This window comes from Microtus pennsylvanicus, chromosome 10, assembly GCF_037038515.1.
Source record: "Microtus pennsylvanicus isolate mMicPen1 chromosome 10, mMicPen1.hap1, whole genome shotgun sequence".
In the NCBI taxonomy this organism is placed as follows: Eukaryota; Metazoa; Chordata; class Mammalia; order Rodentia; family Cricetidae; genus Microtus; species Microtus pennsylvanicus.
This window is the reverse complement of record NC_134588.1, coordinates 104,820,253-104,953,543: the sequence shown is the minus strand read 5'-3', so window position 1 is coordinate 104,953,543 and position 133,291 is coordinate 104,820,253. Positions and strand designations below refer to the sequence as shown.

Here is a 133,291-nt window from a genome sequence, read left to right as displayed (position 1 = left end):
AACTGGATAAGTTTTCCTTGGTCGTAATACAGGAGGAGTACTAAGTTACTCAGATATGACACAGCACAGGGTACCATTTCAGTGTAATAAATGCAGCTAGTTTCTGAAAAGCTTGTTCCACATACAAACTTCCTGCCCTTCAGAAGGAAAGTCATGCTTTGTTGTCTTCTGTTGACATTTGGGCCATACTAAGTGTTTGTAGTTTTTTTCTGAAACTCATATTTGGATTATGAAAATGGGCGAATGGCTACTTAAAAGAAATAAGTTGCCGTGGTATGTGATTTGTGCTAGCTGAACCCAGCTTTCAAAATGCAGGTAAGGAAGGAAATATTCACAGATTTATTCTTTCAGAGGGAAATTTATTCCATAATAAAATCAAGTTACCATTGAAACAAAGTGTCACTTGTGAGAGAGGCCATGACATAATTTGTCAGGTAGACATGTCTTCTAGGTTTCAGTGTCAGTGTCTTCAGAATATTTTAGTACACCAGGGTATGAGGAGTCTAAGGTGCACGTGTCTGTATGGAATTCTTGAGTCAGACTCTGATGTAAGGGTTGTTCTTGGAAATCTCCATCCTCCTGCTTCAGCTTCCCAAAGAACCACCACACCCAGCTGCTAGGTGAGCTCTGGGCTGTGTGTTGTAAACAGCTGCTGCTTAGCCTCTGTGCTGCATGCACATTTCCAGCTACATTCAAATTCCTCTGTCATCTAAGATCTTTAAGTCTTTTCTGGTTCTACGTTAAATTCTATAAAGAAGAGACTCACTGTCCTCTGTCATTGTTATTTTTGTTTGATGATGTATATACGTGTATGGGTGTTTTGTCTCCATCTACATCTATGTGCCATGGGCATTCAATACCTGTGGAGGCCAGAAGAGGGCATTCGATACCCAGGAACTGAAGTTACAGATAGTTATGAGCCACCATGTGGTTGCTGGGAATTGAACCTGAGTCCTGGAAGAGCAGCCAGTGCTCTTAACTGCTGAGCCATCTCTCCAGCTCCATTACTGTTGCTTTTATAAATTTATTTTTATTTATGTGTATATGTTTCTATTTAGGTATGTACACATGAATGTATTATTGTTCTTGAAGCCCAGAGGTAGTCAGATCTCCTAGAGCTGGGCCTTAGGCTGGGAACTTGTGGGAGGGCAGCCGGTGCTCTGACCCATCTGGAGTCATCTCTCTAGCCTCAGAGGTCTGTTTGTTTTGTAACTAGATTAATAAAATAATTAAGTAAGTAAGTCTTTAGGATAGGTTGTTTAAAATAACAGTGATTGAACCTACAACCTCATGCATCCTAATCAAATACCTAACACACACACACATGTACATACATATGTACATACATACATGGGAGGTTTGTATGTGCATACATGAGGAGTATGTGTTTATGTGTCCATGTGTAGGCCAGGAGTGAATATGAATGCTTGACTCAGTTGCTTGTCACCTTATTTTAGGCAGGGCCTCGCATTAGACCTGGAAATTGCAGATTTGGCTAGACTCACTGGCTGGAATTGTGGTTGAACATTGACATGCCTTCCTTTTAGACAGTTGTGGGCATTGAATTCAGGTGCTCATAACTGCATGGTAAACACTATCAATGAACTATCTTCCCAGTGCAAGAAGTTCATTTTCTTTATCTAGGAAGAGCTATGGAGCCCAGTAGCCAACAGTGTGGTGACGTCTTACTCTCTTTCTGGAAAGTTGCGATGATTTTTCTGTTTAAAGCATGGTTTCTCCTTCGTTATTGTTTGAAAGTCAGAAGCCATTTTCAGAGTGAGAATCATTTGGAGTCGTTGTGATCGGTTAGCATTTTAGCATAGAATTGGAATACTGACTCATTTTCAGAATACATAGTGTTCCTTACTCAAGAACTATTTAACAGATTTTCAAAACTCCTTGAATAGGGCTAGAAAGATGGCTCAGAGGTTAAGAGCACTGACTGCTCTTCCAGAGGTCCTGAGTTCATTTCCCAGCAACCACATGGTGGTTCACAGCCATCTATAGTGAGATCAGGTGCCCTCTTCTGGTGTGCAGGCATACATGGAGGCAGAATGTTGTATACATAATAAATAAATCTTTATTATTATATTATTTTTAAAAAACCTCCTTGAATAGAATAGCTCTGAGCTGTCTTTGGTCCTCAGGCGAGCCAAGAATGAGCCATTAAGAGTTATTGAAAAGCAAGCAGACAAGTAGGGCTAGAGATGGCTCAGTGGTTAACAACTCTGGATGCTCTTCCAGAGGATTCGGCTCAGCACCCGCATGGCAGCTCACACCATCACACAGTCACACATGCAGGCAAAACACCAATTTACATAAAAATCAGTTATTAAAAATCTTCAAAAAATAGATTCGTGAAGAAGGGGATGTTTAAATTTTAGGGATGCTGTAGGGCTTTTTGATAAATGTGTTCTGTACAAGTGACTATCCAGTGGCCATCAACTAATCGTGCTGTCTGTGGGGGTCTTTAGGCTACATTAATATAAAGCAATTTATGGATGTCCAGCAAAGGCAAGAGTAGTCACTGCGTCGCTCAAGACTGAAGTGTGGATGGAAACAGCAAACATGCAGAAAATATGTTCTGCCGCAGAGACTGAGAAATTGTAAGGTCTGAGAAAATGCCTCAAGTAGAATCTGAAGGAATGTGAACATTTCTATAAAAAAGATAGGAGAGTAGGAAAGCGTGTAAGTAAGCTAGCCATTGCAGGCTTTGGGCAGTCTTTTTCCCTTGTTTGCATTATGTAAAAGAGTCATGAGTGAGATAGGAAGGACCGTTCATGACTGGAGTACCATGAAATGTGCTTGGTGTATCAGTGTGCCGTGCCCCATGAATTCCACTTCTAAACAAGGGCTTACAGGTGCTCCCTCACAGAGAGAGACAGAGACATAATTCTTTTTATTTTTGAATAAACTTTAAGAAATAGCATTGCTGCGTTGCCTAGGCTGGCCTTAGCCTCCGGTGCTCAGGGAGTCCTCTTGCCTCAGCTTCCTTGGTAACCAGGACTCAGGGTACATCCACCTGCACCAGACAACATTGGTGTTTCTTAGGAAACATATTGACAGGTAACCAGTGGGGTGTGTGTGTGTGTGTGTATGTTAATGAACTTTTACTTATTTTGGCTGGGTATTTTGCCTGCATGTATGTTTATGCATCATATGTGTGCCTGACGTCCTTAGAAGCTGAAAGAAAGTCTTGAATCCCATCACTTATGTACCAGCATGTGGGTACTGGTGACTAAACCCAGGTCCTCTGCAAGAGCAACAAGTGCCCTTAACTGCTGGACCATCGCTCCAGCCACCGGGTTTTAACTTAGAAGTTTTAGCTACTGACATTTATTGCCTTGTATAGCTAATAGAATTTGAAAGTGAGTTCACACATCTTGATAGCATTGATTGGACAGCTGTTTTAGGTGCTATGCTGTAAGTTTATGTATTTTGTTTCCAGCATAATAAGGAGTTATTTGAAACTGTAATGAAGTTGAATCTCCGTTTTCACATTAAGTTAAATTCCACAGTAAATGCTCAAGGGCTCGCATGGGGGACCTGAGTTTGATTTCTCAGAATGCATGTAAAAAGCCAGTATCATGGCAAAACTTTGTGATTGCTGTTGCAGATGGAGACAGGTGGGAACCTAGCTGAGACAGTCGTCCCAGGACCAAGCTGGAGACCCTGTCTGGAAACAGGGTGAGTGGCTCCTGAGGACAGTGCTTGAAGTCAGCCGGTCCTCACACATCCCCCCAACCACAAGAAGTGCCATGGTGGCATCTAGATTGTCTAGTACTGAAGGCCTTCGAATCAGAAGCCTGCGCAAAACTGTGCCTATCATCTCCTGGTGCTGTGCGTTAGCTCTGTTTTCCTTGGCATCACTCTTCCACCTGACAGAGGATGCACCTTGTCCGTTCCCCACGTCATCCACAGAGATGATCCTCCTTGTCACTTCTGGGGTGTCAGGATGCAGAGGAATCTGAGCCCTACTTATAAGACAAGGACTATTTGAGCATGCAGAAAAAAATAATTTTGGAAACATGAGTGAACTACTCCATGCCTGCACCCCTCATTTCTCCCATGAGTGAATTACTCCATGCCTGCACCCCCCATTCCTTCATGACGATCTACTCCATGCCTACAGTCCCCCCACTCCTTCATGATGAACTACTCCATGCCTGCACCCGCCCTCCATTCCTTCCTGAAGCAAGCAGGAGTCCACAATGTGGCCAGCAGGGCAGGTGCCTCTCACTGATGGAAGAGGCAGGGCTGGACTGGGCGGCCTTTCTGAAGCCCTGTTAAACATACCCTGCTGGGGTCCTGAGCACAGATAAGGAAGGGGAGGTGCCATCAGTGAGCACTAGTGTGCTTAGAATGGTGGCGTGTTGGGACACAAGATAGTGCCAGTGGAGTCACAGTTCCACAGATGGAAAATATCCGCTAGCTGTTCTTAAATAATCCTTGGTCCTGTTGGGGTTTACCGTTGGTGGCTTTTTATGTAGGTAGGGTGAACCTCTGGTGTGGTGTTTCCCGAGGTTCCCTCTCTCCCTTTCTATCTGAGCAGAGTGAGCAGAGCACCTTCTGGTGACAGACACAGTGTATGTCTGCCCTCTGCACTGTTGTAGCCACGGACACAGATAGGTGGCTGGTGACCATTTTAACTGTGGGTAGAAATACAGAAGAAATACATTTTTAATTTTGCCTTAATATTTTTAGCATGTAGCTACTCAGCATGTCTTGACTCTGAAGATAATGAAGTTACACAATATATATATAATCTGGTTCAAACTGCGGTGAATTTCGACGTTATATTCAGTGCTCGTTTGAGTAAAAAATTATCCAAATGCCACTGGGCATTTAAATACTTGGTCCCAGCTGGTGGTGCTGATTGGGGAGACTTAGGAGGTGTGGCCTTGCTGAGGGAAGGATGGGACTCGGGCTTCATTCTGCTTAGTGCTTGCAACTCAAGTAAACTTTGAGCTTCCTGTTCCCCTCGCTCAGCCATCATGGAATCCTATCCCTCTGGAGCAACAGGCCCAGACAGATTCATTTTGTACGTTTCCTTGGCATTGTTACATTACAGCAGCAGAAAAGCCAGGAACATGCAAGCAAGTCTGTGTTCATCATCTCCCATACTTTCTTGAATGGAACTTAGCCCGTATATACAAGTACTACTTTAATAGTAATCGAGCTGTCCAGTAAAGCTTTAGAAGAAGATGTTGTACTTTAAGTCTTATCTCCATGTATGCATGAGTAGGTTTTGGTGCACCCCGAGGAACTTCCCAGCCCTGACATTGGGTGTCATTTAAGTGTTGAGCTTCGCTGTTGCAGAGTTCTATCTGGGTCTGCGTCCCTCCTTAGCAGATTCCTTAGGAAATTTCCTTTAGCTATCTGAGAGTTCCTTCCTGCCCCAGTGCACATTGGACCTGCTGCCAGAGCAAACGTTAAGACTTGAGGGGAAATAGAAAACAACACAGTGGGTGTTATTAGCCCAGCCGGTTTAAATGATGAGGTGTTAACCACATTTTGTATAAATAACAGTTTCCCTAACCCTGGAATCATTATACTGCATTTTTAGTGCAATCAGTTCATAAACATCAAAGTGGGAACACCAAATTTGTATGGGGTCAAGACTAACTGGGCTTGTCATAGAGAGACAGCTGAGAGCTGTGTCCCTGTGTGTGTGTGGGTGGCCTTGCAGCTGTTGGTCGGGCTACTAGACAGTTGCCTCTTTTGCCTTTGTGGAACCAGACCGGTCTTAGGCAGAAAGCATACCCCGCCATGAAAAGGACATAAACAGTGAGCGAAAACAGCAGGTCGGCAGCCAGACGCAGCAGTTCTCCCAAATACCGGGTAGCGGAAGCATAACCTCTGCACAATAATATTTGTCTTTGACAATAGCGCTGGGTTCTCTGAGTGTGTAACCAAGGCGTAGGTCCAAGAGGGTCAGTGTGTTGTTATCCTTCACAAGGGCAGCCATGCGAGGAGCAGCTGGGCAGCACAGGGTACCTTGACCCTTGAGTGCCCAACTTCACAGCAGTGACCTATCTGCAGAGGACATTTTCAGAGATGCCAGCATGGTCACTCGCTGCTCAGCGGTCCACTGATTCGCCTTGGAAGCCCCTTTCAGGTCAAGATCTCACAGGAAATGCTGTGTTCTGGGATTGTTTTTCATAGATCAAAAACCACATGCAAATTTGGTGGTTTGAGGATGTTAATGTTACCTGAAGATTCTCTTATTTCTCCCATTAGAATGATCACTGAAGACATGAAAACATACTAGCAATATCACAGCAACTGTCATGGATGGAATAGGAGAAATTTAAATGTCAGATATATTAGAGATAGATAAATATAGTGAGAGCTTTTGTAAAACTGATTTTTCAGAGTCTAAGAGATAAGCCTTACGTTGAGAAATACTAATAATAGATGAAATACCAAAAAACTTTGTCTCCTCCTTAGTGAGAAAAAGGAAGGAGAGTTCGTTTCAGCAAGTTGGCCAGTTACCCCAGGAGATCATGGAAGCCTGACTCCTTCCTTTCTCTTCCTGCTTCTCTGTGCCTCGTGATGAGTAAAAGCTGATTTTTAAGTGGGCGCCTGTGTTCTTGGTTTATTGTCCTCTTCAACGTAATTGTGCCCTCTGCAATTTCATTTACCCATAGACAACCATGTTTCAAAAATGCTAACAGGAAAATTTCAGGAATAACGTATGTGCTTTAAGCTGTGTGCTGTTCTGAGCAGCTTGAGAGAATGGTCGCTGCCCTGCCTGAAAATGAGCTAGCTTTTAGTCCACCGTGTCTACTTGGTGTATACTAACAGTCCAGGAGCAGCCACGTTGGTCATTGAATTGCAGTGCTCGTATTTAAATAACCCCAACAATGGCAGACATAGCGAGTGCTGGCGGTTGGTGCCGAAGGCCAGCTGTGGAAAGGCTTCCTTTAAATGAAAAGGTGAAATTGTTGACTTAGGAAAATAGTAGAGGTTGCAAGAAGATGGGCAGTACGGTGGGCTACTTTTAGAGTGCACATTTATTTTATTGCAGTGTATTTTAGTAATTATTTTTAATTAGATGCTGAGCCTAATTATACCCAGTAACCATAGGTAAGTATACAGAGGAAGAAAGATAGTATAAACAGGGCTTGCTACTTTCCAGTTCCAAGACAGCCCTCCAGGCGTCTTTAAATGTCGCCTGTGGGGAAAGGATGCCTACTGGGCTAGCCGCTACCAATGTCTTAGAGTAAATTAGGTTCTAGAGAACAGAGCGTGTTGTAAGTCAGTGGTCTTGTGGGACACGAACATGCGGGACAGTGTGAGAGAGACACACTCAGATACCAAGAGATGCTGTTCCCCCTGCCAGTGGCAGCCTTGAGTTCTGTCGCCCCCAGTGTGTGTTTTGGTCATTGAGGTCAGTTTATTGCACAGTGTGTTGCTGGAGAAGCCATTATGTGCCTTGCGTGAGCATGTCTGATAATTAAAAGTTTATATTTTGATTGTCTGGGTGCAGTCTGGCACCTTAGTACTGAGATGCCTTGGACTGTTGGCTTTTGCCTAACACAGTGTCTGGCAGTTTTTGTAATGTGTTATAAAGAAGATTTTAGCTTAGGATGTTAGCATCTAGCCCATCACAGCTGACTCGAGCGTGATGTCCCGCTTTGACCAAGGATTTTGTTGTTGTTGTTTATTTTGAAGCAGGGTTTCTTGTAGCCCAGGCTAGTCTCAACAGGAGGATGACTTTGAAATTTTGACCCTCCTGCCTGTCTCTTGAATGCTACAATGACCCATGTGCACCAGTACAACCTTCTTGCCCTCCTCCAGGCGTCAAACCTAGGGCTTCCAAATGCTAAACAAGCGTTAGTCCAACTGAGCCGCATCCCCAGCCCCTGACCCAGGGGTGTTTTCTAAAATGCCACACTTTAAAAACTGAGATTTGTATTTTATGTGCAGTAATACAAAAATATCCTCGAAAGGATTAAGAAGTGCTGTTTTTAAAAGGGATTTATACTAGACAAGTAATATGATTTCATATCAAGCGATATAGTTAGCTGTGAGGAAAATATTAAGTAGATTGAGAACTTAATATTGGAACTTGTAAAATACCACTACTGTCCCCCAGGTGGCAGAGTTTCTGCTGTCATGGAATCCTCTGATGGAATTTTCTTTCCCCCACAATTTGAGGAGTTGCTTTCTACATGAGAGTTACTGGCATTGATTAAATTGTTACAGCTGGCCAGACTGACCCTAGAACAGTGTGTTCACTAATGAGCCTACTGAACATGAAAGCCTAGGACAGATTTCTCCAAGGAGCAAATAAAGCTGGTCATCTGTAAGGTCCTTTCCGAGTCACTGAGGCTTGGGTCACCATGACATACTGTTTGATTTCTTCCTTTAGTTGATGGATAGCTTGTCAGTTTTTAGGAATGGTAAAGATGCCTTTGTTTTTAAAAGACATACAGACCATAAATTGTAGAAATATTGATCACAAAACATTTTTTTGTGTTCAGCTCTTTCAGGTACATGATGTTAACTTTCTAGAAGTCCCCGGTTTGTGGGAACAACGACTTTTAGTAAACAGGAAAGGTCGACCTGAAAAGTTAGTATTATGTGAATTGAGCATGTGGAGGGCAGAGAGTAGCTTACAGGAACTGCTGCTTTCCTTGCACTGTGTGGTCCCGGGGACTGAGCTCAGGTCATAGGTCTGGTGGCAGATGTGTTCCCTCCTGAGCCAGCCCACCAGCCCCCCCTACTGTACTCTCTGTCTTCTGTACCGGCCCTCACTGGGAAGGCACAGCCCTTGTTTCTCACTTCTAGGATTATCTATTGTTCTTTTCCAAAGTGTTTTTATGGTTACACTGAGTTCATAAGATGCCTGCTAACCCCCATCTTCCTTATGTTATTAGTGGTGGAGGATGTGAGTGTGTTAAGGTCAGGGGACAATGTGGACAACATCGTAGAATCTGCCCTTTCCACCTTTGCATGAGTTTTGGGGACTAAACTCAGGTCACCAGCATCTAGAGCCAGCTCCTTTGTCCGCTGAAGCATTTTGCTGGCCTCCTCATCTGTATTAATTATTCATTTTTTTCTCACGTAGGAGATCAGTTGCCTACAGCCCCACACTTCTTGGAGACTTTGCCTTAGCGATGTTGTAGTTTGATATGAATTGCTAAAATTGTAGAGCAAATATTTTTGAAATGGAACATTGAAATGATGTTGAGAATCCACTGTTTATGCAAAGACAAGGCCTGGAGACATGGAGTGTAACCGGAAAAGGTGAAAGCCAGAGCCATTCCTACAGATGGATGTTTGAGAGTGTCTTCCTGCTCACGGACATCTGGAACAGCCTTGTGACACCCTGCCTCCTTGCGCCGATGCATTTACAGATTGCATCCTCTTCCCAGAATGCTTGAGTTTGTATGATAAATATGGGATTAATTTCATTAATTAGAACTTCATTGTCTGCAAGTTCTTGAACTTTCTTTTCTGAGTTGAAGTAATCACTGAGTTGTGGTCAGGACTCTGAGAGCCATCTATCTAGCTATGCTTCCACAAATACTTATTAACATATACTTTTACTTCTTAAAACACTCATTTACCAGTTTTTCCACCAGTCATAAAAGCCACAAAGAGGTTTTCTTTTTATGCAATTACTGCTGTCCTATGCTTTCTGCTTTATTTTCATGTTTTTAAATTGCAGAGTGAGGCAGTAGAATGGCAGAGTTGCTTGAAATATTGTCTGGTGATTTTGCTAGTAGAATTGTACATATTTGGAATTTCACAGTCTGAAGCTCCCTGAGGTGAAGGATGACAAATTCATCTGCAACTTACGCATCTTGAAAATGCTTCCATGTGGGCTCTGTGGAGATGGCTCAGTCAGTAAAGTTCTTGCCTTGCAAGCAAGAGGACCTAAGTTTGATCCCCTTAAGCCCACATTAAAAAAAAAAATAGTCCTTCATGGTAAATATGTTTATAATCTGAGCTCTGCGGATGTGAAGGCAGGAGGATCCCTGGGGCTCACTGGCCAGTCAGCCTAACCTACTGTACAGTGAGTTCAAGGCCGGTCACGTACCCAGTCTCCAGAAAGGGTAGGTGGAGCCTAAGGGATGACACCAGAGGCTGTCCTCTGACTTCCACACACAAGCCCCCAGTATGCACATGTACATGTGTGTGCACACTCGCGCACACACAAACACAATCAAGAACACTCCCATTTGTGTTTTACCAGATGAACTTATGATGACCCTAACCCTATTCTTTGCCATGTGCCTTCTTTCATTTTAATTTCTGTCTGGCCCCAATAGTTGGCTCATCTTCCACAGTGCCTTGGCTCTGTCTAGTGTCTCTATGGACCACACAGGTGGTATATAATAGAAGCAGAGTGGGAATTCTGCTGCTGACTCTGTGATGTGGAAGGGTGCCCGCAGCTCCCACCACAACCCTGCATCTCGGGATTAGTATTGTGTGCTTACACCACTTGCTAAATGCTGTCTTAGTGGATGGATTCACCAGAGTCAAGAAACTAGAGGCATAGTTAAATGTTAGAGAAGGCTGGAGAGGGAGACAGCCCCAGCTACCCGGTACCTGCACTCTTGATGAGCTATCTCCAGGCTGGTCGATGACAGTGGCCTGGGTCATGAGCATTGGCAGCACAGACTGATGAGTTCTTTAAGGCTGCCTGGGCTCTTCCCTTCTTTGTTTTTACCTCTTAAACCTAGCCATTTCTCTTTCCACTACAGGTCTCTTTAAGGCCTTTTCGTGTTTCCTGTCATTGGCTCATCAGTTCTTACTGAGATCAACTTACAGGTGCTAGATAAAATAGCAATAGATTATTGGTATCCTCCCCCTCACACACACTTTCTCTTCTCTCTCTCTCTCTCTCTCTCTCTCTCTCTCTCTCTCTCTCTCTCTCTCTCTCTCTCTCTGTGCAGGCCAGGGGCTGGTGTCAGATGTCTTCTATGATGCCCCCCCCCACTCTCCATTTTATTTTTTAACCTAGGGTTGTTCACTGCACCTGAAGCTCACTGGTACAGTCTCAGCTGGCCAGCAAGCCCCAGGAAGCCTCCTGTCTTGTCTCCCCATGATGATGCTACACACGCACCCTGCAGTATGCAGCTTTTATGTCGGTGCTGGGAATCCAGCTAAAGTCCTGAAGTTTGTGAGGACTTTACTGACTGAGCCTCTTGACTCCTTTTATTATTTTTTGTTTCTACAGAAAACTCGTTAGGCCACAGTTAAACTTGTTTATTAAGAGGTACATAGATCCTGAGGGGGAGGAGACTAATACAGATCAAGCATTGTTTTTAAATTGTGGAATCAAAGATTAACTCATAGAGCGGTAAAATGGCTGCGGGGGTAAAGGCATGGTGACCTGAGTTCCATTCCCAGAATCCAAGTGGTAGAAAGAAAATAAAACAGTAGGAGAGTTATGTTTTGACCTTCACAGGTGTGCCATGCATGTACACACAGAAATAACTGTAAAGATAAAAGTTACAGGTAACAATGGAAAAGGATTATTCTTACACTTATTGTCAAAATTTGATAATTTTTAAAAATTGTTTTGCAACTTCATATACCCCCCCCCCACTGCCTGTTTTTGTTTTCTAATGCTAGAAGGCATTGGGAAAGCTTTCAGAATAATTTTTTCCTCTTGTTTTGGTGAGAAGAGCCCCCAGGTCGGACTGTTGCTACGAAACGAGAGACAGACTCCAGGACAGGCACGAGCAGCTTTGTTTTGTAGGCACTCCACATGACTGAGGTGAATAACAGACCCATTAGTGAGTAGTCAGGGCTGCGGCTTGAAACAGCTGCTTCCTCACCCCTCAACCTCTGCCTAGAAGCCAAACCTTTAATGTCGAATGCCTAACTGAACTCTGATATAAGTTTGTATTCCATCAAAAGTGTGATTTTAGCTGTTTAGTCTACAATTACAGTGGGGCAAATGCCATAAAACAAGGTGTGTGTGTGTGTGTGTCCATGTAGCAGATTCATACGACTCCTTCCCTGACCCATTCTTTGCTTCTTCCTGATGAAGAATGGAGACCATAGATGTGCCTGACAGTGACCCATGGCTCTCCTGGACACAGGCTAAGACAAGGCAGCTAAAGTCTAATGAGCAGACACCAGGCTCCGTCTTCGTTGTTAACACTCTCTAAGTCTCGTATAACGACTCCCCCTTATAGTCTTGTGCATGTGTCCCATTCCCACAGGCCTGAAATGAGCAGAGCCTCTGAGTAATTCAGGTTCACAAGCCACGGTGACAGGAACGTGTGGTCCTTTTGAGCACCGAGGGAGTCACAATGCTATACACAGTGTGCTCTTACAGACAGCCCATGGAGCCCTGAGTACACACCAGCCTAGATAGATGTGGCTTTGTTTTCTGTGTGTGGGGATACAGAGGCCTTAGAGCTGCTAAGACGGTATTCATTTGTGGTGACCAGCACAGCTCTTGAGAACTGTTCTGCCGTGAGGCAGAAAGGGTTCCTTTTCTGCTGCTGACTTGGGTCACTATGCTTGACCTGCCCAGAAGATGTCTGTCACCTCCTGGGCTTTGGGGAAATGTAAGGAGCCTCTTAGAAAGGGGTCCCGTCTCAGGCCTATGGGAGCTAGAGCTGTAATTGCTCAGCCAACTGCCATGGACAAGAGTGTGGGTATTGATGGTAGAGGGTTCATGTCTCTGTGAATAGGTACATACATGTTAACATAGGCACTTGCTGCTGCTCTGCCGGTGCCCTTATCCGCATCCACTCATCCGAAGATGCACCTACACCTGCTCCCCTGGTCAGGGTCAGCATGCGGTGAGATGCTCTCTGGCTTCAGGGGAGGCCCTCCCTAGGTGCTCAGCAGATTATCTTGGCATCACCCCCCAACAAACCACTGCATTCCAAAGTGCCATTGGCCCTAGGTAGCTCTAGCTCCCACACCCCAAACCACTGCATTCCAAAATGACATTGGCCCTCGGTACCTCTGTAGCCCTAGCTCGCACTCCTGTCTTCACAGGATGGCTCCCACTGATGAAACCATCAGCCACACAGAAGCCCTTGATCGGGTCAGCTTCAGTTTACAGGGCCATAGATGGCTGTCTAACCCCGACAAACTGTTTGCATCTGAAGCTGACCTTGAAGAAAGAAGCCTGCCAATGATGGTGGTTTTTATATAGTTTTCAGGATCATTTAGGTGCATATTGGAACAATCCATTCATTCCAGGGTTTTACAGGGTCAGTGGAGTAGAGGAATTTTGTGCTCAAGGTGGGTGGGCAGGTGATAAGAGAGGAACTTTTCCCCAGGATTCTTAGAACATAGTCGGTGACGGTGGGAATCTTGGTTCTGTAAGAGGGCAGTAAGCTATTCTGCATCACTCACTGACTGGACCTCGGAATCCCTGTTTGTCAGACGTTCAGGGACTGGTGTTTCTTTGAATTGCATAGTGAGAGAGAACTCGGGCAACCTGGCAATGGGCCTTCCCTGCAATGTCCAGCCCACCACTTCCTGTTCTCTGCCATAACAGATGTCACTTCCTATGGCCTCTGTCTCCTTGTCTGAGGAATATAAATAATACTCTTCATTGTTGTATTAATGTATGCCAACTATCATTACTATTTCTCCAGTTCCCTCTATTAATAATGTAGCCCCTCCCACACACATCTCCTGCATACATCCCTAAAGGTTTGGGTTGTTTTGAACTTGGAAAGGACTGAACCAGGAAATGATACAGAGATCTTGACTTTGGGGGAATGATCAACAGTTTCCAGTTTAAATTATCTGTCTAGTCAGTGTGGCCACAGAGTCATTGCTAAAATTGAAATGTTGACTTTGAGTAAAGGTGAAAAGAAGGAACAGTGGCAAGAATGATTCCGGTCTCAGTCTGGTTTGGACAGGTTGGTGTAGAAAACGCCAGGCTAGGAGCACTATGTAACAGTAGACATCAAACATTGAAAATCCAGGTCTCCCAGGTGTGTGCTGTGGGCAGAATGAAGACGGTAGATAATGCCCGTCTAGGAAGAAAGGAGAAAGCCATACAAGAAGCGAGTTCACACGAAGATGATGACCCCCTTATTCAGAGCAGTGAAACAGAGCATGCTTTGGGTGGCATAGGTGCATCTGCCTTCTGCTAGTTCACAAACAAACAAGGCCAGGATGTAATCAGACTTATAAAAATCAGGGAGGCTGCGAATGAATGAGCCCCACCGTGGAGAAATGAGGTGCTTAGCTGCCTGCCCCTCCACAGACAGTCCTCAGTGATCGCGGTGACTGCTGCAGATCTCCCTTGCCAGTTGCCCTCCTCCACGGGTCGTCCCCTTTTCCACACCCCCTCAACGGTCGAGTGCTCGTGGTCTTAGTAACAGAGGACTTCTGACTGTAATCCTAGCGCGTCACTTTGTTGAAGGCAAACACGTGGTTTGGGGAGCACTTATAAATCTCTGCTCAGGGCAGGATCGTGATGTTATCTGCTGGCAGCAGAAGGTTTGCTGGAGCGGAGCTGCTGAAGCTGCCAGCCGGAGAGCCAGAGCGAGAGAGTGAGAGAACAAGCAGGGAGCTCTGAGCCTTAGGGCAGGCGGCAGGGATGAGGAGCAGAAGCATTAGGGTTTAAGGAACCGCCGTTCTGGAGCAACCCGGCTGCAGAGAGGAATAGGTATCAGCAGAGGTCTATTTTAGGGTCGCAAGTACGGTCTTACCCTAACCGAGAAAGTGCAAGCTTGCGGGGAGCCAGGAGAGGCTGGGGAAAGGGTGCGAGTCCCCGAGGCGTCCCGCAGCCAAGGCGCCCAGGAGGCGGTGTTGTTCCACAGTGGGTGAAGGAGGTGACCGATCTCTGTCGCCCCGTGGCCGCCTGGAGCAAGAGGAGGAGGATCTGCAGGACGGAGCTGGAGGCTAACCCCCTTTGCAGGCATCAGCGGCGGCTGCAACGTGGAGCGACCCAGCCGGGTGTAGGCCACAGCGCGGCCGCAGGAGCAGGATCGTCGCTGCCTGCTCCGGCCTCGGCGGATCTCCGGGGCAGACAGTACCCCCACCGAGTCCCCGAGAGAGCGGCGCCGGGGCGCATCTGCCTCCCCGCGGCTCGCCAGGCTCGCCCTCGGCGCGCGCACACGCACGCGCGCGCACATCCACACGCACACTCATCCACACACGTGTGGAAGGCAGGGCCGAGCCGCTCGGTCTTTGAACATCTCAGTTAGAGCCCGGAGCAGCCCCGGCCGCCGCTCTGCGCTCCCTGCGGCCCTGAGCGCCTCCTGCCAGCCCCCGGACCTTCTGGACTCTTCCCTTTTGGCCTAAGGATCCGAGTTCAGATCCGCCACTCCGCACCCGAGCCTGACACACTGAACTCCATTTCTTCCTTTTAAGTTTATTTCTACTTCAGAGCCACTCACCCCCTCCCTTCCAGGGGAAAAAACAAACCTTTCTTACTCCTTAAAGCCCCCTCCCCTTGAGCATCGCATATTAATATCTCCACGTTGGGAACGCGCTGCATTTTCTTTTTTAAAAGGAATTCCAGTCAGAGACCTTTTTCTATTGGGCATTGACTTTCGATTGCTTTGCAAAAGTTTCGCATTAAAAAACAAAACAAAACAAAACACAAAACGTTACCTGATCCGCTCTGAGAATTATTGGTTTCTTTTTATATTTTTTCTTACTTTAAACAACAACAGCAGCAACGTTTCCACCTTTTAAAAACATGCACTACTGTGTGCTGAGAACCTTTTTGCTCCTGCATCTGGTCCCGGTAGCGCTCAGCCTGTCTACCTGCAGCACCCTCGACATGGACCAGTTTATGCGCAAGAGGATCGAGGCCATCCGCGGGCAGATTCTGAGCAAGCTGAAGCTCACCAGCCCCCCGGAAGACTATCCTGAGCCGGACGAGGTCCCCCCGGAGGTGATTTCCATATACAACAGTACCAGGGACTTACTGCAGGAAAAGGCAAGCCGGAGGGCAGCCGCCTGCGAGCGCGAGCGGAGCGACGAAGAGTACTACGCCAAGGAGGTTTATAAAATCGACATGCCTTCCCACTTCCCCTCCGAAAGTAAGTACAGTTTCCATGGTTTTCGCCTTTTCCATCCCCGAGTCTAAGGTTGGCCCAGAGCTCCACAGACCCCACAGCAGCCCCAGGCGTTCGCCCTTTCCTTTCCAGGTCCCCAGGTCCCAGTTGTCCCCTTTCCTTTCTGTCCTTCGCTCCTTCCACCTCCTTTCCTGTTGTAGGATAGAGATCCGCAGGTTTGCAACTTCACCTTAACGTTTTGTTTTATTTTTTTCTCTCTATAATCCCTTTCCCCCAAATGCCCCAGTCCTTTTTTTTTTTTTTTTTAAGGCGTTTGGATTTCTCCCTAGTCTCTGGTCCACAAACTAGGGAGTCAGCTCCCTTCTGTCAAAAGGAAAGCGCTTTCCCTATGACTTTAGGCTAGGGGGATCCTGATAGACTTGTTTTCTTTGCTGGGTTGGCGTGGGGTGGGGGGTGGGGGTGTCCTCCAACCGGTGCACAAAGAGTTAAAAAAAAGTGCCTCCAAACTAGCTTTCCCAAAGGTACCCGCTTTCCATACTGACATATTTGGGGGTTCCCCAAGTCTTTGCTATTGTTTCTCACTGCCCTAAGAATGTCAGCATCACCAACACCAAACGCGCGCGGAGTGTTGGGGGGGGCACCGAAAACCCCTTAAATCTTCTGTTGCTGTCTGTAGATGTTTTCACACCCCTCCCCTGGCAAAACCGTGTAGCCAAGTCCCCTTCTGACCTCACGCGGAAAGCAGAAAGGATAAAAAATACGGTTCTAACTGGTCTGAAGTAGCTTTCACTTCCCGGTCTGTTTTTCTAGCTAGCCCTCACTAGGCTGAGAGCAGGTCGTTTTCTTAGGGGCTTCTCCGGCATCTTTTTCAACCTGAACTCGTCTGCTCCAGCACTTTCTTAAGCAGGGGGGACTCTTTTGCATTCTGAAATCGAATCTAGGAAAGACAGCTGATTTTAAAAAAAAATTATTTTTTATCCTGTTTCCCTGCGATCAGTATCCTCAAAACAGCTGGCATACAGTAGCAATGATTTATTGTGGAACTCTGGGGGGAAGGGAAGAAGTACTGTTAATGTGTTTTTTATTTCAGAGTTCTTTAAAACAGGGAGGGGGGAGATTGCGATCTCAGCAGCGACAGTATTGAGTGGTTACCTGAGAGGGTTAAACACCAGGAAGAAACCCTAAAAGAAAAAATAAAAACTTCACCATAGGCTGTGTTCCAAGTCCCGTCATAAACTTTTCATTGGCCGGCCCTTTCTCTCCTCCCCTTTTCATGCCCTATATCCTCGCTGGCTGCCTCTCTGAAGCCTCGGTGTCTTGCCTAAATAGATAATGCAGCCATCTTGGTAATCTTATCCCAGAAGTTAGAATTGCAGGGTGGTGCTTTTCTCTTCTAATATTTATTTTTAGTTTGACGAGCCATGGCTCTTGGACTTGCCTTGTCTTGTACTTGGTGTCCTCTGAGTGTCTACCCATGTGTCTACCACCCTCTCTCTCTGGTCACTTTTCTTATCCTGGAGCGTTTCTTGTTCTTTCATGGCGTAACCGACCTAGGGAACCCTGCCCGGCAGGATGATTTTATTATCATAATTATGGTCCTAACCCACTACAGTGGTGACGCTTACACTCCGCCCTGGCCCTGGTTTTCCCCCTTGGGAAGTAAGGCTTTTATTTGGGGTGGAGCCACAGCCAGGCTAGGGAAGAGAGTTCATTGTAATTAGTCCAGAACCACTGAGGCTGCTCGAAAGGTTGAGTCAGCTAGCTTTCTCCTGCATGTGTGTGCTGATTCTACCAATATTTGGGCTGATAGTCAGGGATGTTATATGGGGGCTGAATAGCTCCTCCTTCAGTGTTTACATGCAAACACTCAGATTAGCTGCCAGGATGTTTGCCAAGACCGGATTGCATAGGTGTGGAAGGACTTGCCAAGCAAGCACTTAAGTCTGATGGATGAAGGTGAGCCAAGACAGGACAACCCAGGACGACGGTCATGGGCATATTAGAAACATCCCTGGTTTATCAGGAAAATTCGAGAGCATCATCTAAGATTAATGTGTGGATTCTCATCTTTATCCCATCCCTGAACCTCCAAATAAATAAAAACCTAAAAACTGCATACGCGCGCGCGCACACACACACACACACAATATATATATATATATATATATATATATATATATATATATATACACACACATGTGCTATCATATTTTCACAGAAAAAAATAGAGATTTAAGAAACCTGTGTTCAGTGTAGACACTTAGAAGTGGAATGTCATATTAATAGTAGATTCAACACAACTGTGCAGGCACTGTGGATAATTTTATAGAAAGTAGGTTAAACGACTTTCCAGGGCTGAAAAGTCCTGGGATATAGTGAGAGCTTCCAAAAAGGAAGGAAGGAAGGAAGGAAAGAAAGAAAGAAAGAAAGAAAGAAAGAAAGAAAGAAAGAAAGAAAGAAGATCATTCCGTTGTATTTTTAAAGAAAAGAAAACTGAAAGTGTAGCCACGAGCAGAGCGGCTCCCATGCCAGCTTTGCCTCTCTCCCTCCTCAGCACTTTCTGCCCGGCTTGGGACTGGGCTCTCGCCGTGGTGCCCGAAAGGAGGGCGTGTGCCTGCTGTGCCGTGCAGTGAATCTGAAGAGGGCCACAAGTGCACAGAGGAAGGCATGGGAAAGATCACTGCTTCTTCTTTCTTTTCCTTTCCCCCACCATCTTATTAGTGTTCAGGGAGTGACTTCAACTCAAGTATTACAAATATGCCCTAATTGTACTTGGTGACTATATATCACCACAGATGGTTGATAGCCCTTCGCGGGACATTTTATAAAGTTCAAACTCAATATTTTTAGCAACGTGGAGATTTAAAAGTGAAAATATAAGAGATATTGTATATGCCCTCAGGCATACTTTGTCTTAAATATTATCCTTGGCCAAGTGTGCTGTATAAATAAAGTAGATATTAATAGAACTGGCCAGATGCCAAGCTCCTAGTATGAATTTTAGCCAAGAATGTATTTATGGGGTATAAATAATACTATGTCAACATTTAAAGAAGGGATCTGATTAGTTTTGCATTTCTTCATATTGATCTTTTCACATTCTGTTAGTTTAAGACTCAAAGTGGAGCTGTGTTGGAGTTTACTGATAGCTTGCCCAGCAGTAGTTAGTGGATGTCAAACACTTTGACTATTCCTTTTGAAGTTCAAGGTACAGCTATTCAGAAGATCCTGTGCAGGGCTTTAGAAATTCTGAAAAAGTGACTCTATTATGTCTAAGAAGAATCTAAATTGATATTAAACCCCATGGAGACATGGTGGGGAAAGAAGAAGTCATTTTCTTTCTTTCTTTCTTTCTTTCTTTCTTTCTTTCTTTCTTTCTTTTTTTTTTGTCTAATTTTATTTGTTGGTTGGTTGGTTTTGAGGCTTTCCTATGGCAAGGAAGCAATTCCTGAGCTATAACCCAAGCCCTGTTTTGTTAATATGGGTCTCATGATATAGCTCACGCTGGCTTTAAACTTGTCATATAGTCTGGGATATCCTCAAACTCATGACTCTCTGGCCTCATGGTCCCCAGAGCTGAAACTACAGGACTTCACCACGTGCTTGGCTTCTCCTCTCTACTGTCCTCTCAAGAAAGCAGGCCCATGTTATGGGTCTAACTGTGGCAGCTTTGGTCCTGCCCTTTCCTCTCCCTACTCCACAAGCTTCTGCTGTGGCAACGTCTGAAAATAGCTTTCTTCCTCCGGAGGTGGGGTGCTGCTGCTGGTCTTCCATCGTATCATAATGAAGAGGGCAGCCTTATCATATACCAGAGAATTATCCAGCTTCCCATGGTGGGAAGCCACTACTCCCTGGTGGTTAGCTTGGGTACTGTTTTAAAAGCAATAGCAATAGCAAAAATAGAATGTCTTTACGATCAAAAGATATTAAAATAAAATCATCAAATAGAGAATTATCAGAATAGAGTATGGATTAGGCTATTTTGTATGGCATATACTGTATGACTATAATATTGAAACTCATATATGAGAGACAATCAAGTTTCCCATTCACTGACCTTCAGCAACAGGGTTGGGTCTCTCGTTCACTAGGAATGACAGTCAATATCGGACATATGCCAGTCAGCACATAAGAAAAAAGAATAGAGGAATTATCTTGGATTTTTCAGTCTGTGTTAATGAAGAGTGGAATCTGTAGCCTGGACAAGCCAAGGAAGTAGGTAGCCATGCTGGCTTATATCTCTTAGTGGATGGAAGTATATAGCCTGGAAATATCACAGTTAGATATCCTTTGTAACTCTTTCACAGGAAGGCTAAACATTTAATACTAAACAATTCTGTTTTTCTGGTAGCCCAGTAATTTTCCAGGCAAAATTGTGGGATGTAGAATGACTACCAATGACGTGATTGTTTTGAGAAACATGTCTTGGTATTCAAATTATGAGTCTGTCTTTTAGTGTACAGATTGCTGGTCTATTGGGCCAACTGCCCAACGAAGGGGAATATTAGCAGTAGCTTTGCTTTGAAATGTGTTCTTATCGTCTCTCCTGAAAGACTCTCTGTGTATGTTTGTATATGAATTATGTGTCAGAGAGAGGAAGGGGGGTTTGGAGAATAAAGACTGGCTTGGACCTCTTGGCTTCCATAATGTCATTAATGCACAGCAGACCAGACTTTAATTCCCGCTTTTTATTGCATTGTGGCCAACACTCCTTCTGAAGCCTGGCTGTGGTTACACTTGAGTTCCTCTGCATTCCCCTCCTTCAAGAGCGGACTAGGTGAGAGAAGCCTCAAATTAAAACACGGTTAATAGCTGAAACAGGTAGGTAGTTTTTGCTGCCCCATGAGGCTGTTGCCTCTCCTGAGTAGACCTCCACGTTTTAAAAGGCTAGGGAGTTCCCCAAGATTAAAGAGCAGGTGTGGTCCACTTAACCACACCTCTAGGTCTCCACAGCGCCCCCCGTGGTCAAGGTGAGGAGGTGCAGGTGTTGAAAGTTTGCATCTTGGAAAGATGCTGATGTAACCTCCTCAGACACCTTCCGTGTGAAGATATGAAAGAATGACAGATGGTTTTTCCTAGAGGAAACAGAGATGTGAAAAAGGGGGTAGTGACTCACTGCTGAACCCACATCAAATCTGGGTTAGAATCAAGGAGGTCAGTGACTCCGGGGCCTTTGCCCAGAGATTACAACACATTCCAGGCTGCAGTTTTAGAAGGTTCGGGAAGGCAGGGCGGAGGCGCCTGGGAGAAGGGTGAAATGATAGGTTTCTGGCCCAGGTCGTTCTCCCTTGTTCCTGCCATGTCCTTCACAAGCCCCCAAGTGAGGTGGGCGGCAAGCAGGTTCCTACCCGGAGCAGCCCTTTCCGCCGTCTCCTCGCTTTTCCAGTCTGTCCTTCAGCCTCAGCAAGGAACCCACTTGGCAGTTTCCCGGCAGCCTGACGAAATGTGGCTTTGACTGAGATAAACAGATGTTTCTGTTGTCATTTTTAAAAGCATCTGGTGTGCCTGTGTTCTGCTCTTTAATGTATTTTAAACAGAGATAGTAGTTAACCCAGAAATTCATTGTTCTCTGGGTATTTTATTTTACATTTAATAACATGTTAGGGATTCTGGGACGGGCTTGTTTAGACCAAAAGGTTTACTTCCGCCCTTTGTTTAGAAGAAACTCTAGAGCTGCCTCGGGTGGGTGGTTGTTTCTTTTCTAACCTCTGATAGCCAGAAGTGGGTGTTTGACCCTACTGTCTCACCGCCATGCCTCCTGTGTTGGCTTGATGACCCAGACTCTACATCAAGCCCTCCTTGACTCCTGGCTCCCAATCCAAATTGCCCCTTGCCCTTCAAGGTGATGGGTATTCGTCTCCCTACCTAGTACCCTGCTGTGTTTTTGAGATTTGGCAGACCTCATTTCCCCACTGAGCCACCTGCTTCATTCAGCAGATTACAGAGGTTCTGCATTTAGTAGGCCTTTGCAAGCCGGTCATTATTCATTGACTTTAAAAGATACCACGGCATTACCCCCCACTAGACGGGGAAGATGACTCCTGTTCATTCTAGTGCTTGACTGGTTAGCATGGATCTCGGAGGTATTCAGATGTGACGCCCTGGGGACCACTTCTGCTGTCTTGGGATGTCTTGGCATACATACCCACATCATTCACCCAGTGAATCCAGTTCCCTTGTTCACTGTGGCTGTTTTTCAGGTGGCCTTTAGGCCTCAGCTCTTTTAAGCACTTAGCATTCTAGACCTGAGGTCAGCTCTGCTTTCTTCCTATTCAGCCTGTCCCCTGACCAAACCTATGCCTGAACACTAGATTCTGTCAACCTTTTCCTTTTGCCCTTTATCCAGACATTTTCATGTCTCCGGGACCTGTTTATGTTGTTTCTACTGGGTGAACTGTCTTGAACTATTTTTGAAGAGATTCTTGTAGACTTAAGAAAATGGCTCCTCCATAAGAGACCATCTCTGGTTTTTCTGAATACATGTAATTGGCTCCTCTGCACCCCAAGATCTTGGCCCTGCTGTTAATTTCTTATTTCTGCCTCCTTTCACTATTTTGCTTAGTTGGGTTTGAGATGCCCTGAATCCTCTGTGTTCTTACAGAACCTAGCACGTTGTCCTTGCTCGGTAAATGTTCAATGAGTGAACATTACCTCTTGAGTAAGACCAAGCCTCCAAAATGACCTGCGCCAGGAAACCTAGAGGTAAACCTGTTCCCCTTAAACATCAGGGATTAAAGGACTCAGTGTCTCTGTACTGAGGCAGCACAAGTTCCTTTCCTGGTTCTGCATTTTTAGGGAATTATACTGACGTGGACAAGAAGAAACTGAACCTTTACCGGGCACTTCTGTGTGCCAGGCCTGGCTTTAAATATTTACAAGGGCCTCATTTCATCTTCATAAGTCACTGAAGTTGACCCTAGCATTTCCATTTTGACAACTGAGGATCCAGATATTAGTATATCAGTAATATGTTCTATACATAAAGGGTTTGCTCACTGATGATAATAACGGCCCTAACACCATTACTTCTCTTGTTTGTTTGGTAAATATAGGGTCTTAACCTACAGGCCAGACCTTGGAATATGCAATCCGGGCTACCTTGAACTCTTTATCTTACTGCTCATCCATATCAGTAGGACTAAAGCCGTGGCTTTGACGGCTAGATCCAGCCCATTCCTTAGCTTTCCAGCCTCATGGCTGAGGTACCTGCTGTAGCCATTTTTATTGCCACAACTCTATGGCATTTCAAAGTCCTTGCCAGCAAACAAGCTAGGAATTATAGTCATGTGCCACCATGAGTAGCTTAGTATGGCTTTTCTTGACCTGACATCACTGGTCAGTCCATTTGAGGATGACTCTGTCCTGTGGAGAATTAGAAAAGCAAATATATCTCTGAAGATTACACAAAATTGGAAGGTTTTTTTTTTCCTTCAACATGTTCAACTTTTATCTGTGCACTTGGTTGATAGTAAAGTTATGATTTATCAAGTCCTTGATTTGGACCTGTACTGCAACCCCTCCCAAACACTTTATGATGCTTGCAGGGAATTAATTGATTTGGGAAGGCAAAATGAGTCTGAGTTTTAGAGCTCGACAGACCCAGTAAGTAGAACCAAGAGAATACTTGGAAGGACATTGCAGCGAGAAGAAAGGGAAGTGGGGCTGTAAAAATGGGGTCATATCTTGACTTACACTGTGTCCTTCCTGGTATAGGCTTTCAGAGCTGTGACACTGACACCTAAGTCTGGCTTTGCTGTTACTCGGCACACTTCTTCTGAAGCCTGGGCCTCAGTTTCTCAGTGTGGAAGCATGAAGAAAATAACAGCTGTTCCTAGGGTTGTAAAGCGTGGGTGTAGCAAGTGTGATGGGGACAGCTTCCACAAATGCTTCACCTTAGGGCCAGGTCTCTCCTCCTCACAGCAGCCTGTCCCAACTCCCCCCAGAGAGCAGGAAGCCAGCCATTTGGAGAGAGTGAGGAGCCGGGTCAGACAGTGTTGGTCAAGCAGGGTAGATGCACTTTCACCAGAGACCACCTCTGGCCTAGCCCTGAATGGTCAGGTACAACTACAGCCAGTGAAGGAGCTTAGAGAGTGAAAGTCTCAAAGAGGAAGCTGGCTGAGAGGGCCGGAAGGGACTTCTCAGGAGTCCTCCCAGATGATCTGAGGAGGAAAAGGAACCCACGCCAGTATTGCACCTACTCTGAGCCCTCTGGTCTTGGCTAATGGTGTACTGTATGGTGTTCCTCAGTGGATCTGTACCCTGGATTTCTTAGGACAACCTAGGAACACTGCTCACTGGTGCCAGAACACTGCTATTTAGGAGGAAACTGACTGAGTTTAGGTCTTTTAGAAAGAGGAGAGAGTTTCATAGAGCCGAGCAAACCCTGTTACCATCCCTTCGTCCTCTCAAGCAGCACTTGGATTCGTTAGGCCTGATAAGTTAGAAATGTTTGGCTTAGATTTTTCTTTAGCCACAATGACTTGAGAAACCAAAGGCAGATGGAAAATACTCCGTGGATGTTGTGAAGCCCAAGCCGTCTGAAAATAGTTTGAATGCGTTTCCAACCCTCGGCAGGCAGCTGTTCTCCTTCACTCTAGCGGGCTCCCTGCATCTCCGTTCCCAGGGAGAGTGTCTCCTCTGTTGCCTCAGGCCTTCCTGGCTCGTCCCACCCTGGTAATTAGGAGTCAGGTTCTTCCTGCAGAGGAGACTCCACATATCTGAAGGCACAGTCATGGAGCAGCTATGTGAGAACTGCTATCTGGTGATGTTACTTTCAGGAAATCCTGCAGGATCTTTCCAATCTCATGAAAGAAAAAAGAAAAAAATGCCACGACTTGGATTCTGGCTCTGTTCACGTGGCTTTCCCTATCTTGCCCACAGCACACTGACAAACACCACGTATGTCTCAACAAGCTAGTTCACAGATCACCATCCATTCATAACCTCGGGCTGCCGTAGGAACCCTCATTCCTTCATTCTCATGAACAAGAATGCTCCGTTTGGCTCCAAGATACGAGCTGACATGACCACAGGACTGGCGAGCTCTGCAGTCCTTCCGCCCGAAAGCAGCAACAGCAGAGCCATCAGGTGGTTTTCCTTGGTGGATTTTTAACAGCACAGGGATGTAGTTCTTATTGCCAAAGTGTCAGTGGGAATATTCTGGGAAATGCAATCTAATCTTTAAGCTTTGGGCTGGTTTCATTGTTGGTAATGTCAGTGCTTCTTAGATCAAGTTTATCACCGATTACTCTGTCTGCACCAGATGTGGTAGGACTTCGCCATTTCTCCATTTGGGGAAATTCTTTTTTTAGGGGGCCATTCATACATAGTTCATCCTCCAGTTCAATCTCATTTTCACTTCTGCTTTGACATCTTCATGGTCGTACTGAAACTGTTCCTACTTGATTTATAACGGAGTTCTGTAATTGAGCAACTAACTAGCTAAGAAAATCCTGAAAAGTGTCGACGGTGTACTCTGACCCTAGGCCAGGAGAAAAGAGCAGTCCCAGATAAAGGCTCTTTCTCTGTAGAGGAGGAGGGCTTATTGAAGAAACCATCCCCTGGGATGCCTCTCTGTTAGTCTAGCTTTCCACATCCGAGTTCATCCCTTGGCATTTGAAGCTCTGGAAGTTGAGACTAGGGACAGAGGATGCTACCAAACTCCTGCCTGGTCCCAAAGTGGTGGGGCAGCACAAAAGCTGAGTTATAGCCTGCGTTCCCGGCACTGAGACAGCAGGTACCACATTTAGAGATGACTGTGAACCCCCTGGGTTAGTTGTTCCTTTCTCTCACCATCTTGTTTATATCTGAGACATCTTGAAGCATGAAAACAAAACAAACAACCACAACGGCAGACCTTGCTGATTTGAGCAGAGTCAGCTCTTCTACCTCTTCATCGAATGTTAAATGTGTTAGCTGAAGTCACTAGGCGGGCCTAAGGGAACTGTGCCCTGAACGTCACTTTCTTCCATGGAAACCTGTGCTTTCTGTTTCTGTGGGCTACAGTCTGTCTCGGAGGGGGGCATAGTCCAGAAGAATCCATCCCACTGTCAGAAAATATCACAGTAATGAAACAGTGTATGGAGCCAGCTCTGTTTTCACAAGTGTTCACGGCACGGAAAGAGGGCCTTGAGTGAAGCCCCTAGTGTGTAGATCATTCTCAGAGCAGTTGAAAGTCGTAGTAGTTCAGTATTATGAGGAAATGGTAGCACCTGGTTGTATAATTATTCTTATTAAAAGAGAGGTACTGTGGGTGTCTATATGGAGAGTATGGGAGGATTTTTTTTCAAGAGCTAATTTGACATGAAGTTTATTGAGACTTTGAAAAAGATATATTTATTTTATGTGTATGAGCATGCCTGCATGCTCATGTGTGTACCATGTGCATGCAGTGCCCTTGGAGGCCAGAGGAGCATATAGGATTCCCTGCAACTGAAGTTACAAACCGTTTTGTGCCATTACATAGGTCGGATCCTCTGCAAGAGTAGCCAGTGCTCTTAACTACCAAGCCATCCCTTTGGCCCTGATTGAGAGTTTTAGATACCATTAATTACACTCAACAAATTGCACACAGTATTCCTGGATGGTTTGTAAACTAGGTGCCCTTGGCCTCTTTGCCCAGATAAGGGTTTCTGGGACCCCTTTGACAGCTGTGGGTGATAATCAAGAGGGGCGTGACAAAGGCTTTGTAATTTGCATTCATAATCAGCATCAGAGAGGACTCTTGGGCATAGTCAAATTTAAAAACTACCAATACGACTCTTTGCCACTTAGAACCAAGAAAGGCCTTTTGCTAAACCCCAGGGTCCTTCAAGATTAAGCAACTAGCTAGAATAAAGAAAAAGTATCCTTTTGTAAGTTATGGATTCGTTGTCTTGCTTTCTGTCCTACCAGTCTTAGACTAAAACAGCACCCAGGACTCCCATCATTTACAGCATAGTTTTTAGTTACTTTGTAAAGTATCTGCGGGAAACACTGTCTCCATCTTACAGTCTGTGTAACTCGCAATCTCTTTCCCAGTTTATGAGCATCCAGATCCTCTGAACAGTTTCCTCTCTGAATGTGTCTGGATTTCCCTGTCTTTCTTATCTCACAAAGTGTCACAGATAACCAGAGCTTCAGTCACCTGAAAACAAAAACCTGTGCATCCGCCTCACCACTTACACAATCGTGTGTAAGTTGTCTGTTGGCTGCTTAAACAGTGAGGACTTCTTTCTGTGGCCCGAGAAGTCCCTTTTGTCCCCGTCATCGCCCCACATAGTTTGTGATCTTACTCTCTGTGGTGTCAGCTCCCACCAGAGATCCCTTTCCTGTGGCCCTGCTTAAAAACCAAACAACAGGCAAAGGCAACAGAACAGGACAGAAAGAAAAGGAAAAAGGAAGGATATTGATATTTCAGCTCCTAGTGGAGCAGAGGCAAACCAAAGGTGCATACTTAAGGATTCAAGGGCAGCACTTCCTTCCCTCCCTCCGTTCTCACCTGTGTCCCTGAGGTCTGGATGACTGTGGGCAGGGTCAGCCATCTGAATTCAATGAGCAGAATGACTGGTATCTATCTCTGCTGTATCAGAGCTTGTACTGGCCTGAAGAAGGTGCTGTTTCCCAGGGAAAGGCCTTAGGTTTCCCCCCAAGAAATGCATAGGGCCATCACACAGAGGAACACGTGCTGCTGAGCCAGCAGCTCCCTCGGCATCTCTGCCCGCCTCTGATTATATTCCTTGAGATTTTTATTTAGGATAACTTTCAGCACGGCTCTCTGAAGGTCAGATATGAAAGAGAAAACTTGCTAATCTTGTGACAAACAGTTTATCCTCAGGGTGAGGGATCCCCTCTCCCTATCAGACTGTGGAGAAACTCTAAAAGTAAACAGCGCAGTTGCTTCCTGGGGGGAACATATGGGCGCAGATGTCGGCTTGAGGCAGCATATGGTAGCAGCATGTGCGGTGACAGGGCCATCACTAACCTTCACCTTCCCTGCCACACTGGCCACGCAGGGCCCCATTTCAGAACCAAAGAGTGTTCTGGCTTGAAAATCCGATGCACACGTGCGTGAGCATGTGTCACTGGGGTCTTGCTAGTGGGGTGGACTTTGGAGATGGTCAATTATATAGAGCATAGGAACAGCTGTCCCTGTCTAAAATGGCATGTGTGGAGGAGTCCAGGAAGCCTTTGTCTTATTAAAAGAAGGTTCCAGTCCATTCTGAAGGGCCTTGGTTACCTGTAGAAGATACACCCATACAAGCTCGCAGGCGGAAGGCACGCAGATTCTAAACCAATATGAAGCGCTGGAGAACCTGTGTTCTTGCCTGACCTGGATGTAGGCACAGCTTCTGTCACCAGCAAACCAGATAACTGGAAGGCATATGTCACTCAAATGCCTTGTATTTGCTAGGCTTTTAAATCTGCCATCTTTTTTGGGAGGTGGGGGCTAACACGTTTGTCTTGTACATACAAAAATATGGGTAAGTTCATGGAAAAATCAATGGATTTTAATCCCCATCTTCTCATGCAAAAAACCTGTTGGAGAGAAGAAAGCTGTTTCTTCGAACACACAGCAATGTTTTCTCCTCCCTTTGATATACAAACGTACATGTGTGTTTTTTTTGTTTTTGTTTTTCAGTGTATTTTCTTTCTCTGAGAATAAGGCAGCAACCTTTAAATCCGGTTGCTGTCCGTTAAATATAGAAGCCTGGGGGTGTCTGAATAGTCCAGCTCCAAGGAAGACATGTTTAATTTCTTTCACAATGTGCTAACTTTGAAATTGCAGGCCCATAGCTCTAAATCAACAGGCCTTTGGATTTCTGACCCAAATGTGAAAGGGTTTTGATATGTGGGTGAAAAATGAGGACAGGTGGTTTTTAAGAACAGCGAAACCTAGGCTGGCCAAACAAAAACTCAAGCTTTGTTCTTAACAATCGACTCTTTTGTCCAACGGGGTCAAGACCTCTCTTATTCATCTTTAGTATAATTCAAGGTATTACTTTTCCCCAGTTCAGTATAAATTGTAAGTTGTTGTTTTTTTTATTAAAGCATGTCAAAGGGACAGTTGCCTCGAGCAATGCGGGCTGCTGGGTACAGCAAAGCAAGGAGATCAGGGACTAGAAATCAGGGTGGGAGCCAAGAGTTTTGAGGGTTTATTGTCCTGCCCTGGTTATCAGATGTCTGCTATCTTGAGGGGTGGGGTGGGGGGGATGGTAAGACTAGCCAGCAAGTCCCTTTCCTACTTGGAATCTTAGTGTAGTTCTGGGCTGGGCATGTCTTCAGTAAAATAGCTAATACCTGCTTTTTAAAACCCCTAGCTGTCTGCCCAGTTGTTACAACACCCTCTGGCTCAGGGGGCAGCTTTTGCTCCAGACAGTCCCAGGTGCTCTGTGGGTACCTTGGTGAGTATACTCATCCACTTTCTTCCTCCTTTGGCGTGGCGATACCGAGTCTTTTGTGTCTGTCTCCAGCGGGGAACTGGTCAGAGGCGAGCCAGGATTTTGATAGACAGCTTGTAGGTGAGCAGTCCCAAAAGTGCCTGGGATTTTCTAGTCGGTTTCCAGAGAGCTGATGACTAGCCCGGAAGTGACACGCTGCCCCACATGCAAGAATGACTACCAGGTGTGAGCTCTGTGTTAGGGATCACAGAGGGATTTAAAGTACCGAGCCATTGATCCCCACAGAGGCCATTTATCTGGGGGGCCCTAGAGTAAGGCGTGAATATTAATGGGAGCCCCCTTTTGCAGAGTTTGTTTGTGTCTGCGTTCCTATTTTTCGATACACTGGAGCTGTTGAATTAATGCCTCTTGTAATGAAAGGTGATCCTTGCCCCTTGAAAGTGACAGAGGGAGGTTCCTGGGCGAGAGAGCCCTGTTGACCCATCATCTCTAACCATCGTTGTGGACATGTCTGTGCTGCATGAGAAAATGAATTGTCATAGGCTAGACCGTCATCTAGCTGAACCCGGAGACCAAGTGTGAGCCCCTTAGTTCCACGTGTTAGAATGAGGGTCATAGAACAGCCAGTGTCCACTACCTTCTGATTTGGAACATCAGCTGGTTCCATTCGCAGTGATTGAATGCTTACTGTGTCCTGGGCAGTGAGTCCCAGAAATAAGATTTGAGCAAGCCAACACTCAAGGAATTCAGTGACTGAGTTGTCTCTGAGCCATACACAGGAAGAAGGAAACAGACCAAGTTGGTGAGGACTCTTGACACGTACATGGAGGTCCTCCATAGGCACAGACAGGATGGTTTTACTGCCCTGGCTGAAGCCTGATTCTTTGAATATCCCATGTTGCAACCTGCGATGCCCGGCCTCAGTTCTTGGGAACTACTGTGACTTAGAGTGGCCGAAACAGATTTTTTTCTAGCACAAGGCAAAGCAATAGCCCAGTTCTGTGAAGAGTATATGCTGATCATTTTATTTTGGTATAGAAGGTCTCACTCACAGTGGCTGGAGGGAACAATGGCAGTCAAAACAGTAAAATGTTCCATCTCTGCTGGGCCAGCTCTTGTGTCAGACAGGTTGCATTTGGTTTCTAAGTTCTGGATTTTTATTTTCTTCCTCTTTAAACCAAAGAGTTAAATGTGTTATTTCTTGCCATTCGCTGACCAGTGTTTTGGAAGGGAAAATGGAAACAAATGAGTAAAGGCAGAGCTTTGTCAAATCCCCTCCACATCCGTTACCCATGCCGCACCGCCACCCTTCAGATCTGAGTTAGTGACAGAGGCCAGGGGGACAGCCTCTCTCTCTCTGTCTCTCTCTGTCTCTCTCTCTCCATTTCTTTCTTCAGGAAATTGTGGTTTGGAGAAGTGAGTTCCTTGTCCTTGTCCCAGAACTGGCTGGTAGCAGAGCTGACATTGGAATTCAGGTGTGACCTGGCTTTGCTCCACCCTACCCACAGGCTCCAAACTCACTTCTTCCTGCTTCTCCTCTCCTTCGGGAACCCAGGCCCAATCATTTTGTAACTCTCTTACCTACTACCTTAGGTGAATTTCCTCTTCCCCTTCTGCCCAGTAAGCAGGCTGAGCCCTTATCTGGTTCCTGGTAGTTTTTTTCTTTGATCCCTCTGTTTTGTTGAGGTTTTTCTCAGTCAGTGGTTGCCGAGAGCTTTCCTCTTCCTTTAGTGAATAAGACACATGAAACTCTAGCACTTCCTGGGGAACCTGGGATTGATCTGAATATCTCTGAGGGTGAAGAAGGAGATGAGGGCTCAGACTTTGGCAGGTTCTTATATACTGGGGGCTTTTCCACCCATTGTGGCAGACCCCTCTGAGGTCTTCCAGGAAAGACCCTTAACAGGATGCCAGGAAATGGTTCAGTCAATAAAGTACTCAGGGGGCCCTGAGTTTAATCCCCAGAACCTATGGGACAGTGCCAGCCATGATGGCACACAGTTGTAACTCTGGGAGTTGGAGACAGGAGGATCCTTGGGCCTCACTGGCCAACCCATCTAGTCTAACTGATGAGCTCCAGACCAATGAGAGACCTGTCTCAAAAGACTGGTCATGAGACTGAGAGAGAGAGAGAGAGGTGAGGTTAACCTGCCTAAGCCGACAGCTGGCCTCCCACAGATCTGCCCAGCACTCAGACTGCATGTGGCCGAGGACGGCTGTGCGGTGCAACACAAACTCACTTAAAATTTTATGAATTTTTTTTTTGCAATTTTTAAAAACCCAATTGTGTGTTTCCCAAGTGTGAACTTTGAAGACGACAACATCTTTTTGCAATATCAAAAGGCTGGATGCGCCTGATCGGAGAGGTGGCTGGGTATGGAGGGCCCACATCAATCATCCTGGCACTGGGGAGACAGAAGCAGGAGAATCATGAGTTTGAGGCTACCCTGGGCTAGAGTCTGTCTAAAAGAAGGAGGTGGGGGTGGGGGAGGAAGGAAAGGGGGGAGCTGGAGTTTCAGACCTGGATAAGCAGGAGAGACAGCAGATAGTCTCTCTACAGATGCCTAGATCAACAGGCGCAAAGATGAACTCATGTAAGGACTTAGTACAAGGCTTTCCAGTGGCTCCATTAAGGTTTAGACATGGTGCCTGGAGCAGTGGCTCAGGATTAAGAGCCCTTTCTGCTCTTTCAGTGGTCCCAGTTTTGGTTCCCAGGAACCACCTTGCAGCTTGCAACTCTCAGTGACTCCAGTTCCAGGAGATCTGGTGCCTCTTCTGGCCTCCACGGTACTGGGCACGGTATAGGGCAGAAGCATTCAGGTGGGCAAGACACTCAAACACATAAAATCAAATAAATAAACCTTAAAAAGCAGAAATTTCAAGGTGGCATTCCAAGCACGGCCTGTGTTTGTATAGCCAGGACATCCTACAGAGCAGCTTTTTTGGGCCTGTCCCAGACCGGTGGAGTCAGAAGCGCGGGGTGGGGGCTGCTGGGAGGGTGCATGCTCTAAACAGTCCACAGGTGCTCCTGAGGTCCCTGAGTCACTGGCATTTGCAGCTGTGAGAGCCAGTGGATGCCAGTGATGCTGCTGCAGGTCTGTTTACTCACAGACACCCATGGGGAAGACTTCAGACCCAGCAGAGCCTCTGTTTGATCAGCTGGTGCCGCCAGGGAGGGCCACTGAGTGCACGGGCCAGTCAGAGTTTTCACTGTGTGCCTCTCCTTTTCCAAAGTACCTACAAACTTTGAGGTAGACCTCTTAATGATAGCACCATGCAAAGCCCTGCTCCCTGTCCGCCACAGGGAAGGGCCTTCCTTGAGAGTTCAGGGAAGTGAATTGGGCACATGGGTGAGAAGCATCTTGGCATCAGACAAGTGGGTAATCCCTTCATTAAGGTGCCTTCAACTAGGCAACTGTGGGCTCTGAAAGAGGCTCGTTTTTATGTTACATGTATGAGGTTTTTTTGTCTGTGTGCACGCATGTGCACAGTGTGCATACGGTGCCCTCAGAAGATGATCTTGAGTCTTCGAACTGGAGTTATGGCAGAAGTCAATGTATAAGTCCCTAGGGTAGAGTTTGGTTAAAGGACTGACATCCTCATTAAGGCTTGAGTCCCACCCTGACACATTCCATGGGCTTAGGATCTAGCCAACCCCGGAATGTAAACTCCACTGTCCAAACTCAGCCAAGCTGCTTCCGGCACTGTGGTTTTCACTTTCCAAATGGCATTTTTCTTAAAGCAGGTAGGAATCTGACCAAACTTGAGGAAAGGACAGTAATGATGTGACATGTGCAATACTCTGTCTCCCAGAAGTCCGGTGTATTTTTGAACTGCCCATTACTCTGACTCTTATCCTATAGTAGGAAATTTTCAGTACAGTTTTTACTTCTATTTCTGGTCATCGTACTATTTTGAGAACTGCCCAGCTCTCCTCGCCTGACTTACATCACTGCTGAGGTGTGAGAAGAGCTGAGAGGGTTAATTTTACTCCCCAATAAGGCTTTAATGCAAAGATCTCCACATCCACGACAGGTATAAATAGGATTTTAAAATAAATGTCTAATGCTTGCAGTACACTTGAAAAACAAAAGTAAAGAGAGGACTTCCTTATGAGATATTAACTTATTCAACAGTCCTTACTGAGTGTCTGCTTTTGGCACCAAGTGAATACCAGAGAAGCAAACCCTTGCCTTTAGAGATCTTAATTCTGGTGATAGAAAACAATTGATACTAAAGATTCAAGGAGAAGGCACGATATGATAAATGTTCCAGAGAGGATGAGAAAGAGCAGGTTTGGGAGAAGGAGGGATGAGTAACATTCTCATATAGTCGGGGCAGGGAAGTTGCATTTAAGAAGATAATATTTAAACAGAGGCAGGAAGGAGATCAGAGTGATTGTGTGGGAGAGCACCACTGTCTGTCTGTCTGTCTGTCTGTCTGTCTGTCTGACTGTCCCTCGCATACCCAAGGTTTATCAGAAGTATCCTAGGAGATGAGATTAGAAAGATAAGCAGGGAAAGTCACACAGGATCCTGTGGCCACTGAAGAGCTGTGGCTATTCCTCTGAAGACAGGGTGGTTTGACTAAAGGCTTACTATGGCTGTTCAGTTGAGAACGGAGCACAGAGTAGCCCAGGCAGAAGGAGCAAGAAGTCCAGCAAGATCTTTATAAGGCATGGGGGTGAGACCTTGCAAGAACACTTCCATGTAAATCTATGCCATAATGACATTGTGTGCACGGAGGGGTGTGGAGGTGCCACAGGTGTGCACATGGTCAGTGTGGACATCAGTTCTCTCCTTTCTACTGTGGGGGATCAGGTATTGAACTCAGGTTGTCAGGCTTGGCTGTGAGTGCCTATAGCTATTGAGCTATTTCGCTGTCCCTGATTGCTTTGAATTAGTAATTCTGAGTAATTAGTATCTCACCTTCTTCCCTTCTGACGGGAAACCATTTTGGCAGCCCTCTGTGTGTTCATGTATCTCCTGGGTGTCCCAACCTGTAGTAACAAACACGAAATGGCAGCTCTCAGAGTATGTGATTGCTGGAATGTTCAGTAATAGTAGTGCCCTTTGACTCAGTGGCCAGGGACACAGAGCACTAAACTCATAGGTGACCATGCCTTAGCCGCCGAGAATGGCAATCCACCTTTCCCTTTGCAAAGCAGAAAGCTGATCTCTCAAATCTCTGGGTCTGTGCAACCGAGCCCAGTCTAAGAAAATGAAATGGAAATGCCTTAGATTAAATATTAAAGTCAGCATTTAAGCCAGGGAGTATGCAAAGCCATGTCTCTTATCACTCAAAAAAAAAATATTCTGTTGGGCTAGATTTTGCTTTCTAATTTATAGGGTCTGAACAGCAAGACTTTACACTTTATCTGAAAAGAAATATCAATTGAGTCTACAGATGGCACGTGTAGGAATATAGCATAGACTCTATTCTGGTTTCTTTGCTATTGCTGTAATGAGTGCCGTGGCCAAAAAAGCCAGGGGAGGAGAGGTTTTATTTGGCTTCCATATTGTAGTCCTTTATCAATGGCCGCCAGGGCAAAAACCCAAGGCAAGAACTCAAGGCAGACACTATGGAGGAATGCCGCTTCCCAGGCTCCCTCCCAGGCTCATGTTTAGCTAGTCTTATATAGTGCTGGATCACCCACAGATAGTCTCATCCACGGTGAACTGGCCTCTCCTACGCCAGTCAACCGTCAAGACAGTATCTGACAGACATTCCCGTCTGGTCTAGGCTGTTCTTCAGCTGAACTCCTCTCAAGCGACCCTAGGCTGTACTGAGTTAAATGACAGCTAACTAGCACACACCTCACTTTCAGGGAATCTACAACTTAGCGAGGAAGTCAGGCAGACCAAAGCAAACAACCAAAACAAAAGTCAACACTATGTGGTTGTTTTCTAGCGCCATCCCAGAGGCCAAAAGAATTGCTTAGCATGGCTTGGAGAGGAGATGGCATTTGCAACCTGAAAGATGACCTCTGAGACTATAGTTGGCCGCCTGGCAGCAGCAGGGAGTGTTGTGTGCTTTCCGGAAGCAGACGTATCCTTCCAGGTGGGCATGCGCGACTGCCATCTTGAGTTGTGAAGCAGCCAGGAAGGTCTTTGAAAATTTGAGGTGTCCACAAGGGACCTCTTTTTTAAGACTGAGGCTGGAGAATAGAATTGTAGAGTTATATGAAGTGCTTACTTTTTTAAGGTTGGTTCATTGAGAAGATACATTTAGCCCATTGATTGTAGACACATGGATGTAATGGTGTGCCGTGGTAGTTGGGACTCTGGGAAATGTAGTATTGTGTTCTGTAAGCTCAAGGTCAGCCTCAAAAGCCCTGCTGTCAATCACAATGGCCGGCAACAAAGATGGCTCTCTTACTCATATTGTTATAGTACGCCTTCTGAGCTGACTATATTGTGCTCTGGGAGATCTTCAATCAGTAACCCTAACTTAGGCGTGGTGACAGTCCCCACCAGTATCCCACATGTCACATGGCCATGCCTGATTTTAGAAGGGACAGAAGAGGGCACCAGGAGAAGATGAGGATGCAGTAGGACTGACTGGCCTACAGAAGAGGACAGCCAGCATTTTTAGCAAACGATGCTGTCTGTCATGGGGTTGGTAGAGGAGCTGGGAAAGAGAGACCGTTTCCACCAGTGTGGAAGACTTTTATATTGTGGATGTGGCCTAGCCTACAGTTCTGAAGAGCTTGTCAACGGAGACTGACTGAGTGCTGAATGGGTTAGTGTTAGGAGGGTAGACATACACGTCTTTTCCCTTTTTTTTTTAATGACTTGTTCCTCCGATCAGGACAAGTTTTTCTGGTAGCAGAGGCATGGCTGGAAGTACCAGGGTTCTGAGGCATGTCTTGATGTGGTGTGTGAAGTGTGTGTTTGTCAGCAAATGCTGAAACAGGCTTACCTCCCTTGCCGTGGGGTCTTAGATTGCCCTCCTGTCCCTAACATGCCTGGAGGTGTCTGTAGAGGTTGTTTGTCTTCAGCAAGGAATCTGGCTAATTGTCTTGGAAGCTAGGAGTCCTTAGGTGCCTAGCAATTTACAAGAGAGAGCCAAATCTCCTGCTCCTCGTATGTCTCATGGGAACTCCGTGCTGACTTCAGCCTTCATATCATGGCATCCCTCTTGATTCTAGCTAGAATCTAGAACTTTGGTCTCCTGATAGTGACACTTTGGGTACAGATCTCAGAGCCAGACTCTTCCCCCTGTACCCAGTGAACAGACTGGAAAGTAACTCTGGCTGGCAGGAGCCTCTGCTGTGTGGCCCCTGTTTCAGTGACAGCTCTGCATTGTGAGGACCCCTGAACCTGCAGGGTAGGATACGGCTTACCGGTTCATAGATAATCATCGGCACAGCCTATTCTTAGTAGCAACAGATGCTGAGCTCTTCCAGCCTGCTCCCAGGGTCAGTGGTGGGAAGGGGAGGGAACAAACGAAGGCATTGTTGTGCACATGGCTGGACATCTGTATTTCTGAATCGCCCTGTTGTGTGCATGATGCAACTGCTGGGCTTGTTTTGCTGAGTGTGAACTTTGTCCACCAACCGGAGTCTAAATTGGTTTTGGATCCTTCTGAACTCTAAGTGGTCAGAGCACATTTTTCTAATGTTCAGTTGGATTGTGCCTCTGCTGTGAAGCGGAGCTGACTCTCTGTGTGCTCACACAGACAGCAGGGGCCTTTTTCTAGTCCATGGTGCTTGTTTTCCCAAGACTGCTACTTTCTGCATCCATTGTCCCTATTCGGGGAAACCATTGTGACTTCAAGGATCATTAACCCTAGTAGTGTTGTTCAGGAGAGGGAAGTTTGTTTTTCAGAAACGGAACAAGGTGAATCACCAGCATGGCTGACCTGCAGGTATGCGGTGACTGAGCTCTACATGTAAAAATCACTCACCCTGGCACGGTAGTGCAAGTTCGGGAGTTCTCACCTGCACAGTGCATCCAAATCAGCTGTCAAACCTACACTAATCTGTGCTGACCTGGATAAGTTCTGAGCCCATTGTCTGTAGAGGGACCTGGCATCTTTAGCTTTTAAAAGGCTGCCCAGGTGGTCTGGGAACTTCCGTTTAGGATGAGTGCCTACTGCTTCTGATAAAACTACGTGATTCTGCCTGACTGTCCATGTTTTATCGGCGTCATAGGGTGGGAGTGTTGATGGACGGGACGAATGGACTCTGTCTTTACTAATAATGTAAGGGCAGGAGAGAGAGCCCTGGCTGCAGGGGGCTTGCAAGAGGACTTGAGTTTGATCTCCAGAACCTACATAAAAAAGCCAGGCCTGTGGTATGTGCTTGGAATCCTAGCTCTGGAGACAGGGGTGGGAGGGAAGCAGACCCCTAGACTCACTGTAACCAACGTAGCCTACTAGGTAAGTTCCAGGCCAATGAGAGATTATAGACAGGAAGGAGAGGCTTACAGACATCGTATGTTGTTGCCCCACTGTCACACAGATGAGAGACGGCAGAGCCAGAGCATGAGCGTGGGCTCCCTGACTCCAGAGTCATCCTATTAGCTGCTCCCTGAAGGGATAAACTTCAAATTTAAGTGGGATTTTATCTGTAGGAGAGAGATGACAGAAAGGGACCCCAGGGGCCAGGGGCCATCTGTGCCTCGTGTACAAGGAAATCATTCTTTTCCAACAAAGAGAAAGATGGGTTTTTTTTCTTTTCTTTCTTTCTCTCTCTCTCTCTCTCTCTCTCTCTCTCTCTCTCTCTCTCTCTCTCTCTCATTCTGGTTCAAACATTGTCATCAGAGTGAAGCGGGGGTTCATACGTGGTCTTTGAAGAGCAAAACTATTTTTTTCTACACATTAGATGCAGGCTGAGTGTGCTCTTGTTATTTTCCTGCCTGCTCTGGTTAATAATTATGGCATACAATATAAAATCATCCTTCCATTTGTCTCGGCAGTTGTGTGTTTGTTTTTTTCTGCTCATTTTGTTTTCAACCTGGTGAATTTCAACGATCACCATTTATTTGCTTAAAGCGCACTGATTTTCTAATGCCTGCTAAAAGATTGGGGTCCTACCAGTACCTATCAGCCAGCAGGACTCAAAAATTTCCATAGTAGCCCCTGCCCCGCCTGTCAATCCCCACACACACAGGGAAGAATGGGGCAGATTCGGGCATCCAATGAATGTCTGTGAAATGAGACAGGGACTAGATTTTGTTTTTGTTTTTTTTTTGGTTTTTCGAGACAGGGTTTCTCTATGATTTTGGAGCCTGTCCTGGAACTAGCTCTTGTAGACCAGGCTGGTCTCGAACTCACAGAGATCCTCCTGCCTCTGCCTCCCGAGTGCTGGGATTAAAGGCGTGTGCCACCACCGCCCGGCAGGGGCTGGATTTTGTAAATCTGTACCGTAATAGAAAAGGTACTGTGTGTCATGCTGAGGACTTCTGGAGAAAGGACAGTGAGGTCTGGTTTTAGTCACATGATGCTTTCATCTCTCCACACATGGCAGGCTGGCCAGCTTCCAATTGCCTACCTGGAAGAATGCTGTGTCCACCAAGTGTAGCAGTATTAATAGGCTTAAAGAAATCTCATCACCACAAGCCTGTGTCTCTCTCTCTCTCCACCTTGATAAAGGAATACTGACTTCCTTTCTGCTCCCTGTAGTATTTTTCCTTCTATTATTAGTTTTGATATTTGCAGTTTTATACATGGATAGAATGCATTCTAATTCTCTGCCCCAGAACCTCCCTCCCATCCGTATCGAGGCTCCTCCCTCATCCCTACCAGGCCCTCTCCCACATCCATGCTTTTGATTGTGTCTTATTGATGTGTGTGTACTCAGTTAGTGTACCCATTTGATTGTGTCTTATTGATGTGTGTGTACTCAGTTAGTGTACCCAGGGCCATCATCCTTGTGACCATTGAATAGGAGCAATCCGAGAGAGCCCAGTGGAGTTGGCCGTGGGTACACAACTGAAGGCCATGACTTCCCCATTCTGAGTTCATCTGCAGCAGATAGCTCAGCCCTGGGAACTATGCCCCCTCTCCTTCCCCTTTCCCCCCTCTATGCCTGATTCTTGATGGTGAGCCTGTTTTAAGGTAGATCCACCCACCCGGCCAGTGCATGGCTCTAATGGCAGTGTCTTGCCCAGGAGACATTTCTTAGCTTCTCCCTATCTTTAGGGTCTTACATTCATTCCCCCCCCCCCGCCCCACAACACATCTCTGAGCCTAAGAGGGGACAGTAAAAATGTCTCGTTTAGGGCCGACTTCTCAGCCATCACTTGGTCATTTATTCTTAGCACCTCGTATCACCCCAGTCTCTGTATGCATCCTGCCCAGTGGACAGAAATGATTCTGTTTAAGGCTGAGAGTAAAATTGTCTATAGGTATAAACATAAATGCAGTTTGACATTGCCTGAGAGTAATAATTTCAGAAGAAAGGCAGGATACACGCTTATCATGTAAGAAATCAGTAGACTTTCTATATACTGATGATAAACACACTGAGAAGAAACTGGGGGGCACTCCTGTACGTAATAGCTTTAAAAAATTACCCTTGAGGGAACCTAACTAAGGAGGTAAAGGATCTCTGCAATGCAAACTTTAAACCTCCCAGGAAAGAACTTAAGGAAGATAGTTGAAGATGGGAAGGCTTCCTCCCTGCTCATGAACTGGTTAATATTGTCAAATGTCCGTCCCACCAAACGTGCCTCATGGATTGAGTGCAATCTCAATCAAAACCCCCATGCCACTCTTCAGTACGTTAGAGAAAGTTCAGCATCCCCAGGGCATGGGAGGAGCAGAGAGAAGCATCTTTGCAGCCCACATGAAAAGTGGGAAGCTGGACTTTGGTGGCTTCTCATCCCCAGCTGCAGGAATACCTGGGTGAGACCCTGCTCCCTCAGTGAGTTCAAGTTGCTGTCACAAGGGCTATAAAGGGACGCTTGGGCCTGTGTTCTTGTATCTGTAGCCAGACTTCACGAGTATTTTTAGGGCCCCTTTGTCTCAATCTGATTTCTGCTTGAGACTTTTACCACATGTAGCCTGTATTGAAATGACTTAAACTACTCTCTGGGAAGTGGGGGAGGGGTTGGCTCAGAACTGCAATCTTTAAACGTTTTTTTCCCCCTCTTTCTTTCTGATTTTTTTTTTAATTGCTAAATAGCCAACAGGCTGAACAGAGGGAACTGAAGTCTAACCCTGGAGGGACCCTGTTTAGCTGTCTGTCTAGACAGATGAGTGTCTGTAATGGGAGTCTGATTCTTTTTTTTTTTTTTTTTTTTTTTGTGGAACAGAAGGTGGACCTTCCCTTTCAACTTTGAGGATGCTGATGTTTTGTTTGTTGACTCCCAACCTGTCAATGAGCCAAGAAAGGGATTCACCCACCCATGGACCAACTCTGATCTCACATGTGACAATCAAGTTAGGGACCAGTAGCAAGAAATACAGGTTTTGCATAGAGGAGACCAGGCTACAACCCAGCAGGCCTACTGTGCTCTCAGAACCCCACTTTGTGTTTCGCTAAGATGAGGATTTGGTTTGTTTATTGTTTTTTAAAACCTCACTCTTCAATGACTTTTAAAGAAGAAAATGATCTAACAGGCAAAAATGGTTCATGCCTCATGAGGGCTGAAGAACTTGCCCTTCTCTTATTCATTTCCTGGTCACTGTTGAAGCTCTTAACTTTCTTGCTTTTCTGTTGTGAGAATTCAATTAAAAAAAGTAGGTGGTACAGCCCATGTCTTTAGCATCAAGTTGACATACATTGAAAGGAATGGCCGATGCCATCTCAAAGTATAGAAAAGCTGAAGAGAGTCCAAGTTCCTGTGAGATGGAAAGAAGGTCCCAGATACCATTTGTAATAAATATGAGGTATCTAAAGATTGTCACATTCATAGGTTCCAAGAGACGTGGCGGCTGCTGGGACCTGGCATGGTTGGTGGGTGGAGAGCTTCTAAGAGTGGAGTTTTTAGACTTTCAGTGAAGCCAGAAGAATGAGCTCTTGAATGCCTCCATACAACAGTGTGGTAGCTAGTCAACAATAGGACCATGTCGGGTTAAAAGTATGCCAGTCAAGAGAGGATAGCAAATGAGACTCTTCCTGTTTCCCAACTTCTTAGAAAAAATGGTCAAAGCCGATTTTCTCAAAGTAGATGGCCCATGTTTTTAAATTGTGTGTGTGCAGTATGATTTCCATGCATATGCTCTGAGGATCTGTATAGAGGCCAGAGGAGGACACTGGGTGTTTTGTTCTGTCACCCACTACCTTTTCCCCTTGAGATAGCATCTTTCACTGAACCTGGAGCCTATTCTCCTGTCTCCGCTTCCCTGTAGCACTAGGGTTACAGGTCTGCTCAGTCACACCAGCTTTTGCCTTCCGCAGCAGGGACTGAACTCAGGTCCAGAAGCTTATAAGCCATGGCACTCACTTCCGGAGCCACCTCCTCCCTGCCCCCGAGTGCATGGCACATTAACCTTCTCGCTCCTTCAACCTCATTTTAAGTTCTGTCTGGATTGTCCCCGAAAGTGTCAACCTGGGGGATTTGATCTCATTTATTCAGTTCATTTTCACCTGTAGGCGCTGTGTCATCGGAAGACCACTTGCTCGGAAGAGGAACACAGGCCTCAGGCAGAAAAGTACAAAGTCCCACCTCCTGGGCTTAAAGCACAGGTGTTCCCACTGCTGTCAGCAAGACAGTGGGCAAGGCCCCTCTCAGATGCTGTGCTTCAGGTTGCTTGTGCGGTTACTGCTGCTGCTGCTGCTGCTATTATTCTTTTTAGGGTGTGGGATTTGTTACTGAATATGATTTGGTGCGGTGTATGAGAACACAGTGAAGCCCGAAGGGGTGCAAGGCCCACCACTTATCCAAGGGTCACGGTCTGACTGGGGATGTGTTTGACCCCCCAGAGCCGTCAGGATGAGTCTCTTCTTAGCTACTTTGTGCCTTCCGTTCATCCACATCACAGTTGCCGGAAGCCTCACTTCCTTGAGTTGTTGATCTTCTGGCAGCCATGGAACTTGAACTTGGCTTTGTGCAGGGCCTCAATTGCATGTTCCTTATTCTGCAGCTTAGTGCAGTGGATGGACAGGGTGACCTGGCCAGGGTGAATTCTGTGAACCCTGGGGCTTCCCTAAGCCACCTCCATACCTTACATGCCTGCCCCTGAGATCAGAGACATCACTATCCACCAGAAAAATGTCTTCAAGGCCTCTTAGAGCCATCCATGAGGGCAAGAGGCTGTGCACATTCCCAAGGAGGCTGCTGTTAGTGTCCACTGCGCCCCAGACCCTGGTGACAAAGGAACTTGACTGGCTTAACCGACCGCAGTATTCTTTCTGATCTCACAATCTCATTACCCCTGCCCTCTGTAGCGCATATCCTTTTTGTGGAAATAGACTTGTAAAAGAGCTATTGTGTACAATGCAGATATGTTTTTTTTTAAAAAAAATAAGTGGATTTGTAGGCACAGCACACTGTGAACATACAAAAAAGATGGTTGGCAGATAAATCCAGCTGGTAAGAGAACACACCACTAACGTTCAGAGAGAGCCCAGGATCTGCCTGCTCAGAGATCTGAGATCCGCCACAGCCTGAAATGGGAGAGAAGCCTGCTAGTTCATCAGCAGGCAGAGGAGAGAAGCAGATATCTATGACGTCAGCAAACCTTTTCCCACCCCACACTGTGGCTCGCGACATCCCAGCCGCTGAATTCCACTAGAACCCAGTGCTTTGCAAGACTGTGGTTATGGTACCTTTGAGTCATGTCTCTTTCAATACAAAAGCAATCAATAAAAATCCCCAGTAAAATGTGGTTAACCACAGGACATCCCTCCCCACCCCCACCCCCATGTCAGCGCCGTGATTCATTGGGTCCTGTGCTCTTGTTCTAGAATACTCCCTCCCATCCTCTCTCCCTCCCACTATCCCTCCCTCCTTAAGCTTCTGGGGTTAAAATCCAGAAGGCAACTGGAGATCTAAGGAAGGGTCTTCTGCCTCCAAGTGTGTGTGTGTGTGTGTGTGTGTGTGTGTGTGTGTGTGTTTGAGAGAGAGAGAGAGAGAGAGAGAGAGAGAGAGAGAGAGAGAGAGAGAGAGAGTGTCCTGACATCTGAGCTGGGGAAGACCAGGCTCTAGGCTCACGGGCTTTCTGCAATAGCGTCTACACCTTCCTTTCTGTGCATTTACTTCACCTGGTAACATCCTACTGCATCTGAAACCTTTTACTCGAGGAACCGGTTCCCTTTGGTTGAGAACCTGCTGTGTTCCTTTTATCCACACTTGGTATTTGCTCAGCAGTAACGAAAATACTCATGGAGTACCTCCTGTGCCCAGTAACTTGAGTATTTGATTTGCTTGATGCTGGCGATCAGAAGACTTGCATTTTCTTATTTCTCTTTTGAAGAAACCAAGGCAGAGCGAGGCTAAGCTACTCTTTGTCAGATGGTTAAGTGGCAGAACCATGACACCCACCCTCCAAAGATGCCTCGTTATTCACTCCCATTAAGGGGAAGGTCAAATCCATGACCAGTCCTGTCACCCAAAGCTTCAGTGTCATTTATGGATCAGAGCGAAACCCTGAGAAGAAAGTGGCCCAGGTCTGAATATTTGAGAAAAGAGATTCCCCTCTAGAAATCGACTCCACTTGACCTAAGATTTCAAACCCAAGTGCACTGCCTAGGCTGGTCTGAAGCTGAAGGGGTAAGGGCTCAACAGTGCAAATGCTTCTAAGCTGCAAGATTTTCATTATCTTTATTTGAGTCGCACAAAGTGGCCAAATGGAGTTTGGCCCCACGCTGCAGCGAGTGTGAGTATGTGTGTGTGTGTGCGCGCGCGTGCGTGTGCGTGTATCTGGTGCCAAGACACAGCTGAGCTCCGCCTGAGATGCCGAGCATTCCAGGCCTGTTACCTTGTGAGTGGAATATTTAACAGATTGTTTTTTCTTTTCTGAGATGAAGAGCAGAGCTAAATAGGATAGAGGCTGCTTGGCTCGGGGGCTTCCGTGGTCAGAGGGAGGGATGTTTGAGTGGGAGAATTACCTGGGAAAGCAAACAGATTTGCCGCAAACCATCCCTTCGCCGACAATTCGGATCCTAGGAGATAACAGAGGCGAATCACTTGGGGTGCTCGCCATGTGCTGCGCACAGTGTTCGATATTTTGCTTTGATGATTCTGTTTTACCCTCGCTGGTAGACTTTGCTAAATCCTCCTCATTACATGGAGAAAGCGCAGCACAGTCACGTGTGGCCCCGTTAACCCTGTGCTGTTCTAATGTCCCGAGTTATACGGCAGCACAATTGGTATTGGCCAGCAACTCTAATATCTAATGCATCAATCAGAGCCAAACAGACCTTTGTTTTCTTTTCTCAAATCTTTCCATTTGCCCTAGGCATTAGGTGTTGTTTAAGTCTTACATTTCTGGAAACTGAGGAAAAGGGCAAGCTATTTGCTAAGGGCCATTCTGGTGTGTGGTCGAGCTGGGGACAGAATCATGTGTGCTGAATCTCAAACCATAAATCTCTTTACCTTAATATACAATGTTTACATTGACACCAATGACAAGCTCACAGGAAAACCCTGGGCATCTGGGCCAGCCTGACTCTATGACAGGAGAGCAAGTGTTGGAACTGAAGATGGCTCCATGGGTAAGAGCACTCACTGCAAAGCCTGCACACCTGAGTTCCATCCCAGGCCCCACAAGGGGGATGGAAAGTGACAACCACGCCTGCATGTTGTCATCCTACCTACAGATACACACATGCACATGTGCACACTCTCACTCACTAATATACAATGCATACACACTTATACACAATGCAAACACACCTGTACACAATGCACACACACAATGCACACGCACTTACACACAATGCAACACACTCACTCACTAATACACAATACACACACAATGCACATACACACTTACACACCACGAACACACACTTATATGCAATGCATACACACAATGCACACACATTTACACACCATGCACACACACTTATACACAATGCACACACACTTATATGCAATGCACACACACAATGCACACACACTTACACACAATGCACACACACTTATACACAATACACACACACTTATATGCAATGCACACACATTTACGCACCATGCACACACACTTATACACAATGCACACACATTTACGCACCATGCACACACACTTATACACAATGCACACACACTTATACATAATGCACACACACAAAATGATTCTTTTTTAAGGGATTGTGGGATTAAGACAGTTTTAAAAGTTTGTATTGGGGGCCCAAGTCCTTCTGATCAAGGCCCCCCCACAAAAAAAGAAAAAAAGTTTGTATTGACCACTGTGTCTGAAAGAGCTTACAGATGAGACCTTTTTAGGTAGGTGTGTGTGTGTACATGTATGTGTGTATACATTCATGTGCCCAAATGCATGTAAACTGCTACATACACATGAGGGGGCATTTGGGACCACAGCAAGGAAGAACTATTTTCAAATCGAAGAAATCACTAGGTGGCAGAGAAGAGCACATGCTTTGTCCCTTGTCCCTTGTCCCCTGTTAACTCTTATCCCTTACCTGATGAGTCAAGGTTGAGGGGACTCCCAAAGATCAGGTCGCCATTATTATCCTTAATTCATCCACAAAATAAACCCTGAGTTCACTTTGAAGGGCTTTTGTGAAAACACACCCTCAGTGTTGGACAAGGCCCTGTGAGCTCCTCCACCCCCTGCAGGGCCAGGGCTGTCTTCCAAGGAGGTGGAAATATAAACAGAAGGCCCTCTCTCCCCTAGGCCCCTTTGCAGGAGCCCTATTCAGCTACTGGTCCTTTTGCCTTGAAAGATTCTGCTTTGATTGAATCTCACCCCAAAAGCAATATTTTTAGCTAGAGGTGGAAAATTCTAGCGGCAAAGGTGTGAAGTGAAGCTTTTTGGTGAGTGTTGTCTGTGGAAGAGCAGTCATCCCTAGCATGGACGAGTTGTGCTCCAAGACACACATCTAGGCTGAGCAGGGCTGTATTTCAGCAGGGCTGTATTCACAGAGCTGCTCATGGCTCACCCCTGCCTCGGCGACTCTTTCCAAGCCACGGCTTGCGCTTCTTTCGTAAAGTCAGGGTTTTTCTCTGCCGGCCTCACAATATGACTGTGTCCCGAGAGCACTGGGGTACGGAGGCCAAACCCAAAGGATGACTTTACATAGTTGCAGATGTTCAGGTAGAGAGGCAGAGTGACTAGCTCGAAATGAGCTGGCCACCCTTGGAGCAGAGGAGTCTGGTTTGAGAGGATGAGCTCTTAAAACGATCGCTCCCTATTCCTATTCCAAGGCTAAGGTCATCCTCGGGTGCACAAGTATTTGCTACTCTTCTGGGAGCATTCCTTTGCAACCCCTGGGAGGGTATGGCGTAGGGCATGCTGTTTCCCTTGACCCACTCATCTCAGTGTTAGAAAACAGATGTCTGGGAGAGCGAGGAGGTGCTTCCCCAACCCAACCCTACTGCAATAATGGCCCGCATTCAGGCAGATTCTGAAATCTCTGCTGGTCAGCATACACTAGAACTTTCTGAAATGCCTGTGTGTGAGTATGTGTGTGTGTGTGTGTGTGTGTGTGTGTGTGAGAGAGAGAGAGAGAGAGAGAGAGAGAGAGAGAGAGACAGAGACAGAGAGAGAGAGAGAGAGAGAGAGAGAGAGAGAGACAGAGACAGAGAGAGAGAGAGAGAGAGAGAGAGAGAGAGAGAGAGAGAGAGAGAGAGAGAGATTGTGTCTCTTGGTAAGAATTCCCATGAGCTGACACTGCTTGTAGGAGAATGTTATCCACTTGTCAATCATGAGTGTGGGGGGTGTTTTTGTCTCTTTTTTATTTTTTAATTAAAGGATTTAACCACAACTATTGTGTCAGGGTCTCACAAAGTGTGGGTGGGACACAGGCCATGGCCAGGGATAATGAAGTTAGAAGGGTCCAGCAGAATCAGCCAGAGACTTCTGAAGAACTTTCCGTGGAGGGTATTGCACGTAGGAGGCGTGGCCTTTGGGTTTCCCCTTCAGGAAAGCTGGAGTGTGGATGTGTCCTGGCAGAAAGCACCACGTTCTGAATCTCAGAGTCACTGTGCAGTGACCCAGGCTTGCTTGTCCCCTGCCCCTGTACTCCTTTCCACAACACAGAGTTTACCATTGGTAAAAATTGTGTGGTTATTTGAACAGTTCTCTAGAAATGAGGCGCACAGAAAGTTTATTCTAAGGTTAATTAAACCACTTAAAGCATTTCACTCATTCCCTTCCAGAACATCTTGATCATTACAGAGAATCAAAGGAAGGGTTGGGGATGTGGCTTCACGGTAGCTCTTGCCCAGCACAGACAGAACCCTGATGAGATCCCTCCCTAGCAGCAGGGGAAGATGGAGAGGTGGCAAAGGGAGGATGGCACTGAACGTCATAAGTGTTTCGAATGCTTTAACCATTGGGTGTGTATCCTATTGTTAGCGAATACTTTTTATAATTCATTGCTTTATAGGACTAGTGGGTCTTTTCTTTAGTAAGTAATTAATCCAAGTAACCGTGTGTATTGAAGTAGATTCAGAACAGCGAAAACAGCATGGTAGAAAAGCATTAGCAGGTTCTTGGGATATTTGAAAGTAATAGAAATACAAGCATGCTAAATGCACTCTATTCTCGCTCTCTTTTTAAAAGATTTTTAAATGTTTAATTTTGGGTGTCTGTGTAGCTGTGTGTAATTGAGTACAGTGCCCATGGAGGCCAGAAGAGGGCGTCAGATCCCGTGGAGCTGGAATTACAGGTGGTTATGATCTGCCAGGTGTGGGTGCTTGGAACTCAGGTCTTTTGGAAGAACAGCAAGGAGTTTTAACCGCCAAGCCCCTTTCTGTTCTGTAGGTAGAAACAGTTTTGGGTAACAAATGCCACTGATCTTGAAATGAGAGCCTGAAAGTGTGCTGGGAGCCAGCTCCTCTCTGGCTTCTCTACCTAGTTGCGTGGTCTCCAATGTGTTTCGTTCAGGCAGGGTGGTGCTGCCCTGGAAACAAGGACTTTGGAGCCAAGAAAACCCATGCAGGACAGGAGGGAGGGCAAGAAAAAGGGGTCCCGGCAAAGGCTATGACCTCAGAGGCTATGAGGTAGCAGGACAGAGGAAAAGGCGGCTCCAAGCCTTTGGCAGTTGATAAAATGGTGACCTGTGTTTTGTCACGTGACTTTCTCAGTGCAGGCTAGCAGAACTGCCTCCCCCTCCTAAGCCTTAGTCTACTTGACTGAAAAATGAGACCAAAAAAGGGGGTTGCCCTGGAGGAACTTATAGGTAGCACTGATGTCATGAGGTCAGACTCAGCTACTGTGATTGGCCCTTGACCTACTGAGATGGGCCTCCCAGGCACTGACTCAACACTCATTTGATTCCCCTAAGTTTAAATTTCAAGGACAGTTCACATATACCATAGGTTCTGACCAAAAAAGGGCAGAAGGTGAAACTCAACTATATTATATATACTGTGAGCATGCACTTGAGAATGACCTGTGGGGAGGATCCATAAGACTAGGGTGTTGACGACGGACTGCAGGTACTTGAGAGATCTCCGGCGAACACTCTGCACCCCCCATACCACTGTCATCCATAGAACCAGTGATCGAGTGACCTGATCTCGCTCCCAAGTGGAGCTGGGGTTTACACACACTGAAGTCCGAGGGAGCCCTTCCAAGCTTAAGACAAATGTGGTGCGTGGAAGGGGACTCCATAGGAGTTCAAGACCTGGATTTCACTCTTTTGTCCTCCTACGGGTACTTTGGGTGGATGTCTCTGAACCTTAATTGCCTTCTCTGCAGACTGGAAGATGAAGCTCAAAAGATATTTAGGGGCCAGAGGATCAGATCAGAACACGTAATCAGAGGCTCACTCTCTGAAGATGGCTTCTAAGACTATCTGCACTGCACACTCTTACTCAATACAAATTAGCAAGACTACTTCTTTCCAGCAGGACAGATCTATTTGGGTCTGGTTAGAGCCCTATGAAGTGACCCCTACTTCACAAGCCCAAGGTTGAGTCTTCTTCAAATCATATGCTGACCAGTGGCAGCATCCTTGGTCAAAGCCCTTGATCCCTTGGCTATGAGACTTGGACGATTTTCCATGAAGGACTTAACAAGGGTTTAACATCCACATGTTAGAACCAAAACCCAAGTTTCTTCTTCACTGAGCTTCAGCAGACAGCTCTGAGTAGGAAATGACCAAAGTCCTGGCCAGAGAAGGCCTGCTCAAGGAGCAGTGATGTGGGTCCCAGGTCATCACTTTCAAAACATAGAATCCCTACTGTGATGCTGCCTGGCTCCTTTCCGTCTTTTCTCTTTGGGAAATGGACTGTTGGGGCAATTAGAAGTAGCCCAGACTACTGTGTCACAGTCCAGTATGACATGTCATCCAGTTCTCTCCCTGGACCTCATCACAGGAGATTCTGTCTGCTCCCTGGGTGGCTCTGGTCCCTTCTGTGCCCAACTCTTTCAGAAGGCTCTTCCCGGTACCAAGCTTGGGTTGCTCTTTCATTTTTCTTTTCCCATTCTCATCCCTTGAAAGACTACGGAAGAAATCTTTATGAGACAGAGGCAGGAAACAGCGGAAAGACCGTGGGCTTGGAATCAGGCTGACTTGAGTCAGAGTTTTCAGCTGATTTTCTGTTTTAGCTTCATGTAGTTGCACAATGGCTTGCAGACTGGTAAACCCAGTTCCTCATTCGACAGAAGGGTGGGGAGGAGAAATTGTTCAGTTCACAGTCTGCACTACCCAGGCTCTGGCAGGTATGTGAGATAACCAGAAGAGACCAAGGTTCCGAATGAGATGATTCTGTCCAAGAAAGCCCCTTGTCCGTTGGGTAGAGCTGTGGGAAGTGCTGATGGCAATTTCATTTGCTGCAAGTTTCCTTGTCTACCTGGCTTTTGGGGATCTAATCGGTCGACAGTCTTTCATAAAAACAAACAAAACCTCTTTTTACATTTACTGTGCATGTGCTCACATGCCACGACACACACGTGGAAAGCAGAGGACAACAAGGAAGAGGTACTTTTCTCCTTCCTACCTTGTGGGTCCTGGGGATCAGACAAGTAGGTCATCGGGCCTAGCAGGTATTTTCACAGGCAGAGCCATGTCACCTACCCACACCAGCAACTCTTGTGGCCCCCAAGAGCAAGTGGTTTCCTAAGACTTGTCCTACTGAGTTAGGGTCAGCTCTGTCGCAGATTCTTGACAACAGTAGTTACCAGTGGTGGTGCAGGGGTGGCCCCAAGAGCCATGCTGTTTCCATGGGTCCTTGAGTCAGGGAAAAGGGTGGCTCCTGTCCACAAGGTTTCCCATATTGAGACTTGTGACATCTCCTATAGTCATTTATGGGAAAGACATGGACTTCGGCACAGAGTGTGCATAACCCTTCTCTTTTGCTCCCAGAATAGCATTGATAATATGGCTTTACATTTATTGAGTGTTCACTATGCTCACATTTCTTGCCTCTTGTCATTCTTACTGTTGTTCTTAGCCATGAGTGCAGTTAGGGTGTGATCTAGATATATCGTTGTTTTCTGCCCCTGACTCACGGCTGTCTGCTGCAGCTCAGGGAAGAGACTGGTTTTCATTCTAACATGTGGTCATGTTAAAAAGTTTCATGGCCCAGAGGACCCAGGATTTCCATGCAGCTGTTTCTCAGTGGGAATTCCCACTTGCCACTGAAGTCATGTTCCCTCGAGGAAGACCCATGTCCTCCTGTGTCTACGAACTGAGGGGACATTTTTACAAAACTTTAGTTAGATCCAAATAGCCAATGGCTGTGCTCAGGAGAGTGAGTAGCTTGGTAAATTCCAAATGATAAAAAGGGCGAGGTGTTATTACTGTGAACAGACTTTCTCCCGTGTGAAGGCTTTCTAGGTGAAGCATGATGGGTATGTTGGCATGCCAGAAGCTCTTGGCGTGTCTGGAGATTGGAAATGACAGGGTGTGCTTAGAGCATCAGAGAGAGCGCAGTATGGGGGCAGCAGGGGAGTGGCAAGGAGATGACAGAACACTCCTCATCCTCAAAGGTAGTTTGGGGCCACAGGGTACACAGATAAATATGATGAAATTGCCTCTTGGAGTATTTTAAATGTGTTGAGACTTTACCCCAAGAGACCACTTCCTCTAAGAAGGCCACACCTCTTAAACCTTCTAATCCTCTCAAAGAGTTCCACTCCCTGGTGACTAAACTTTCAAATATAGGAGTCTATGAGGGCAATTCTCATTCAAACCACCACCTTGGGGGAAAAAAAAAACAGCATTGAGTCAGCAGTAAGAAGTGTAGGGAGTCATTTCAATCAACTGTTTGGGAATTCTCTGGACAATGGCTTCCTCAATAGAAAGAGGAGCTATTACTGCTCAGTATGCGGAGGTACCAGGCTCATGTGAAATAAAAAAGATGGAGACCCAGGATGACCCAAGCGACTGTGGTTAGCATTCATCGGCATCCTATGGTCTAAGTGTTTGACAAAAAGGATGAATTTGCTTGTATTTTGTGTTTTTGCTTAACACATATTATATATACTAAGAGGTCTTTCCTGGGCCTGGAGCTGTGTCATAGGATGGGAACTATGGGAGCTTCAGCCAGCCTGAGCTCCTGAGACCTTGCCCATGAGCATCTGGGTCGGAGGGTGAAAGGGAGTTTGCAGTGATGGCAGAGTAGATGTGTGAGTCCCCCTCCTCCTGGCCACTCAGAGAGAAGTCCCAGGTGTGAAGGGCACTGCAGAAAACCAGGAGAGGTAACAAGTGGCTCTGGGCAGTGGAGGCCAGTGCACTCAGGGCAGAATCACGTGGGCAGTCTGCAGTACAGAATGAGGTGTACAAGTCAGTCATGTAAGGAGTACCGATTCTGGATCACAGACTTGTATGTTCTACACACAAATGCTAAATCAATTGCTCTGGAGGGAACTGTGGAGGCGCCCAGTTCCTCACCTTTCACATGTTTCTGTCATGCTGTTTGGTCTTTAAAAGGGATCTCATGAGACCGTTGCAATGTTACAAGAAGTGGGTGTCTTCTATGATACAACACACATCCCCTGATGCAACGGGGATCCCACTGATTCCAGGGTATAGGTGAACAAGTGGATGAAGTCTCCCTTGTGAAAACCCCCCACCTCCACACCTTCCTGTACTGTTAGCTTTGCCCCAGGTACATTCCACAGTGGCACTCAGGAAACTCTCCGCTCACTTTCACCCTAGCCCTTTGGCAAAGTAATGGCCTGTCTTCTGCAAAACATCTTTTTAAAGATGATTTAATAAATCCCATCAAGACATAGAGATAAGCCATTGATGAAATTAACTAATCTTTTATGCCATCCCATCTACCCAGCTACCTGTGAGGAACCAAGGCTGAGGGGGCTTCTGAAGTTTTGACCCCCATCACAAAGCTTTCTCCAAGCCTCCTAAATCAGGCAGAATAGCTCCCAAAATTGCCCCAAAAGGAAACTCAGTATTTCTTTTCTTTATTGATTTTATTGAGCTATACGTTTTTTTTCTGATCCCCTCCCTACTTCTCCCCTTCCCTTCAACTCTCTCCCAAGGTCCCCATGCTCCCAATTTACTCAGGCGATCTTGTCTTTTTCTACTTCTCATGTAGATTAGATCCATGTATGTCTCGCTTAGGGTCCTCATTGTTGTCTAGGTTCTCTGGGATTGCGATTTGTAGGCTGTTTTTCTTTGTTTTAAGTTTAAAAACCACTTATGTGTGAGTACATATGATAATTGTCTTTCTGGGTCTGGATTACCTCACTCAATATGATGTTTTCTAGATCCATCCATTTGCCTGCAAAATTCAAGGTGTCATTATTTTTCTCTGCTTTGTAGTACTCTATTGAATAAATGTATCACATTTTTCTTATTCATTCTTTAGTCAAGGGGCATTTAGGTTATTTCCAAGTTCTGGCTATGACAAACAAAGCTGCTGTGAACATAGTTGAACATATGTCCTTGTGGCACAATTGAGCATCCTTTGGATATATACCCAAAAGTAGTATTACTGAGTCTTGAGGAAGGTTGTTTTTTAATTTTCTGAGAAATCACCACACTGATATCCAAAGGGGCTGTACCAGCTTGCACTCCCACCAGCAATGCAGGAGTGTTCCCTTTATCCCAAACCTCTCCAGCCTAAAAACATCAGTGTTTTTGATCTTAGCTATTCTTACAGGTGTAAGATGGAATCTCAGAGTTGTTTTGATTTGCATTTCTCTGATGACTAAGAATGTTGAGCATTTCCTTAAGTATCTTTCCGACAGTTCAGATTCCTCTGTTGAGAGTTTCTGTTTAGGTCTGTATCACGTTTTTTATTGGGTTATTTGTTCTTTTGATGACCAATTTCTTGATTTCTTTGTATATATTGGAGATCAGATCTCTGTCTGATGTGGGATTGGTGAAGATCTTTTCCCATTCTGAAGGCTGCCATTTTGTCTTGTTGGCCATGTCCTTTGCTTCACAGAAGCTTTTCAGTTTCAGGAGATCCCATTTATTAATTGGGAAACTCATTTCTTAAGAAGTCTCTTTCCATTCTTACAATCACAGCACTGTCCCACATTGCTGAAGTCTCAAACACATTGGGACTAGTAAAATTAACACTTTGTACTCTCTGGCTGTTGTCTTCACCCAGTTTCCCTTTCCAGAATCCCTCAGAGTGGATTAAAACCTGGACATTCTGTGGCCTGTACCCACGAAGGTAATGAGATTGCAGCTCAGCTGGAGAGCTTGCTCTCACCTAGTTTGGTAATGAAATCATTGAACATTTGGGGATGTTGCCATGGGCTGCTCCTTCAGTGAAGACTCTAGGTTTAGATACTCGTTTCCTCTTTTATAAATGGCAGCCTGACCTTGAAGCACAGAAAGCTCCTCGGTGCCCAAATGAACAGATTCCTAAAACAAGCATCGCACCCCTGGCTGTGCTCCAGAGTTCCTCCACGGTAGAGTTCATCTGGATTCTTGCAATTCCTATATGCTCCCCTATCTTAATTGCCCATAGCTGTGTCGCCAGGACAAACAGGATGAGGGAAGAGCACACACCCTGTGCACACATCCACAGGCCGTAAGAGTGCTCCATCCTGGAAGCCTGTAGAGTTTTCCATGAGGCACCAGGTGGCTATCTATTGAAAGGCCAGTATAGACCGTGGGGAACTAACGCTCCTGCGGCAGTTCAGACACCTCAGCTTTCCAGTTCAGACAGAGAGCTACCATTTAGTATGAAGAAAACTCCAAACTAGTCATTCAGCTGCTGGAGCACGTGTATCTGGAAGCTAGTCTCGGTGCTGGTTAGTACAGGTAGAGTATAAAGTGGGATAAAGTGGGTTCCAGAACTTTCCTTGGCCCTGCCCTATTGGCTGTTCTCTGGAGGAGGCGTGCAGCTGGCCTGCTGACCTACTTTGAAGCGTGCTGCTGGGTAAATCAGAAGCACCGTCATGGTGACAGGTGATAGGGTAGTTTCAGACTTGGAGGCTCTGCCCGGAGTCTAGCACCCGAGCACTCCTGGCCTGGAGAAGGAGGGAGTTACTGCAGATCGAGGTCTGTATGCACTTCTACCCTTTCGATTTTATCTGTGAATTTAGGTTATGTGGAGAAATAAACAAGACTGTTGTTCTGACTTGATCCCAGGCCCCTGAAACATCATTTAACAAGCCGATTGATTCTCAGGTCCCCTGTGTCAACCTTTGAATTCTTCTGAGTGTATTCTTTTACAAAATCAGCTTCAGCAAATTAAACCTGGGCGAGATAGTGATAAATGACGAATCCTGCTTTCAGTAGACACCTCAAGCGTCAGTGTAGGTGGACGGTGTCTTGGCCAGGTGTGGGGGCCACACCTTTAATTCCAGCCCTTGTGAAGCTGACAGATGGGTGCATTCCAAGCCAGCCTGATCTACATAGCAGGCTCCAGACTAGCCAGGACTATTCAGTGAGACTGTATAAAAAATAAAAAAAATAAAGTATCCACACTATGAGAGAGGGGTGTCTGGGGGAAACAGTGTAAGTTCAGGGCAGGTAACAGTCCTCTACTGGGCCTCTCCAATTATGTTCAGGCTAAGGGAGTGAGTTTAAGATCGAAGCAGAAGGAACAAGCAGGAAAAGTGAATATGAAAAGCGGAGAAAGGGCATGGGGGTTGCTTGTGCGCTTGTGCAGAAAGGGCACGATGAGGGGGAGGGCATGAAACTGGCCTCAGAATTCTGAAACAGGGCTGAGGGAACCGGGAGCCTTTGTCTTCGGGATCAGACCTGTGCCTTCCCCGGAGCCCTGTGCTTGGCCTCTAACTGGGAAGAACATTTTTGTACAGTGGGAGCTTCCAGAGGCAGCGCCGTGCTGAGCCTGAGTTCTGAGGGTCTTGTCTTTGACAGTCAGAGAGGTTGGACATCACTAACACTGAGCACCCTTGCCGGACACAAGCCATTCCTCCACACACACTCATGTGACACCGAAGGTCTCAGAGATAGAGCATCACAATCCATCACCTGGGTAAGCAGGATCCTCTATTCCTTGTTCTCTGCCACGCCATGGCTTTAAGATGTTCCTAATAACAGCCCATGCCGCTTGGTTCAGTTGGTAAATAGCTTGCAATTCTAGCAGGGTGTGCCCTGCCACTTGTTAACTTTATTTAGCTTTAAGGCAGAGCAGAGCCTCAGCACAGTGTCTTAAAGTAACTAAGTGACTGCCTTTCAAAAAAAGAAAAAGAAAAAAGAAAAGAAACAGGCCATATGCAAGAAGGATAAAGTAAACACGAAGAACCCACACTGGCTGTGCTGCTTCGTGTTTTGTCAACTTGATTCAAACTAGGGTCAGCAGGAGAAAAGAGCTTCAGTTGAGAAGATAGCATCTGACTGGCCTGTAGGCAAGTCTGGGGACATTTTTCTTGATAAAAGATTTATGTGGGAGGGAGCAGCCCCCTTGGGCGGTGTTGTCCCTGGGCAGATGGTCCTGAGGAGTATAGGAAAGGTGGCTGAACAGGAGCCTGAGAAGCAAGCAGCAAGCGGCATGCCTCCATGTTTCTGCTTCAGTTCCTGCTTTCAGTTCCTGCCCTGACTTCCCTTCATGATGGGCTGTGACCTGGGAGCTGGACGCTGACAGAAACCTGGTTCGCCTTAACTTGTTTTCCGTCATGGTGTTTTATCACCTCAATAGAAAGCAAACTAGGACCCTGGCTGTTAGGTGTTTTTGTGTGTTTGTTTGCTTGTTTGTTTTTAAGATCTGGGCAATATTTGTAGGCTAGCAAGGAGCTGCTCTGCCTGTGATGTGTGGCACAAGTGATGTGTGATGGCTATGAGCTCCAAGAACGTGCAGCGCACTAGCCGAGAGAATGGCAGCCTTTATTTATCTGTGTTGTTTGCAGCACAGATTTAATCCCTCAGGTTCTCCATCTGTAAAGAGAAAGGAGAATGGGATATGGTTCTTATTTGGACTTGCTTGGAGCCATTGCTAGTCTCTGGGGTACTCATATAGACAATGATGTTGTGGGGTCTCAACCTCTTTAGATGCCATTGGTTGTTCAAAAGGGTGACTGGTATGGGTTGTCTCCTAGACAACAGAGCAAAATGCACAGCTGTTTTATCTGTCTGTCTGTATATCTATTTATGTCTGTCTATCTATCTATCTATCTATCTATCTATCTATCTATCTATCTATCTATCTGTCTAGTGTGTGTGTGTGTGTGTACCATGTTCATGCAGTACCCATGAAGGGCAGAAGAGGAAATCAGATCCCTGGGAACTGGAGTTGCACTCAGCTGTGAGCCACACGTGGGTGCTGGGAATTGAACTCAGGTTCTATGCAAGAGCAAAGGCTAGTGCTCTTCACCCTTGAGTCATCTCTTCAGCTCCCAAAAGCATAGCTTAAAGGGAAGAAAGAGAGGAGAGAAAGAGAATGGAACCAAAGAGAGAGGGAGAGAGAGGCAGGAAGGGAGGGATGAAGAGAAAAGAAATGGGGAAAAGAAAAGAGGGGGAAAGAAAGGAGGCAAGAAGAAAGGGAGATGTGGATGAAGGAAGAACTGAGGAAGGAAGGGAAAAAGATTTACATATTGTGAAGAATGAGATTGCCCCATGTAAAATTGATTCCAAACGTTTGATCCCAGTCCTCAACTGAATAATGGTAGCCCTATGCACACAGTCTTAGCAGTTGGGAGGCTGAGGCAGCAGGCTCACAAGTTCAAAGCCAGCCTGGGACACATAGCTAGGTCCTATCTTAAAAAATAATAATCATAATAAAAAGCAAACAGACAAGAAGTAACCTATCCCAAGAGCCAGGGCAGCCTGCCGCTGGAAGGTTATGGTGGGAGGATATGAAACCTCCACCACCTAGCTGTTCGAATGTGGGTGCAGCCATGTTCTTTCCATGATTATCTTCTCCAGATTGTTTCTGAGTTAGCCAGTAGCCTTTTGCAGACACTGCTGGCCTGCTTTTTAGTACCCAGAGCTTTTACTGAGAAGCCTGGAACTGTAAGGGCCATGGGTGTCTCCAAAGAGGTGGGGTTTATGGGGCTAATGGAAACTTTGGGATAGAAAGTAGAAACTCCATGTCTGTCACAGTGCAAGAAAAACCAAACACCATGGGCCAGCATCACTGTTATTTTACTTTTACATTTTTTTTTCCACTGTGTAAGAAGGGGCCCAAACACTCCTGCTGACAGTATGCCTGGTCTCAAATAGCAGCTTGATGAAGGCCAAGTCACACAAGCTGATGCTGGCACAATTAGGCTCCCCACTGCCAGCGGCGTGTCAAGTCTGACACCGTTCGCCTCTCGGAGACTCTGCTGTAAATTACAGATGCTGTGGCGCCCTGTTACATTTAATAGGTGGGATGGCCGGAGAGAAAATCAGAAACCACGGCCGATGTGCTGTTTATTCCTCAGTCATTTTACGTTAAATTGCTGTGACTTGAATGTCAGCAGGGTTGGGATGTGGTAGTGAAACTGGATCTATAGCCAGTGTGCCAAGACAAATTTCAGAAAACCCCAAAACACAATTGTCTTGGTTTCTTGCTGGCTGCGCCCGTGCACACACAAATAGGAGCTGATTTATTGCCCTCCAACCGTTGGGTGGGTTAACTGTCTTGTTGCATTCTGGGGGGCTGTCTAATAAACCCCCACACTACTTCCCCGCACACACAGGATGTCAGGAATGAGGGACCATTATACTCATTAACCATGTCACAAGTCCCTGCCAATCACCGCCTTGCTGCAGGGTGGTGGAGTCTGTCATGGGAAAGGAAACGAAAATTCTCTTCTGCTCATTGGAAGGTTCCAGCAGAGTGGTGTGTAGATGCTGCTAGGGTCTGGGCACGCATGGTAGAAGTCCAAAAACCAGGAGCCATACTGGAGTTAGCGATGCCCTCTCCCTGGGGATAGTTGCAGTGTTCAACCTCAGTTCCTTCAACCAGTGCGTGGGGGGGAGGGTGGTCTGTTAGGGAGTGAAGGCGTAGATCCTGGCATCATACTTCCTCAGGCTGACCTTTAGTGAAGGGGACCAGTTTCTTTGTGCTCTCCTTGCATGAGCCCGTCAAATGCCAGCATTGGTAATGGGTGGTGTTCATGCTGTCTACTCTGGGGATCTCTTCTCACAAAAGGCAGAGTGTAGAATTAACCTCCTTTTGACTGAAAGTACTACCTCAGCTTGACGTTAGCAAAAGCTCTTTGACTTTCCTCACACTCCATTGCCTCTGAAGTGGGATGATCTTCTCTGCAGGGAATGCAGCATGGTGAGTCCCTTCTTTTTATTAGAAGGAGGGGGTGAGATGGGCACACTTTACCCATCCCTACCTAGTTCATGAATTGAGGAGCTGGAAGGGAAGGCTGGTCAAATTCAATGTGACCAGACCGGCATAGTCTACGGCAAAAGTTCTCCAGGGCGACTATGAGAAGAATTGCCTGTCATTCAGCCAGTAGGTCTAGGATACTGATCAAACCCCCCCCCCCCCCGAGTTGAGTGAGCATTCTCTCACATCGGGATTCAGAGGACAAAAACAATGTAGAGGCCATTAAAATGAGAATGGTGTGAAGGGCCACCAGATTTGGTATACCAGATGTCTGCAAGGACGTGGATTCTTCCAGCAGCATTGGAACTTAATATTCTGGAAGACAGATAAAATTCTTTACACATTAATGGGGTTGGGAACATGGCTCAGAGGAAAAAAGCACTTGTCATGTAAAAGTGAAGACTTGAGTTCAGGTCCTCAGCAATCATGTAAATGCTTAGTAGGCACGCTTGTGATCTCATCACGTAATACACAGAGTCGGGGATCCCTGGCCCAAGCTGGGTAGACTAGCTGAATCCAAAAGTTCTGAGTTCGGTAAGAAATCCTGCCTCAGTGCATAAGGTATAAGTGTATAATGTGAATTCCAGAGGAAAACACACAAGGTCAGCTTCTGGCATTCACATGTGTATATATGTGCAGATATATACAAACATCCATCCATGCATGTATATACTACATACACATGTGCACACACACACACAAACACACACCCGCACAGCAAACAGCAGTCTTATAGATTGAGCCTAACTGTGACTCCCTTGATCTACAGAAAGGTCCTTTCCAGCTCATGGAGTGTTTGAAACCCCTGAGGGATTTAAGCCCCTCAGTCCTCTCCTCTCTAGTCTAAGCATCTCAGCTTCCCTCAGCAGTCATCTGTCCTGGTTGTGTGTTAGAGCCACCCAAGGACTCTAGGAGAGTCCGTCCTGATCCAGTTCCCAAGACTGGGGGACTTAGATACCCAGGCATCATTGCCTTCAAAGTTCCTCCAGACTAATGGTGAACAACTCACAGGGGGCTTTTATTGTTTCTGTCTGAAGACGTTTAGAGATCTTGTATTGCTGTAATCTCCTATTTCTTCAGTATTTTTAAAATATGTGTAATGCCTTATTAAAAGTTAGGTGCTCCTTGTACATCTGTTTTTGTTTTGGGCCTTTTTTCCCCTTCTGTCCTTTATGTCAGTGGTTCTCAAAATACAAGGTACAAGAATCACCCAAGAAACAGCTAACACTGTCCATTGTCCTTAGTCGCAGAGAACTCATGGCATTGTGGTAGCCCATCACTGTGATCCGACCATGCGGTGCTCCCCACTTAGGGATCTCAATTCCAAGAGAGCAGACCCTCGCCTACCCTGCAGGAAAGGTTTTCAGGATGAGTCAAAATGTAGTGAAGTAAGCAAGTCTACTAAGACAAGACAAGAGATAGTGCACACCTCAGACTTAAGGACGGATATCTGGGGGAGGGCGGGGAGACTTAAGGTCGGATATCTAGAGGGGGAGACTTAAGGAGAGGTCAAGATACGCACGCTGGCTTCCTGAAAGACTCACTTTTTGCTGGCACTACAATGATTGTATAATTTTAAGTCACATCGCTCAAACAGTGTAATTTTCAACAAAATTTAAAGATTACACGGTTTAACAATTAACTAAGAATATATGAGCTGGTTTATGTATTTATCTTATCTTAAAGAATTTCCTTTGGCAGATGAAACTGTAAACTGGTTTTATGAGGTGTGTTGTTTAGATTTAATGAGAGGGGAATGTTTGACAGTTAAGCTTGAGGCCACAAACCTTCTGGCCTAAGAGACTGGTTTTAATGTCTTCGCTAGAGATGCCTTTGTGGGCAGTTTAAGTTTTATCAGTTGTACACATGTTTTTCAACTCTCAGCCAACAGGAAACCCAAGCAAGATCCCAGGCTGAGGGATTTCTTTCCCTTCCCATGTTTTCCTAATCTTCCCTACCCCGGGAGTTCCATCTGCACTCCTGTCAGAAGGCACCTGCATGGATTTGGAAGTCTCTTAGGACTTTAGGAGGGAGTTCATCTTGGATTTGAAGTGCAGACAGCTTATGGCTCCTTCAGGGAGGAGAACACACAAAGCCTCCCCAGACCACTAGCAATCCCTTGGAAACCCACACTGTCTCTGCTTCACTTTGACCCACTGACCTTTCTTGCTTATCTTGGAAATTCCCAAAAGACAAAGACTTCTGGGTTCCCCTTAGGTAGCTGCTACTGTTGAACACCAGAACACCACACCAAGAGCCTCTCCTGGTCCTTAATGATCTTCTTGTTTAACAGCACTGGTTTGACCACTTAGAAATCAGTCGGTGTGGCATTAGTTGTATCAGCAAGGAAGGGGAGGGTTTCTCAGACCCCCACCTCAATGACTGCCATTTGTCTCAGACCCCCCACCTCAATGACCGCCATTTGTCTCAGGTCCCAAGCTCAGTGCTGTGGGCCCAGAACCTCACTTCAAGAACCCATGTTTTAACAAATACAGCAAACACCTGTAGATTCTTGACCCAAGAGTTTGACAGGTCCTTTGTCTTTTCCTTATCAATTTTGTGGTGTATCTAACTGAATTAGGGCATAAACACCAGATCGCTGATTCTCAACCTTTCTAATTCTTGCGGCTGTTTAACAAAGTTCCTTGTGTTGTGGTGAACGCCCCCCCCAAACATATATTATTTTCGTTACTACTCCATAACCATAATTTTGCTACTGTTATGAATCATAACGTAAATATCTGTGTTTTCCGATGGTTTTTAGATGACCCCTGTGAAAGGGTCATTCAGCCCTGGGGTCACAATCCACAGGTTGAGAACCACTCCACTTAACTATGATTAAAGTCTTACCTGGCTTAAGGGCTAAGGTCTAGATATTCTGGGGTATTTGTTACAGTTTCTATTTCTTTGTTCTTTTTCAGGACACCTATGTAAGACCTTTCTTCACCTTGGTTTCTTTGTAGGATTTTTATGGTGGTTGTTGTTATTGCTGTTTGTTTTGTTTTGTCTTCCTATGTATCCCTGGCTATCTTAGAATTAGAACACTACTTGTATAGTCTAGCTGGCTTCACCCATGAGTCTTCCCACCTCAGCCTCCAAAATGCTGAGATTATGAGCAAGTGCTATTACACCTGGCCCTTTTTTTGGGGGGGGGCGGGGGGGACACCTCATTTGAACATTCTGGGTGAGCGTGGGAAGACAGAATCATCTGGTCACCCCTTGGAGTGGCCAGGACTTTCAGTACTGCAAGTGGAAGATGGTGGGAACCGTGAAGACTCTGGTGACTAGCTCCTCCCCAAAAAGGGGACAGAAATTAGAAGACACAGAGCCCTTTATACAATGCCCTGGGACATGCTGCTGTTTTTGTTCCTTCTCTTTGCCTCTAATGAATTCTGTCAGGCAGCAAGAGCTTCCCTCCCGGGCGCATTTACAAAGGCCCAATGGCCGCTTGGCATCTTTGCAAAGGACCTGGGTAGAGATGTGTGCAGGATCCAGGGTTCCAACTTCCCTTCTGCTTGCTCGTGTGATCCTAGCACCATTCACTATCTCTTTGCCTGGCTGTACAGATGAAGAGACAAGCTCAGAAAAGCCGGATCATGTCCTTGCTGCCCATTCAGCCAAGCTCTGCTTGACTTGGTATTAGAACTGAGATCCCCACTGAGGTCTTTCCTGCCCCAAGAGCTTCTTGTTCTGTGTGGCTGTAGCGGGGATAGGGAAGCAAGGCAGAGGGTCTTTTTCAAAGGGAAACCATGGGGTCTCTTGCACAAACAGTCAGAAAAAAAAGAGGGGCTGCAGGAAATTCTAGAACAGCTGGGGAAATAGCTCAGTTGTGGAGCAATTGTGTAATATTCACGAGGCCCTGTGTTAGATCACTAGTATCACCGGGAAGAAAGCACCAGGAAAGAAGAAAGGACACAGACAGGAAGGAAAGAAGGAAAGAAATATCACCTACCTGCCACTGATGCCCTACCAAGCTAGCATATTCATCCCATAAATCTGGCGCTCCATCCCAAGATATGGTAAACTCCACAGTGGCCTGGGCTTGGTACCTAGAGCGGGCCGAGGTGTGGTCCTGCTGAGTGTTCCTCTCATTGCACCATAGCACTGCCAGCAGGGATGTGAGAGTTGCCACCATGAAATGGCTTGGGTTGTGCACCTAACCCCTTCTAGGTGTAGAGAATAACAGTGGTCCCTAGGTGATCTAAGAACACTGAATGAGGATGGGGCCACCAGAGAGCGAAAAGCAGAGGCAAAGAATTCTGGAAAGATTGTCAGTGCATGAGCTGATGTTCCAAGCCTCATACCCCATTGTCAAGTAGGACTTTTCTCACAAAACATGAATAAAAAGTTAAGGATTTCAAGATGCCACTGTAGCGCATTCAGCTGGAGTGTGGTACCTTTCCAAGCACAGGGACCCTGTGTGTATGCTCTGGTCACCAGCTCAAGAAGTCAGCTCTGGGCTAGGAAGAAATAAATAACTGTAAATAAAAGACACTCGAGAAGGTGCTTATAGAGAGAGAATACAATATACATAATAAATTAGATATTTGGAACAGACTGAAGTCAGTCTGTAGTATTTATAAAGTAGTATGTGATTAAGTGCTACATTTAGCTTTCTGTATATGCTTTGCAAAATTATCAAAGAGTTAAATCCCTGTCCCCCAGCTCTCTAATTTCTCAAATTTGGTTTAGCGAAGATGTATAGTCAGAGCAAGGTGAAGGGGAGATCGCTCAATCCATGACACATGGACTCTTCGAAGCACATGGTTTCCTCTGAGTGCAAGGCACATGGGAAACCAACAGAGTCAGCGGCTGGTGTGAAAGCCAAACAGTTGGAGGAAAATCAGTTTGCCTGAGTTGGAAACGTGGGTCAGAAATGGAGAGGGGGGAGTAGGCAAGGCTGTCAGTGTGGGTAAGCTGATGCCGGTCAAGCAAGAGTACCTGGCCTGGCAAGAGGATGGAAACTGGGGTGGGGAATTACCAGAGGATCATAGCAAGAACCCATCCCAGAGGGGGAGGCTGAGCAAACAGCTCGTTCCTCCTCCAAAGCTAGGCGGGTGGATCAGGGCTGCTAAAGCCCTTAGACCTCTACCCCGCTGCTCGGCACCCTGAGCTGAAGGAGTGAGCTTACCTTGTTCTGGTTCTGGTTGGTGGAGCAGTTTATAGCTATATTTCCCCCAAATGAGAGGACATTTGGCAAACTGCTCGAGTCCCTCACCCAGGACAGGGGACTTGTGACCAGTAAGCAAATGACAGTAGGGACAGCTGCGATGCTCCCTTAAAAGTGGTGGTTTCTGGGTCAGCGACTTTTATTGAGCTCTTTGATCACACCCTCCTCCAGACCTGGTTGCTTCTCTTGGTTCCAAGACCTGACCAGAGATGCTGGTCGGAAGTGCTCAGCTAGCCTTCCGCCTTGCACATTAAACTGCTTTTATTTACAAACCAGGGACCTCAATGCAGGTTGGCATTATCAGCCAGTTGAAATATAGACTGTCTAAATGATTCTGTGAGCCAGCAGAAAAGACCGTTTTGCCTGGGACGCAGGGAACACAGTCGAGGGACCGCACTTAGCCATCAAGCGACTCTTGTAAATATTTGCCGAAGCTCCGTCGGAGCTCAAAAGCCTGGGACAGAATCATTTGGAGATTGCTTAGAAGAAGTAGAAACAAAATTGACCTCACGGGCTGAGGCAGCCATAAAAAGGAAGCGCGTGTATATGGGCAGGAGACCAGAAAGGGGAAAAAATTGTTCAAAGTTTAATAAACACAAAAGAGAATAAAAATAAATCTGGAAAGCACTTATTTACAAGCTCGATGAAGGAGAGGATTGTGGCAGAGGGTGTGAAAGATGGCTGCTTTGCGGAAGTCGAATGGGTCCAGAGGGGCTGCATGGCTAGAAGAGGGGAGAAAAGAAGATGTTTACACTGGCTAATGGCAGGAAACACACAAAATTGGTCTTGCTCTTCCAGGATGTGCTTTCAAAGGATGTTTGAAGCCTCTGCTGTCTAACATAGAGGATAAGCAAAGATGAATGTGGCCATGTCTCCTGTAGAAGGTTCTGGCCAAGATGGTGTGGAAAACCAGGGAGCCTGGCTTGAGCGTTCTGCCTGGCAGGCTCTACCAGGGCAACAGAGCTGTTTTCAGCTGGGCTACTTAGCACGGGGCTAGGAATCATGATTGCTGGGATGGTTCTATTCCAAGCAAAGAAAAAGATGATGTTGTCTCAGGAGCTGCCTTACAGAATTGCTATGCTAGAGGACTCCAAAGACTCTCCTGCTGCTCTGAAGGCTTCCACCGTCTCTTCCATAGAGGGCCATCTCAGTGTCTCAGTGAATGCCTTCATTTCTCCAAAGTCTGCTTATTTTGGATTGGTGGGGCTGTTTGTTTGTTTGTTTCTGAGAGTTCTGGTTTGCCAGCTACAAAGCCTGAATTCATGGGGCAAATGACTTGGAATTCATAAGCCTGAATTCCCAGTCTCAAGGACATGGGGAGAGATAAGAAAAGGCACCTACGAGGCGAAAACTGCAGACCCCCTAAAGATGAGGAACTTGGGTTTGTTTCCAGTGGCCCTTGGGCTCCGGTATAATTGTCACAGACTCATGAGACATATTTATATCTGCTTCAAGATCGGCACGGAGACTTCTTTAATAAGTTAGTGTTGCCAATAGCCTGATACCTGACTCATTCAAGGCCCCATTGATGATCAACTATGCAAACAGATCTCTGGGGAACTCCTGGCATTTAGAACCCTGCCCTGACTATGTAGCATTTGGGAGGGGGGGAGGGGGATTCCTTACAGGTAATCTCTACCTTCCAGATTTTTAAAATTTCACAGGGGAAAGCAAAACAAACAAACACAAGACAGAAACAGTCAGCATATTCAAAGAGAAATATCAAGTGTGAATGATTACATTGTAATAAGTCCTTGTGAGCATACAAAGGCAAAATGAAGTAGCGCTTCTAGATTAGAGGGAATACTGTGGGATGGGGAAGGTCAATCCACAGGAAAATTTTGGAAGGTTATAGAAACATACCCAAAATCCAATGGCCTGTTGTCCCAGTGTTGGTGCTCAATGAATGTTGGAGGTGACATCAGAGAGGCAGGACAATCTTAGGGTAACCTCACTTTCATATTCAAAAGCAACAGTAACAGAATTCTAAGCAATGATCTTGAAATTACTGTGTACAACCACAAATGCTGTCTTCCACAAGGCTCCAAAATAAAAAAAAAATTGATGCTTTCTTCTTCTTTCATAGCAAGGATCACCTTCCACCTACCTGCTGATTATGTTACCCCCCCACACACACACACCCCAGAATTTGAGGGCTGGACCAGGTGTGGGTAGCTTGTGGATCTATTTTTACTTTTCAGATTGCCTTATCATAACTTGGTCATATGTGCGAAAACTCAAGCTTTGAAAGTAAGAAACGACTCAGTCCATGAGGCTGAATAGGAGTGGAGTATTTGGAGCCAAACTTTCAAGGAAAAAAAACACATGGGCAGAAGGCTTGCTATTTAGGAGCGATTTTCTTGGCATATCTGATTAAAGTGTATGCAAGCCCAGCAGCTCTCTCCAGCCATCAACTGTCACGAACTTGTTCCAGTCCATAACCATCTAGGGCTTTCCGCTGGTCCGTCAGCCTTCAAAAGACAGGGTTAACTGCCTGCTTTCAGACGTGGTTGGAAATGGTTTGTTAATCGTTCTTAATCTGCTTCTCTGGAACTAAACACACATGTTGATTTTCGTTTTGTTCCTGGTTAAATTGTTAATGGTATTAAATTGGCCATTGGAAATGGAATTCCGTAGACATTTCCCACATGGCTCCCTGGGACTATCTCACACTGTGGTCTTTCTCGAGATCACGATGGGTTTAATCTTTCTCAACCGTTGCCCTAACATTTTACAGATGCCATCCCGCCCACTTTCTACAGACCCTACTTCAGAATTGTCCGCTTTGATGTCTCGACAATGGAGAAGAATGCTTCTAATCTGGTGAAGGCAGAATTCAGGGTCTTTCGTTTGCAGAACCCCAAAGCCCGAGTGGCTGAACAACGGATCGAACTGTATCAGGTAACCTTTGTTTGGGGTGCATGGTGGCTGAAATACTGTCTACTGCCGGATTGTCTTCTGCACACCTGTGACATGAGTCCTGCTCCTTCATAGTCTTACTGAAACAGCAGGTCCCTCATTGCTCAGCCAGAAAGAGACATAGAAGGGAGCGCCAACTACGTATCATCCCTCAATGGTGTAAGGACTAGAGTACCCATCTCGGGAGACCTTAGTCCACAGGGCAGCTAACCAGGGCTTCCCCTCCCCCCCCCCCGTCTCCTTTACATCTCTTTCATCTTTCCCTTGTCTTCTTCCCTTCTGCCTCTGCCATTCTTTCCCATATCCTATTCGCTATAAGTCTTGTCTCTCGCCTCACTGCTTGCTTTCCCTCTGACAAGCTGATCCCCCAGTGTACTGCCATCTAGCCCACGTGTGTATGTGCTGTTCTGCATTCTGCCAGCCTCCCTGACGTCTGCCCTCTCATCTTGTCAGGGAGCTGCTGGGCATCTGATTGAAACACAGATGAGGGACGGGGCCCCTGAAATTTCAGACACCTACTCTGAATCTGGTGACTCAGGCGAACTGTGTGGGGCCGAGGCTCGAGTGAGCTAGGAGCTATGAGACATGCAGACGCTCCTTCCTGACCTGGCCCATTTTAAGGAGGTCCCTAGGTTATCTGTATGCATTATGAAGCTGTTTGTTCGAACCTGGCATCTGGTGGGGAAGGCAGATGTGCAAACTCACAGTTAAATGACATCATGCCGTGTGAACAGCATGTGCAGGTGTAGAGGGCAGAGGCTGGAAACTCCCCGCAAGGAGCTGGGTGCTCACACAGGCTTCCAAAACCATCTTAAAGTGTATTAAAACAAGGTGAGGGGTCGTTCGGAGTAGCAGCATTATAGGGACGGGCATTTCAATTCAGTTTATATTATTGATTTCGTTGGGAATCAGGCTCAGTGCCTTGTGTATGTTGGGCAAGTACTCTCCCACTAAGCTAAACTGTCAGATGTTTGGTAGGCTTATTGCATGTACCCAGGATAGGTGTTCCGGTAAGGAAAAACCAGGAGAAGGTGACCTCCAGGCACAGTAGAGACCTAACAGAGAGGCGGAAGGAGTTTAAGAACAGATCCCTCCTTAGGGTTTAGCAGTGTGGTTCACAGGTGAGTTTACTTGAAGAAAGAAAGCAATTGATATCTAGATGGCAAAGATCTCATCTTCCTGGGTTTTAATTATTTGGAAAATCGGATAATCAAGATGAGGATTTTTTCTCATATTCATTATGAAAGTGGGAAATTACTGTACTTGGACGTGCTGCCGTCTGTGAGTTCATGAGGATGTATAAACAGCTCTTAAGGAGGGCTCAGGAACTAGCTGTGGAGTGGGCAGGCAGAGCGTTTTCTTATTTGCTAGGCTGGACCCTATTGTTAGAATGGGTGTTTGAGTCTTCACATGTGTTCTGAGAGCTCACTTTGCGCAGCTCAAGTCTCGTAGACATTACTGAGCCAGCCCAGCATCGGAACAGGGCATGTCTGTGTCTGTGTCGGAACAGGGCATGTCTGTGTCTGTGCTCCCACCTGTACTGTGGCCACTTTCGCAGACGTGAGTCATGTGACTCCTCTGGACTGTGCCCTTGCCCTGTCTGGTATTATTTCTGCCTTCTTCTTTCTCCACCTTAGAAAGAAAGATGCTAATTTGAATTTCAGATTTGTAGTTGGTTGTTCCTTTTACTCTTTACGCAAATCCCAAATAAATCACATGGAGGCTTATTCTTATGAATGCCTGGCTTTAGCTTGGCTTGTTTCTAATTAATTTAAGTTAATTGATAACTTAAATTATCCCATCTATCTTTTGCCTCTGGCCTTTTATCTTTCTCTATTTCTGTATACCTTTCTTTACCTCTGTCTGTCTAGCTTGCTGTGTAACTGGGTGGCTGGCCCTTGGAGTCTTCCTCTCCTCCTCTTTCTTTTGCTCCTAGATCTCCTCCCAGATTTCTCCTTCTATTTATTCTCTCAGCCTGTCAGCCCCATCTAACCTTTTTCCTGCTAGCTATTGGCCTCTCAGCTCTTTATTAGACCAATCAAATGTTTTAGACAGGCAAAGGGACAGAGCTTCACAGAGTTAAACAAATGCAACATGAAAGAATGAAACACATCTTTGCATCATTAAACAAATATTCTACAGCCTAAACAAATGTAACACATCCTTAACTAATATTCCACAACAGAGATTAAGTGACAAGTCAGAGTCACAAGGGTAGAAGCAGCTGGCATTACACAGGAATCTGGTTCTGACTCTCAAGACTCCTGGTCTTTTCTATTCTGCTCATGGCAAATCCTAAAGATTTGTTCTTTCCCTTGTGTCCTGGCTGGGTTATTTGGGTTGTTTGCTTTGATTTTGTCAACTTGACACAAGTTGGAATTATCTGAGAAGAGGGGACACAACTGAGAAAATGCCTCTGTAAGATTGGCCTATGGGAAGCCCGTGGGGTGTTTTCTTACTTAGTGATGGGTGTGGGTGGTACCACCTCCTGATCATGTAGTCCTGGATGGTATAAGGAAGCAGACTGAGCAAGTCATGGAAAGCAAGCCAGTAAGTAATGTTCCCCTATGGCCTCCGCTTCAGTTCCTGTCTTTAGGTTCTTGAGTTCCTGCCTAGGTTCCCCTCAATTGAGTGTGACCTAGAAGTGTAAGATGAAATAAACCCTTTCCTCCTCCAAGTTCCTTTTGGTCATGGTCTCTATCACAGTGAAAGAAATCAAACTAATACATCTGGAGAACCAGAAGAGGAAAAACAACTAAACAAGGAAAACTGGTCTAGAGGGTAGAGTGAGTGTTGGGAGATCAGCAAATACTGGTGTCTGTGAAAAGCAGCCAGGTTGCTAAAGGCATCAGATGCATTTCAATGTGACCCAAGGAAACAAATAAATTTATACTCCTAGCATCTCTTTTCTTCCTTAATTTTTTTTCAATTACATCACTCTGATGTTCTGCTGTGCTGAGGATGGAATCCTGGACCATTCTCTTTGATGCTGTTCAGCCACTTGACGTTGTGCTCTTTAATGTCTTGTTGCCTGCAGTAGAAGCTGCGGAGCTATTTTCTGGTCCCCAGGCCTCATGCTTTGAAGATTGGCTTCTGCCAACGGGCTTGCTGAGGACTTCTTTTTCTCTCTGGCCACCCTCTGACTTCTGCTTCTGGACCCTTTACGGGAAGCCCCATTTTTTGTTGTTTTCATCCACTTTAGTTGTTACTGGGGTGGAGAGGGCGGTGGTGTCTTTGCAGCCTTTGGTCATATAATTTCTAGCCAAGCACAGCCCCTGATGTTTATGACAATGGCCTTGAGCTGCAGCAATGAGACTAACTAACAGGAACAGAATTGAACACATATAATGGGTTTATGACTTATATATCCAAACTCATTGAAATATCAATTTGAAGAAAAACCCAGCAAAATGGTTTTGTGCTTAAATGGGGCAATCTTAAACTAGCTGAAAAATTCAGTTATTCAGAGAGCAAGCCCTAAAGTTTCTGGAGATTGATTCCTCGAAGATGCATTGCAATATATTGGGATTCCTCAGGGCGCTGTGCAGAGAGGGTGTGTGTGTGTGTTTGTGTGTGTGTGATCACATGCTCATACACCCACTAATGTACACCTGCGTGTAAATTTGCATGTAGATCCAGTCATTTCCCTAGTGTGTAATCCCTTGAGACCTCTGTAGAAGGAGTACCCATGATTCCCTTCTTGGAGACTCTGCTTCTTCCTGGGAAGGAAAAGGGCAATTGCTTCTGGACCCAGGTGGTTTCCCAGAGCTCTCCCGCTGGCTGAAATGTGAGAGCCTAGAGCTTGGAACCAGGCGCTCCCCAGCCTCACTCGGGAAGCAGCTTGTTTTACATTAGCTCATTAGCTGCAGACTAGTGGAGCCGGAGCCAGACCACGGGGTGATGTGCTGCGCTCCTATCAAATAGAGCGCAGAGGAGAAACCGCCAAAATGCCACCTCCTCACATGGAGCTGGTGTGAGGTGGCCAGCGTTGCTGCCAGGTAGCCTAATGACAGACCTGTGTGAGCCAGCAGGTGGTGGGTGTGTTGAGATAAAATAAACACAGTGGGTTTAAGAGGAGTGGAGATTCTTGATCATGGACATGCAAGGCCCTGGCACCATTTATGTTTCTGGGGAACAAAGACACACAGCTTTGCCGTCTCCACGGACGTACCATGAGAGTGCCCCTCTTCAGTGTACTCCGTCAGAACCTAGACAAGAGGAAAACCAAAGCTGCCCCCTCTCTTTCTCTGGTCTCCTTCCTTCTCTGTTCAACATAGCTCCTAAGGGGACCCAGCTCTCCACAGCCTGGACTCTCACTGCTGAAGGAAAGCAGTGGCAAAGCCATGAAACAGTGGCGCAACCATAAATCATGTATATCCATTGAATGCTCGCTTCAAACTGTAGATGGTATTAAACTTTTATATTTAGGGATGAAATGGAGAATTGATGTTTATGGATCAAAATAATTGAACCATTTTAGTAGTGAGAAGAAGTCATCCCTATCTAAGCAGATGGTCTACATATCTATGCAAGATTCTGAAATGCGCATCTCTGAGGCTTTAGGTTGAAAGCTCGGTCAGACGTTGAATGGCCTTAGACCTACATTTGGAGAGATCTGGGTTCTTAAGATGTGAAAGAGGGGGCTCCTGGCTACTGTCGGGAGACAGTGCTAATGGAGTTCATGAAAACTGCCTCTTTCTTCCCTCTTCATCCCGTGTGTGTGTGTGTGTGTGTGTGTGTATGTGTGTGTGTGTGTGTAAGACAGAGAGAGGTGTGTGTTCGTAAGAGAGAGAGAGAGAAAGGGAGAGAGAGAGCGCGCTCTCGGCTTTCATTTCTCATATTGCCCAAGGGGATATAAAATAAAAAAGAGGTCAGCCAGAAAACCTGACTGTCTGGTAAATTAGACTTGCAAAATATGCTACTGAAAAAAAAAAGTTATACTGTGCTCCTGTTGTATGGAATTTTACAGCACACAATCCCCTTAAGACTGACCTCACCTCTGGCGCCACGTTGGAGACATACAGAGCATAGTAACCATTTCAACCCCCCTCCAAAACAAATAAACAAACAAAACAGCCATGATGTATAAAAAGTACTCTCCACACAAGGCCATCAGTATCTCAGGGTTTCCAGAGTGATCAAATGGCATGCCTGCCTCCTAAGGACATTGAATTGTTGTCATTTCCATTAAATCATGATGCTACTCGGCGTCAGCTAGCCTCATAAGTAGATGGGGCTCAGAAAGTTGCATGGACGCCAATCCTTCTTGACTGGGTTAAAAAAATCCCTGATCATGCAATAGTAACTATTACTATTAATAGTGCTATTACTCCTTTTTTCATAATATAGCCCAGGGACAAGAGAACAGTATTGATAATTATTGTTAACACATACAGTATTCACCATGTTGCATAAGTGCTCTCCCTCTCCTAGTGTGTGTGTGTGTGTGTGTGTGTCCGCACGCGCACGTGTGCGTGTATCTAAAAAGCCATTCACTCTTTGTAAAGACCCTAGAAATGGTAGGTAATGCCATCTCCTCTATAAACAGGGACAGTGGAGCCTGGTGAACTTCAGTGACTTTGTTGGCCACTGGGCTAGAGGGGCCATGCCTGGATTCCCACACAGGCTATCTGACTCCAGGAGCCATATTCTCGGCCTTTTCACCTTATTAGCAGAAAGCACATGGCTGTGGCATCGGGACCACATGTGCTGAAGGCTGAGCTTTGCTCTTTGGGGATCCCCAGACAGTCCTGCAGCTAGAACTATTACAAGTTGGTACAATACAAATACAAGCCGGGTGGTGGTGGTGCACGCCTTTAATCCCAGCACTCGGGAGGCAGAAGCAGGCGGATCTCTCTGTGAGTTCGAGACCAGCCTGGTCTACAAGAGCTAGTTCCAGGACAGGCTCCAAAGCCACAGAGAAACCCTGTCTCAAAAAAAAAAATACAAATACAAGCACCTTTCTTGTCAGAGATGGGCCAGGGCTCATGCATGGAAACCTTGCTGAGGCTCCGTTTCCCCAGCAATTACCACTGTAGTTTCCCCAACATTCTCTTGAACATTTGTATAACAATGTCTCTACTTTACAGTTGGTTCCCACATGTGATAACAAAAGCTTGAGCCCTGTGGTCCCTATTGCACACAGTCTGGTTCCTGGTTGCTCCTCCATGAGTTTGCCTCAGGGCTTCCTTAATGAAAATTTCCCACACTGTCTGCTCAGGAGCCATTTAGAGAGGAGAAGAAGAGCTTCGCAACCAGTCAGGCCTGGCTTTGCTACTGCTTCCTACCTTTCTCCATATTTGCTTTTGTGTCCAACAAACACCTCTTCTCCCTGAGCTGAGCCTCTACCTTGGGAACTGGAGGGAAAGGTTTTCTTGAAAGAGTCTCTGAGGTAATGTGCCTTCCAGGTGTGGCAAATCTGAGGCAGAGGTGGGCCATTATCTGGGTTTTACTGGCCCCCTGGGGCGGGGCCATATTTCTTCTCCAACTAGCATGCGATTAGAAAATCACTGTGATGCTGTCTGGTTGGACTTGGTCTGACCTGTTTCCTGTCATGAGTAGAGCAGGGTAGGGTAACAGGGTTGGCCATCAAATGTCATTTTATGGCTTGTGTGCTTGCTTGAATAAATCTCCAAAGACAGTGAGTGGGCTGGGGGCCGTGATGTGTCTTGCTTGTCGTTTTGAAGAACAGTCCTTTACCTCATCCCTATCCTCTCCCTACTGCTTTCTGGCCCATCATCTGACAAAGAGATTTTCTATTTCGGATTGATCTTTAATCTTTTAATTTGTGTGTATGAGTGTGTGCTTACATGTGTGTATGTCACCACATATGCCTGGTGCCCGTGGAGGCCTGATGAGGACATCAGAGTTCCCGAACTGAAGTTAAAGACATTTGTAAGCCTCCCAATGTGGATGCTGTGAACAGGACATGGGTCCCCTGGAAGAGATCCTAGCCGCTGAGCTATCTCTCCAGCCCCCTTCTGAACTGATTTTCAGTAAAGTTCTTTTTACCTTGCTGCAAATGTTTAGTATCTCGACTTTTCTATAACCTCCTCGAGCCCAAAGTCTCTTCTAAGGGAGAACACATGCTTACTCTGTGACTCTGGCATTTAGAGAAACTTCAAAGTAGTCTTGTTGATGGAACTTCTAGAAGAAGGCTCAGATCACAGCTTTGGAGGACGCCTGCTCAAGGGCGAATCTGGATGGTTGAAAGTCTTTCCTTGACAACGGCCACAGTTCTCGTGGAGAGTTTAGACAATGAGGCGGACGGTGATGGTCCCGGTTTTCAATTAGTTATAAAGTTGGGCCCCTCCAGCCTCCTTCTGTGGCTCTGCTTGTCTGAATCGTGCTCCTTTCTGCCTTGGACTGCTCTGAACTTCCCCTCTTCTGGCCCCTAGACTTTCTTACCCACTCCACTCACTCGCTGGCAAGGCTTCTCTCTACCCATAATGCACTTCTAGAACTATCCATGTGCCTGGCTCTCTTCGGTACCTTAGGTCTTTGCACGTCCATGATGTGCTGTGACCTACCCTGTCTGTCCCCTCAGGGCCAACTTCCCGTCAGAGCCACCTCTCAGCTGTGCTTTTTTCTTTGATGCTCTAAATCACCGAATGAACTCAATCGTGTGGTCCCTCCATCTTCAGGTGTTTTTTTCCTGGCCCCACTACGCTTGCCTGCATGAGTACTTCATAGGTGCTTTTGAATGAAGGCAAGAAAAGTTTCATAACAAGATCATTGTTAAAATAAATGTGTGACATCATAAAGGGCTCTTTAAGAACCATTACTCACTCCTTTAGCTTTGGAAAATGTCCTGCATTGGTTTTAAAGATCTCTCTCCAAATATTTACGGAGAAAGAAATGGACTTACCTACCCATTTTCTGTTATTTCTTTAGCAACTGGCAAAGTAGATAATAACAATGTAGGCTTAAAAAAATAAGATTCTGTAACAAGTTAATGGAATTGATACTCTTGGGTTTAGGAATGGTTTGTCCCTTAATGGCCCATGCACTTAAGACATGATCTCCAGTGGAAGGGTGTTGACAAGTGGGGCGCTGAAGAAAGGAGGCAGAGTGGGAAATGAGTGCCTTGAAGGAAGATCCTGGACAGTGGCTAATTTCCATGGTGTAGTGGGGATTAGGTCAAGTAAGACTGAATTTCTCTTTACCCAAAAGTGACTTGTTATGTGTCAGGTCCAATGGGTACCTCAACTTCCCCGCAAAGGGCAGGCCCACTGACTTGGTCCAAAATTGAGTTTAAGCTCAATTCAAGCTGGACTACAGAAGGATTTCTGGTGGTTAGATGAAAACCAGTGTTCCTCAGGAATGTGAGAAAGGGAGTCCCATTTAACAAAGGAAGTCATTTCCCACGGGCTCTCCATTGACACATACCTCTGGCACCTACTGGCATATCAAAGCCCATGCTGGCCTCCAGGCCTCCTCAGTTCCTACTCATCCTTACTTGTTATACTTTCCAAAGCACCCACACTAGCTTCCTGGCCCTTCCACTATGATATCCCTCAGGCTGTTCCCGACTGCCCCCTCTTTTATTTATAAGGGCAACCCTCCTCTTCTACCTTCCTCTACTATTTTCTTTCCAGATATTTTCTCTCTTGCTATTCTCCCCACTTCCCTTGCTCTGGCCATGCCCAACTATTTCTCTTTTTCGAGGCTCTAGACTCTTCCAGACCCCTCTGGATGCTCTCTCTCTCTCTCTCTCTCTCTCTCTGTCTGTCTGTCTGTCTGTCTGTCTGTCTGTCTGCCTGTCTGTCTCTCTCTGTCTCTGTCTCTCTCTCTCACCTGCAACACCCCCAATCATGGTGGGGTGGCTTTCGTACACTATGAAGTAAGACTACCCTATGTTGGCCTTTCTCCGGTCATTCATGCCACGTTGGCACATACTCTCACCATGCTGTGATGTAACTCACATGCCCTCAGCAGAACCCAAACAGATTTGACTGCCTAAGCTTTCACTTTCCACCCCCCAAAATATGAACCACATAAATCTCTTTGCTTTACAAAGAACACAGTCTCCGGGATTTGTCATTGCAACAGGAAGCCAATTAAGAAGCTAACCCCTAAGCTCTCTCTTTTTTTAAAAAAAAACAAAACACACTCTGATTCTTGACTTATTTAAGCTTAGGACTAAATAGCCCCAACCACTAATGAAAAACACTCAGCTGAATGTAAATATGTGCATAAATTATAGTCCAGGCCACACATAAGCAGGCACCAGTAAATAGAAAGACGCTGTTAGAAATGTGTTCTCCAAACCTGGTGTGTTAGTCAGTGTCAGACCAGAGAATCAGAAAAGAAAGTCAGAAGATAGCCCCAGAGAGTCTGTGGGCCTATCTTAGACTCATCCACCTCTCTGGCCAGGTACTGGGCTGTGTAGTACAGCCTCAGGGAGTAAGGAAGTTCAGCCAACCAAAGGACATGTGGCCTTGAACCGTCCAGTGCTGCTCTGCACAATCTGTCTCTTCAGAACTGGTGTGATTTAGTCTGGTAGAATCCCTTCTAAGCTGTGTGATGTCTGTGATGGCCTCACATGTTTCCCTGAGCAGCAGCATTGATGATTTCAAGTGACAGAGGTCTCTTTCACCCCTTAGACCTGGAGAAGTGAATTTACTCCTTTATGCCTATGTGTGTGCAGCCACAGCACAAAGGCCCATCTTAGAATGAACGAAAGGAGGAGAAACAATGAGAACTGTAAGGTGTTTCCATCACGGAGGAGGAGTATGTGTGTGGGATCTGAACACAAATCTGCTGACAGTAGTGTAAAACTAGATTTTCTGTGTTCTTCTTGATCTCAGGTATACTTGATTATACAGACCATAGACGTCTGTCAAGGGCTGAGCTACTATAAAGAGGTAGCCCTCCTGTGGCACCACTGGCCAGGTTACTTGCGCTCCAGAGAGTCTGTCTTCACTGTCTTCTTTCTTGCAGAGCCGATGCCTGTGGCAGGCTGACTCCAGAGATGTCCTTGCCAGGCATCCATTACTTAGGACTTCTTGGAAGGGTACAGTTACAAAGGAGCCGTGACAATTGCAGGACATGGTGTTAGCAGTAGTAGTATGTACCAGGTCTGCTAAGCTACCCGAGAAGGTTAATAATGCCAACCTTGCTTTGTCAGTCACCCCTAAAGTGGCCCAGTGTGACCAGGAAGAGAACTGCTTTTCTGCCTCTGGAGAAGAAAAACTTGTTTTGCCTACTTCTGCTTCTCTAGAAAGTTCCACTTTCCATCACTTGGAAATTCTGTTTTCTGCTTTCCCCCTGATCGTATTCTCCCAGTCATGAGTAACACTGCAGAAAGGGCCTCATCCAGTATCCTATCACAGACCCTAGCGATTCTGTTTCTGGGATATTTGTCACCCCTGTGGTCGGTCTGCGACTGTATGTAAAACCCTAGGGAGTTTTCATCTGCCACTTTCAAAGATTGGTTGTCAGGGACTTACTTCTCACTTGACCAAGTGTTTCTAGGGTTGTTGGTGATGGGAATCTACACAGGACAGGACTGCGTAAGGCGCCAGGGGAAGGCTGAGTGGGGCAATAAAAAAGTGTCAGAAAGCACAGTCTTCCTCTGGAGGACTGTACAGTGTGGCCACACCTTTCAGAGTTCCCTCCACAGCGTGGTGTGTGTTCTCACTGTTGCCGTGAGTTTGTTCCCACCTCCCCCGGGCATACTGAAGCACTAATTCCTAAACTATGATCTGGTTTTCAAGTCGTTCACTGCAGGGACGATTAGGTAAGATGGGGCCACATGGAGGAGGGCAGGTCCCCTGTAGTTGTCAGACTAGTGTCTGTGACAAGATGGTCACATAAAATCACGGAGGCACCAGAAGGATTACAGCTCATGACATTTTAGCTAACATGTAAGTTTTTGAAACTTATTATAAGGTTTTGAAAGCTCACAGGTCTAGAGAGTGAGAGTTTGGTGGTGCCTGACTCCAAAAGTCCCCGAAGCCATCCCAGCACTGAGGACCCTCAAGGGCACTGTGCACAGAGAACCTCCAGGGCTACAGCGTGGGGGAGGAAGGGGTCCTTTCACCCAGGCAAGAGAGACTAAACGGGCCTTACGGCTCTCTCAGTTGTTGAAATCCCACTCTCTTTGCTGTAGACAATGCGCCATAAAGTGTGATTTCAGAGACACCCAGCCAGGAAGGAAGGAACTGCATCTAACAGTTCTGGTTTGGGTGTCACAATGGTTAGCGTTGACAGCATCATGATGAAGTCATTGAGTAAGCAGTAGAAGGTATGATGCCAAAAGGAAGATGTGTGTATATATACTCATATATGAGTGTGGGGTGTGTGTGTGTGTGTGTGTGTGTGTGTGTGTGTGTGTGTGTATAGAAAGACAGACAGACTTGATTGAGTGGCAAACAGCATTCAGAGAGAATCCAGTGAGCTAAAAACCTGGATAGAATAATCAAGTCCAAAGCTGAAAGGAAGACATCTGTATTTGTGATCAAAATATAAATTCGAAGCCGGGCGATGGTGGCGCACGCCTTTAATCCCAGCACTCGGGAGGCAGAGGCAGGCAGATCTCTGTGAGTTCGAGACCAGCCTGGTCTACAGAGCTAGTTCCAGGACAGGCTCCAAAGCCACAGAGAAACCCTGTCTCGAACCCCCCCCCCAAAAAAAATATATATATATATATTCCATAAGAGCAGACTACAGCAGGGAGGTCCAGAGTGTTCCTGCTCCCATGCTCCTGGGTCATGCGGGAATGTAATGCAAATACAGGCTCTTAGGTTCTCATCCTATGAAACTGCCAATGCTGAGGCTGGGGCTAAAGAGACAGACAGACAGACAGACAGACAGACAGACAGACAGACAGAGAGGTTACTGACTCAATGGATGATGAATGTGGCTACTGCCCAAATAAAGTCATTTGCATTAAGAGTGTGCCCCAAGCAAGGAATGTAGATGCCCCAGACCACATTCACCATGCTCTGTGTTCTTCCCATGCTCTAGATCACATATGGACTTGATTGAAGAACGAATCATTAGAGAGATTTTGCCTGTTATCACAGAGCTAAACTACAGCTACCCAAGAGGGGAGGTAGAGGGAGGAGGCTTGCAAGTTCAAAGTCAGCCTGGCCTCCAAAAGGAGTTCAATGCCAGCACAAGCACCCTAGTGAGACTGGGTTCTAATCTTAAAGATAAGAGGCGGGATTGAGATACAGCTCAGTGATAGAGCACTTACCTAACTAGCACAAGGCTGGGTCAGTACCCAGGACTGGGGTGACAGAGGAGCATTAACAGTGAAGCATCTTCAACTTGACCTGAAGGAAGCTGTTGAAAAAAACAGCTTCTTGTGATTGGAGTTGTTGTCTTGGGAAAAGAGAGAGAACTTCACATTTCACTAGAGAAGCAAAATGCATCTTCCCTACGCATCCAGGCTCCTCCTCCCAGGTTTTGCCACTGCGCAGAGTCCTTCAGGCTTTCCCCGTTTAGCTAGAGGATGGGGAAATTCAGAGCCGTGCTGTCTGTTGCACAGGGGTTTTGTTGTACTCAAAACAAACTTGGAAACCTTTGTAGAGCTCCCTTGACTGCACAGCCACAAGACAAAGGGACTATGATTTCCTGAGCCTGCTTGGTGGAAATGTTCAGATGAGGCAGAATCTGGAGAATTTGAAATGTCTAGAGGTGGCAGGTGGCCTTTCTTGTAAAGTCACAAAGAGAGGCCTCTGCACAAAAGGAGAGATGGGAGTGAGCTGGCCGGGCTGGAGTAGCTGGTCTCTGAAGTGCCTCTCCAGTCTTGAGCTTTACGATTCAGAAGGGCATAGCTTGGTGTCAAGCACATCCAAGAGGTTCAGGGTCACAGCCAACAGAGTGCACACTTAAATCGGTATTCGTTAATAATATTGGAGACCCTAATCATATTTAAACACACTTAGTCATTAATGACACTTGGAACACTGGAAACATTATGACTGTCATAGCAAGATGGGCTGGCAGCCGTTAGGCCAGAGCAGGTTTTCTCTATAGCCCTGTTGTAAAGCCTGCTTTCCCTTAGAAGACTGCTTGAATCGACCCCTCAGTTCTCGGGCAGGGTCATTAATGTCCGGATGTGGATAGTAATGTCCAATTCCCACAACCTTCTTGCGATGCTGTGGTATGTCATGGAGAGATGTCACCCTTGGCACGGGGCCAAATTCCCAAGTTGATTTACAGTCCTGTTCTTTCACGGTGAAGATTTTTCTCTGCTGCAATCTTCAACTATACTTTTACTTTTTTGTAAGCCCCTAAACTATTCGGTAACAGGGTGACTTTCACCTCTAGTCACTCCCAGCTGGCTGCTCTCCAGGGGTGGAGGGATGAATGAATCCTTTTGTGTAGGGGTTTTGTAACTCAGTGAGGAACTTAAAGCCTTGCCAAAGGTGAGACGTGAGGGTTTTGCACACGTTGTATATAACTCGTCCATATCAGCGAGGTAACGAAGGCAGCACTGTGGGTGGCAGCTAAGCCCAAGACAGAGAAGTCTCATCTTCAAGCTCTGAGGAACCCCTGATAAGGATTCAGTGAGGAACTCTGGTTGGTCAGCTCTTTAAAGGAAAACAAAAATAGGTCCTGTGAGATGGCTCAGTGTGTAAAGGTGCTCGCTTCCAAACCTGAAGACTCGGGTTTGATCCCTACGACTCACATGATAGAAGGAGAGTCAGGTTTGTGAGGGTTGTCCTCTGACCTCTGTGTGTTTACTGTATCACTCATGAGTGAGCACACACAGATGCACTCACACACAAACATACACATGCACAGGATTATAAAAATGAGAGAAACTTTAAATTATCTTAACTTGAAATGAAGAAATGCGAGACATGAAACATTAGCAAAATGTGGGTGTTTATTATGAGAGTGGAAGAGTGTCTTTATATAGCTATGCTAATTGCTAATCTGTGTTATATTTTTCTGTAAATCAAATCAGCATTTGTTGTCTTTAATTCTTAACTTTTACTTTCTTTGAAATAGGGAGGTTTCAAGAAACTCACTGAAAACCAAAGAGCAGGATCCTTCTAGATTTTTAGTATAAATTTTGTTTTGTTATTTGTTTTATAGCTGTCTCTCTCACACCTAAAATCAGGAAATAATTATTATGATAAAAATATATACAAAGAATAAATTCACCTTTTGCCTGTCCCTATTTATTGCTATGGGCATCATGTTCTCAGTCCTGTGAGGTTAGCAACCACTGACCACAGGCAACATTTTAACTTGAGTGTGTTCGTGTGTAAATGCTTGAGTGCACAATGGTGCCCACTGTGAGTGTGTGCCTGCATGAATGCATGAGTGCGCAATGGTGCCAGTTGTGTGTGCCTGTGTGAATGCATGAGTGTGCAATGGTGCCCATTGTGAGAGTGCCTGCGTGAATGAGTGAGTGCGCAATAGTGCCCATTGTGAGTGTGTGCCTGTGTGAATGCATGAGTGTGCAATGGTGCCCAACTTGAGATCAGAAGACAACTTGGGGGAGTTGGTGCTCCCACTGTGGAGGTCCCTAGGGTCAAACTTGGGTCGTCAACCATGGCAGAAATTGCCTTTGCCCACTGAGCTGTCTCACTCGCCCAGATTTGGTGATGTTGTTAATCATCCAAAACCAAGCCTGCATCCATTTATCCATAATGACTTATTACCCATCCCCTCAACCCCTGCAACAACTATCCTACTTTGTTTCTGTTTAAATTCTCCTGGTCTTCCTTTTCATGTGAGTGAGATACTTTTGACTTTGTGTCGGCTTCTTTCTTTAGTCTAGTGTCAAGATTCACCCATGTGGCAGCAGATGTCAGAATTCCCTCTCTCTCCCTGGCTGCACATAATAGTCCACTGTGTGCATTTATTACATTTCCCTTATCCATGCATCATTGATGGGCATTTGGTCTTTCTTTGCCCCTTGGCTCTGTGTACAATGTTGCTGTGGACAATGTGTGATGATTTGGATGTGGATGATCCCCTCCCCTCACCGCAGGCTCATGTAGTTGCAAATTTGGTTTCCAGTTGGTGGAATGTTTAGGAAGGATTAGTAGATGTGGTCTTGTTAGACAAGGTGTGTCACAGGGGCTGCGCCTTGAGGTTTCAAAAGTCCATGCCAGGTCCAGTCTCTCGCCCTCTCTGCCTCCTGCCTGTGTATCAGGATGTAAGCTCTCAGCTACAGCTACCGCAATATGCTACGCACCATGATGGACATGCGCTAACCCTCTGCAACTGTGAGCCGACTCCCAATTAAATGCATTCTTCTATAAGCTGCCCTGGTCATGGTGTCTGAATCTTCACAACAAAAGAAGAGTAACGAAGACAATTGGTCTCTACATTATCTGTTTGCATCTGTGTTCTCAATTCTTTTGGGTAACAGGTGGAAGTGGGTTTTCTGGATCTCTTTACTCTTTTTTAGGAACTGCCCTACTGTTTTCAAAAACACACTTTTTCCTTACAGCAAGTCATCATTCTGAAGACCCTCTGGAAAGTTTTGATTTTTCATGGATGTGCTAGATCCCTTTTCTTTTGGTCTTGTACATCATCAGCTTCTAGCCATTTAATTAACTTGCATAATTGCAATACCAAGTCCGGGTGTCATCAGCCAGCTGGGAAGCATGCATAATGGGCATTTGCTAAGCATGCAGTTCAACAGGCAAGGCCAGAAGTGGTTAGGAAGCAATGTCCTAGAAGAGCCAGCATGTTGCAGATTCTGGCCCGCTGAGATAGACTCTGAACTGAATGGGCAGCCTTGGTTAACTGTGACATCCACCAAATTACCTCTGCCGTCATACGTTGTAGAAAGAAACACAGCAACAAATGGCTTTGGATCCAGAAGGGAGTAGCAGCTGATCCCATTCGATGCCCTGGTTCATAGACAACTATGGACAGACTCGGATAGCAAAGGCTAAAATATAATGGGAAGTTGACTGGTCTAGTCCTTTTTGTATGATGTCTGTGTGTGTGTGTGTGTGTGTGTGTGTGTGTGTGTGTGTACATATATGTGGAGGCCAGAGATCATTATTGGATGTGCTCTTTTATTGCTTTCTGCCTTTTACTCGATCTCTCAGTGACCCTGGAGCTTATCCATTCAGCTAGGCTGACCGACTGGTGGACTTCTGAAACCCTCCTGTGTCTACTCTGGAACTGTAGTTACAGATGCACTCCACCATGCCCGACTTTTCACGTGAGCACTGGGGTTCTCAACTCAGATCCCCATGTTTGCAGGACAGGCTCTTTACTGCTGGAACTCCCTCCCCAGCACTTTGCGATGGCTCAAAGGGACCATGAGCAGAGGCGGCAGGCTGAGGCCCTGTACATCTGCCCTTGGACTTGACTTAGCATGCTGGTGAATGGGAACAAGCAGGAATGGAGGAGCGGCACCTACAGCTTTGAAGTGAAGATTTCATGGCGAGGTGTGGCTAGACACTTTTGTAGACGGTTCTGAGGAGGAACCCTGAATCCTGTGGAGGAATCCTTTTAAAAAGCATCGTTCGTCCTTGTTAGCCACTCCAATGATTAAAGGTTTGGGAGTCTGCCCCTCTAAACACGGTCTAAAGGAACTCCGTTTATTTAGCTTAGAGAGAGGGAAAACATGCACGGTGTGGGGACTTAGTTACAGTCTTCAGGAGCAGGAGGGCTGTCCACGGAGTGATGAGAAACAGCTGTTTCCTGCCTCTGCTGAGGACGGAGAAGAGTGGAGTGAAGGCTGCAAGTGAGCTTAAGAAGTCGTAGTCCGGAGAGTTCTAGACACAGAAGCAGAAAGAGAAGTGGTCATTTCTCTGTCTCAGAATGACGTGGCCTCCTGTCTTTCATGGTGTTGTTGACACGTGGCCTTTTCATGACTCTTAAATCTATACGAGAAACAATCCAGTAGGCCCTTTCCTGATTTCAAAAGAGGTGAGTTGTCCATTGACTGAGCCCCCCAGTGCTCTGTGGCTGAGGAAGCCCCAACCCCTAATTCTTCAGTGGCTTCACAACAGAAAAAGCCAGAGTCCTTTGCTAGCCTGTATCCCCCCTTTTGAAATCAGAATAATATAGATTTACTCCTACATAAGGAAAAGAATATCATCAGCAGGCTGGTTAGGTGGCTCAGCAAAGATGTCTGCCCCAGGCCTGCTGACCTGAGTTCAATCCCTGAGACCCACACCGTGGTAGTGAGAACTAACTTCTGTAAGCTGTGCCCTGACTACCATACCTACCACAGCACACCACATGCCTCTGTACATGCTCACACGTGTACAGAAATGTAATAAGAATAAAAATTTTTCTATCAGTTTGCCCATACATATTTTTCATCCATTTGATTAATGTGGTCATGATAGTCTTGTCTTTAGTGAGATTGGATATTAGGTATATGCGTGTATATGTATGTAGATAGAGTCATATACATGTATCATGTATATCATAGACATTTGGATATTCATTTAATTTTACATGCAAAATTTATAATCATATAAATTATTCTATATAGTATCAAATGATTATATTATATTAATTTACATATAATTACTTAAGGTATAAAAACGAGTTTTTGTTCTGTGTAGTATCCCTAAGTATAAATTGTATGAAGATAAATACGCTACTAAGAGCACAGAAAATTATGCACAAAGACCACATCACAATGTCTCACCTCACAGAAGACCCTATTAGGAGACGAATCCGGGTGTGCTCGGAACCACTGGTCTGGAAGGGAAGTGGATGGAGTCACACGTCCACTATTGTTTCTATCAATTACCCCGTCTCGGGCGCATTGCACCACTTCTCCTCAGTTGGCTAAGCTGTGTCGTAGTCGCCCAAGACAGGTTCTTACCCCTAGAGGACTCACAGCCTTTAATGTTTCATGTCAGCCTCGGCTAGGTGTGCATTCCGCCTGCATCAAGGTTTAGTACAATCTTCTTCAAAGACTTTTGCTTTGATTATTGAATTCTTTCTACCCTATGGAAAAGGTCGTGACCTCATGGTCCCGCTCGGATTGTCATAGCAAAGTAGTAAAATGGCTTGGGGCGGGGCGGCCTTTGAATCCTCCCTCATTTTCCCTTTGCTTCATCTACTTTACAGGGATCTTTGGAGGACTAAGTTAAACCAAAAAGTGTGCGTTAAGCCCAGAGTCCATTGTACCCAGCCCTCAAGTCATATTCATTTGTTTTCTTTGACGAGTAAAAAGCACTTCTTGCCTGTTACAGGATCATGGTCACCCCTATATTCTTCCATTTAGTGGGTTTTGTCCATGGGGGCAGGCCTGTGGATTACATTTGCATAAAGTTCATGAGGACACTTAAGTATGTAAATGAATGTACCTGAGCTACAAACCCAACTCTTACTTCTTCCTTCTCCATAGTACTTTGTCAATCCAGGGGTGAATCTGCTCTAACCCCAACTATCCCAGGAAGCACTGGTTATCACATTATCTCAAGCAAACTGTGAAGACGTGTGTGTGTGTGTGTGTGTGTGTGTGTGTGTGTGTGTGTGTGTTGGAGGATGCATTAACAACTAGTTAGAAAGTAACATGTTTTGGTTTTGCAGGCAACCAGGGAACAAATATGTCTACTAGATATCTAGAGAGTCATTTAGCAGCTCTTGAACCAGTGGAGAGTTACTCTTTGAAATGTTGTCCAGTTGATGGCATGACTCCATGATCTGGAGGGACCAAATCCCTATGTAAGAAATACCCTCAAAAATTAGACTGAGAATCAGGAAGATCTGTATAGAACAGTATGGCTTGAGCCCCTCAGTACTGCTGAAAGGCAAGGAACAAGCTGGACGTAGGATTCACCAAGGCTCCGGGAAATTTAGGGTCACAGTTTGGTTCATAAAATTCGATTGTTTTAAAACAGACTTGCAGAAGTCTGTACCACAGAGTTGCACTTCCTGATGAAACCCCAGAGTGGCCTGTTGTCACAGCTCCTTCACTATCTTCCTGACATCTCGGTGCCCCGGGCGGATCCATTTCCAGACTCTCAATGGCACACTGCACTAGACCGCTCCTGCCCAGAGTCCTTCCTTGATGTTAGCATGCAGGATTTCATCATAAATCACAAATCATGCTCAGAGTCAAAATCCCAGCCAGAGGTTTACCTCAAAAGCAGGGCCCATATTTTAAAGCCAGCAGATTAAGGAAACAGGGGCAAGCCCGTTCTCCCTCTGTTTATAATCTGAGGACTTGCGAGGGAGGGTGTGGGTTTTCTGAACTGCGCCCTCATCTTCCAGATCTCCAAATTAAAGAAATAAGGAGACAGAGCAACAAAGCCACAAGCTTCATATATTAAAAAAGAAAAAAAATTATGGTGGATTCTTACAGAACTTCTGTCAGCAAAGTAAAATCAGAATGGCTGTCACTTTTCTTTCGCCAGTGGCTTTTATGGTGGCTGTCTTTGTCAGAACACACAGCAAACTTCCTAGCTATACTTTTCCGAGCAAACGGCCTGGTGTCGCATTCTCACGCATGGAACTGCACTACGGGGATGACATTGCACGAATACAGACTTGGAGCTAGTGTCAATAATGACTTGGAAGAGCGTGGTTGGTTTGGGTTTAGTCATGCTGCCAGCATCCAGCTGAGCGATTCCTCCTGCTCTTTCCCCTCTCCAGATCCTCAAATCCAAAGACTTAACGTCTCCAACCCAGCGCTACATCGACAGCAAGGTTGTAAAAACGAGAGCCGAAGGCGAGTGGCTCTCCTTCGACGTGACCGATGCCGTGCAGGAGTGGCTTCACCATAAAGGTTACAAAGCTCCTCCTTTGTCTTCCTAGATGTGGCCCCAACAGCCTGTGCGCTGACTCCAGACATAGACGCACCTACAAATGACTTCCTTAACTTGCTGTTTTCCAGACAGGAACCTGGGATTTAAGATCAGTTTACACTGCCCCTGCTGTACCTTTGTACCGTCTAATAATTACATTATCCCGAATAAAAGTGAAGAGCTCGAAGCGAGATTTGCAGGTAACTGAAGCTTTATCCTTACTGGGAAAATCTCTTCTGAGGGCGGAAGTCAGTTTGCATGTGAAAATGGCATTGCTTGGTGAAGGGTGGGCACTTTCATGTATCTGGGCGATGATCTGCTCGGTGGGAGGGAGAAGGAAGTGCGCCTCGAGACAGGGCTCAGTGACTAAGAGCAGGTCCTGCTCTTGCCAAGGATCCGAGTTCAATTCCCAGAACCAGCACCAGGGAGCTCGCAATTGCTTCTAACTCCTGCTTCAGGGGAACCTGGCGACCCCTCTTGGCCTCCAAGGGCACCTGCTCTCAAGTGCACACACAAATAAATATTACTAAAAAATAAAATAAAGGTATTTTCTTTTAAATGGAAAGGATTGGAAGAATGGAGTAGACTCCAGACTTTCCCTGCTTCACACCTAGTGATGAAGCCGGCTCTGTAACCCTGTGAACAACAGCTCTGTTAATTGTTCCTTTACTCCTCACCTAAGCAAATCAGCTTCCTGTCTGCTGAGATTATTGAAGTAGATGACAAGGATTCGAGGAAATACACTTTTAACTTTCTTTTTATTTATTCTGTGTGTCTTTCATTCATCCCCTGTCTCTTTGTATCTACCCTCCATTCCTATACCCCTTCAAAGTAAACTAATTCAAAGAAAAAAGGGGGAAAATTAAAAATTACATCATGGATGCTGAGGAAATCCATTTCTAACCCACTAAGCAAAGTTTTAAGCATTAGCAAACGCATTTCACCAAAGAAAAGAATGATCTCACGTCTCAGTTTCTGTAACTCACCTTCCAGGTGTTGGGACACACCACCTTTTTCTAGCCTGCACCCTATATGCAACTCTACCAGATTTATGGAGCCACTAACAAATGCAGGAGGCTCTCCTTTCCCCTGCTCACCTTTGAGCTGAATTCATCAACACACAGAGTAAATAAGGATGCCAAGGGTTCAAGTCACTTGACTTAAGAGACAGTGGACTGTTGGGAGAGGAGGTGAAAGGGAAGTCCATGCCGCACGCTGTTGTGGCATCTGCCAGCCTTCCCTCCTAACCTCACCTGGGACCTCAGTCCACTTTTAGAAATTCTCAGTGGCCCTTGGACATGGAAAAACACTCCCCGAAGGTGTAGAGATTTATTTTGGTCTCCAACCTAGCCACGATTCTCTTGAGTGGAGATTAAATGCTTAAACTGGCAGTCTCTCGTGCATGCTTTGGGAAGCTCAGGTTTCTAAATCTCAGATGGAATCAGAAAAGTGTTGAGGATGCCATAAAATGAATGAAAAAGCTCTTTCTGTACAGCTTCCCAAAATAGCATTAGGTAAGGGTGACTTCTGTTTCCTTGAACCTAGTTCACGGCCATTTCGCTGCAGCTCGGGTTCTGCTCATTAGGAAAGCCTTCTGGGTTGATGGTCTCACGGAAAGAGCGAACCAGCAGGCGACAAGGCGTGCTCTATGGCTGTGGGTTCTGTTGCTGAGGGCTTGAACACAGCCCACACTGAGGATGGATTAAAATAAACTGCCTAGATTGCCCTTGGACCATAGGTCAAAGACTTCTTCTGTAGTGACTTTCCCCAGTAACAGCCCTGCCTTCAACCCAGAACTGCCTTGGACAAGAGGCCCATTTAGATGTGTTCATTGTCACTTGTGGGAGGCCCATTGTGCCCTGTCTGTGTCTGTGGGGAATGATGATAGCCAGGCAAGGCAGCCGCGGTGTTCGTCACTGTCGTTCGTGACCGTAGGCATGGGGAACTATATTATATAAATATTGCTGCTTATATTTGATAAAGGTAAAGCTAAATGTTTATTACCCAAATGCGTTTTTTCAAGGTATTGATGGCACCTCCACATATACCAGTGGTGATCAGAAAACTATAAAGTCCACTAGGAAAAAAAACAGTGGGAAGACCCCACATCTCCTGCTAATGTTGTTGCCCTCCTACAGACTGGAGTCACAACAGTCCACCCGGCGGAAGAAGCGTGCTCTGGATGCCGCCTATTGCTTTAGGTAAAGAAATGAAAATAAACGAATGTTTGCATCTGCTAATCCTAGCGTTGTCTTTGCTTCCCCTCCATATATTGACCTGGATTGAAGTCATTGCTCAAGGACAGGTATAGACAGTAAAGGTTTTGTATCTCGTAATGACATTCTCCCCAAGGCTTTCTCAAACTATTTTATTTTATTTTTTTATTAAAACATAATTACAATACATCACTTTGTGCTTCCAACTCCTCCCTCTTATCCCATTTACCCATGCATTCTGGCATGTCAATTGGTGTTGGATCAGGGCAGGATCCTCCTTACGAGGTGCTTACCACCTCATAGGTCACAGATGGAGGAGGCTATTTTGGTTGACAGAGCCAGTGATTATGGCAACAAGACTCCATAGTTCTTGAATTCTGATTCATTCCTTGATCTAGCAACAGGTGGCAAAGCATAGGATACAGTCTCGAAGGGGAATGCCTTTAGGGGCCCTCTGAAAATATCTGTTAGATTTTATTCATTGTGTGCACACCACGCAGCAGAAGCTGGATGGCAGCTCTTCAGCAGGAAGGACTCGGCTCCTTTCAACTGTCTTCTTGCTTACTCTTAGTTCACTGAAGATGAATGTTGATTTTCCAGATCACAGACAAGAAGGCCAGGGTATAGAATACATACAGGAAAGTAGTTCAGGGACTCACTGTGGCATCTCACTGTTGGCATTGTGTGAAACGGTGAGAGCGCTTACAAGGCCAGTCTCATGGTGTTTGCCGTGAGTGGAATGAGTCACTTTCCTGACACAGGGTGAGATGCATGTGAAATCAACTCCCAAATCCCCACTGCTTCTTCTTTTAACAGAAATGTGCAGGATAATTGCTGCCTTCGCCCTCTTTACATTGATTTCAAGCGGGATCTTGGGTGGAAATGGATCCATGAGCCCAAAGGGTACAATGCCAACTTCTGTGCTGGGGCATGCCCATATCTATGGAGCTCAGACACTCAGCATACCAAGGTAAGTATCTGAATCATTTGTCTCTTCTACTCTTGCCTCAGTTCGTCATAATAATAATAGTCACAATGCCAACCTCAATAGAGTTGTGAAATATAACCTATATATTTAAGATGACTATCTCTAAAACTCCATTTGTTAGTGATTGCTTTTTTTGATACAGGATCTCATTGTGTAGCCTTAGCTGTCCTGAAACTCCTTAAGTAGATCAGGCTGGCCTTGACTTTTTGGCAATCCTGCTCCTATCTCCAAGTGTTGATATTCCAGCTATACACTACCACATCTGTCTCTCTAAATCTCTGTGACTAGAACCTAAAGTGAACACAGAGCTAAATATGTTATCAAGTGTTTTCAATGAGGACAGCAGGATAACTCAGCAAGAAGACCCAAGAGTGGATGCCGTGCATCCCAGCCCGGATGAGCATAAACTTCTACCTTCTGATAGAATCATCCATGGGCTTCCTCTTTGTGGCTCATGGCGTAGGATTTTAGAGATGGGAAGGACTTCAGACATGGTCTTGTTCAAACAGAAGTTTTCTAAAAAACAGAAGTTAGTTTTAGAATGTGTGGGTGCCTTGCCCAAGATGAAAGAGAAATCAGTGGCAGCCCAGAGCTTGGATTACAGCCCTGTTTGTTTTATAACCTGGTCCCCATTGCTCCATCTTTCTGAGCTTAATTTCTTAAATGTGGCAGAAAGTAGAGGTTTTTGTTCTGCTCTTTATGCTTCTGTAAATCTCCTTATTAAAGAGGATTAGAAACATCGCCTTCACTGCAGGGTAGGAAAACGAATCTGCTGCCAGAGAGATCGCATTTGGCTGAATTTGGGAGCTGGGACGTTATCAATTATTTTAGGCAATCTGTGTTATTAAAAATGGCTCTTTCCCGCTTATGAAAGATTATGTATTAGTGGAATATGCGATCTATTTGCTGGTATATGCCTGCCTGGACTGGAACTGAAATGGTCAAACATGGCTTCCCTTCCTCCAGTCATCTTCCCAGTGCCCCTGTAGGCTTGGCACTCAGGGCTGACCACGTGCTTGGCCATGTGAGGGAAGCTGGCTCATGCCTGTCCCTTTGTCTGAGCTCTCTGGCCAGCCTGCTTCATCTGGACTGTAGCAGCAGTAGCTGAAGCGCGGGCAGGGCCCGGTTGCCAAGTCGAAACGTAATTCTCCTCCCTGATACACAGAGGGAGTGTGTGAAGGCTGAGGCCAGGCTTGTTTTCCAAGGAGAAGGAAGACTAACTGTCATGGTCACAAATATGTGGTTTGGACAGTTCCCCAAGAAGCCAGGGGTAGCCTAATAAAGTAGTCAGTGTTGCTGCGCTCAACAGGTCTCTTGTCCTCAGCTGAAAACATCCCAGGGAATCTCGAGGAAAAGGTCACTTGTTTGACTAACACATTAATGGCATCCTTGGAAATGTCTCTGTCATCACTGGGTGACCTACACGCTTCCATCAGTAAGAGTCACACACTCCTGTGATGGAGGCTGGGATAAAACTGCAGAACTCTGTGCAGCACTTTCTCTTCTATTGTGGGACTTGGTATTTCTTGAACTTACTCGTCCCCATCCAACGTGAGAAATGTTAACGGGGGTCAGTTAGTAGTGTTGCTTTAAGCAAAATAGAATAAAGTGAAAGATTGGAACCAGAGATTAGCTAGGTGGGTGGGGTAGTACACACCTGTGATTCCAGAACTCAAGTGAGGCAGGAGGATTGTCAGTTTAAGACCAACCTCAGCTTTATGGTGAGTTCAAGGCCAGCCTGGTCTGTTATATAGTGTGGGCTACCAAGGAAGATTTTGTATCCTAGTGAAACAAAACACAGAATCCATGAGGCTTCCATGTTGCCTTTTCCTCCATTCTTCACATCACTGTAATTAGAAGGTATGGTCAGTAAAGGGATTTTGTAAAAATGAAAGTGACATTTAATCGGCCTGAAAACATTTAATAGGAAGATATCCTGCTGCAGGCAGGCATCCTTTTTATACCTGAGGGTAGATTACAGTTCTTACAAGAATGTCAATGGAATATTTTATTCCTCTATTGTCATTCTGTCCCCTGGCACATGAGTCACACACTGTCCAGACAAGGCTTCCTAGAAATACAGGGCAAACAAAGACACCAGAGTCCTCAAGGCCAAGGAGCTCTTAAAATGTGTGGGAATGTGAAATGGGTATTCATGAAACCTTGGTTCCAAATTTATATAGAAATAAGACCAAATAGAAGGATGCCTGGGGTCTTTGTGTAGCAAAAGCCAGTAAATTTATGGGGGAAAAATTAAGACAGTCTAACTGAACAATTTGGTGTGATCTGGCTTTTTAAGGAATCATTTGTTTAATATGTGCAAAAAGGACACAAGGCAACTTGTGGGAAAAGTCTAAATTTATCGTTGCTAAGAACACAAGCCAATCTGACCATAATTTAGAGTAAGAAAAACAATAATTAAGATGGCCTAATCAGTGGCCCTGAGCTGGGGAGATGACTCAGTGCGTAAGATGCTGTAAGTATGGAGACCTGAGTTCATATCCCCATTGACCACATAAAAGCTGGATGTGGTGATGGACTCATAACCTCAGAGCTGAGAGGAACAGAGACAGGAGGATGCCTGGAGCTTGCTGACCAAGCCAACCTACAATCTGCAACCAAGCCAAATCAACAATCTGTAGGTTCAATGAGAGACCCAGACTAAGTAAGTAAGATAGATAGATAGAAAGATAGATAAGTAGATAGATAGATAGACAGACAGACAGACAGATAAATGAAGCGGAGAGAGACTGAGGAGGACACCCACCATCAATTCCTGGCCCTTGCTTGCAGCTGCACACACACACACACACACACACACACACACGTACAAAATGTAAAAACAAATGAAACTCATCACTTGCTTTTGTATGTGTCCCTCCTGTCTCGTGTCACTCAGGTCCTCAGTTTGTACAATACCATAAATCCTGAAGCTTCTGCTTCCCCTTGCTGTGTGTCCCAAGATCTGGAGCCACTGACCATCCTCTACTATATTGGCAACTCACCCAAGATCGAACAACTTTCCAACATGATCGTCAAGTCTTGTAAGTGCAGCTAAGATCCTCAGAAAAGCCACGACACGAAAATCACGGTGACAATGACACATGACAACCACAATGACGATGATGATGTCTGTGACACGAGGGAGTTTGGATTCATCACTGTTTAAAAATAAAAGTTGGAGAAAAAGCGGTACTAGTTCAAACATTTTGCAAGCTTGTGTTCTGTTTGTTAAAACTGGCATCTGAGATTACAGCAACAACAAAAAACCATGGGAGGCTTCAGTCTGCGTTTCACCTACTTCGTGAGAGACACAAAAAGAAAACATCTTTTTTTTTAAAGGAAAAAATAAACACTGGAAGAATTTGTTAGTGTTAATTATGTGAAAGAAAAACAAAACAAAACAGGAAAATCCATTTAGTGGAGTTGTACGTATCGTTTCCACCCCATATTTCTCCCCGAGCTTCTCCTGGTTCCTCTGTATCTCTCTGCATTGGGCACTTCCCTGTCCCTTCCTCTGAGCTAACAGTGGCTTATTTATTGTGTTACTATATAATGAACCTTTCCTTGCCCTTGGAAAACAAAAACAGGTGTATAAAGTGGAGACCAAATGCTTTGCCACAAACTCATGGACGGCTTAGAGAATTTGAACTCAAACCAGCTGGAAACACAGGAGGTCATGCCGGGATGGGACCCCCATGAGTCCTTCTATGACTGAGCAAGTCTGCAAAAGTATAGACGCCCCAGAACACGTGCTGTGTGCCAACTGGTATGGAAGCTTCAGGGGTGGCCATACACTGAGAAGGCCTGTTAACAAAAAGACTTGGAGTCAGTGGGAATCTGGAAGATTTTTTTCTTAAACCTCTTTTCATTGTAAATGATTCTTTGCCAGTTTAAGCAAGCCAGTGAAATGTTGACCTGTATTGACGTGTATTGTCAGACTTTGGACCGTGACGTGGCTGTAGAGCTCCGATACAGGTTTTTTTTTCCTTTGTCTTGGTATATGTAATCACACTGATACTATTAAAATAGATGGGTCTAGAAGCCAGCATAATTGAAAACACATCTGCAGATCTGTTTTACAAACTATTAAATCAAAACATTAACTACTTTATATGTAATAATGTAGATCCTTACCATATTTTTGATATTCTGTAATAATGATTGTGATTTAGATTGAACTTAAATTTGAACTTTTTTTTAATGATCATTCAGATTGTATGTTTGTTTCCTTTAGCTGGCCAGTACTTTCGAATAAAACCCCTAGATTTTGGCTCGCAGTACAAATTCATTGTTTTAAATATTATCTTCTCTGCTTGGCTTTTATGTATTGTCCATTTAATGGCATAAGATACCTGGGTCCATTTTTCCCCCTTTCCTTTTCTTTTCCAAAAGACATAAAACAAAAACAAACAAAGAGAACCAAAAAGATATGTTTAAGTTCTATATTTTCTCTCCATCTTTTCTGGGTCAGTACTAAGTAGACCAGATGATGAAGTTTCTCCTGGGAAGACAGAGGTGTGTGAGCACAGATGTTGTTTTAGAGAGTGTTTAAGAATCTGAACTCCGAATCTCGGTGACTGGGCTAGGAAAAAGATTCTGTAGCTTCCTTTAATTCATATATTTGTGGAATCTTATTACTGTTAAAAAGCGGACAGCTGAAAAGCAAAGGCACCCCTTTCTTTAGTCAGCCTTCAGTTTCAGGGTGAGAATTGAGAGATGCCCATTTTGAGTTTTCCAAAGGGGAAAGGCCCAGGTCACATTCATCATTTCATTAACTTCCCTGACGTTCAGGTTTGGAAAGAAATTACTCGAAAGAGCACAAACTAAATTCCCCCTTGCCAAAATCTTCCTCCTTTCACCTGAGTGAGAATGGTCTAGAGCTGAGGTTGGCTGTGGCTTGAGGAGCTAGGTTGTCCTCTCTTGCAGAGCCAGGGCCTGGCACTGGGCTTTGCAGGGCATCCTCGTTATGTACTTAACTTCAAAATACAAACTAGTCCACAAAACCATGGATTATTTATGGTCTGACCCGAAGGGCAACGCGGTGAGGTGTGAATACAAAGAGAATTTCTTTGATATGACATACTTTTGGGGAGAACTTTCCTCTCTATTCATTAAGATGAAGAACGGGATTCTCAAGCCGGAAGACAGAGCAAGCGCTGGTGAACGGCCGATGTGTCGGGTGCAGCACAAGCCCAGCTCTGCCTGTGTGTGCTCATTTTCCTTCCTCCTCCACTTTTCTGTTGTTTCTATATAAATCCCCTCATTCTGCAAATATTTTCCTCTCAGATAAAATGATGTTTTTAGTCTGTATGAGTTTGTCTCTCCTTGAATGCACTGATTGCTTTTTCCTTTTTTTAAGATTTCTTGAATCTTTTTCTCTCATTTTTTTTTAAAGTCTGTGGGGTCTACAGGTCTTTATTTCCCATTAGTGAATATTGCCATGGGAAGGGTGGTAGGAGGGGGGTGCATTAGCATATGGGAGGGGCAGCAGGTTGTAAGTGTTAAGCAACAGTACAATTTTACGGCTGGCATGGTTTTTAAAGAATGGACTATAAGAATAGCTGTTCTGTGTTTTGATGACCAACTATGCTGTATTTTAACACAATGTATGTCTGGTTTTTGTGGTGCTCCTAGTGGTAAATAAATTATTTCAGTTGTATGTTGCTGTGTTCTTCCTGTCAAAGAATCATGCGTGTTTGAGACCAGAAAGCGCATGTGACATCACGAGATGACTGGTCCACGGGAAAAGCTGTGCTTCAAGCTGTCTTCTGCGCTCTTATCCCTCAGCTGCTCTCTTCGGAAATACCACAGCACAGCTTCAGAGCCAGCATAGCTATCAAGGGCTGGAGAAAGGCTTTCCTGTCTTTTTATTTTCTCATTTATTACTGTTTGGTGATTGTTTGGGATTTAGTTTCCACCCAGCTTGACTGTCTACCAGAAAAAAAAATATGCAGAGATATTTGGGCCATGATTAGGCTTTCTGGTTCTATGTTCTGCCAATCCCAAGGCCAAAAGAACTGGTCTAGACAGGATCCCCTGTCGCCCCATAACTTGGATAGTTACTGAGCCAGCCAGATATAACAAAAGCCATGTGCACTTTGGGGTCGTTGCTTGGGAGCAGTTACGCCTGTCCCAGTTTTACCCATAGCGCTGTAGACACACACACACACGCACACACACACACACTGCTGTTCCCTCAGATCTCAGTTTTTACCTATGGGACCCCACTTCTCAAGGGAGTTGCCAGCCTCTTAATAAATAGAACTAAGGAGAAAGTAGTTGAGACTCGGTCTGTTCTTCTCAGTTTGTCTAGGGCAAGAACTTAGCTGGTGCCTGCTATGTGGTCCACGTGTCAGAAGCAAGCCCTCAGTTTGAGCGCAGAAGCAGACTAGAGAATGGGTCCTTCTCTGCCATCTTGTCACTTGTTTCTGCCATCACATCTTGTTTGACCTTAAGTGGAGGACCCATTCCTCTCTGACCTGAGTCCTGGGTTCTGTGTAGAGTGAGCTAGCCAAAATCTGCCACCCATCCCAGTTCATAGCACAGCGAATTGGTGGCAAGAATGAAAGTGTGGTATACAGGCCAGGCAAAGACAAAAATCCACCTAGCAGCCCCAAAGCATCAGAAATTCCCCGTTCACTCCCATTACTTATTGTATCTTTCCTTCCTCCTTTATTTTCCTTCTTTTTTTTTATTTTTATGAGACAGGGTTTCTCTGCATAACAACCCTAATTGTTCTGGAACTAGCTCTGCAGGCAGGCTGCCCTTGAACTCACAGAAACCCTCCTAAGTGCTGGGATTAAAGGTGTGTACCACCATCCGGTTCCTTCATTTCTTCTTTCTAGTGGTAGTGCTGGGGCCGAATGCAGGCCATCCTGTACACTAACTAAATGTAGTAGGGCATCCTGTACACTAGCTACATATAGTATGGCTGAGGCAGCCTCCAGCTGTTTCTTTACCTTCTGGTGAGGAGAATACCTGATTTGCACGTCTGCCTCCTTGCTGGGAACAGCCATGAGGGGACATCCTGAGCTCTGTTCCGGCTCATCACTGAGCATCCATTTGGGTAGTCTTACGCCTGTTCTGCACTGGGGGCATGGTGGGCCTTGCAGTGAACTCCTCTTCATTTCCAGACTGTAGCTTGGGACCACACATCTCCATCGTGTTGATGTGTAAAACTCTCCAGACCCGTATCTCTCAAATGGATGGAGCCATCAGTCATCCCTGAGGGCATTTCTTAGTTCTGTAGACTAACCTTTTGGTGGCACGACAGGCCCAGAATTATTGGAAAGTCGCTAGTTGAATGAACGTCACCGCATGGCAATAGCAAGGGCAGTGTGTCGTCAGACCCTGCCTGCGCTCAGCTGATTTGCTCTCACACTTAACGCTCATGCAGATGTATTTTTTTAAAGATTTAATTGATTTTTAATTACGTGGTGTGTGTGTGTGTGTGTGTATGAGCACATGTGAGTAAAATGTGTGCAGAAGCCCAAAAAGGGTGTTGGGCCTCCTGGAACTGTAGTCCCAAGGGAATTCTGGTCCTCTACAAGGGTAGTATGCTTTTCTAAGCACTGAGCATGCTCTCTAGCCCCTAACGATATTATATCTAGCACCGTGTCATGGGAGAGTAAGTGGGAACTCACGGTGGGTTGATCACTTCCTCCACAGCCATATAGTTGGCAAGTGGGAGGTCTAGAACTCTATCTATCACAAATACACGAGTCACGTGTGGGTCCCTGAAAATTAAAAATAGCCAATCTGACTTGAGACGGGCTAAGGTATAAGATACCCACTAGAATTTCAAAGACTTAAGTAGGAACATGTGCAAAATTTAAAATGTCTCAATATAATCATTTTTATCCTTTTTGCATATCTAAACATTCTTGGATATGCATGAATTTAAATAAAGCATTGGTTAAAATTAATTTCACCTGGTTTTCTTTAAAATTATTTTATATAATTACTAAAATACATACATGTATGTATGTATTTTGAGTTGAGTTCTATTCTATAAGACAATTCTGGTATAGGTTTTTGTTTTTCTCTTCTCCATGTCTCTGGTTTGTGAAATGGGTCCCAGGCTGGCTCAGCCCCCATCCCCCACCCCCACCCCCACCCCCACCCCCGCGTTGGGCTTACAGGTGTGTACCACTCACTCCCCCAGCACTGCTGTAGAATTTGAAAGCAGCTCCATCTGGAAGCAAAGGCTAAGCTATTCCCATTAACTGTATTATCAGCCTTTGTTTTTGTAATTGATGTGTGATTGAACAGTGTTAGGACCTACCCTGTGGCAGGGGCAGCTTTGGTCAGTCAAACTTTTGGGGTCAACCTAACAGCAAGTCCTCAGTGACAAAGGTCAGAAGGAAAATATGGGCCTTTCCTAAGCCTCAGTGTCCAAGTCCCTTGTAATTGGTAGTTGTCTACTAGCAATGGAATGGGCAGTTCAGCCTTTTTCTGGGCACACTGAGCTATTGAGCCAAATTCTTCTACCCATAAAGGCTGTATTAATGTTCCAGTGGCAATGGTTCCTACCTTCCTCAAGGGAAAAACAAAAACCCGAATACTTACTGTGCTTGCTTAAGTCACCGGTCATGAGACAACGTCAGTTTCCCATGAAAGAAGATAAGCAACATGGCTGTATCTATTGGGCTGTCAAAGGGCAGAGTCAGGTTTCCTGTCCCCGGGGTACTTAACCTAAAACTAACATATCACACTCGCAAATTAAAGCTAGAAATTACAAGGTGCACACAGACACGAAAAGCCAGGACGTGTAGCCTGTAAGACTGTCCTGGAAAACTCATCATTAGCAACTAGTTCCTTTGATTATATCAAAGATTGTGACTGGACTTCTAGCAAAATTCCGACTTCATATTTTCTTTCCTTATCTCCAAAACCGCCCTCTCTGTTCTCTATTGCTTCCCTTGTATCTACAGTCTAATCCTGTGATGAAGGAAAATAAGACCCTGAGTTACTAACATTCCAGGTCAAGGGCAATAGAGGAAACATCTCCTTTGAAGCTGTATTTACTAGATACTATGAAATTGGAGTACTTAATATAAATATATATCATGGTAGCTATTTATCTATCATCTGTCATGTGTCTGCCCTCTACCATCTATGCACAGTTATGTTCAATCATTTGTGTAAACATCTGTCACTTAACTCTAGCATATAATTATCACCATGCCCTATATATTATCATATCTTCTGTCGTTTATATATCATCATTATTTATCTATCATCCATCTACCATCTCTTTCTCATCCATCAAATTTATCTGTTATATCTATCTGTCTGTCTATTTATCACCTACCTCTTACTTATCTAACTTTATGTGAGACTGTGAAGAAAAGGTTTTCCAGCCGGGCGGTGGTGGCGCATGCCTTTAATCCCAGCACTTGGGAGGCAGAGGCAGGCGGATCTCTGTGAGTTCGAGGCCAGCCTGGTCTACAATAGCTAGTTCCAGGACAGGAACCAAAAGCTATAGAGAAACCCTGTCTCGAAAAATCAAAAAAAAAAAAGAAAAGGTTTTCCAGTGAACTTTAGGCTTCTCCCTGAGTGAGCCTTTATTTCCCTGAAATGCTTTTTTTTTATTTTAGCAAGTAATGGCTGTTTGGGGAAGAGTTGAGTGTGTTCCTGTAACTGGGTAGAGACCTAATAAAAGGAACAGAATGTACCAAGGGACACTCTGTGTTGTGTGATCACAAGTAGAGAAGTGGTCCACCCGAAGAGAGCAGACATCATTACACAAAGAAAAAGCCAGTGGTAAAGAAAAAGGCCCAATATGATGTTCCAGGCTTTCTCCCTCAGAGAAGGATTGTCTCTGCTGCAGATGCCAGCTCAACTGAAGAACATAGATGTGTGCCTCTTGCTTAACATCCCCAAACCCAGCCAGCCATGGTGACAGGGACCCTCTCTATAGGCCCAGCGCTCCATTTGGAATCATATAGCAGCTCCTCCAAATCAGGATGCTGGGAGCAAACAAGCCAAGCAGTTGTGCAATCCAAGGCTGTCCTAAAGGCAGTGTGAAGTCATGCAGCCTGGCTCCATCTCAAGCATGGGTGGAACACGTATTTCTTCATTTGAAACAAAATTAAACAGCACAGAAAGCTGAACAGAACTTTCAACCAAATGGCAGTGTTGGATCAAGTTTCCCACTGCCATGTGTGTGTCTTCCCCTTGCTCATGGTCTGGTATTTCAAGGAACCTTGGGTTACATTCAGATTTTTACAGAGAGGACACAGAGAAAGAAGCTGATTGGGAAGCTTTGAGGAGCCTTCAGGAGGCCCAGAAACCTTTGGAATTTACTTTCTTTTTGTAGATCTAACAGCCTACTATAAATATTTGAAGCAGTGAAGATATCTTCATTACTATAGAAAGTATGAAGATACATACACACACTTATGTATATATGTATGTATTGCATGATTATAAGTTTATATTAATCTACTATGTGTGTCCATATTTGTATACATATCAACACATACATATACATGTATATGTTTAATATCCTAAAGGGTGCAGCATAAGAAATAATTATAATCCAAGGATTTAAAAATTGATACCAACTGTTCACTCCCCTTTGGGAACCTACGCTAATGAGACAAAGGCAGGATGGGAGTGGAAGGGCAGAAGAGAGGAAGGGAGGTGGACAAGAGAGGGAGGAGAGATACTGAACATCGACCACGTGACCAGCATCTTTAACGAGGACTACGGTGCCTGTGTGGAACATGGTGCCACATGCCTGTAACCTCAGCACTCAGTCGGGTGACGCAGATTAGATCACCATAGGTTCAAGACCAGACTGGTGCACATAGTGAGTTCCAAGCCAGTCTCAACTAATCAGTGAGACACTGTCTCAAATAGCAAGCAAGCAAAAACCAGGACAAAGTGTAGAAAGACAAACAACAAATGGGTCAAGGAGGCAGAAGTTCAAAGAGGGGAGCCAGGAAGGGGCCCCGCTGTACCACTGCTTTCAGAAGTCTGGAAAAGGACTGCTTGCGGAAGTGCCGTGTGTGACTCCTACCCAGCCTCTGCCCTGCTGTCCTGGGTCTCCGGGATGCCACTTCTCCTTCCTAGGAGTCTCAGTGTAGTAAGCACGGCTGCTCTGTGCTGTTGACTCTGGACACCTGCTTCTTTAACGTACGTTCCCATCCCTATGTTTGTTGGAGCTAGAGGAATGGTTCAGTAGTTAAGAGCACTGGCTGCTCTTCCACAGGATTTAGGGCAGACTTCCGGTGCCTACACAGTGGCTCACAGCCATCTGTAACTCCAGTTCCGGGGTTCTGACACCGTCGTCCAGCCCCGGGGGGGGGGGGCACTACAAGCATGGGGTGCACATACATACACACAGACACCTATGCACATAAAAATAAGCAAATTAAATATATTAAAAACCTCTTAGGCCAGGCGATGGTGGCGCATGCCTTTAATCCCAGCACTCCGGAGGCAGAGGCAGGCGGATCTCTGTGAGTTCGAGACCAGCCTGGTCTACAAAGCTAGTTCCAGAACAGGCTCCAAAGCCACAGAGAAACCCTGTCTCGAAAAAGCAAAAAAAAAAAAAAAAAAAAAAAAAAACAAAAAAACCCTCTTAGTTAAAATGGGGAGAAGCACAGGTGGGGCTGTGCTATCACCTTGGAACTGACTTCTCAAGAGGCTTTTTCAGTAAAGAAAAGCATTGGGTGAGGCCACCAGTGAAGCCCTTCCCAGCTGCTTTGGTTTTTCTGACTCTTAGGTTGCCCTTCTGTGTCTTTCTCTGATTGTACCAATGAGCAGGAAACATCCCTCCATTGGTTCAGTTGCAAAAAATAGAATTACTGGGTATATCCTGAAATGCTGAGGAAGTCGGGACTCCCTTTCACTTACCCCATGAGAGAGCCCTTGTTTCCTGTGGTGGTTAATTTTGATTATTAGTGTGATTGGATTTGGACTTACCTCGGGAATGAGTAAGGCACGCCTCGTGGGTGTATCACTGAAGGGCTTTCAGGGGGTTTGCCCATGGGAGAAGATATGTGATATAGGGGACACTACCCCATACACTATGACCCGGTTGGAGTGAAAAAGGAACAGAGAAGAAAGCCATACACTAGGCACATGAGTGTTCTCACTCCCTCTCCCTGTTCACATTGGTCCCGCTTTTCTCCCTTCTCCCTCCCTTTCCTCCTATTCCCCTCTCTCCCTCCCTCTCTTTTCTGACCACCATAGGTGTGAAGGGTTCTGCTCTGCCCCGCCCTCCCTGCAGTACCAGATGCCTCTAAACCTGTGAGTCAGGATGATTCCCCGCTTCAACCCTTTCTCTTGGGTGTTTGGCCACAGCGACGGAGAAGCTAGCTGGCTAAGAGCACCCAATTGCCTTTAACCCTCTTTCCATGCTCATTTGGGAAACTTCACTTGATTTTCCCAAGGGGAGGTGCCTTCCTGATCTCTGGGTCAGAAACACTGCTTGCTCATGGGAGACGTACCCATGTGATTTCACTTGCACCTCTTCTGTTCCTGTGTCTGATACAGGTGACACCATCTGGTCCTAAGGTCTATAGCATAAAAAGAGGAGGTCGTGAAGGAAAGTGCAGGTGTTTGTAGCATCTAGAAGACGGGAAAGACACATTTTGAAGATGCAGGAAAGCCCATAGACCATGATTTGAAAGTTGGCCTCCATGTCTATCTTACCCTGCTTGCTCATCTTACATGGCATTGACAGTTCATTACATATGGAATGGGCTTGAGACATTAGTGGAAGCAACACTCCTTGGTTCCTAGGGTCAAGACATGAAAGATGGTATAGTTTTCACCTGCTTCTCTTGCATTCAAGGAACTGACCGCTGTGCTATGGGAAACCCAAGCCCTGTGAAGAAACCACATTTCATGACTCCAGGCAGCATCCCTCAGTCGATGTCCAAGAGGACAATCACATCAAGGCCAGAATTAGTAGATGGGGAATGGATCGGGAGAGCTTTACATGGCCTACATCACAACTGTCCCCTTCTAGAAACAGCTCAAAGGACTTGAGGTAAAAGCGGCCTTTCTTAGCCCAGCCAAGGTCAAGAACTGCAAAGAGGAATAATGATGAAAAGCCATGGTTATGGTGGGTGGTTTTGTTTTTACAATTTTAGTTGCTGTGTGTTGAGGTCAAAGAGCAACTTGTAGCGCTTGGCTCTCTTCTCTTTCAAACCTATGTGGGTCCTTGGGGTTGGACTCAGGTTGCCAGGTTTGGTGGCAGGTGCCTCCACCCACTGAGCCATCCCTCCGGGCCTGTTGCTGTTTATATTCTGAGGCTCTATGGGCTAGGATGGCAGGGTATACTATTCACCCGTCAATGTAACCCAGAGATGCCAAGGAGAGTGGCTATTTATTTCCGGAGACTTTCAAGGAATAATATTCTGCATTTTTTAAAATGGGTTTCACAAACCACCTAATGACCAGAGAGGTCTATTGTCATTAAGTAAATATCAGAGTCAGTTAGACCACACTGTTAACCAATCTACCAAAAACATCTATAGCTATGGAAAGTGGCAAAACCCTCACTGTCTGCCACATGGTAATGTTCCCAGGCCAGAACTCAAGGTAATTGGTAGTCCCGGGGATATCTTTGGAATGACAGCTTCTTGGGTCTAACCTAGTCCTGTTGAGATAATAAAACAGATGGAATTTTCAATAAAGATATATAAATAAATACATATATGTATGTACACATATGCATGTATATGTATACATTTATATATCTTTATTGAAAATTCTTTCTGTTTTCCCAAATTATATGTATATATGCATATATATGTCAAATCCAATGCAGTCCTGTGCCACAAAACACATTACAAAATGGGACCATTTCAGTGAGAGGTGGTTTCCACAGCTACGAGTTTTTGAAAGACTCTCAAAGTTCTCAAGTTGAAGACAGATACCCATAAATGCCTCATGATGGATATCCATAATACCTCATGGTAGCAGGCTTATGTTTGTTTGTTCAAGGACTTTCTAATCTGTTGCTTTCATTGGTTAATTAATAAAGAAACTGCCTAGGCCCATTTGATAGGCCAACCCTTAGGTGGGTGGAGTAAACAGAACAGAATGCTGGGAGAAAAAAGCTGAGTCAGGCAGTTGCCATGATTCTCACTCCCGACACAGCCGCAAGTTAAGATCTTCTCTGGTAAGCCACCTCGTGGGCTACACAAAATATTAGAAATGGGTTAGGTCAATATATAAGAGCTAGCCAATAAGAGGCTGAAACTAATGGGCCAGGAAGTGTTTAAAAGAATACAGTTTCTGTGTAATTATTTCAGGGCATAAGCTAGCCATTCGGGCGGCTGGGTGCTGGGGATGCAGCCTCACCGCTCCTACTACAACAAAGGACCCCAGTCATCTTGGCTTTATGTTCTTTTTTGTTTTGTTTGCTTAATTTTTTTTTACTTTTTATTGATTCTTTGTGGATTTCACATCATGCATCCTGATCCCGATCATCTCCATGTCCACCCTCTGCCCTTGTAATCCCCCCCCCAATCAAAATATAATTTGAAAATATAGCCAACAAAACATACACAATATCTTGGCATGGAAGCTGTCGTGTGGCCCAGTGAATCACACGGGATAGCCTTTAGTGCATCCATCTTTACTTATAAGTGTTCTTTGGGATGGATGGTTGGTTTGGCTCCTTGGCTTCAAGTTTTAAGTAGGAGATTCTTGTATGTTTGCCTACTCTCCAAGTGCAATTTTCCAATCTAAGAAGGACATCCTTTGCCTCCATCCCATTGCATGGCGGGATCCTGGCCCCATCTCTTGAGCAAATGTCAACTATCAATCACAAGATATTTAGAAGCTCACAGACGGTTATTTTCCCAAAAAGATGTACCCTAGGTTGAAAGCAGTTTCTTCACATGATGGCGCCTGCAAGAGACGGGAATGGAAGTTTGACAAACAGGGCCATCTGTGATTTATCATCTCAACTAGACGTTTCCTGTGGGCCTTCGCTTCCTATGGGAATTTTCATGCTGGCTTCTCTTGAAGAGAGACCTTCCTTCCCTGGAGACAGTTATTAATTGCCCCTCCCTGCTGATGGAAAGTTCTGGTCTTGTGATCAGTTAACTCAATCTCATGGTTGAAACCACTTACACTTGGCTAATTTTACCTCCAAAACTGAACAGAAGCTTATATTAGCTTCAGGTCCCTGAATAATATTTTGAATTTTTGGTAATGGCATGTTGATGTTTGACTGTATACCTTGGATGAGGATTGTTTCTGTAGAATGAAGAAAGTTATCTGAATTTATGACATATGAAATGATCTTTGCTCTACCTTGCTGTTTGTTACAAACATGTTCTTCTCCTGGGGTCTAGCTGCTGTCTAGCTGTCTGATGAGGACAGTGGTAGAGAAAGGGAGCAAAGAACTGATCTGTCTGAAGAGTCCTGTATTGGTTAAGAGGACCACAATCAATCCCCCCAGAAAACAAACCTTAGATGAACACACAATGAGGGCTTGACTGCTAGAAGCCAAGATTAAGTTCACAATGTCTGGCACAGAAAAGGTGCCCGACCAATGCCAGTGTCTTTTCTTTTTCTCAGATGCCAACCTCATGGCATTATTCTTAGTAGTGAATCACCCTCTAAAGACAGATTTCATATATTCTGCACCCTGTCACAAGGAGACTGTCTTAGCAGCTATTATCTGGTCCTCAGGCGGTACTTGCATGACTTGTTCTTCAATTAAGAGTCTCACACGAAGGGATCCCAGGCCCTCACACTTCTCATCCGCCCTCAGCTCTCAGTCACCCCCTTCTCGTGGAAAGGTGCCCAGGCTACCACAGTGTCGGAATACTCCAGCAGGCAATTACCACTGTATGAAATCCGTGGGGTTGGGGAGAGGGGGTAAGGCAGCAGCATCCTGAAAGCCAATAAAACCTGGGTACCTCGGGAATGTACTCATTAGGTTGTGTCCAGGTCCTCAGTCCTTCCCATGGCAGAGCACAATTGCTTCTAAGGAATGCATGGGTAAAACATTTTCCACATCTATCCCTCTGAAAAACTACATTATATGTGACAGCGTTCCAATTTTGAGGCATGACTTGTGCCAATCCATACAGGCAATTAAAGCTGACACATTCCATGGGCTATGGGTCAAGTGCTCAAAGAAACCCACAAAGGAAAACTTTACCAGAGAAAGGAATCCACTGGAGGCATGGTTAGAGGTTCACAGTGATTTGTCTCACTGGGACCCTCCACTGTCTTCACTGTTCCCTTTGCCTCACCCCCAGCCCACGAGTCTGGGTGGGAGGTGGTGGTTTGTCGGGTGCTGTGGGTTGCCTTGTGATTGATAGCAGTGGAGCAATATGGTCACGGCCCATTGAAGCTGCACCTGTAGAGCACAGGGACCCTTTCTGAAGAAAGAATCAGTTAAAAAAAAGTGTACATCATGGCCAGGAAAGCTGGTACACATATTAGATCTTGGAAGGCGGAGATGGGAGCTTAAGTTTGTTATTGTTTAAAGATAATATTCAAATTTGAAAGCAAATAATATTTTGTGTGGACAGCTTGAGCAAGAGATGAGGAATGTCTGTGAGGAGAGCATCTGTGTCTCTGTGTGTTCTCTGTGCTCTCATGTCCAAAAGACCATACAATCATTCCTCTTTTAGTCAACTACTAAATACAATATTTTTTTACTGACACAGTAGAAGACTTTCTCTAATGAGACTAGGGGGATGTGGCCCGTAGATGATCTTAGCTTCTTTGGGGTTGAGTTTTAAAGTCTCTCATAAGTGCATTCGGAGTCTCCTTGGGCGAGAAGAATCCTCTTCTTCCTCCTCCACAGTCATCAGGGCCGGTTCTGTCACTCTGTTTCACTGCCAATTGCCCTCCCTGAGGGGAGGGAAGGTGCGAAAAATAAAGCCAATGAAAGGAAGATAAAACCATTGTCGAGGAATGCAGTGCATAGCTCGGCCCCTCCTATGAATAATTATGATTTCCAAACTAGATATTCCTACTAAAAAGTTAGGCTTTAGTGTTACCTATTCATAATCCCTTTTATACTTCCTGTTCCACAATTTTACTATACCTATTCTTTCCCAGACTCATCTTTCAGGGAGTAACACAATTATGAAAATGAACAATTCCGAACTGAAGAGACGGCTCACTCTGAAAAACACTCAGTGTGCAAGGGTAAGGACCTGAGTTCAGATCCCCAGAACTCACGTGAAGAAAAGAAATCTAAGTGAAGCATTGTGTACCTGTCATTCTAGACAGGAGGATCCCCAAGGCTTGCTTGCTCATACCCAAATCAATACCACTAAAGTTTAGAGAGAGAGTTTGTCTCAAAAAAAAAAGCAAAGAAAATCAATTAAAAACCCCAAAATATCCAAACAACAACAACAACAATAATGTAGAGAGTGATTGACTGGGGAAGAGAGCCAACATTGACCCCTGGCCTCTACATGTGTGTGCTCCTACATAGGGCACACTTGTACACTCATTCACTTTCCATGCCCACAAACACCCATACGAAGTTAGCGATTCTTGGGGTATGAGATGTAAGACAACCTCTGTATGTAGAAGGGCAAGGTTGGGTTTGATTCCTCCAGCTGTCAAACAAGAAGAAAAAAAAACCAAAAAGCCATAGTCTGGACTACATCCAGGCGTCTATAGAATAGCTAACACAGTTCCTGGATACCATGGGAAAGGGTCTCAGTAAACAGTAGCCTACCCGGAAAGACCTTGATTCCTCTTTCCTCGGAACGTAGCCAGAGAGGGTCTAGCCCCCAAACCAGAAGAGGCTACCTTTATCCTGACTTTGGCTGAGCTATTTCAACAGACACGTGAGCTCTACAGATTCAGCCCTCAAATCCTACAGGAAGCCTGCCGCATTCTATTTCAAACATTCCAGCATCCTTATTAAAAAGCACAGAAAAAATAATTTTAGATATGGCACATCAAAAATAATTATTGCTTTAAAGCAGGCTATATGCAAATCTTGATTATTGAGAAATCGTCTGTTTGCTTTTCAGAGTCCTGCCTTTAAGATCTGGTGTGCGCTCTACACGTCACAATCCCGTGGGCTTATGACTGCCACCACGTGTGGCTGGGGGCTAATGGCTGAGCTAGCACTGCATTGCTACCCCTCACACAGAGAAACAGTTACATAGAAATATTGGCGAGGAAGGAAAACATTCTGAGCTGACTATGCTTGTTATAATTTTTGACAACCTGAGACAATCTAAGGTCATCCGAGCCGAGGGAACCACAATTAAATAATTGCTTTCATTATATTGGTCCACAAGCAAGTCTGCGGAGCATTTTCTGTATTAGTGATTGATGTGCACGGCCAAGCCCACTGTGTGTGGTGCCTCCGCTGGGCAGACCATCCTGGGTTGTATAAGAAACAGGTTGAGCAAACCAAAGGAAGCAAATCAGGCAAGTCAGTGGCCTCTTCTGGGGCTCCCTGCCCTGACTTCCCTCAGGGATGAACTGTGACCCGGAGGGGAATGCAGAAAGGGACTTTTCCTCTCCAAGTTGTTCTGGGTCATGGTATCCATCACAACAACTGAGAAGCAAACTAAGAGCCCTGTAGATTCAAGGTAAGTTTGAATTACATAGAATGTTCCAGGCTAGTCGTGTGTACATAGAGAGACTCTGTCTCAAGCCAAACAAAGAAAAATCACGAGTCAATTGGCTTAAGTCACATAGGTCTTAGGAGAAGCTAAGCACACACAAAGAGGCAGGCAATGGTCCCTTGGATCTGTGTCTTTATGCACTGTTTAAGTCAGCACGACAATGTACCGAATGTGACAGGCCTCCTCCGTGTCTGTGAGGACATGGAGCAGCCACGCTTATAAATTACCGTTTCTGTGTAATGTCCATGCAGTAGATGGGTCACTGGTAGACAATAGCTCATCTTATTTAAAAGGTATCAACCTAAGACCAGTGAGCAATGCGCAAGGCTTGGCAGGATTAAATATAACTCAAAGGTCCTTCCTCTGTCATTTGGGTGCTAACGTGTGTCTGCAGTACAGACCCTTGGTGGTAGCTACTGACTGGAGAACTTTCTTAACCAGAGGGCTCCCGGGGGAAGTGTGCAGAACTGACGTGGGCATGTGGCCAGCATGGTGGCTTGGCCACAGCTGTAAGAATGACACCAGATGAAAGCACACCGAGCATATTTGGGAACGAATGGTTCCTAGCTTCCTTGCACTGAGGTCAGGACCCAGTTTCCTTTTTGTGACCCAAAAGGGATCTTTGTCTTCATTAGGGTTTCGATTGATGAGACAAAATCCCATGACCTAAAAAACAAGTTGGGGAGGACTGGGTTTATTTGGCTTAAACTTCAACACTGTTGTTCATCACTGAAGGAAACCAGGACAGGAACTCAAACAGGGCAGGAACTGGAGGCAGGAGCTGATGCAGAGGCCATAAAGGGGTGCTTCTTACTAACTTACTTCCCCTTGCTTGTTTAGCCTGTTTTCTTATAGAACCCAGAACTACCAGCCCAGGGATAGCACCGCCCACGGTGGCCTGGCCCCTCCCCCATTGAGCACTGATGGAGAAAATGCCCTACAGCTGGATCTTATGGAGGCCTTTCCTCAACCGAGGCTCCTTCCTCCCCGAGGACTTAAGCTTGTGTCAAGGTGACACATGAGACTACCCAGCACAGTCTTGCTCCGGGTTTCGCCTTCTCTTCCTAAACGTGGATTCTACTCAGGTCATCCAGGTTTACGACCTGTCTCTTCCTCTCCTAGAAGTTCCCAGAACGAGAAGGAAGGAAGAGCAAGTCCTGCGGCCAGGACAGCAAAGGTGACCTTGTATGCCAAAGGTAAACGTTCTTCCTTGTCACAGGAGGGGTGGAGGGGGGCGTTCTAAAACAAACTGTCCTGAGAGCCTGGGGCAGAGCTCTGGAGTCACAGCGGGGTGCACACATAGCTATCTGGTGACTCACTACCAAATGCTTCCTAAAAGAGACTCCTTAAGTTACCGTAACATTTTAGAATGGTATTTATAGTGCCAATAGAAAATAGGAGGGGCCAGTGACTTGGAGTCTTGCCTTTCTCCGCACCCTTGCTTTCCTGCCAGCTAGCTCTCTCTGTCAGTTTCCAAGCCTTCTTTGTCCCCTGACTGAAGGCAGAAACTGCAAGAGACAGTCTCCTGATGTCCAGGGAGGCTTGCCAGGGCTCCCCTACCCTGCTGCCTCCCGGGGCCCCTCAGCTGAACTTTCCAGGCTGCCCTGTGTCTCACCACAGCTTTTCTCTCTGTTTATTAGCAGTTCAGATGAACTGTCTTGAAACGAATGGGCAAGCCAGAAGCTATTCTGGTTTTCTTCCACTGTGGATGATATGTTTCAGTGGCTTCCCATCGGTTACCTAGGATATGGCCAAAGGAGGCAGAAGACTGGTTGAGAGCCCAGCGAGGCTATGGAGAAGGGCTTATGTGCCAGTGGGATGCCCCAGTTGAGTGTTTGATTCGCCACTCACTGACCCCTTCCCCGCTGAACTCACAGTTTCCTCCCAGAACACCAGGGCTTCTACACACTTATCCCTATTTTAGCTCTTCCCCAAGGAGACACAAATTCATATGCCTACCACTCGATTACAGAACCCTAGAACAATGATCTTCTATTAGTCTGTATTGCAACCAGCACCATTAAATGCATACAAATGGTGCTCAATAGATGTAGGACAAATACATATCTAAGCAAATATCTATTCGTTTTGATTTTCCTTATTTTATTTTTGGTAGGAGAGGAGATATAGGATATGATTGTTTTATATAATTCAACTTTTTTGTTTGTTTCGTTTTCTTTTTTGAGACAGAATTTCTCTGTGTAAACCTGGGTGTCCTGGAACTCACCTTGTGTATTCTATGGATTCTTTTGTGTGTGTGTGTGTGTGTGTGTGTGTGTGTGTGTGTGTGAGAGAGAGAGAGAGAGAGAGAGAGAGAGAGAGAGAGAGAGAGAGAGAAATGAGCCTCAGGTTTGTTGCTGAGCACCTACTGTATGAGGCCCTTGGTCTCCATTTTGGATTCCTTAGCTTCCATAGCTGTATGGTACCGTGGGCATGACTATCACTGGTTTCATATGAAATGGCTGAATCCAGGGGCACTAAGAGAAGCTCTCCAAGATCTCTCTGTACCTGGTAAAGCTAACACTTGCGACTCTTCTTGTTTAGGCTCTCCTTCAGGTTCCCCAGACTTGGTTGTGAATTTAACTAGGAAACTGCGCGTTTGTCTGTTGCTATTGTACTCAGGGTATCTCAGTGTAGCTCTGAGAGTTCAGACTCAGGCTTCCCGCATCCACCCCCTCGGGGCCGGGACAGCAGAAGTACAGGTGTAGGTCACCATGCCTGCCTTAGACAATGTATTTTCAAACCCGAGAGTCGTGGAATGCATGAGACATGAAAGCAGAAACTACATATGGGGGAGCTAAAGGAAAGCAGTTGGGAAGGAGATGGATTAGGATGGAGTATAATGACATTTATGCATAAAAATGCCATAATGAAATCCATTACTTTGTCTGTTAAAGTAAATACACAGAGAGGCAGTATCTTAAGAAAGAAAATATTCCTTTTTTTTTGAAAGAGAACACTCTTAGAATTGGGACTCAAAAAAAATGAATAAATGAATAGCTCCATGAAGAGTTTTGAAATTTATTATTATGGCAAATTTCAATCATACACCAAAGGAATAAGAAAGGTACAGGAACAGCTTCCTGCTCCACTCAGCTATGACTGGCCTGTATCTCTGCTTACAGTCCCTTTCTTTCCACTGGGTTATTTTGAAAGAAATACCAGAAATTTTTATTAATTGACCAGAATTATTTTTTAATGGGTAGGATGCTGTTTCTGCAGCATAGCCACACCAAGATGACTAGAATAGAGGCAGCGAGAGAAACCAGCTTCTTCCGAGAGCCAGAGCCATCTGCCCGCGGCTCCTTCCAGCGTGGGCTGGAGTCCGTGCTATCTTTAGAGTCCATTAACTCTGTAGGGGCAGCAGCTGTCCTCTTGTAGGGTGACGTGGGAGACCCGTTAGCCCACACTCTGTACTTAGCTGGACTCAGGGTGTGGGAAGACACACGCGTGCCTCTGTAGGGTGCTCCGGGTCAGCACCAGTGAGCGAAACTATCCAGGGTTCTTACTTTCCCTCCACTATAGATTGCATAAGCCATATCATGTAAGGAATCTCCAGTCTTCTCAATGGCCGTCTGCCACGTTTTCAGAGACTGGACAACAATAACAGCATCAGAAGGGACAACATCTGCCAAACTTTCCCATTCTGTCAAGACTTGCTAGGCTGCCAGTCGGCCACGTTTGCAGAAGGTTTGTGGGAAAGTCTCCTGAAGACGGGGCTTTCATCAGAAGGAAACATAGAATTTGACTCCTCCCTGTGGGTTGAGTTCTTATCAAAACTAGACATTAGCCAGGTATGTTAGTGCATGCCTGTAATCCTAGCACTCGGGAGGCTGAGGCAAGAGGATCCAGGCTTAAGAAGGAACTAGTTGGTAAAATGTGAGGATCTGGATTCATCCCCAGCTTCAAGTCAGGCATAGTGGAATGAGAAACACGTCTGTTTTCCTGTTGTAGTTGTTGTTTATCAAAGGCAGTGAGCCTGGCAAGGACTCATGCTTCTTGAACACCCCTCCAACACACCCTACACACGTGTGTGCGCACACACTCCTCTTTCCTCTAACTAGCAAATCACATTGGATTGTGGAGTTGACCTCCCACCAATGCAATGAGATGTGGTTGTCACTTATGTCGAAGACCAAAGATGGGAGTCATCTTGGCCCCAGGGTGTTGCTAGCTCAGTTTGGGTTCTGGCTCCCCCATTTTACAGAAAGAATTGCCTTGCTAAGTTCCTTTTGCTTTATTTGTGTGCTTCTTTGTCCAATACTGTGGACATCCTCTCCTAATAGTGGCACACATTTGTAATGCCAGCTCTCAGGAGGGAAAAACAAGAGAATCCTGGCTGCTCACTGCTAGCCAGCCTATCAGTTTGAACTCTAGACTTAGTGAGAGACCCTGTCTCAAAAATAAAAGTAAACAGCTCCGGAGGAACCGTATACAAATTTAAGCCTCTAAAAGGACATGTTTGTGTGTTATCTTCACTCTCACCTTCGACACACACACACACACCCCAAAAAAAGATTTCAGTGAGTTTAAGGCTATCCTTGACTACATAGTTAGACTGTATCAAAAAGATCCAAAGATGTGTGTGTGTGTGTGTGTGTGTGTGTGTGTGTGTGTGTGTGTGTGAGCACATGCTAAAAGGGTGGAGAGACTACAGAGGAGACCGGAAGGCATGTGATTGGGGTGAGAACCACTCGGGTGTCTGTGGTTTTAGAGACTCTGAAATCTCAGGTCTGAAATGAACTCTCGTTGGAACTGGTTGTTGTTTATCTGTATCCGGGTTTTCCCATTCTTAAAAATACTCTGACATGCACATAAAGAGCGCGTTCATTCCAAAGGTCAGTGCTCCTTAATCCTGCAGGGAGTGGTGAGTGAATTCCTCGTATATCAACCTAAGAATAGTCCTGGAGGAGTCGACTGTGGGCCCGAGGAAAGGGCTTCACATTGTTGCTGTTGTCGTTTTAAAAAGCAAGTGCCTTTGAAAGCAAAGTCAAAGCAAAAACATCCCTAATAGTGATTAATAACTTCAAAGACATCATGAATCAAAATCCTTAACGTTGATCAGTTAAGTTGCCCAATCCATGGATCAGAATGGTCTCATCTCACAAGGGAGGAAAGGAGAAATCTCTTAAGACTGTTTTACCTTATGACATGTCAAATTGGAGGCTACCAGAACACCCTGGAAATCACAAGAAAAGGAACACTCCTTTTTAAAAGCTGCTAAAACTCTGATTTTATTTCCCCTTTCTTATTTCTTTTTTTAAACTTGGGAAGATCCTGCTATTTTTTTTTCCTGTACAAGTGAAGCTAGAAGGCTGAAGTTGTGTCCCGCCAACCACCCAATACAGCCAGAACCCCCTTTCTCCCTCTCTTTCCAGCAGGGCATCTGGCTCCTAGACTTTCTGAATCAGTATTGTTTCTGCCCCGCTGCTTCTCTGGGGCTGGAGGCCAATCTAAAAAAAAAAAGAAACAAATTCAACAAGACTGGCCAGGCTCCCACAGCCCACAGTCCCGTTTTCAGCTCCTGGAATGCCCTTATAATGGATGACCTTGACTGACACCCCCTGTTTCCTCTCAGTACCTGTCTGCCTGGAGACTTGAAAACAAGCAAAAGCAGGAAGCGGCTTACTTCTGAACAACTTGTGGAGGTCAAGTAGGGTTCTTTCGTCCTTCTTTGTTTCTAAAGGATGTATTTCTGTGTGACTCACTGGGTTGCCCGTGGCCTTTCAGAACCGTTACAGAAGGAATCTGGGAGACACAGAGCCTGCTGGAGCTGTCCCGTTGTGGATACAGATGAGGCCCTACGGCGTCAGCGCTCACTAGTGCCCTTTCTTGTCCCTACCTCCAGAGTCACACTCAGAGTGACAAAGGTTTTGTAGGCAGCAGTTTCTCCCTCTAAGCTGATCTGCTCCACTGGGCACTCAGCAGAAACCAGAGACAGTGAGCGGCACTGACTGGGATTTTGCCCACATGAAACCATGCTGGGAAAAAAAGCCTTCTGGGAACAGATTCTATGACGAACTGTGAAAACATTGCTGTTTTGAAATGTACCATCTAGCAATATATTTCTGGCACTCTGGTTAGCTTTCATAGGCAAAATCTACCATGGTAAAGAAGGAACTCCGATTGCACACCTGTTATTATACTCACTCCTATAGGACCTGAGGATGTCTGCAAAGAGATTTGCAGGTCTCCTGTGATAATTAGTTCTACGCAGCCATCTGCTCCCTTTATTTGGAAGAATTTCAAACAACTTACTTTTGTAAACCCTTGACTTTAAAGATGGGAGCACTTTATTTACGTTCAAGACATCAGCCCAGGAGCAAAACTAGATCTAATTACGTGTTGTGTTACATCTGGCCCCAGGCCCGCCTCTTCTCTTAGATTTTTCCACACACAGCTCCTGGCTGTTATCTGTCCGTCGCTTCTATCGTGCTCCTTGCGCATGCACTCCGCATGCATGCTTGGCTGTCTGGCCCTCTCTCTCTAAAGCGGAACTGAGAAAGTCACGCTGGTGATTATCATCGTTACTCAGTTGTTCTCTATGGGATAATTTTTGGTTTTCTAACTTGGTGGTGAGGTGATACGAGACATCTCACAGTTCTTAAGATTACACTGACAGTCCCGTCCATAATGCCTAGAAGAGAAATCCTGCCTTTACCAAGGTGGAATACACGTGGGTTTTCTTCTAAACGTCACAGCTTCTATTAAACTTTCTATGACCTATTCCGTTTACACCCTCCTTTAACTCCTCTATGTATTTGTCATTAAATCACACATTGTCGGGGATTGCCCTTTTGAATTTGTGTATGTGACTCGTTCCCTGAGCCTTCGGTATTTGCCCTTCATTATTGTGTCTTTAATTGTATTCAACCTCATGCTATGCCTTAGCACACACTCACTCGGTGCATTCCAGTCAATGAAATCATTCACTTAAGCTGGATGAAGACACACTAGGGTGATGGCCAAGCTTCCCTGATTGATTTGGAGAGAAAGGTAAGAAGGCTTCTCTAAGAGACAGACATCTAGCAGGCATATACTGGGAAGGAACAGCATGTCTTTCATCTGGTGTTTATTGACAGTATTCCAGATCTCTCTCAAGCAAGTCTTGCAGCACAGAGAGAAAAGAATGTCAGAACAACGGCTGAGGCTGCCTTAAGGGTTGAAAGGGCCTGCTCTGGACACTAAAGGCGCCTCTGGAGTGTCGTTCCCTGTGAGAGGTTGGGAACTTCATTGCATCCTGTCGTGACTCGGATGACATGATCATGGAGACATTTCCCATCTACGTGTTGGAGTTCTATGCCAGTGGACAGCGTTCACATGAGTGACTCAGCTGCTCAGCTGGGCAGATGGAAACGGTTCCAACAGTGCTTGGAGAGCAGTGGCTTGGACCAGAGCAGTGAGATTCAGGGCATTGGACAATGTTTTGGGTTACACCCTTAAATTCCCATGAGCTTACTCCGTGTCACCTCAAGATTCAGACCACATGTGGGGTTATTGATAAGATCCACGTGCCCAGCTTCAAATTCTGAGTGTCAAACTTTGGTTTATGAGTGTTGAAAAAGGACGGTTCTTTGAGCTAAATGGCCACCATCTTTCAGAGGTCAGCTGTGTCCACTTGCCAAAGGTGGTCCCAGCTGAGCTTGGAAACTGTTCACGTGAACTAGCATGTCGACCTCACGCTGGCAGGAAGGGCCAAAGACCTCAGCTGACTGTCATGGTCTCTGAGAGAGGCTGGAGTAGAAAGACCAGGGAAGGGGAAGAAAGGGGAGCCTCCATTTATGCAGCTATGAGAAAAAGTCATCATCTCTGCTAGGTAAAGACTTTCTTATGGGGGAAAGGATCCATAGCTCCAGTAAGTTACCCCTTACCCGTGCTCTGTAAGGAAGCCCAATAAATTCACTGACTTCCCAGAGTGAACTTTCATAGAACTGATTTGTTGTTGAGACCTTAGAATGGGGGGGGGGTGGTAAACTTTTTTTTATGTCTCCCGCAGAGAAGGGATTTTAGCAACCCTTGGTGTAGCCTGCAGAAGATAAGTATGGGAGTGTGGGAGGACAATGGGGTGGACAACTGAAATAAAACAGCATGAGTGTGGGGTTTGCAGAGGTCGTGATGCTGTGGTCTGTCTCTGTAGGAGTTAGCACATGGGGAAGGAGACCTCTATAGGAGATCCCGAGGAGAACAGGTAAAAATGGGTAATTGCAGCGAGAGGGCCATGTGGCTGGCTTGCTCAGTATTGGCCTCCAACTTAGCAGAAAAATGGAATAAAAGACACAGAGAAATGGAGGTGTGGACCTGCTCTTTTTTATTGCTAGGGATTCACTAGAGGAAGAAGACCCAGATTAAACTGGTAATACAAGAGCTCCTTCTGGGACTCCCAGACCTGGATTCTATGGGAGGAGTCAGGCAGAGATGAGGAAGTGACCGCACATACTCGTCGGGTCCCACCTTTAATGTAGAGAAATGGAAGGTCTATGATCCAGCATATTGATGGAGGTCTTAAAAATGAACTGGTGCTGGGGACCAGGTAATCAGAGACCATGCAGCCCAGAGCTGTTAGAGCGACAGGAGACTTTCAGATGAGCAGAGGGAGCCCTGGCTTGTGAAGCTGTGGGCCGTGGGATAACATGGAATCAATCAGATGAGAGATTGAAGAAGCTGGGAGACAACACAACCACCCCCCCTCCTTGGGACAAAGCTTTACAATCAAAGGCAATAGGAATCCCTGATGGATTGGCTCATATGAGCCTTTAGGGACATACGCTTATCCCCAGCTGAGGTCCCATGAATATTAGAACTAAAGAACAGCAAAAGAAGGGTGAGCCCTGTTAAGAGAACTGGGCATGCAGAAAGCAGTCTTTGCTGGCTAGTGTACAAACCCTGGTGTCCTAAGAAAGAAATGGATTGGAGTAAGGACTGGAAGGCTTGTTTGGAGCCTTGGTGACAGGGTGAAGCCTGTGACTAGTTGGGACCCAGTGAAGACTGTAGAGTCTTAGGCCAAAATTTGGACCAATATCAAAACTTTTGTTGTTAATGTTGCTGTTGGGTCATAGGTGGTTGTTTAAAATTTCCTTGGGAATGAAGTTTAGCAACGGCGAGGGATTTACATAATATTAAACGAAACCTGCTTGGACGGAGTTAGTATGTTGACTTGTTATCATTGCCCCTTTTCTCCCCAGGCCTTTCTCTCCAGCTCTCTGTGTGCATTTGTTCACACGCAAAGGCGAGAAGAGGGGGCCAGATTTCCTGGAACTGAAGTTACAGGTGGACATGTGTTTGGGAACTCTACTCAGGTCCTCTGTAAGGGCAGTACTCGCTCTTAGCTGCCAAACCCTCTCTCCAGCCCCCACATTGCTCAACATTCAAAACTTCAAGCCCCATCCAAGATTCTAGATTTATCAGGGTTTTTTTATTTCCTCCCAGGTACTTTGAAAGTTCCATTTACTTTTCAGAAATATTATTATTGGGAGACAATGGCAATGACAAGAAAACATACAAGGAACTTCTTTTTAATAAAAGAAAAAAATGAGGATATAAATTGCTTTTAGAGTTTTGTTTTGTTCTTTAATAGGTCTGGCAGCTCTGTAGACATTTCATCATTAAAAGAAAGTGTCACAACGGAGACCATTTATTAATGTCTGTTCAGAGACAGACCAAAATTAGCCAAAGAGGCCTTTTTTTTTTTTTTTAAGAGACTCCATATTTTATTCTGTTTTCCAGAGCACAGCCAGGACTAATTAGAGGATGCTTGCAGCTCAGAGTAGTCAGATGTGAGCATTTGTTAGCAAGCTCTCCTACATGAAACAAAGACTAATCATGTCTTAATTCCCCACCCCCCCCCCCCGCTTGTCTGTCCAGGCCCTGTTGCCATCTCTCTGTTTAACTGCAAGAATTTGTTTTGTTTAATGTCCTTGCTGAGCAGAGGAAGTGAGGATAGAAACATCTCGAGTGCTCCACCTAATTCCAATCCCAGGCATGACCACTGGAGGAAGCGTGGCTTCTTACTAAAAGAGAAAACAGTTTAGGACATAGCATGCAGTTTATAAATTCCCCCCAACCACCGGACACATAAGCTACCGAATCACACGAGTCATGTCACAGTGAGGCCACACAGGACCAGCCCTTCACAAGGAAGCCTGGGAGCCAGAGAGGAGAACTTTGAAGATAAATATTGCCATATGTGAAAAGAAAATAAAAATCCCAGAAAGCTTTAATTGCACAGAGCTTCTCTTTCGAGCTCAGCTTGCCGTGGGAATGGAGGCTTTTGCGTATTGACCCATGTCTACTGTAAGCATCCTCTACAAGGTGGATGACAGAATTACAAATCTGATCACGGGCCATGGTGGCCTAGTTGCTTGTGAAATGAGCCTCCCCCTCCTCTGTCGCTCCTTGTAACATGAGGGGCCTGCTTGTTGGGGTTTTTGTCCCGCCCAGTACCCCACAGCCGGCAAGCCCCAAAGAAAATCACATGGAAAGTCTACATTAGGTTATAAACTGATTGGTTCATTAGCTCAGGCTTCTTGTTAACTCTTGTAGTTTATTTTAACCCATTATTCTTATCTATGTTAGCCACATGGCTCAGTACCTTTCAGTGAGGCAGGTTACATCTTGCTTCTCGGTGGTCTGGGCTGGAATGGCCGAGGGAGCTTCATATTTCCCAGAATACTCCTGTTCTTTCTGCTCCACCTCTACTTCCTGTCTGACTGACCCACCTATACTTCCAGCCTGGCCAATCAGTGTTTATTCCAAATATGATCGACAGAATACAGACAATTCTCCTGCACCAGCTCCTTGTCTCCCTTTCCCCTGCTGCCATCGCTCCATGTGTGACACATACAATTGATTCTTCATTGATCAGTGGGCTCCTCTACTTTGTAGTCAGCTGAAGGGAAACATGACATGTAGGCCGGCTTCTTAGAGCTCAGGTGGTAGGTGTCTCCTGGGAGTAGCACTGGCTGTGCTAGGTGAACTTCTGAATTTTGAAATAGACCCTGAAACCACACTTACTGTGTGCTGGGACTATCTTCGTAGTTGATGTTAATGACAGCTCTGTGATGGCCCTTGTCACTGTCACCTCCTTTTACTGCTGCCTTGAAAGTGGCTGTACTCTTTCATTTCCATTGGTCATTTGTTAAGTCACAGTGTATGTCCATTATGGGAAAAACAAGAAGTTTTTAGGAGTTCAGGCAATAATGGTAAGAATTTGTAGGCCATTGAGAATACAGAGACTGAAAGTTACTTGATAGACTGGAAAGAAGGTTCTTTAAGCTGCTGCATGAGCAGTTCTGACCTGAATTTGGCTCTCTGGCATGGATGTAGAAAGCCACATGCAATGGCACTCATCTGTGACCCCAGTGCTTGGGAAGGTCTGGGTGGTTCTCAGGCCAGCCAGCTTCTAGTTCTAGCAGAGTCAATGAGCTGGATGTTCAGTGAGAGACTTTGTCTCAAAGAATATGAGACCCTCAAAGAATAAGGTGGGGATTGACTGAGGGAGACACTTGATGTTGACCTCTGGTCTCCATGGGTGTGCATACCCATGAGCACACATGCACACACACACATACACACACACACACACACACACAGAGAGAGAGAGAGAGAGAGAGAGAGAGAGAGAGAGAGAGAGAGAGAGAGAGAGAGAATAGAGGGTGAGAGAAATTTTACACTAAATCCACTTTTAAAAATTAGAGCACTGTCATTCCAATACTTGGAGGGAGGGCTCCTTAGGAGGAGATTTTCTTTTTTAGTTCATTATGGATGAAATGGTGACACTCCCATCTAAACAAGGCTTTTCTGAAGCTACACCACACTGTTTCCTTCAGTACAACCCATTTTCCTTTAGTTGATGAAACAAATATGCTTTTTTCTTTTATTTTCTTTATAATTTTCTCTCTTTATAAATTCAAGAATTGACTCCTCTTAAATCAAGGAGCAGTTACAATGAGGTACATCTATGACTTATAACATTGTTCAAAACATGATGCAGAATCTTTCCAGGTTGATGGTGGGATAAATGTTCTACAGCTTTGAGTAGTTATCATCATTTATTTCATATTTTTTTCTAAATCTTGAGAAAACAAAGAACCAACAAAGAGGATGATCTTTGTTTTTACGATATGAATGCATCATGAACAGAAAAGAAATTGGGAAGTACCTATTTACTTAAATTACACACAATGTAAATTATATGTAATTTGGGAGAGCCTTTTACCAGTCACAGGTTATTATCTCCAGAGGCGTATATCAGGTATCCCCTGCATTGTCATTTTCTCCAGAGCTGCACAGGTCACAGTTCTTTCATCAAACCCACACTATTCTTGAGATCAAGGCTGTTGGACAATACCATGTGCCCGTAGACCTGGTGTGAATAACGGTCACTTGCTGTTTCCCTCTACGGGAATGCAATGGCTTCTGCTTGCTCTGAGCTCTCACTTCATGTGACACCATAGTTCCAGTTATAGGAGAAAGAGGCCTGCATTTGGTTCCTAATGTTGTCCATGGACAGAGGTATGTGGTGATGAGATGGAAGTCATATATGTGAGATCGGGTTGTGGTAGATTCCTGGAGGCAAAAGGGAGTTGTGTGTGGGATGCGTAAACAAGCTGGTGTTCCTTGTTTTCATCCTGCTTCATTGCCTCTTCCATCTTGACATAAATACATGGCCTTATTGCAGGGGGCGGGGAGAATTATCTCTTGGTTCTGGAAGGAATTCACTGGTCATAGTTTGTGTATAGGTCTTCATGTTATGATAGCATTTCCGCAAACCCAACAGGCAAACCACTAAAGTCCCATTCAAGGGTAAATACTCACCAATGGCTAAAATTCCAAGTAGTGTACCTGATTGTGCTCTTTGCTTAGAATGAGCGGGTGTTGTCTTTCTTAAGCTGCAGTGAACAGGTTGTCTAGATGGTCAGGATTTAGAAGAACCCATATTGGAAAATTAATGATGATTACATCTGGAGAAGAGATTTTTGAATGGTCCTTTCTGGATGTGCACCAGTTGAGCCACCTCAGGAAAGAGGATCTAAGGATCAGGGCATACAGGATGGTTTATAACAGGGACTTCAGTCACTTTCTCACTCCAGCTTAACCTGTTCTCTAGTGCACACCTATACAGTGGACACAAAAGTAGAGGCAAATGCCATAAATGAGCTTGGTTATATTCATTTCCACCCATCAAGGCTAGCTTGAGTTTATATACATTAAGGACCCAGCCTGCCCGCAATACTGAGCAACCTCAAGCTCCCAGCATGGCTCCACTCCCCATGTACTACTGAATGGTCACTTGGTGAAAGACTGATTGCACTAGAGTTATTTGCTCCTTTCTGAGGGATGGCATCAACACTTTGCAATCATTGGAATGGGCATCAATTCCAGCTGCGGTGTTGAAATACGAGCGGCGGGCTGCGTCCCGCCACCCGGCTAGCTTTACCTGAAATAATTACGTGGAAACTGTATCCTTTTAAACATTGCCTCTTATTGGCTAGCTCTTACATATTGATCTAACCCATTTCTAATATTTTGTGTAGCACCACAAGCTGGCTTACCAGGAAAGGTCTTAACCTGCGTCTGTCTGGAGTGGGAGAATCATGGCAACTCCTGACTCAGCTTCTTTCTCCCAGCATTCTGTTCTGTTTACTCCACCCACCTAAGGGTTGGCCTATCAAATGGGCCTAGGCAGTTTCTTTATTAATTAACCAATGAAAGCAACAGATTAGAAAGAAATCACTCCCACATCACTGCGGGTTTCCCCTAACTTCCTGTAGTGTTTTTGCTATGGCTGGCATTTCAGGACTTGCAGAATGCTGTAGTCTCTCCACTTGTTACAAAGCCAGCATTGTACAGAAAATTAAGTGCAGCGGGGGCTGGTGCTCATGGAATTCACTGGTCTTTCTGGTTTCCTCATCTCTCTGAAGCAGTTGTCCTTATAGTTCAGTGAGATGGCCTTTGAAGATTCAGTTCCAGTGTCAGCTAGATGTAAACAGCTGGGAAGACTAAAGTAACAAACTTTAAGTCACCAACTTATGTGTAGTCTCTTTTCCAATTGGTGGGATTTCCTATTCTAGAATTCAAGAGGTACAAATGAGGTGATTGGGGGATGACAGAAGGGTAAGGTGCTGCGCAAGCAAGAGAATTTGAGTTCAGAACAGCAGCATCTGTGGTGAAGGCTGGGGGTGGCAGCTCATACCTATAGTCCCTATGTTAGAAGGCAGAGTCAGGAGGATTTCTGGGACTTACTGGTGTGCCATTCTAGCCTACCAATGAACTGCAGGTTCTGGAAAAGACCATGTCTTGGAAAAATAAGGCGGAGAGCAACACAGAAACCCTCAACATCAATCTGTGGCCTCCACAGGCTCCTACATAAGCAAACGCACATGCAAACATATGCGCGCACACACACACACATAAGAAGAAAGACATGTAGGCAATTAGCTTCTCTTATATCAAATTTAGTAATAAGCAATGAACTACAGAAATCTGCTTCCTGTGTCTACTTTGTTGGTCTAGAGGTCTTAGTTTCCACGGAATGGACATGATAATAAATTCATTCACATGAAGTAGACAACACCATCTGGATAAGTTTAAGTGCACCACCATGGTAAAGCGTAGCGGCTCCTCTGAAGAGAGCACGTGACACTGGAGGTGACAGCCTGCCATTCTGTCTTCAGGTTTGACCTCAGATGCAGCAACAGGTCACTTAGCTCCTATAATCACACAATGTCAAATACATATCGCACAGAGTGGTTTTCTCCATCTGAGCCCTAACTTCAGCTTTAAATGAGTTGTAGACCAATATGTCTAAGCCTGGGCTGCTGCCTCCTCTCTTCCTCCTCCTTCTCTTTCTCACCATTTTTGTTTATTTTTATTCCTCTTCCTCGCCATTTTTAGCCTATTTTAATGAAGATTGGTGCCAAGAATCCAATTCAGGTCCTTATGAATGCTAAGCAACTCTACCCTCAAGCCATACTCCTGTCTTCTCTTTCCTCTTATACATAAACTCCCAAATCCTGTCCTTTCCTTTGCCTCTTTGCTTAACATATCTGGATTTTCACAGGCCCCTGTTTAAGGTGTTGCATTAAGGGCTTTGCATTTCTAGTAGAAAGCACAGGCATTGTTCATTAGCAAAGTTACTACAAGTAGTTTGCTCTGCCTGTTGCAGGAAAATTTTCTTTGGTTCCCACATTAAATGTGTATAGCACAAGACTCTTATAAATAGAAATAGTTAGTGATATCTATCTGCTATGTGGCCAAATAACAATACGAATCTTATAGTCCAAAATAATTTTTAAAAATCTGAACTGCAAAATTCCCAATTTGTAAAAATCTGAAGAAGATTAAACATCAGAAAGGACTCTGGACCAAGTGTAAAAATGCTTGTTTATGCAGAGCGCAGAAAAACCCTTTGGAGGACTTGATGATGGGTGGACCTGGAGCCCAACTCCCACCCCCAACAGAGAAATGGAGTTGCCATGGTGCACCAGGCTGCTTCCTGCAGGCAGATGTGGGAGTAGCAGGTCCTTCTCTGCCCATGATAGGATTTAGTGCAGGTTCTACTTCGGACAGGAGCAAAACTCTGAATCTAACAGTTTCATATTAGAGTTCTGTCAGATGTCATGTCCTGAGTGGCTGTGCAAAGCAGGGGCATGCTCAGGGTGGACCTCGTGTAGACTTCACGACACTGAAAAAGGGAAAAAAGAAAAGAAGAGAAAGAGAGGGGAAGTAGGAAACAGGGATGGGACAAAGTCTTTCAAATGAATACATTCATCTTTAAGGTTATCTCAAATTCCTGTTTTCTTGCCCCAAGAGCTTTGTTAAAGAGCCATTAGGCAAATCTGATGGTACAATAGGTGTGATAGCCAAGGTGGTTTTTCTCTTCGCATGTGAAGAGGAAATCTGGGGGGAATGAGAGAGTGACCCATGTCTCATAATTTCCCTTCCCCTCCTCCCTGTGTAAGCCGCTTTAGCCTCGAAGTAGAGGGACTTGGAGAAACCTGATAAAGTTTTCCCTCATGCTTGAAATGTACTTACCCTGGGTAACAGGAAACGTGGAGTCTTGTGATGTAGATTGTTCTACCAGATGGTAATCTTAGCACATGCTATTTATGTAGATCGGTCCTGGGCATGAGTCATCCCTTTAAGACTGACCTCGGCCACCGTGGACCTGGGTTCCACCCTGCCACTATTAATAAACAGTTATAACAACGTCGATTGATATTCTTGTAATAAAACCATTACCATTACACTGTCTTAAATGTGGAATCATTTTCTCTTTCTTATTAACACCTGCCTGATTTGTTAGATTTTGCCTCCTTATTGGCAAGAGCAGGCACGGAGTTTAACTCAGTAGAAGGTGATAATTGCACAGTCCTACACAGGCTCACTAAGCAATCCCTACCTTTGGGGTTAATTGCCTATTCTTATAAAAATGGTTCTCTTTCAGGCTCTGTGATTTATTATTGGACAGACTGTGATGGAGTTGAGAAAAGGGATAATTCCTTCTTGCCTTGGGACTATTCAGGGAAAGGAATGGATATGGTTACAAGAGGAACTTAATAGCCTGGAGTTGAGAAAAGGGATAATTCCTTCTTGCCTTGGGACTATTCAGGGAAAGGAATGGATATGGTTACAAGAGGAACTTAATAGCCTGGAGTACTCTTTGACTCCACAATGTCCTCTGCAGGTTGGGGAGTTGGGGAGTCAGCTAGGAAACTCAGAACAAGAAGCTTTGAAAGCACAGATTGAGGACCCAATGGTGTAGACCCAGCCTGAGGGTGAAGGCCTAAAAGGTCCTTGCAATCCACTGCTGCAAGTCTGTGTTCAAGGTCAAAAATCCTGGGGTCTGATGTCCCCCTGAATCAGCAGCAGAAGACCATACCCAAGGGGAGGAAACAGAAGCCAGAGCTGGTTTCCCTTCTCTACTGTCTCAAATCAGCTGGGATGGAACTCCTCTCAAAGGAGGACTCATCCACTCGGTTCTCTGAGCCACCTGTCAGTCTCTGGAAACCCCCTCGTGGACATGCGCAGATGTGTGCATCCCAGCTCTCCCGACGAATCTTTATAGGGTCTGGTGGAAGATCCAAACTGACCACCACAGCACTCCCTCACTTCTTCTTTAACCACTGCATCATTTAGCCACGCAGAACAGTCTTATGTTTATTACAACTTTAATTGTTTGGCAATTGCCAATAAACTAGCGAGTAAAAGTTAGACCAGCATAGCATAAATGCCTCAAAATTAGGGGAGCAAATTTTCTTTTCATCCAGTCATCAGCCTGTTCCCACCTTCCCTCTTTGCCCCCTGTATTTTCCCCATAATAGTGCCTATAACTACATATAACTATATATATATATATATAAAACTATATATAAAAACTATATGTGTATATATATATATATATATATATATATATATATATATATAGCTATACATATAAAACCATATACGTTTCACAGAATGTCCATGGCCTTTTTCCTTTTTAACAGTCTGTAGCCATTTTCTAAGGTAACATTCCATCCTCTCATGGACATGGAATGTCACTTTTTTGCATGGCCAATTCTTGTTCACATTTGGTTGCAACCCAACAGTGTATCTCTTCCTTCGTCCCTTTCCTTTCCATCCCAGCCGAGGCTGATGTCTGTGGGTGGCCCTGGAATAGCGTGGAGCTGACAGCCAATGCCCTGATGTTCCCCCCAGCCTAGCTCTTGCTTTTCTTTGGCTTCCCGAGCCACGCCACATTCTCTTCCCAGCCTCCTTCCGAGAGGATCAGTCTTTACTTTCTTTCCCCTTCACAGGCAAATTGAGGTCAGTCCACTTTTCCAGCATATTCCCTGATCATCTCTGACAGAGAATTGCTACTGCAAGCTCTTTTCTTGGTTTCTGTTACCCACCCCCACCCCCCCGCCCAACACCATTGGGATGAGATGCTCAGGTTTGTAACTGTGTATGTGTATTTGTCGCTTTTCTTGCTCTAAATGAGCCTGGATTTGGGGCTGAACTGAGATCAGAAAACAAAGACAGCGAGTTCATAAGAGATATTATGCCATAGCAAGCTCCACTGAAGTGAAATGTTGATTAAGAGTCCAAGTCTTTGTGAGAAGTAAGGGGCATCGCTTTAACTGTTTCTTGCAGGGATCAGAGAGTGGACTGTTACTGAATTTGTACTGCTAATAGTACTCAGGTCTGACTTTAGGTGTCTTTTCCCTTAGTTGCAATACTGAGTGGGCACATAGCTGTGACTCCCACAGAATTCTTTAAAGCGAGCTTCTTTATCACCAGGGCTACTTTGTGCTCTAGCAGCGCATGGAGCCTTGTCCTGGCCACTCACCCTTCCCCTCCCACCTGTGCTCTGTGGGAAGCACCTACTTTCCCCTCGGAGGCCACCATTATTGAACAGTGTCATGAGGTCTAAGCAAACCTCACCTGAGACGGTAGCAGCGCTTCCTGGGAGAAGCAGTGTCCTTGAAGTCAGCACCACACCGCAGAAAAGAGATGAGGCTTTGGAATCAGATCAAAGTGGGACCGAGTTCCAACCTCAGCAACACCAATCCCTGACAAGTGATGAAACCACATGTGGCCTTGGGTTCCCCAGGCACGAAGGCAGAACAATCTAGCACGGCCTCGTAAAATTGGCAGTGAGCACTCACTGAGGGAATCATGAAAAGTACCTGGCACCAGCAGATGGCAGCTATTTTTGTTCGTGATCCACGAGGCAGAGCCGTGCTATGTTCTTCCCCCGTCTGAAATGGAGATGCCCTTACATCATCCTTCCTGACTGGTCTTAATTACTTGTATCCCTTTGACTCTAACAGACCCACCACCAGCATTCTATCAAGCCACGAGCTGTCAAAACAGTAGCTCCAGTCAGGACATAGATGGTCTCAGCAGAATGTTGGAACCCTGGAATTTCATCAGAATTCCTAGCTCCTTAGTCACCGACATCACTGTCATGCAGTCCATTTCCAGCCCAAGCTTTATTTTCAGCCCCGATTGCCACCTTCACCCCCTCAGCACTCTGTTTCCCCATGACTAAACTCTTGAGGTGATGTAAGATTTCTAGATAGTAAGGGACAGGGGAGATGTTGGGGCTGGAGTCAGGGATGATTTCAGGGTGCTTAACCAGTTATCGTATCCTAAGATTAAAGACTGTGAACTTGGCTACAGGCGTACACCCCCTTTGAATGGTACAGGACTTCTGGAGGGAGGAAAAGAGGGTTATACTATGCAGTGCTAAGTGGTTTCTCTTCTGTAGGATTGCCTACAGAGCCATTCCTCTCTGAAAAGAATGCACTGTGTGGCAGCCCATGGATGCAGGCTGCATATACCTGCTACCCAAGAATTTTCTTTTCCTACAAAGATCTCACTTCACAGGTAATGACCGGTGTGCTGACCTCAGGGTGATTGTGGTCATGGGGTTCAAAGAGATGATTTGATCGGTCATTGTCAATATTTTATGAACACCGATTGTGTTTAACTCCTTTGGTTTTCCTTAGCATACACAGTTGAGTTGGTTTGCTCTTGTTGGAAACCTTAAAGCTTGTTTTTTCTTATTGAAATTCTAAACACACACCCTGTATCTATACATATCTATCTGCTTATATCTATAGCTATAATGCTGTAAGAAATAAGAATTAGGGCATTCACCTGCGATGATGGTGCTGAAGAACTATCCCCTCATTTAAAATATTCTTGAGCACCGTTATTAAGTACCTATTTCTGAGGAACATGATGAGTTAACTTAAGATTCTGTATTAAACTGGGTAAGGAGCACATGCCTGTAATCCTAGAATGCTGGAGGAGGAGGCAGAAGATCAAGAGTTCGAGGTTATCTTCAGCTACATTTTGAGTTTGAGGCCAGCCTGAGGTCAAATAAATCAAAACAAACAAACATCCCAATCCAAACCAAAACAAAGAATCCATGTTAGTCAGTGTGGATGGACACGATGGTACTGTCAGAAAATGCCAGAAACGCTTGTGTGATGAATCACTGCCGTTCAGCTCCTTCCATAAATGGTCTTAACCTAGGCAGACCTTTTCAAACAACAGTGGTGTGGGCCCTAAACAGGCATTTGTATCTAACAATGAGGACATTATTTTGGAGTTCCACTTGGAAATTCTTCTCCCTACAGTAGGAAAGCTGGAGTCTGAGGAGGTGACGTCCAGCCCTCAGTCGTAGACGGCCAGGGACGGTCAGCCTGCTACCGTGTTGCTACTGACCACCAGGGAGAGGATGTGAGCCAGAAATGTGACCAAAACTTCTAGTGGCCACATTAAGAAAATAAAACAAGGGTTGAGGAGAGGGCTCAGTAGTTAAAGCTTTTGCTGTTTACGTGCAAAGTCGGGGGAGCTCCCACTCCCATAGCCCACAGCAATGCCAGGCGAATGTGACATCCCTAACTGTGCCTCTAGTCTCAGCAGGTACAGACAAGGAATCCCAGAGCCTGCTGGTTCAGGAGATGAGCTATGCTGTCAAGCTCACGGCTTCAGTGAATAAGGTGGAAGAGGGATGAATTCCTAGCATTAGTCTTGGGCCTCTGCATGCACAGTCATGTACATACAAGTGCACACACACAGGCATTCCACATATACATGTGTCTACTCACACGTGCACACACAGGCATTCCACATATACATGTGTCTACTCACATGTGCACACACAGGCATTCCACATATACATGTGTCTACTCACATGTGCACACACAGGCATTCCACATATACATGTGTCTACTCACACGCGCACACACACAGGCATTCCACATATACATGTGTCTACTCACACGCGCACACACAGGCATTCCACATATACATGTGTCTACTCACACGCGCACACACACAGGCATTCCACATATACATGTGTCTACTCACATGTGCACACACAGGCATTCCACATATACATGTGTCTACTCACATGTGCACACACAGGCATTCCACATATACATGTGTCTACTCACACGCGCACACACACAGGCATTCCACATATACATGTGTCTACTCACACGCGCACACACACAGGCATTCCACATATACATGTGTCTACTCACATGTGCACACACAGGCATTCCACATATACATGTGTCTACTCACACGCGCACACACACAGGCATTCCACATATACATGTGTCTACTCACACGCGCACACACACAGGCATTCCACATATACATGTGTCTACTCACACGCGCACACACAGGCATTCCACATATACATGTGTCTACTCACACGCGCACACACACAGGCATTCCACATATACATGTGTCTACTCACACGTGCACACACAGGCATTCCACATATACATGTGTCTACTCACATGTGCACACACAGGCATTCCACATATACATGTGTCTACTCACACGCGCACACACACAGGCATTCCACATATACATGTGTCTACTCACATGTGCACACACAGGCATTCCACATATACATGTGTCTACTCACACGTGCACACACAGGCATTCCACATATACATGTGTCTACTCACATGTGCACACACAGGCATTCCACATATACATGTGTCTACTCACACGTGCACACACAGGCATTCCACATATACATGTGTCTACTCACATGTGCACACACAGGCATTCCACATATACATGTGTCTACTCACACGTGCACACACAGGCATTCCACATATACATGTGTCTACTCACATGCGTGCACACACAGGTATTCCACATATACACGCGTCTACTCACATGCACGCACACACAGGCATTTCACATATACAGACACATGAAAAATGAACAGAGAGAAAAAGAAGAGTTGAAATTTGAGATAAACACACTCCATGCACTTGCACAGTGGTGGTGGCTCGGGTTGACCAGCATAGTTTTATATAGGCATAAAAATATACTCATTCTGAGATCCTCTGAGCCGCCAGAGTTCCAACATGTTTTGATAGCTATAGATACCAGCAGCTCTTCCTTGTATTGCACCAAAATCACAATTTATGCCCCTTTGCTTTTACCCAACCTCTGCGATGGTTAGTCTTGGCCATTGACTCCATTGGGTCTGGATTCAAATAGAAGTCTTGCCTCAGGGCAGAACTTTAAGGATATTCCTAAAAGGACAAGTGGAGAGGGGAAGACCCTCCCCTGGAATAGATGTCACCTTCCAACAGCAGCCTGGGCATAAAGAGGTTCCAAGGAGAAGCTGCTACATTTGCCTACCGTGGGAGGAGGGAGTGCGAGAAGTTGCCGCATTTGTAAGGATGGATTGCACAGTCTTATTCTCTGCATCCTGAGCAGTTGTGGGTCTCTGTGATAATGGCTCTTGGCATCGTTTTCCTTTGTAAAAATCAGAAATTATTATCCAGCCATATTGATTGTACAAGTTAGTGTGTTTTGCTGTGACATTGCCACACAGAGATATCATGATTAGCATATCCACTCCCAATATCATCTCCAGCCTTCCCCTCTGATACCATTCCTCAATCTTCTTCCCCTTCCCTCATAGCCTACCTTGTATTTTCGCCTTTTTAAGAATTCTTTTCTTGAAATATTTCTCTACGCTTTACTTTCACTGTATTTAAAAAATTAGCTCCAGAATAGTCTATTTTGAGCGATGGTGTTTCACTCAACTAGTTGGGCCATGTCTTAAGGGACAAAATCCCCTTTGGAATAAAATTCTCCCCAGTAGCTTGCTGTTACCGTGTATGAGATTAGCATGGCACCAATATTCCATTTCATTCTGGGGTAAGTATGTCAATCTAACGTGGGGCAGTCTAGTGTCTCGGCTTGCTTGGACAGCCCTTTAAGAGTCAGGATCCTCCAGAGTCATCCCATGTAGGTCACCGTCACCCACTGAGGGGGTCACTGTAGCTCACATTTCCTCGCCTGCTCCACAGGGCATCGTGACTCACCTTGTCAGCCGTCCTGTCCAGTCAAGTTCTCAACTGTCAGAACAGGAAGCAAGCTTAACATTTCTCGCTGAATTCAGTGAGCCCAGAGCGGACTTGGTTCAGGGCCACATGTCTCCTTCTCAGGTTTCTGTCACCTTGCATACCCCTCATAGCTCCTCAGCATAACTGACAGGGGTTCCTGCTTCTCATCACTTGATTTCCTCGTCCCAAAGGGGCCTTGGGATATGAGGAGGCGCCTACCTTCCTCCTACTTCGATACTGATCCTGTCTGTCAGTGTGGACTCTGCAAAGCAGCCAAAGTCACTTCACAAATCTTCTGGAATGGATTAAATAGCTTAACTCTTTAGTTTAAAAAATTAGCGTATGGAAACAGAATCCATCGTGTGTGTGTGTGTGTGTGTGTGTGTGTGCGCGCATGCGTGCGTGTGCGCTCTTGTGATAAGTATAATGCCAAAATTCTTACTTCCTGAGGAGGCAGAGAGAAAAAACCCTGTCTCCTATAGAAAGTGGCATTTCTGAGGGTCACTTTGTTTTTCCTTTACTTTCTCCTCCCTTACTGACTCACTTTCTTTAACAAAATCATTCTTTCTTTTGTTTCTTACCCATTCTTACATTGCTTGTTTTTAAGATAAAGAAGCAGGCCACCTCCTCTTTTCTAGGAATACAGTCAACGAGTCTGAAGCTCTGTTCCTTCAGAAGCCTAGAAAGGCAACTGAATGGCCCCAGTGGGAGAAGCCATTGCTCCAGCTCCTTTCGAGGGTAGGCCTGATGTCTGTCCACATCTGGGTGATGTGATCGTTGCATTAGATTCTGAATTTCCACTTTGAGGTGTACTTTATCCATTGTTTTATGAACTCCTGGACACAAAGGGCTCAATTCTGTTCATCTTTGCCTCCTCAGTACCCTGTGCTTGGCAGGCACTCCACCATAGAGTCTCACAAACGCCTGGATGAGTGAAGAGAATCACTTAGTGCGCAGCCTCTGCTTGGCTGTCTCTCACTGCACAGTAGGCCTTTGAGTCAGCCCATTGCTCGCTTAGATGCTCGACTGGTACAAAGCTTTTCTTCCACGATCAATCAGACAGTATCTCCAGAACTCCCTTCTCCCACGAAACACACCTTCCTCTCACTGTGTGTGTACGCTAAGTATTCCGCTAAAGACTTCAACGCTGTGCCGACAGAGATTTTGTTTTCAGTGGGAAGTCCTCTGCTTATTCAGCCACCTGCATTCCAGTGGTAAAGTTTCTGGCCCGCTAGCTCCACAGGTCATTCCGGGAGAAATCCAGACTCTAGACACATTCTGAATGACTTTAAACATTGCACTTTCTCAGGGTTTCACAGAGCCAATGTTTATCACTAGATGAGTACAGTTACAGAGAGATCAAGGGCTTGGTTGATTCTGGGTCATGCCCATTGTAATGGCACAGCTTAAGCCAAGTAGTTCCTTTGTCAACCACTTTCCTAGGCCTTTGACTAACTTTTCCTGTTGGGCCACCTCTTTCCTGGGGATGAACTTGAGAGCCCTGTCCTCGTTGGTTCCTTTCTTCTGATCAGCAGACCCGCTCGCTCTTCATCATTCTCCTGGCTCTCCTGTACTTATCACCAGACTGCACGGAGGGCAGGACCCAGCAGCTGACACTTGTGTTTGGCTCAGAGCTGGTTTATGGATCACATGTCAGCAGAACGTGAAATCTCACGTCCAACACAAATAAGGATGATGCCAGTGCTTGGGAATGTCTTTAAACAC

General features: G+C 45.5%; 1 protein-coding gene, 1 long non-coding RNA gene and 1 other non-coding gene across 5 annotated transcripts; 1 reads left to right on the top strand and 2 right to left on the bottom strand.

Annotated features, from left to right (window-relative positions):
- Nucleotides 1-15,060: 15,060 nt before the first annotated feature.
- On the top strand, nt 15,061-94,509 carry Tgfb2 (transforming growth factor beta 2). 3 transcript variants are annotated; one of them, XM_075989411.1, is made up of 8 exons: nt 15,151-15,995; nt 29,270-29,353; nt 66,999-67,162; nt 86,735-86,867; nt 86,976-87,086; nt 88,910-89,087; nt 89,919-90,072; nt 92,990-94,509. In XM_075989411.1, the coding sequence occupies exons 1-8, from the start codon at nt 15,650-15,652 to the stop codon at nt 93,146-93,148; spliced, it is 1,329 nt and encodes a 442-aa protein (XP_075845526.1). In that variant the 5' UTR covers nt 15,151-15,649; the 3' UTR covers nt 93,149-94,509. The 3 variants fall into 3 exon arrangements, with proteins under 3 accessions (XP_075845527.1, XP_075845526.1, XP_075845528.1); XM_075989413.1 differs by having other exon boundaries at nt 15,522-15,995; nt 89,025-89,087; XM_075989412.1 differs by lacking the exon at nt 29,270-29,353 and having other exon boundaries at nt 15,061-15,995.
- LOC142859228 (small nucleolar RNA SNORA70) lies at nt 42,512-42,645 on the bottom strand. Its single transcript, XR_012912143.1, has one exon. It is a non-coding gene; the product is annotated as a small nucleolar RNA SNORA70 (small nucleolar RNA).
- A 28,977-nt stretch (nt 94,510-123,486) lies between the features above and the next one.
- LOC142858420 (uncharacterized) lies at nt 123,487-127,196 on the bottom strand. The gene is made up of 3 exons (XR_012912014.1): nt 127,107-127,196; nt 124,716-124,866; nt 123,487-124,365 (listed from the first exon to the last, which is right to left on the bottom strand). It is a non-coding gene; the product is annotated as an uncharacterized LOC142858420 (long non-coding RNA).
- Nucleotides 127,197-133,291: the final 6,095 nt, after the last annotated feature.

Excerpts from the sequence above, each read along its gene's own strand:
- Tgfb2 (XM_075989411.1), top strand. The coding sequence starts at position 15,650 with ATGCACTACTGTGTGCTGAGAACCTTTTTGCTCCTGCATCTGGTCCCG. Across the intron at positions 86,868-86,975 it reads GGAGTGGCTTCACCATAAAG|ACAGGAACCTGGGATTTAAG; the intron begins GTTACAAAGCTC and ends GCTGTTTTCCAG. Across the intron at positions 87,087-88,909 it reads GCTCGAAGCGAGATTTGCAG|GTATTGATGGCACCTCCACA; the intron begins GTAACTGAAGCT and ends CGTTTTTTCAAG.